This window comes from Monodon monoceros, unplaced genomic scaffold (genome assembly GCF_005190385.1).
Source record: "Monodon monoceros isolate NGI ecotype Baffin Bay Population unplaced genomic scaffold, NGI_Narwhal_1 Super_Scaffold_4, whole genome shotgun sequence".
Classification (NCBI taxonomy): domain Eukaryota; kingdom Metazoa; phylum Chordata; class Mammalia; order Artiodactyla; family Monodontidae; genus Monodon; species Monodon monoceros.
In genome coordinates this window covers 27565237-27708355 of record NW_021703781.1, presented here as the reverse complement: position 1 = coordinate 27708355, position 143119 = coordinate 27565237, and the positions used below count along the sequence as shown (strand labels likewise).

The 143119-nt window shown below is 45.9% G+C and overlaps 3 protein-coding genes across 9 annotated transcripts in view; 2 read left to right on the top strand and 1 right to left on the bottom strand.

Moving 5' to 3' along the window:
• Window positions 1-32594: 32594 nt before the first annotated feature.
• RPS24 (ribosomal protein S24) lies at window positions 32595-39196 on the bottom strand. Of its 4 annotated transcripts, XM_029245555.1 has the most exons (7): window positions 39052-39196; window positions 37449-37514; window positions 37150-37359; window positions 35493-35603; window positions 35364-35366; window positions 33044-33065; window positions 32595-32681 (listed from the first exon to the last, which is right to left on the bottom strand). In XM_029245555.1, the coding sequence occupies exons 1-6, from the start codon at window positions 39052-39054 to the stop codon at window positions 33063-33065; spliced, it is 396 nt and encodes a 131-aa protein (XP_029101388.1). In that variant the 5' UTR covers window positions 39055-39196; the 3' UTR covers window positions 32595-32681; window positions 33044-33062. The 4 variants fall into 4 exon arrangements, with proteins under 4 accessions (XP_029101388.1, XP_029101389.1, XP_029101387.1 ...); XM_029245556.1 differs by lacking the exon at window positions 35364-35366; XM_029245554.1 differs by lacking the exons at window positions 33044-33065; window positions 35364-35366.
• A 1680-nt stretch (window positions 39197-40876) lies between these two features.
• POLR3A (RNA polymerase III subunit A) lies at window positions 40877-99483 on the top strand. 3 transcript variants are annotated; one of them, XM_029200936.1, is made up of 31 exons: window positions 40877-41055; window positions 43953-44088; window positions 44356-44493; window positions 45031-45202; window positions 45336-45490; window positions 50161-50400; window positions 50720-50882; window positions 51058-51194; window positions 52310-52413; window positions 53232-53373; window positions 55845-55985; window positions 56823-56892; window positions 57292-57419; window positions 57617-57755; window positions 59316-59480; window positions 69732-69904; window positions 77354-77465; window positions 78459-78577; window positions 80121-80258; window positions 82080-82250; window positions 83169-83282; window positions 87860-87946; window positions 88033-88115; window positions 89021-89191; window positions 90307-90400; window positions 90652-90687; window positions 91333-91497; window positions 92001-92165; window positions 92342-92473; window positions 94081-94213; window positions 96091-99483. In XM_029200936.1, exons 1-31 carry the CDS (start codon window positions 41012-41014, stop codon window positions 96237-96239), a joined length of 4116 nt encoding a protein of 1371 aa, XP_029056769.1. In that variant the 5' UTR covers window positions 40877-41011; the 3' UTR covers window positions 96240-99483. The 3 variants fall into 3 exon arrangements, with proteins under 3 accessions (XP_029056769.1, XP_029056768.1, XP_029056770.1); XM_029200935.1 differs by having other exon boundaries at window positions 90595-90687; window positions 96091-96753; XM_029200937.1 differs by lacking the exon at window positions 40877-41055 and having other exon boundaries at window positions 43983-44259; window positions 90595-90687; window positions 96091-96753.
• Window positions 99484-132718: 33235 nt separating this feature from the next.
• DLG5 (discs large MAGUK scaffold protein 5) overlaps window positions 132719-143119 on the top strand; it is a 139073-nt gene continuing 128672 nt past the window's right edge. The window contains exon 1 of one of the 2 annotated variants that reach the window (XM_029245189.1): window positions 132719-133282. In XM_029245189.1, the coding sequence (XP_029101022.1) occupies window positions 132979-133282 (304 nt within the window). In that variant the 5' untranslated portion in view covers window positions 132719-132978. The remainder of the gene's footprint in view (window positions 133283-143119) is intronic. The other variant, XM_029245190.1, reaches the window with a different exon arrangement.

The window sequence follows — 143119 nt, the reverse complement described above, 5'->3', positions numbered from 1 at the left end:
AGTAAAACTGGTATCCCTGCTCGCATCTTCTACATCAAAGCCCACACTCTCTGCACACATTCATCACACTGCTTATAGAAATGCATTTAGGTGGAAGTACCTAGCACAGTGCCTGGCCTGGAGGAGGTGCTTATCATTGCCTGTGAAATTTGAGTAGAAAATATTAAATAAGGATCTTTTACTGATTTCCTACTGCTGCTGTAACAAATTACCACAAACTTAGTGGCTTAAAACAATACCAATTTATTACCTTAAAGTTCTATGGGTCACAAGTCCAGAATGTGTTGGCAGGGCTGCATGATATCTTGTGGAGGCCCTAAAGGAGAATGCTTCCTGGCCTTCTCCAGCTTCTAGAGGCTGCCCACATTCCTTGGCTCGTGGCTCCTTTCCCCATCTTCAGAGCTAGCACCAAATCATCTTCAAATCTCTGTCTCTCTGAACTTTGCTTCCATCATCATACCTGCTTCTCGAACTCTGTCCCTCTTGCTTCCTTCTTATAAAGACCCTGTGCTGACATTGGGCCCACCCAGATAATCTATTAGATAACCTCCCCACCTCAAGAGCCTTAATTTAACCACTTCTACAAAACCTCTCTTGCCACATAAGGTAACATATTCACAGAGTCCAGATTTAGGATGTGGACATTTTGGGAGGTTCTTTATTCAGCCTACCACAGACTTTAATAAAAGAAATCATAATAGCCATTCCTTCTTTAGAAATTAGCCCAAAGCTTTAGCATATGGTTACAACAAACTTAATTCCAGATTTCCAGGATGAGACTCTATATCAAATATTGGCATTCCTAATCAATAATAATTTAGTGGCTACCACTTACATACTTGGTATTATAAGTGACTTCCAAGAATTGTCTCATTTCACCCCTAAAAAATGCCCTGTGATTTACACATTTACTTTATTTTATTTATTTATGGCTGCATTGGGTCTTCGTTGCTGCGCACCGCTTTCTCTAGTTGCAGTGAGCAGGGGCTACTCTTTGTTGTGGTGCATGGGCTTCTCACTGCGGTGGCTTCTCTTGTTGCAGAGCACAGGCTCTAGATGCACAGGCTTCAGTACTTGTGGCACGTGGGCTCAGTAGTTGTGGTTCACGGGCTCTAGAGCACAAGCTCAGTAGTTGTGGTGCACGGGCTTAGTTGCTCTGTGGCATGTGGGATCTTCCCGGACAAGGACTGCATTGGCAGGCAGATTCTTAACCACTGCGCCACCAGGGAAGCCTGGTTTAGACATTATTATCCTCAATTTACAACAGAAACTGAGGCTTCAACAACTGTTTGACTTGGTCAAGGCCACAGTCAGTAAATGGTGAAGCTGGGATTTGAACCTGGGCTGTCTGAAGTCGGACTGGCCATCCAGATTGTTGGTTCAGAAATTATGGTCACCAGATAGCCTGTGCATGGAAGAGAACGTGTTCTGGAAAATATAAAGAGAGCCTAATATACTGAAAGGAAGCACAAGGAATACTAAGGAAGCATTTGGGGCCGAATCCTGGTTCTGCCACTTTGATCTCAATTTCCTCATCTGTAAAATTGGCTTAATAGCACTCCTCTCCTGGGGTTGGTGTGATTAAACAGAGATAATGCATGCAAAGCACTAGTGTTCCATATATGTTAGCTGGGCAAGGAGAAAGGCCAAGCGTTGTCCTAAGAGTCTCAGCACAAGGACTAATACTGGTCAACCTTGAGCCAGTGCGTTCTCCTGTCTGGACCCAAGTCTCCCCCAAGTGAAGTGAAAAAGATAGACTAAACTACTCTCCAAGGCCCTTCTTCCCTGATTTCCTGGGAGAAACTGTACAGACATCCTCTGACTCCAGACCAAAGGGCTTTGGAGTGCAGCTTCCCAACGCTGCATTCTCATTTCTCAGTCCCAGGGCAGCCTCAGAATGGACGGGAATGTGTAAAAAAGTCTTAAAGAATCTTGCTGAGAACCACTCTCCACAGGTACTCTTCAAGCCTCTTCCAGCAGAATCATTTATCAGGCATGTGAAAACATGGCTGTGACTACGGGGTCTGGAGCCTGGTCCCAAGCTGTGTTTTACATGGGGATTAATGACTAGTGTGATCAACCAGGAAAGCTGTTCAAGCTGGCTCTCACAGCTTGTTGATGACGTCATCTGGACAGCTCCTCTGTCCCTAGAAAGAGAAGCTCCACCCCTCACCATCTCACTCCCTTGCAGAGAGTCCCAAGGCCAAACACAGCAGCCAACAACAGGCAGAGCACTGAAACACATGCAACATAGAAAGAGGCCAAAGCCCTGCCCCAGGTCAAGCAGCAGACTTGCACATCTCATGACTGTCTGATAAGCCACTAATAGGCAATGGGACCTTGGGCAAGTCACTTACCCTCTCTGTGCCTCAATTTTATCAACTATAAAACACAGACAAGGATGTACCTATTCCATAGGGTTGTTGTGAACCTCAAATGAATTTAAAACCCGTAAGGTGCTTAGAAAAGTACCCAGCCCACAATAAGCACTATGTTACTATGAGCTACTGTCTCTTTTTAAAACTTGGCTCCGAGCCTCCTAACTCCTATATTCATGCTCTGTCCATGACATCAAAGCACGTCCTTCTGCCAGGTCAGCTCTCTGACACCGCCACGTCCTCTCTCCTTAGCAACAGAGACCACAAGGTCTGCTTTCATTCTCCCAACTCATCCAAAATAGGACCATTCTTTCATCAGTGCTCTCCCTGATGGTTTCTGGGCTTGTTATAACATAAAGGAGTTAGTTATAACAGCCTAGGAGTTAAAAACTCCCAACCAGAAGCTCCTTCTCTATGTAGTGATGCAGGCAATCAGGGAGAGGGAGAAGGCCCTCAACCATTTCCAGAAAGCTGGCCGAGCCTGTTAGTCCCTGTTGGGTTTAAGTCTCCTGGATTCCCAGAGCCAGAGGGAAAGCTGTCCCTTGCTCCCCAGCCCCACCCGATTCTGGCTCACCTCCTTCAAGGAAGCAGGAGTCCTGTATAGATGCAGTAGGACCTGGTTGGCTGTTGTGATAGCCAATTAAGGACAGTCACCTTGTCACTGTGCCCATTAAAAGCCCTGATACTAAGGCCTTCTTTGATGTCTAACTCTCTCTCTCTCTCTCACACACACACACACACACACACACACACACACACAGCTTGTCTCTCCAGCGAAGACACGACCCTGACACAGGAGAGGTCCACAGGAGCGTGGGAGAAAAGGCTGGCAGGGGCAGCCACAGACAAACACAACCCTGCACAGCCAGCTGGGCCATCAGAGCTCCCAGACACGAACACAGGGTCCTAGTCCATTCGAGCTACTATGGCAAAACACCACATTCCTCGAAGTTCTGGAGGCTGGAAGTCCAAGATCATGGCACTGGCAGTTGAATGAGGGCCATCTTCCCGGCTGCAGGCTTCTCATTCTGTCCTCACATGACAGAAGGGGTGAGGGAGCTCTCTCTGTCTCTAAGGATGTTAATCCCATCCATAAGGGCTCCACCCTCATGACCTAGACACTACCCAAAGGCCGAGCACCTTCTAAAAGCATCACCTTGGGGATTTTAACATATGAATGGGGGGAGGGGAGTTGTTGGCAGACACACACCTTCAGACTGTAGCACATGGTACAACAACACAGCCTACAAATAGGCCAAGAGTCTCTGTGACCTAGAATGGATAACACCACGCAGGGAGGAGCAGGAAGGGGGCCAGGAAGCAGAAATGAGGCGCTGGGTATGAAAGAGGAAAGTGGGAGGGGCATATCCAGGAACCCCACTCCCCACCCCTCCTTCAAAAATTGAAGTAAGCAGCTGAAGCAAGGGCCACGAGAACATTATTTCCCAGGCACCCCTTGACCAGCGAAATCTGTTTTTCAGAATTTCCAAATTATATAAGAGGGCATTAGGCCTGGGTTCAAATTCAGATTGTGCCACTTACTGGCTGTGTGACCTTCTACAAGAACTTAACCTCTCTGGACTTCAATTTCCTTATCTGTAAAATGAATTAAAAACAGAAATTCTCTCATTGGGCTGTCCTCAGGATTGAAAGGGATAAAATATATACCACCCCTTTCACATGGTCTCTGGTCTACAGTTAGCTTTCAGGAATGGTGCCCAGCACAGCCCTAGCACTGTTAAGCACTCAGTAAATACCTGATGAACAAATGCATGTTTCTTCTTCACTTGTGTGATGGTAGTAACCAGGCCCACTTTTCCAGCCGAGTTCTGGGAATTAAATGAAATTGCACGGGTGAAGTGTTGAGCACAGTGCCAGTTACGTGGGAGCTGCTCGGGAAAGAGTATTACGAGATTCTTGATTAATGTGGATACGTGTCTTTCACTGTGCCCTCCCTTCCTCATGGGCTCAAAATGATGTGAACTCAGAGAGAAACCCACCAGTGAACTGTAGTCTTGTGGGCCTCCCCTGCTCAGAGCCTACAGAAGGCAACTGCCCACTTGGAGAAAACAAGACCACAAAAAAACTGAACCTGGTTCTGTTCTCCTGCCCATGGTCTGAGTGAGACAAATGGCTTCAGCTTGGCCCTCCACAGCAGATGTGTTCAGGCATACCTGCCCTGCCCACATCCCTAGCTGAAGAGGCAGCCCCAAGTGGCCATGTTTGCACCACATGTTCTGTTCTGAATGGACGAGAGATAGATACCTAAGGACATCTAAGTTCACTGGCTAATCAATGACCAATCAGATTTTTTTCTCTCAAGAATTTGGACCATGTTAGACAGTGATGGGCATTTGGGGTTGTGTAGGGTCAAGTTGGCCCTATAGCAAAACCAAGCAAGAAGGCCGGAGAAGAGGGGTGTGCCAAGCAGAGAAACCATGAGTAAGCAGAGGAATCCTGCCTGGAGAGAGGAAAACAGGAGAGAGGCAAAAAGCAAAGCCCGAGAGATGGAAAACTTGAGACAGAGACAAGCTGCCTCACTCTTGGGGGGCCTCCCAGATCTGATTCCCATGAGCTGGCTGGGCTCACTTTCCACCTAAGAACTCTGTACTGCTCCAGTAATCATGCCCTGCCCTACTACTCCCAGTATGTGGGCTGGCTCACATGGACTGCGTTCCATGCAACCCCATGATCCCCACCTACAATAATGATGCCAAAGGGCATCCGCCAAGGAGCAAGGGTGCATCTTTCAGGAGCCTCTTGGCCCTGGTGTAAGGGACCAGACTCCATGGCTGTCTGAATGTCCTTCGCTCCACCCTTCCCATGGGCCCAAGTCTCAAATGCCTGTAAAGACATTCCCGAGTTCCTGGGCAGTATGCAGATTAGGCAGCCACAGAATTCAGGGTGTTACAGCTCAGCTGTTTTTAGAGATAAGAGGAGATATCTGCAAAAATATTCCTCGAGTTACTGCCCTTCACTGAGAAAGCTTCAGTGCAGCCACAACATGATGGATTGTTTGTTTTGGTCTCCTGGAATTGGAAGAGTCTCCTCCACCAAATGTAAATATAACCCTTCAAGGCCACTGCATCATTAGCCCAGCAAGCCACCTGGAGTCAAAAAACTTGGATTCAAATTCTGGCTCTGCTACTTACTAACTCTGTGACTTGGAGCAAATAACTTAACCTCTCTGTCGCTCAAATTTCTCATCTCCTGGGAGATAGTATCCTACTGGTATGGTTTGGAGAGGATTCAGCAAAATAAGGTATCTAATTAAAAATATTGTAAGAGGTTGTCTATCTGTCTGCCTTTCTTTGTAAGTGACTGGCAACAAGCAGGTATTGTCTGAACAGGGGCAGCTGCTTGGCTGACTGGTTTTAAGAAACCCATTAATGAAAGAAAAACCCACTGAAATGGGAGAAACTCAGGTAAAAGTGTGAATAATGTTTTACATTTTTGTAGGAGTTGATCTTTTAAAATATCGTCTCACAACCACTCTGGGATACAAAGGGAGGCAGAACTACTATCCTCAACTCACAGAAAGCATCTGACTTCCGCACTGCCTTTTCCATCCCTCACCAGGGTGACCCAATTCTGCTTTGTGCCCAGAGGGAACGGAGAGTAGACTCAGGTAGACCAGCTGTCCCTGTCTTGAGCACTGACTCTTTTCTAGGTTCAAGACTACAGGGGTGTCCAAGAGGACTGGGGGGCTGTTTTTTTTGTTTTGTTTTGTTGGCCATGCCATGCCTGTGGGATCTTAGTTCCCTGAACAGGGATAGAACCCGTGCCCCCTGCAGTAGAAGTGCGGAGTCCTAACCACTGTACCGCCAGGGAATTCCGTGGAGCTGCTTCCTTTTGTCCCTGGGCATTCAGAGGGACCCCTGGCTCTGTGGACCTCCGAAAAGCCAGGATGGGGAGCCTCTGCCCAATGGAACAACAGATCACTTCTGGCAACCACAGAACCACGCTTAGGTGGACACAGTTCAGCACCTTTCCCCACAAGTAGACTGGAAGCCACCAGGAATTAAGAGTGAGATCTCTACAAAAAATCTACAAACAATAAATGCTGGAGAGGGTGTGGAGAAAAGGGAACCCTCTTGCACTGTTGGTGGGAATGTAAATTGATACAGCCATTATGAAGAACAGTATGAAGGTTCCTTAAAAAACTAAAAATACAACTACCATACACCCAGCAATCCCACTACTGGACATACACCCTGAGAAAACCTTAATTCAAAAAGAAACATGTACCACAATGTTCATCACAGCTCTATTTACAATAATAGCCAGGACATGGAAGCAACCTAAGTGTCCATCGACAGATGAATGGATAAAGAAAATGTGGCACATATATACAATGGAATATTACTCAGCCATAAAAAGAAACAAAATTGAGTTATTTGTAGTGAGGTGGATGGACCTAGAGTCTGTCATACAGAGTGAAGTCAGTCAGAAAGAGAAAAACAAATACCATATGATAACACATACATATGAAATCTAAAAGAAAAAAAATGGTTCTGAAGAACCTAGGGGCAGGAACGGAATAAAGACACAGAGAATGGACTTGAGGACACGGAGATGGGGAGGTGTAAGCTGGGACGAAGTGAGAGAGTGGTATGGACATATATACACTACCAAATGTAAAACAGATAGCTAGTGGGAAGCAGCCACATATCACAGGGAGATCGATCAGCTTGGTGCTTTGTGACCACCTAGAGGGGTGGGACAGGGAGGGTGGGAGGGAGATACAAGAGGGAGGAGATATGGGGATGTATGTATATGTATAGCTGATTCACTCTGTAATAAAGCAGAAACTAACACACCATTGTAAAGCAATTATACTCCAATAAAGCTGTTAAAAAAAAGTAGAAATTAAAAAAAAATTTTTTTTAAAGAGTGGGATCTCTAGAAATTGGCTGTCCAAATTCAAAGCCTGCCCCTGTGTGACCTTAGACACTTCGCTTACCCTCCCTAAGCATATTTCCTCCGCTGGAATAGTACTGATCTGATGAGGCAGTTGTGAGAATGAAGTGAAATAATTATTCAAGAAAGTTCAGCCCCGAGGCAGGTGCATGGTAAGGGCCTGACAAACATCGGCCCCCCTCATCCTATAGAGGTGGCTATCTGTGACACCAAGTGCCATTAAACATGCGCATCACGTAACCCACTCTCCCAGCCTGCACCAGACTATGAACCCCTTGGGAGCAGGAGCTGAATCTTATTTGTCCTGCTATCCCCCAATTCCCTGCACAAGCTCTGACACAAATTGTAAGAAAGAAGCAACAAATGAATATAGGTTCCTTATAGCACCTTCAGCTCTCAAATTGTTTGTCTCTGGTTATCATGAAAATGCATTCTGTGAGTCCACGCCTGTCACCTGGGAAAGTCATGGGCCTATGCATGGCCTTGGGACTAAGACTTCTATCCAACCAAAATGTAATACTCCCATCGCAGATAATGCACATGTAGAAGACTGGAGCCAGGGCAAGTGGGCAGGGACACCCAGCTTCCTCTGAGCCTCAGAACAGATTCTCAGCTGGGACACTGGCTTCCTGCCAATGTCTCTCAACACAGACAGACACAAACACGTATTCATATGCACACGCATACACAATCAGGCCAGGGAAGAAAGTCTCCAAGCTGACCTCACCTAGAAGACCCCAATCCTCCTGGACAGTTGGGTAGAGGCCAGGAGTTGTGGGAGTTGGGTCAGGCATGGATCTATAAGGATAACTTGGGGCCCATAGGTGGCTCCTTTTCTCTGAGGGTGTGTCCGGCCATGTGCAAAATGTCAATGCCAGCAGAGATGGATCTACCTAGGCTGCCTACTCAAGGGATCAGATGGAATCTGGAAACCAGATTCTGAAACAAACTCAGAGGCCACAAAGAAAGCAAAGGGAAGTCACAAATCAAGGAGATTCGGAATTCAGACCAAGAACTGAGCCGAAAGGAAGGTCGGAGTGAGGGCCTTGGGATAGCTGCCTTATCCCAAATAGTTTCCCATCCTCAAATGGTTCCTCCAGGCCACCTCTCCCAGGAGAAGACATAACTGTACTTACCTATTGGTGGCATAATGTCAAAGTAGGGAGAAACCATGTGATCAGCCACCCCACTCCATCATTCATCCTATGGTGGGATGGATGGCAGTGGGTGAAGGCTTGTTGAAGAGGTGTCAGCCACAACTCTTTGCAGGAGGACCGGGAGGAGGAAGAGGCCAGGACAGAGACAGGAACCAGCCCGTCTCTTACCACGCCCTACCCTGCATATTAGACCCCAGGAACACAGAACTGTTCCAAGTTCTCAGCATATTCCATGCTATTCCGTGCCTCCATGCCTTTGTTCTTGCTATTCCCTTTCCCCAGGATGCCCTTCTTATATTTCTTACCCTGCTAGTTATTACAATTCAAGACTGAGCTCAAAGATCATTCCCTCCAGGAAGCCTTTCCTGAGTGCCCAAGTGCTTAGAGGTTAGTGAACTAACCTCTAAGACCTCTCCACCCACATCCCTTAGATCTTACCTTTTCATACCGAGATTCTCTCCCTTAGGTCTATGGCCCCCACTGGACCAAGAGCTCCTTGAGGGCAGGCACCATTTTTAGTCACCCTTGGATCCTCAGTACCTATCACAGGACTTGGTGTATAGTAGCTGCTTGATTAAGTGCTTGTTGAGCAAGTCCTCATGATAGAGAAAACACTGGTTTGGACTGTGGAGGTGAGAAGGAAAGGAGAGATGAGGAAGTTAAATATGAGCATAATGAAATCTGGTGGGATGTCCAAGTGGAGACAGAGCCACAGAGAGCTCAGGGCTGCTGACAGAAGCTTGGAGGTCTCCCACATGGAAGTGATAATCAGAGGCATTGAAGCATTTGAGCTCTTTGGGTTGGGAGGTGTCTTGCAGGGTAGGAGAGAAGGATGGGAACCCTCATGATGTTCCTAAGATGGTTCCAGTCATACATAAACCCTCACTCTAAATGTGTGCAACAGGATGTCAGGGCCTCAGCTGCTCCTGTGAAGTCATGTGGAGACGCAAAGGAGAGATGAGCTGGAGCCCAAGGACATCCCAAGAAGCAGTGTCACACCTGGAAAGGAGATGTGGCATGCACCATTCATGGGGCTGAAGGGAGGCCTGCTGCCTCTCTCTGGGGGAATCTTCAGTGATGGATGGTGCTGGCATGAAATGGACTCTGCCCCAAGGACGCCAGCCCCCATCTATACACAGACCACCAGGTCAGCCATGGCAGCAAGCCAAAATAGAGATGCCTCCCACAACCCTAGGGACTACTTCCCTAGGACAGCCTGCCTCCGCAGCCCATGGTCCCTGCCTGTGAATTTGAAGGAGACCCAAGGCTCTGGAGCTGGAGGAGGAATGAGAGAGCCAACACCACCCCCTCCCCACTTCAATCATCTGAGAAGTGTCTGGCCTACTGCAGGCCAAGGGGAGGGGTTCAATTCAGAGATGAGCCAGTAGTTTTGAACCAGCCTGGACCATAAATGACCATAAAGCTATGGACTCCACTCAAGCTGATGTTAAGGGTAATTTGACATAGTTCAGCAGAAAGCAGTGCCTGGAGAAAAATAAACTCATTTCACTTCTCTATGCCACCAAGTTGACACTTGTCAATAAACCAGTTACACGGAGGCCAGTGTGAAAGCCCCTCTCTGGGCTGACGGGCAAAGGAAAGAGGGAAGAGGTGGAGAGTTCTCGGCTGCCACCTCTGTTTCTCAGTAAGACAGAACTTAAGTCAAAACCTCCTCCGTCTTAATTACCAAACAAAAAAACAACCAGACAAGCCTCTCGCTGTATGTCTTTATTTACACTGTCATCTGCTCCGGCATTTTAATATCCAAATTTCCGTTGGAAGACAGCTGCCTAGATGTTCACACCCCGTTCTAATGGTTTAATACCCTGGGTACGGGAGCACGGAGGGGGCTGCAAGGAAGGAGGGGGGATGAAAGCCACCACCACACTGAGCACAACTTTAGAACAAATGGGTTTGAATATTCATTAAACAACATTTAATTTAAACACCCAAACTCTGAAAGCAGCAGCATATGGCCTGTTTTATTTTACATAAACTGAATAGGAGGTTGGGCCATTAGCTTCTGCAGACACAATGTTCATCACCAGTGAAGAATTCTTTCCTTTGGGGACGTCCCTGCACTGTGCTGGCCCCGCACCCCACTGCCCCCGCGGGCTCTGAGAGCCAAAGCTGAGGGCTCCCTGGCAGCCCACTAGTGGTGGTACAGCAACAGCAACCAAATACCCATCACCCAACCCATTGGCGGACAGTTCAGAACTTCATCAAGCAAAGGAAGGTTCTGGAGGCCTCCTGGCCCCTTGGTTTACGCCTTGGGGAAGTGGGTTACATAGAGTTCTGGTCCTCCTGGGGGCTGGGTGGCAGGATCCAGATGGCATGAACCTGGCCTCTTCTGCCCTTGCAGCGACCATGCTAGGCCCTGAGGCTTCAGATTGTGCACGTTTATACAGAAGGCTCTGGGCACAAAGCTAGACGTGTGTGTCCACACGCTTGTGCATGTGAGCATGTGTAAGTGTGGGCATGTGTGTGCACTTCTGTGGGGGGATGTGTACACATGGCCCCAAGTGTCTGACCTGCATGTGTCCACGAGCACATATATACATTGTCTCTCTGGGTGTGTCGGCAGCTGGGTATGTGTGTGCATGAACAACAGGTTCACCTGGGAGGTAGGAGGTGTCCTCCATAGCTCTTTGTGCAGGTATGAGGATCCCAGGTGTCTACATCTTCGTATGCACCTACATGCACACATTCTCATAATGTATATGCGTGTGTGTGTGTGTATAAGGATTTTGGTTTGGTTTGGTTTTACTCAAGGGTTCTTAACTTGGGGCCCACAGACATCCCCCATGGGGTCCATGGATAGAACGCAGGGGACTGTAAACTTGAATGAGAAAAAATTACATCTTTATTTCACTATCTCTTTTTTAAATTATGAATGGAGACAACACCCCCCAGTAGTCTGATCAGATCCAGTGACTTTGCTACCAACAGAAAGCACAAATATTTTCAAAGAACATCATGGCTATTACAGGTATCCTGTTATGTCCTTTATGCTCACCATGACAACTCTGAATTATACAGTAGTTACTGGACCTGCCACAAGATACTCTTATTATTGCATTAACAAAGAAGCATATATGGGACTTCCCTGGTGGTCCAGTGGTTAAGACTCCGCACTTCCACTGCAGGGGGTGCGGATTCGATCCCTGGCCAGGGAACTAAGATTCCACATACTGCATGGCGCAGCCAAATAAATTAAGGAAAAAAAAAAAAAAAGAAGCAGCAGCATATATGGCACTTCATCACAATTTTTAAATATTTTGCTATATGTATCTGAACAGAATTGGTTTTCTTTGTAAGTTCATGTTTTTTATGCATTTATAAATATTCTAGGAAGGAGCCGTTGGTCACCAGCCTACCCAGGAGCGAAGAAAAGGTAAAGGCCCCGAATGCGGGGATGGCATGGAGTCACCTGTGGTCCAGCAAGCAAGCACTCCCAGCAACCCACATGGACGTGTGCATGGCTCACTAGCAGAGGCGGGACTGGGGCCTTCCCCTCTGAGCAACACACCCCCACCAAGAGGGCACGTATTCACAGGGGAAGGGGGTTAAAAAGCCAGTGACTCTAAAAAGGTAGATTTCTCTCCATGGTCCCAATACTGCTAGAAACCATACAGATAGCCCCAGCTTGCCCACTTTCAGGAAGAAAGAGCTCAGAGTGTCTCCTGGGCACTTTTCCTCAAGGCCTTGTGGGATAGAAGGCTTCTCAGAGGGACTCAGGCAGGGCTGTGGAGCATGCGTCCAGCAAAAGCCACACCTGGCTCTCATCATGTTCACTCATGCCTCCTCATCACTGTCTAGCACCTAATTAACAGTTAGGCTTTCTTCAACGACCAGGACAGAAAAGTCAACTCAAACTACCCTAAACTGTAGACATCATGTGCTAGCCCCCATAACTGGGACAACAGGTGCTCCAGGTAGGTTTGAGCAGGGCTCTGGCTGTTTCCCTGCTAGGCTCCTGGCTCGCCCTGCTGTAAATCTCAACTCTGTCCTCAGGCTGGCTTCCCTCATGACAGCAGAATGTCTGCAGCAGTTCCAAGCCTCATATTTGCATATCACACCACGTGGAGCAGGAGAGATCTCCTTCCAGCCATCAAACAGAAGCTTTCCAGCCAACTCCAAGTGGCCCAAACTCAATCAGTCACTTTGGCCAGGGGTGATTCCATACACTGATTGGCTTAGGTCTGGGTCACTGCCCATCACCAAGCTATCACTATCGCAGGAGTAGATGCCATACTTTTATTGGCTTAAGCCAGTCAAGACCCCACCCCCCCACCAAGAAAAACAAGTGGGGAGAGTGGTAGGGGGATAGGATGCCTGGAGAGGCAACTGGAAGACCCTCCAAGATCTGTCTTTTCATGAACTGCTAAGCAGGCATCTCAACTTTCAACCTAACTGGTAGTGCCTGGGGCAGGAGCCATCTTATGCCCTTCTATTCATCAACCCCAAGGTGACCACTAAGAAAAGCATTTCGTACATGAACTCAGTCACCATGGCAGGCCCCCAACCTGCCATCAAGTACAACAGCAGCTGCTCTCAAGTCACTGCCACACAGCCCCTGAGGCTTCTCCTCTCCCCCCTCCGAGACCAAAGTCCTTTAATAAGATGCCGTTGGGGAACAGGAAGGCTGCATTCTGTCCCTAACTTAGCGGGGAATTCTTTCGTGGGCCTCAATTTCCCCAAATGATCAAAGAGGGGATTAGACAAACTAAACCTAAAAGTTCTTCTCAGTTGACAGTTCATGCATCACAGCAAGGGGAGAGCTGCTAAACCTTGCCATTTGGTAGACCCAAGAACCCTGACCATCTCCTGTCTGAGATTCTGTCACAGCCTCCCGGCTGGTCTCCCCACTCCACCCCATTCCTGCTCCCCAGCCCAATGCACTCCCACACAGCCACCATTAGGTCAGTCAATCATTCTGAAAGTATGTATTTACCCTGCTGAGCTCCAGGTACTGCTCTAGGTGCCAGGATAAAACAGCAATGAACAAATTAGACACACATATTTAAAAAAAGATCCCTGCCTTCATGAAGCTTCCTTTCTAGTAGGCAATCAATAAACAAACAAAAAAAAATTAGAAGTAAATTCTGAGGGCTTCCCTGGTGGCGCAGTGGTTAAGAATCCGCCTGCCAATGCAGGGGACACGGGTTCAAGCCCTGGTCCAGGAAGATCCCATATGCCGCCAAGCAACTAAGCCGGTGCGCCACAACTACTGAGCCTGCACTCTAGAGCCCGCGAGCCACAACTACTGAAGCCCGCATGCCTAGAGCCCTTGCTCCGCAACAAGAGAAGCCACCGCAATGAGAAGCCTACACACTGCGACGAAGAGTATCCTCCACTTGCCATAACTAAAGAAGGCCCGCACGCAGCAACAAAGAGCCAATGCAGCCAAAAATAAATAAAAATCTGTATTAAAAAAAAAAAGTGGTAAATGCTGAGAAGAAAATATTAAAGCCAGGAAGGAAATTTGAGGAAGGTTACAATCTTTGATAAGGAGGCCAGAGTAGTCTTGAACGAAGACCAAAAGGAAGGGAGAGCATGACCTATGAGGTTTGCTGGGGGAAGAGTGGGCCAGGCAGAGGGAACACATGCAAAGGCCCCGGGGCAGGAGCAAGGCTGACAAGCTGGAAGAGCAGAACCAGCAGCTGCGAGGGGAATGATAGACCAGGTTTTGGGCCATGTGGATCATGGAGAGCCTTTTGGCGTCTCCCTGAGTGACATGTGCAGCCCCTAGAGGGTTCTGAACAGAAGGGTGACCTCATCTGACTCTGACTTTCACCCTGTACTCCAGCTGCTGCGTGGAGAATAAATCGAAGGGACCAAGGTGTAATCGGAGTGCAATAAGGGGATCAAAGCAGTAAAAAGGTAAGAAATGTGGGAGCTTGAACCAGAGGAGCCGTGGAGGTGGTGAAAAGCAGTCAGATCCTGGATATATTCTGAAGGAAGAGCCAAAAGACTTGTGGAGGGACTGGTAGTGCCAGAGGGTGAGAGAACAAGTCGAGGCCTTTTACCAGGTTTTCAGCCATAGCAAGCAGAGGACGAAGGTGCCATCCACAGGTGGGGAAGGCCAGCAAGGCACAGGGAAAGCTGGGAAAACCGGGGGCTCGGTTTCTAGCCAATGTCCTTTGTAAAAGAAACCATTCCTCTGCTTAACATCTTCCCATGGCTTACTAGAGCTCCGTCACTACCCGGTCCTGCCCACCCCTCCGGCCTCATTTCCACACACTTCCCAATCCTGGCTCTTCTACCTATCACAAACCCATCTGCTTTCTCTTGCCTCCAGGTCTTGGCACCTGCTGTTCTCTCACCAGGCTTGCAACTCCAAGCCCCAATTCCCTCATCTGCAAAAAGGTGACAGGGAGTATAGCATCAGATGATTTTCAAGGGACCTTCCAGCTGCAGTGGTCTCCAGTGTGTGGCCTTGGGTTTCTGTGCCCTCCTTGCCTGGTGCCAGGGAAGACTTAGCAGCACTCATAGTCCAGACAAGAGTGCCCCCACTGCAGACTGGGTCACTCGCCGAGGGCCAGCCTGAAACAAAATGCTAAGGCCTAAAGAGAAAGAGCTTGGGAGGGATGGAGAAGCCAGATGCCTGTGAGACTCTGAACAGAGGTAGGAGTGACAAACAGCATGGTCTGGAGTAGACAAGAACTCCAAAGCCAATATGCCTTTGCCCAAGCAGAGCCCTTCACCTGGGGTCCTCTTCCCTTCATCCCTGCTCATCCTTCACAGCGGTTCCAGCAAACCTCTTCCCTGAGCTAGTCCACAGTCCCTCCTCTGCATGCCCAGGCTCTTTAGCCATCCATGCAACAGCACTCAGCTCACAGGCTCAGAACCTCAAAGAGCACGCTAGGCAAGCCCTCTCCTGGGGAGAGTGAGCCCCGGGGGGGGGGGGGGGGGAGCACGGGCAAGAACTTGACCCACGTCACATGGCTAGTTGATAGGAAAACCACTCAAACTCTGAGCTCCAGAATGTAAATCCAGGGTCCTCGCCAAGACTCTCCAAACTTTGCTCAAATCCCCTCCCTGAGGAAGCCCTCCTGCTGCCTCAGGCCCCTCCCCTCTGCTAGAAGTTAGTGGTGGACACATTGGTCTTCCCCCCTCACCTTGGGGCTCAAACTTCATCCACTCACCTCCATGCCCACCCATTCCCACTCCTGACTGAGTTGACCTGGAGCCATATGCACCATGGGTGTGTCTTAAACTTTTTATGGAATCAGATCACCAATATACTATTCCCAAGAGCTTCCTGCTGGGGAGACACACTCTTTACCCAGTAGGTTGTATGTGGGAGTGGGGGAGGGGGGAGCCTGAGGATCTGTGATCCAGGCCACGCCCCCAGCCCCAGGCTGGCTCCTAAACCAGCCATCTCCTCTCACCTTCAGGATGTGAAGAAGTCAGAGACAGATTCCTTCTCCTCTCTGGCCCTCCCTCACTTTCTGCCCAGGGATGTTATGAGGATTAATGGGATAACAGATGAAGTGCCTCCAAGGAAACAAGCCAAAGTGTTGTTATTAAATTCCAAATTTAGCCCTCGGGATGAGTGAGGCATGACAGATCTGAGCTGGGAGCAATCTCAGCTGCATGGACAGGAAGTCCTGTAAAACCAGAAGCCATGACATATAAGCTTTGGGGGTCAAAGTAAAACTTAAAAAAATCCCACAGGCCTTCACCCAAAGAGCCTCTAGGACATTCCACAAAGTAAGCAGCTAGACTCTGCTTGTATAAAACCAGTGACAAGAAGCTCACGACTCCCCAAGGCAGCCCCTGCCACCTCCCATTAGCTCTGAGTTTTAAAAACTTCCTCCTGACCAGCCAAACCATTCTGCCGCATTTTCCACACTCTGGCACAAACCTCACCCTTTCTCTGCGTGATAGCCTTTCACCAACAGCACCTCTCTTGGCTCATTTCCAATTTAAATACCTCCAGACCTTTCAATTAGGCCTCACAGGCCATTATCTGAAGGCAAGCCACCATCCTGATACTCTTTTCTCAATGGGCTCTACTTCATGGCTTCCAAAAATAACATAACTCCCAGGAGTGGTCCAACAGGACAGGGCAGAACAGGACCCACGCACCATTCCTTCAGTCTAGGTGCCCACTTCTTACAGAGGCAGCTGGAGACAACAATTTGCTTTTTTTTTTTTTTTTTTAAACATCCAAAGCACACTGTGAAATCATATAATCTTACTCAGGTTTCAGGACATTCCTTGCCATACATACATCTGGCTAGTCATGGCCCCAAAGAACTCCAGAAATGACACCCAAGCTGGGTGGGACCTCCTGGGAACAGAGAACCACAGCACACGGCTGGGCTCAGCCCTTGGAGCCACACTGATCTAAGTTCAAGGCCCAGCTCCACCACATTACTAAAGGACACCCTCAGCAAATGGCTGAAATGCTTAATTCCGATTTGCTTATCTCTGAGATGAGGATACTACTACTCACCTTGAGGAATTATCGTGAGCACAAGAGAGAATATATATAATGTGCCTAGCACTGCAAACAGTAGGTGTTCAATATGAGAAAGGCATTATTGTTTATATTCACAGTCTCATGGGAGCCCTGACAGCTGTTTCAAAGGACAGAAAATCCAGGAAGTGGCTACACAGAACACTGATTTTCCACAAAGGTGCCAGTACAGTTCAGTGGGAAAGCACAGTCTCTTCAACAAGCAGTGCTAGGACAACTGAGAAGCCACATGCCAAAAGAATGAAGTCAGACCCATCCTAACACCAGCTACAAAAATTAACTCAAAATGGATCATAAAACTAAATGTTAGAGCTAAAACTATAAAACTTATAAAAGAAAACATATCCATCTTTGTGACTTTGGGTTAGGCAATGATTTCTTAGCTATAACATCAAAAACACAAGTAAAAGAAGAAAGAAGAGTTTGGAATTCATCAGAATGTAAAACTTTTGCCTTTTAAAGAACAATCAACAATCAAGAAAGTGAAAAGACAACCCAAAGAATGGAATACACGCAAAACATATATCTAATAAGAGACATATCTAGAATATATGAAGAATACTTGTAACTCAACAGATTGCAGCAAAATGGATGGATCTAGAGAATATCATACTACATGAAGTTAGAGAAAGACAAATATTATACAGTATGACTTATATATGTAATCTAAAACATAATTCAAATGAATCCATATACAAAACAGACTCAAAGAGACAGAAAAAAAACTTATGGTTACCAAAGCTTGTGGGGGGGGGATGTGCAGTGACAAATTAGGACTATGGGATTAACAGATACAATAAACTACACAGGACTTCCCTGGTGGCGCAGTGGTTAAGAATCCGCCTGCCAACGCAGGGGACACGGGTTCGAGCCCTGGTCCAGGAAGATCCCACATGCCGCAGAGCAACTAAGCCCGTGCACCACAGCTACTGAGCCTGCGCTCTAGAGCCCACGTGCCACAACTACTGAAGCCTGCGTGCCTACAACCTGTGCTCTGCAACAAGAGAAGCCACGACTAACGAAAAGCCCGCGCACTGCAACGAAGAGTAGCCCCTGCTCGCCGCAACTAGAGAAAGCCCGCGTGCAGCAACGAAGACCCAATGCAGCCTAAATTAATAAATTTATTAAAAAAATAAACTACGCATAAAACAGATAAGTAACAAGGATTTACTGTACAGCACAGGGAACTATATTCAATATTTTATAATAACCTATAATGGAAAATAGTCTGAAAGATAATATATATAACCGAATCACTCTGCTGTACACCTAACACAGTACTGTAAATCAATATTTCAATTTAAAAAAAAAGGACAAATAACCCAATTCTAAAATGAGCAACACTAAACACTTTTCTAAATAAGACATACAAACAGCCAACAAGCACATGAAAAGATGCTCAGTGCCATTAATTTTTTTTTTTTAATGCGGACCACTTTTAAAGTGTTTATTGAATTTGTTACAATACTGCTTCTGTTCTATGTCTTGGCTTTCTGGCCAGATGCACATGGGATCTCAGCTCCCTGACCAGGGATCAAACCCTCACCCCCTGCATTGGAAGGTGAAGTCTCAACCAATGGACCACCAGGGAAGTCCCACCACTGATTATTATCAGATGCAAATCAAAACCTTAATGAGAAACTACTTCATACCCACTTGATGGCTAAAGTCAAAAGTACAGATAATAACAAGTGCTGACAAGGATGTGAAGAAATGAGGACCCTCATACACTGCTGGTGGGAACATAAAATGGTGCTGCCTCTGTGGAAGATGGTTTGGCAGCACCTCGAAATGTTAAAACACAGAGTTGCCATATGACCTAGGATTCTACTCCTAGGTATTATATATAATCCAAGAGAAAGAAAAGGATATGTCCACACAGAAACTTGCACATGAATGGTCATAGCAGAATTACTCATAAAGCAGAAAAATAGAAACAATTCAAATGTCCATCAACTGATGAATGGATAAACAATATATGGTATACCCATACAACTGAATATTATTTGACAATTAAAAGGTATTAACTGTACTGCTGTGTGTCACTACACGGATGAACCTTAAAAACATTATACTAAGTAAAAGAAGCCAGACACAAATCATATAAATGGTATGATTTCATTTACATAAAATGTCCAGAACAGGCTAATCCACAGAGACTTAAAAGCAGATTAGTGGTTTTCAGGGGCCGGGAGGGGAGGAATAGGAGAGACTGCTAATGGTTAAGAGGTTTCTTTTCTGAAGTGATGAAAATGTTCTAAAATTAGATAGTGGTGAGTGTTGCACAACTCTGTGAATATACAAAAAACAACTGAGTTGCATACTTTAAACGGTGAATTTCATGGTCTGTGAATTATAACTCAATAAAGCTCTATTCTTTAAAGGAATGAAGTAACGATACATGCTAAAATATGGATGAAGCTTAAAAACATTAAGTGAAAGAATACAATCACAAAAAGACCACATTCTGTATAATTCCATTTATATGAAGTGAGTATGTCCCAAATCAGCAAATCTATAGAGACAGGAAATAGCTTAGTGGTTGCCCAGGGTTAGGGGTAGAGGCTGGAGTAAATGGGGAGTGACTGCTAATAGGCACAGGGTTTCTCTCTAGCATGATGAAAATGTTTAAAAGTTAGGTGGTGATGACAGTTGCACACCTCTGCAAAAATCCTGAAGCCCACTGAATTGTACACTTTAAAAGGATAAACAGGGCTTCCCTGGTGGCACAGTGGTTAAGAATCCGCCTGCCAACGCAGGGGACAAGGGTTTGAGCCCTGGTCCGGGAAGATCCCACATGCCGCGGAGCAACTAAGCCCGTGCACCACAACTACCATGCACCACAACTACAGAGCCTGCGCTCTAGAGCCCGCGAGCCACACAACTACTAAAGCCCGCGCACCTAGAGCCCGTGCTCCACAACAAGAGAAGCCACCACAATGAGAAGCCCGTGCACCACAACGAAGAGCAGTTTCTCGCCGCAACTAGAGAAAGCCCACGTGAAGCAACGAAGACCCAATGCAGCCAAAAATAAAATAAATTTTTTTTAAAAAGGATAAATATTTTGGTATGTGAATTATATCTCAATAAAGCTATTTTCTTTAATAAAGTTTTTAAAAATAAAGGTTTGGCTGGTTTTTTTTTTAAATGGTAACATGGTGGTCTGGGAGTGACAAGGAAAGCAAGTCTTAGCAACACGAGGGGCGGCTGCTGTGGACACATCAGCAGCCCCCCGTCTTCATTCCTTCTCAGCAAGTGCTCCCTCGGCCCTGGTTAAGTGGAAAGCGGGCTCCATGAGCTAGCAGGACCAGGAAGGGACCCTTCTCCCAGGCGAGGCCAGTCTCATTCTTGGGAAGTGACAAGTGGGATGCAGAGTCAAATTAATGTTGTTGGATGCTTGGAATGGGAAGCTAGAATGGTAGCCATGGGAAAGAAAGAAGAGCAAAAGAAGCAGGCCTGCAAAGGAGTGGAGTAGACTCACAGAGGAGGAAGGGGGGAAGAACTGATTTGTACTGGAACACCTTCCAGTCCCACTCCCAAGGGGGCCACCAGGACCACCTACATTCTGGTTGTTAGACACCTCCAGCTTTCCAATAAATTCCCCCATTTCCTTGAGAGGCTTCTGTTCAAAGGGTCCCCATAAAGCATCCATTTTCTTCTTCCTTCCATGGCAAAGACTAGAAGATGTGCTCCCAAACCACTCTCCTCACCTCTCCCTGGGCTAGAGCTAGGCTACATTCCCCAGCCCCCTTGCAGCAGTGTGTCAGGAGACTAAGTCACAGCCAATAGAGTAGTAATAGAATGATGTGGGTGACTTCTAGTCAGGCCTTTGTGGAGAATGGGTGCCTCTCCTCTACCTCTTTTTCCCACTCTGCTAGGCAGATGCAAGTGACCGTGAGGCCCTAAAGATGGCAAAGGCACAGGACAGAAGGAAGCTGTGTTCTTGAATTACCACATGCAAAGAAAAGCTTCCTGCTGACCAGGAATACCCTGCCTTGGACTTCTAGGAGAATCAGGAATACGTCTGTATTGTGTTTATGCCAATCACATTCTGCGGGCCTATTTGTTGCAGCAGTTTAGCCTACTCTAAGTGAAATGAGGCGGTGGGGGTTGGCGGGGGGCGGTGGCAGTCTCTCTCCCACCAACATGAAGGAGGGCAGGGTTAGCCCCAAGGGCCAGAACCAGGGTGAAGTACTCCTGGAGTCATAAAAGCGTTAACCCTGCATTACGCCCACCCCGAGTGAACACCTCCTTAGGTTTCACATCCCAAGTGTCTCACCACACCACCCTAGTCCCAGCCCTGTTAGCCCTAGTGGTACTTGGCAACCATCTTGCATAATGGAGCCAACACAGTGAGGAGCAAAGCAAAGAGAGAAATGTTTAGGTCCTGATGACACTGTTGAACTGCTGCATCTACATAAGAAGCCATCTAGATGCAAAGGGGCCTGCAACCTTGAAGGCCCTGTTGCATCTAGATGGCTTCTTATGTAAGCAAATAAATGTCTTAACTGTTCAAGGCAGTTTGAGTTCTCAGTTACCTGCAGCTGAAGGCCACCTACCTAATATACCATCTAAACCAAAAACAAAGCTGGCTCAGGGAGCACCAGTAGGAGACATTTAAATTCTTGGCCTCAGGACTTCCCTGGTGGCACAGTGGTTAAGAATCTGCCTGCCAATACAGGGGACACGGGTTTGAGCCCTGGTCCGGGAAGATCCCACATGCCGCGGAGCAACTAAGCCCATGCGCCACAACTACTGAGCTTGCGCTCTAGAGCACGTGAGCCACAACTCCTGAAGCCCGCATGCCCAGAGCCCGCGCTCTGCAACACAAGAAGCCACTGCAATGAGAAGCCCGCGCACCGCAACGAAGAGTAGCCCCAGCCCGCCGCAACTAGAGAAAACCCACGCACAGCAATGAAGACCCAATGCAGCCAAAAATAAATAAATCAATTTTAAAAAATTAAATTCTCAGCCTCTGAGGGAACACTTCTGTACCAGCAACACTCTGTGAGACAGAAAAGGGTAATGAGCTGGACAGCGTGGAGAAGCACCCCAGACATCACTACAATGCTCTGTAACCTTAAAAACAGAAGGAAAATAGTACTGGGAAAACTGGACAGCCACATGCAAAAGAATGTGGACCTCGTACACCCTACCCAAAAATAAACTCAAAATGGATTAAACACTTGAACAGAAGACCTAAAACCATAAAGCTCCTAGAAGAAAATACAGGCTGTAAGCTCCTTGACATCAGTCTTGGCAATGATTTTTTTGGATTTGACACCAAAAGCAAAGGCAACAAAAGCAAAAATGAACAAGTGGGACTATATCAAATTAAAAAGCTTCTCCACAGCAAAGGAAACCATCAACAAAATGAAAAGGCAACCTACCGAAAAGGAGAAAGTATTTGCAAACCAAATATCATATCAGGGGTTAATATCCAAAGTATATTAAAAAAACTCATGTAATAGCCGAAAAAAAAAAAAGGCAATCCAATTAAAAAATGGGCAGAGGAACTGAACATTTTTCTGAAAGAAGACACACAAATAACCAAAAGGTACATGAAAAGGTGCTCAACATCACTACTCATCAGGAAAATGCAAATCAAAAACCACAATGAGGTATCACCTCACACCTGTTAGAATGGTTGTCATCAAAATGACAGGAGATAACAAGTGTTGGCAAAAACGTGGAGAAACAGGAACCCCTGTGCATTGCTGGTGGGAATGTAAATTGGTGCAACCGCTACAGAAAATTAGCATGGAGGTTCCTCAAAAAATTAAAAATGTAACTACCATATGATCCAGCAATTCCAAACATGGGTATATATCCAAAGGAAATGAAATCACTATCTCAAAGAGGTATCTGCCCTCCCATATTCACTGCAGCATTATTTACAATAGTCAAGACATAGAAACAACTTAAGTGTCCATGACTGGATGAATGATTTAAAATGTGACATACACACACACACACACACACGGAATATTATTCAGCCATAAAAACGGAAATCCTGCCATTTGTGACAATACAGATGGACTTGGGGGTAATATGCTAAGTGAAACAGGTCAGAGAGAAACACAAACACTGTATGATCTCACTTATATGTGGCACCTAAAACAAACCAAACTCACAGAAACAGAACAGGTTGGTGGTTGCCAGAAGCAGGGGGTGGGTGAAAATGGGTGAAGGTGGTCAAAAGGTACAAACTTCCAGCTGTAAGCTCTGGGGATGTAATGTACAGCATGGTGACTACAGCTAATGATACTGTATTATATATTTGAAAGTTGCTAAGAGAGTAAATCTTAAAAGTTCTCATCACAAGAAAAAAAATTTGTTAACTATGTGAGATGATGGATGTTAAATAGACTTATTGTGGTGACTTCACAAATATACAGACATATCAAACCATTATGCTGTATACCTGACACTAATACTGTGCTATATGTCAATTACATCTCAATAAAATGGAAAAAAACCCAAACACCTAAGGGTGGAATATTTTCTTTAAAAAAGAGGAGGAGAATATGGCACCTGAGTAGCAAATAGCCCACCTGCAGTCAGGAGGGGAGCCAGCTCAAGGTGAAGAGGCCTCAAACTCAGTCCTCCCCCACACTGATGAGCTGCGGGACTTGGGAAAAGCCACCTGACCTATGCCTCAGTGGCCTCATCCAAAAACAAGAAAATGGAGCGTTATGTGCATGCAAAACAGAGGTGCCAGATTAACTGAAGAGCTTTCTTTCCTTCTCCAAGGGAGCCTGATGGAAAGAGGCATCTTGTTTAACAAGCTTCCACCAAGGAGAACTGCAGCTTGACAGTGTTTGCCTATTGGGCTAGGCAATTTCTAACCAAGCTCTCTGAACATCGTCATATAAAGGGGGAGCCAGCAAGAGAGCTGAACCAGACCCTCTCTTTAATTCCCTCTGGCTCTGAGATGAGCACATCTACAGCTCTCTGAAAACACAATTCCAGAAACTAAGTGCCCAGGCAGAGTAGCTCAGCTGGGTGAGCAGTCACCATGAGGTGCTGGACACCAATCCCTTGATTAATGAGGTGAATGCCAGAGCCCCCAACACTGTCACAGCCCCTCCTTCAGAGGCAATGTACTTTCAGAAGAAATACACGCTGCAGCTGAGAGGAGAATAAGGTGTATATCTCCCATTCTTCCAACCATATGCAGAACAGAAATCTATAGAGGCAAATCCTTGCCTAAAGATCTGGACTTTTTAAAAAAAATCCAACTTGATAGGTTCCACCTTCTGCCTTGTACCAAGGACCTGACAAGGCTTACTTAAATGGATACAGGAGATGGATGTCATGCAGCAGGGCTTACAGCTGCCCTGCAATCCCAGCTCCTTGAGTAGGACAAGCCTATCTCAACTCCCCACAGAAGCATTTTATGTGGAAAGATGCTGAAAGCCACCTTCTCCGTACCACTCCCTTATCTAACACAAAAGAAAAATGAGGGGAAAAAAAAAAAGAAAGAAAAATGAGGCCCAAAGAAAAGGGACTTGCCTGAGATCACAAAGCATGGCTGGGGCAGAGCTAAGGCTTGAAGACAGGTTTTGTGACCCAGCACTCCACCCTACTCCCAAACTCTGAAAGAACCAGACAGAGGTGTCACCTAGAGGTAGCACAATGAACTAGAATCGGGCCGCTGGGGTTCAAGCGTTCTTTCTTCCAAAGAAACTGCAAGCCCCTTGGCTGGGGAGCTACAAGAGGAATGCTATTTGCACAGGATCTGCAGAGACACTGCAGCACGGACGGGTAGACATTGCCATGCACGTGTGAACAGCAGAAAGCCCTGTAGGTTCAGCTTCCCTACAAGGGACGAATCCTATAAACAAGATTACCACCCCCATTAGACCTTTTCTGAGAAGAAAGAATGACCTCTCCAGTTGATGTGGCACCAGGCTTTTTTCATGCTTCCACCAGGGTAGCAGCCATGACAGCATAACAGGCAGCATCCAAGCCTGTGCCCACAGTGCCCCCTTGTGGGAGTCTGCATGGCTCATGTGACCTCTTGATTCCACCAAAGGGAAGGCCAGTGATGGACCAGTCTGCAACACTGCCCTTCCTGGTCTCCACGACTGTGCCCCCTGTAATGTCCTTCTCTACCCCCAACTCAGTGGTTCTCAAACTTCAACCTGCATCAGTACCTCCTAGAGGACATGTTAAAACACAGGTTGCTGGCCCCACAGTTTCAGATTCGGTAGGCCTGGGGTAGGGCCTGAGAAATTGCATTTCTAACAAGTTCCAGGGGGATGCGGATGCTGCCAGTGTCAGACCACATTTGGACAACTACGGCCTTAGCTAACCTCTCTGCACCCATCAAGACTCAGTGCAAATTTTAGCTCCTTACTGGGAAGTTCCACGAATGTCCCCAGGTGTACCACAGGCAGTCAAACCTGCATAACTTTGACCAAATGCACTAATCTCTTTGAGCCTCAATCTCTTCATCTGTAAAACAGGGATAAGAATACCTCCTTCATAGTGGTTATAAAAGGTAAATGAGAGAAATGAGTTCAATACCTGGCACACAGAAAACACTCAATAAATGTTAGCTATTCTGTACTACTTTTATTAGCAGTAGTAACAGCAGTACTACTATTTACTTGCCAGCTTCTTAAGGACAGAGACCACATCTCCCTCAGAGACACAGAATTCTCAGAGGCAGAAGGGACATGAGACTTTTTAGTCCAGTTTCCCTAACCTAGCTCATCAGTAGCATCAACTGGAAGCTGTTAAAACGTCAGATGCTTCGGTGCCACCCAGAACTAGTAACTCTAGAAACTGGGACAAGAGACATGGGCATTTGCATTTTTAACAAGCCCCCAGGTACCACGCTTGGGACCCATGCATCCAGCCCTTGTATCTCACCTAAACACAGGGAAATGGAGGCCCAGGAAAGGGAAGCCCCCTTGCCCATCCAGGGCCCCAGCCAGCTGTCAGCTGACTAGGGATCAGAAACCAGGTCTCCCGATTCCCAGTCTAGTCCTTTTCCCACTAAGCTAGACTGCTTGGATGCCATCTCAACAACCCCTAACCTCCTGCACAAATCCCCTCTCCAACATACACGAGCAGTCCAAGGGCTTAAGTACCCTCCATGCAAAGGAATTCACCATGACAAAGACAGTCAATCCACTGCTGAATATCTTATCTCTAAAGTTTTCTTTTATTCAACCAAAATACTGAACAAAATACATCCTTAGCCCAGCATACAAGGTTCCTCCCTGACCTGTTCCCTGCTGACCCCTCCAGCCTCATTTCCCACCAGAACCTCACTTGTCCCTAACTCCCAACCAGACCGTGGACACAGTTGTTCTGGGGGGTCTCACTTCCACAGTGTCTAGCATACAGGAAAGGATGAGTGGAAAGGGAAGGACAAATGAAATTGAGGTGTCTTTACTCCCTAGGCTCACACTATAGGGCTCCAAAACTCAGGAAAGCCTCTGCTTTGCCAGCATAAATAAATCAGGGGTCACTGATGAAAGAAATTAAAGATGATACAAACAGATGGAGAGATATACCATGTTCTTGGACTAGAAGAATCAACATTGTGAAAATGACTATACTACCCAAAGCAATCCCTATCAAACTACCAATGGCATTTTTCACAGAACTAGAACAAAAAACTTCACAATTTATATAGAAACACAAAAGACTGAACAGCCAAAGCAATCTGAAGAAAAACAGACCTGGAGGAATCAAACTCCCTGACTTCAAACTATACTACAAAGCTACAGTAATCAAGGCAGTATGATACAGGCACAAAAACAGAAATACAGATCAATAGAACAGGATACAAAGCCCAGAGATAAACCCACGCACATATGGTCAGCTTATCTTTGATAAAGGGGGCAAGAATATGCAATGGAGAAAGGCAGCCTCTTCAATAAGTGGTGCTGGGAAAACTGAACAGCTACATGTGAAAGAATGAAATTAGAACACTCCCTAACACCATACACAAAAATAAACTCAAAATGGATTAAAGGCCTAAATGTAAGGCCAGACACTATCAAACTCTTAGAGGAAAACACAGGCACAACACTATGACATAAATCACAGCAAGATCCTTTTTGACCCACCTCCTAGAGAAATGGAAATAAAAATAAACAAATGGGAACTAATGAAACTTAAAAGCTTTTGCACAGCAAAGGAAACCATAAACAAGATGAAAAGACAACCCTTAGAATGGGAGAAAATATTTGCAAACAAAGCAACAAAGGATTAATCTCCAAAATATATAAACAGCTCATGCAGCTCAATATCAAAACAACCAACCAAATTCAAAAATGGGCAGAAGACCTAAACATACATTTCTCCAAAGAAGATATACAGATTGCCAACAAACACATGAAAGGATGCTCAACATCACTAATCATTAGAGAAATGCAAATCAAACCTACAATGAGGGGCTTCCCTGGTGGCGCAGTGGGTAAGAATCCGCCTGCCAATGCAGGCAACACAGGTTCAAGCCCTGGTCCAAGAAGATCCCACATGCCGCGGAGCAGCTAAGCCTGCGCACTACAACTACTGAGCCTGTGCTCTAGAGCCTGCAAGCCACAACTACTGAGCCCACACACCACAACTACCAAAGCCCATGCACCTAGAGCCCGTGCTCCATAACAAGAGAAGCCACCGCAATGGGAAGACCATACACCACGAGAGTAGCCCCCACTCACTTCAACTAGAGAAAGCCCATATGCAGTAATGAAGAACCAATGCAGCCAAAAATAAATAATTAAAAAAAAAAAAAAAACTACAATGAGGATCACCTCACACCGGTTGGAACCAATGATATGATTAATACTTTTTCTTATAATCTTTAGGAAAATTTGAAACAATTTAGTCCTCAGAGTTACAGATTATCCCTCATTCTTTCTGTGTCCTGTTAAAAAGAAGTACAGTTCTGTATTTCAGTAAGAATTCTGAGATCCCAAATAATATTATTTAAAAAAAAAAATCTACAAACAATAAGTGCTGGAGAAGGTGTGGAGAAAAGGGAACCCTCTTGCACTGTTGGTGGAAATGTAAATTGATACAGCCACTGTGGAGAACAGTACGGAGGTTCGTTAAAAAACTGAAAATAGAACTACCATATGACCCAGAAATCCCACTACTGGGCATACACCCTGAGAAAACCGTAACGAGTCATAGGGGCTCCCCTGGTGGCGCAGTGGTTGAGGGTAAGCCTGCCGATGCAGGGGACACGGGTTCGTGCCCCGGTCCGGGAATATCCCACATGCCGCGGAGCGGCTAGGCCCGTGAGCCATGGCCGCTGAGCCTGCGAGTCCGGAGCCTGTACTCCGCAACGGGAGAGGCCACAACAGTGACAGGCCCACGTACTGCAAAAAAAAAAAAAAAAACTCATGTACCACAATGTTCATTGCAGCTCTATTTACAATAGCCAGGACATGGAAGCAACCTAAGTGTCCATCGACAGATGAATGGATAAAGATGTGGCACATATATACAATGGAATATTACTCAGCCATAAAAAGAAACAAAATTGAGTTATTTGTAGTGAGGTGGATGGACCTAGAGTCTGTCATACAGAGTGAAGTAAGTCAGAAAGAGAAAAACAAACACCGTATGCTAACACATGTATATGGAATCTTAAAGAAAAGAAAAAAAGGTTCTGAAGAACCTAGGGGCAGGACAGGAATAAAGACACAGACAAAGAATGGACTTGAGGACACAGGGAGGGGGAAGGGTAAGCTGGGACGAAGTGAGAGAGTGGCATGGACATATATACACTACCAAATGTAAAATCGATAGCTAGTGAGAAGCAGCTGTATCGCACAGGGAGATCAGCTCGGTGCTTTGTGACCACCTGGAGGGGGGATAGGGAGGGTGGAAGGGAGACGCGAGAGGGAGGGGATATGGGGATATATGTATACAAATAGCTGATTCACTTTGTTATACAGCAGAAACACACCATTGTAAAGCAATTATACTCCAATAAAGATGTTAAAAAATCAATCAATCAATCAATCGTCACACCTCTGTGCTCTTGCAGCCAACCTGAAGTCTATTTTTGAAATAGAATTTCTCTTACCAGAAATGCTTTGGGCAACACTCTGCTGGAAGCCACCAGTCACCACAGCGCCTTGCACCTCACTGAGGATGACAAAGCCTACCTGCACTCTGCTCCCACACTCTCCCACCTCATCTCCACTCTTCCCCTGCAGGATGACTGGTGCATCTCCATGTGATCCTTCTCTATTTTCATAGCCCCAGTGAGACACCTGCTCCCGTGTGCCCAGATCAGATCACATTTTACCCCAGTTAGTGTTACTCTTGGAAGACTTTCTCACCTCTGGATTCCCACCACCTAACTTAACATAATTACAGTCTGCTGCTTCATGGTAAGGAGCAGAAACCAGGCCATGAGACCCCGGACAAGGTGCTTAAGCCCCTCTGAGCATTGGGGGCAGGGACAGCTTCTTCACCCATCTCCCGAGCTACCAGAACAAGGACTAGTGCGCACAGCAGGTTCAGTAAATGGGGAATTCAGATGGTCAACTATGACTTGGTTCAGTAACACTACTGGCAACAGGCACCCTAACTCCAAGTAGTTAGACAAATACAGTACATAGTAGGTATAGTCTTGCACACCATTATACACCCTGTGGAAGAAAGCTGCTCAATTAACATTTAACAATGGGTAAATGCACAACAAAGACTGCAGTCAGACAACTGCATTCTAATCCCACCCCACTACTTAGTTGCTTAACTGCTCTAAACCCTCTCCAACATGGGTCCAATGAGGCCTGCCTCTTAGGATTATTGTACAGATTAAAGGAAGTAATTGTTTATACAGTAACTGCCTCAGCTATAAGAGTATGGTGTATTTGTCAAGATGCTACCTTTAAGGAGAGCCCAGAATAATCAAATTGCCATTCAACCTCTTCTTTGGAGGGAAGAGAACAGTTAAACGCTGGCTACCTGGGCACATGCAGCTACAAGTGGAACAAAGGGGTGCAGTTCTAAACTTCTCGCCAGACTCTTCCTTGCTACCCTCATGAAGCAACAGCCTCTCACAAGTGCCAAGTTGAGGGAAGGGATGTGCCCTCCCTGACTGTTGATGAGTCAAGTCAACTTTGCATTTTCACGGAGGCTCTTTCAAAGCCTGTTGACAACAGTATGATCTGGTTAATGTCAGGGCCGACAAAGTGCTGAATCTCCAATCCTAGAGTTCCATAGCACAACTGTGCACAACTGAACGCTAGTCCTTGCTTCCCGTCACACAGTTGCTCAGCACTTCAGTTTCCAAACTATTCGCACAGATGCTTTTTCATGTGAGACTCAAAACAGCCTTGCGTCAGGTCAGCAGAGAAAGTACCCTTGGGGGCCCCAATTTAAAGAGAAGTTAACCCAATCAGGGGACCACGCAACTTGCCCAGACACCCAGCTGGACTAGATGGAAGTTAAGCGGCATGCAGAGGGGACACAAGACCAGAGGGCAGGTGGACAAGGGTGCAGGCTAGCTTGCAGGAGCAGAGGCCACCGGGGATGACAGAACACCTACCCTGAGGCACACAGCCCACCCTCTAACCTTGCCAACTGTCACCATGCAGGAAGGTGGGCCTGCTGTTGATTCTTCTGATAACTCAAGAGGCTAGGAATCTGGATCTTCATGTACGGTTTGTCCTATTTTGAAATGCTTTGCTTGTCCAACAAAGCTTACTGACAAGACTGCCAGTTCGTGACGTTTGTAATATCCTAGCCCAGGCAGTTCCCCTAGAAAAACAGGCTCAACCCGAGTTAATCATGATTCCCTTCAAAGAGACTACTGGCTGAATGACTGCAAACTTTGCCCTCCCCGAGCATATCCCAATGGAAAAGCCTACGGACCCTGTGACTTGGCTGCCAAACTTCACCTCATCAGGCTCCCTGCAGCTGTGCCCTGTCTTCACACCAACACCTAGTACCTCACTCTGAAAACCACCTCCTACCCTTCGGTTCTTGCTCCATTGCTTCTTTTAGCCCTGCTCCTGAACTTTGTGACCACAGGCCCCTGGGGTCACCCCCCCACCCCCGCCCACCATTGCTCGGCTTCATCTCCTGTCCTGTTCTGAGCCATCCCAAATATAACCTCTCCCAGCATCTTCTGCTTCTTGCCCCTACCTGCTGCTCACCAGCCCATCTCTGCACCTACACACCCTAGATCAGTCCTGGGGAACTGCATCTCCACCAGGCATGGATGATCTCTGGCCTCCACACACTGCTCATTTAAAAATGCCACTCACCTCAAATCCCTTAGGGATTCCACACCACCCATTAGCCATTTTGGTGGAAACAGAAGTGTGCAGACCTAAATCCCCCAATCCTCCAAACTCTTCCTATACAAGTAGACCATCTAATCTTATTTCCTGGTCCTATTAAGGGAGCACAAAGCAGATTCCCTAGCAAGGGAACCCACAAGGCCATGGTTTCCACAAACCCAAGTATGCAGCCTCAGCAGAGCCACAAACAGAACTACACCCACCCCGCCCTCTGCACCCTGGGCCAGCAGGTTCAGGCCCCTCACTTACCTGGTCACATCCCTGCCCTCCCAGGCTATAGCTCCTTCTTCAAGTCAAGGCCTCTCACCATGCTCTCTGCAAAATATCCAACCACTCCTTTCTGCAACCCTCACATGCCTTCTGCTATCATGATTCTTGCTTTTTCCTGGTTCCCCTTTCAACCCAACCAGCCAAGCAGTCCTCTACTGCTTCCTGAGTTTTCTCTGAAGCTTTCCATCCACTGACACAGTTCTTAATAGCATTTATAAGCCTGACTCCTACATGGACCCACTTAAGGTAGAAACCAATCACACACCAGGGAAGAATGACATCCAAAACCCATGAACCATTAATGCCTCTTCTGTCCCCTCCCAAACACCCAAGCTCTCCTACTCATGTTTCTTATCCTCTCAAATGGCACCCCAACCCCCCAGCAACCTTCAAACAACCCCCTCCTCAAATTCCCCAACCCCACACAACTGACCAATAACCCACATTTCAGGTTCTCAGCCTTGACGCCTAAAAAAGCCAGTGTGAGAATAAGCATCTGGCAAAGAAAAAGTAGCACTAGATAACCCTCAATGCTTCATAAAACCCATGCACAATCAGATTTACCAAGCAATTACACATTACACACAAATATTCACCACTCTAGAGCCTTTTTCAAATTCCCCACCCACAATAAACCACTCATTTATCACATAAGCACAAGCCCGCAACAGACAAATAACAATTTTGACAGACCCTGTTTACTTCAGGATAAATGATGAGAATGTAATCTAGTAACTTAACTTCTATCAAGGCCAGCAAATTTTTTTCCGTAACAAAGACTAAGTGGGGTTCTAGTAAAACCAAAAAGGAATTCAGGTTTCAAGAGTCTCTTTCAGAGACTGACCAACTATAATACCAAGTATTAACATGAGCACACCAGACTGGCCCTACATGCTCCCACGCCGCCAATACTCTACACCCTGACATCTCTGTGCCATTAAAGGGAAGGACAAACACCACCCCAACATAGCAAGTTTTCACTGAATACTTAATGGAACATGTGAACTTGGGCAGCACTCTAAATCTGTTAAACAGCAAACCAATTTTACAGCACTCCCAGTAAACTTCAAATATATTCCAAACAACCAGATATGTAAAAAGTCTCAGTTTATTAACTCTCTCATGAAAAATCTGCACAATCACCACAGACACAGTCACTGCAGAGTCTTTATTCCTTCTGTGAATTAAAGAAAAAGAAAAATTTAGTTAGCAACTGCCTTTAAAAATTAAAGTTCAAAGTCTTCAACAAACCCCAAAATTAATGACACTCATGCAGAACGAACATTAGTAACCTAGACCATATTAAGTTTGTGTGATCTTAAAACAATGTAAGCATCAAGATATAAAACTCACAAACATTCAAGTTAGGGATGAGACAAAAAACAAGTTTTGACAACAAAACCATGTCACTGCTAGTTTTTAAGGGGCACAACTCTTGAGAGCATTTGTAAATATACTTCTAAATCATTTCACATGCTCTATTTTTAATGACTGTCAACCAAGGAGTCTAGCAATCTAAACGAAAAGCTTGAATTATACCTGTTGTCCAATCTCCAGCTCACTGAATCAGTGGCAGGGAAGGGGGAAAGGAGGAAGAGGGAAAAGAAACATTTCATTAATAGTCCCTTTTCAAACTCCTAAATAATCTGCATGCAATCAGATACCTTAATGACTATTTTGTTCTTTGCAATTGTATAAAGAGCACTCCCTAGACACACTCACTGATTTTATTCCACCCAATTTTGAGAACAGCCTGCCTGATTACTATGGTTCGTAGGCTGCCACTGCCTACTTACACATGAAGGCGCCTCTGCTTTGCTCAGCAACACCGTGCTGGGCACGCTAGCACCATCAACAGACCTGAGAATCATCGCAGACTGAAGTCTAATTTAACCACAAGGGGAGAGCTCTAAATGATCAAGCAAGTCTTTTAAAACCTGTCTCGGTTCAGTACTTTAAAAGCCACCATTCACAATCAACACAAGTAGTGTGAATCAGTATTTAAAAAGGCAGAACTCAGCTGATGTAAAAAAAATTCAATCGCTCTTCAAACATGAGACTATTCCGTAATTTAAAACAACTCTATTATACCCGAAAGGTGCAACTCCAACGTCTGGATTCCAACATCTAAGTTCAAAGGACATTACTATGCCTTTTTTTATTTGAGCCAAAGAATACACGTGCTCATTTATGCATTCCTTTTCCAGCCGCTTTTCAGAGCAGTGCTAGTGAAATGCACTAGTGCAACCTGAAGCAGGAATAGTGATAGCTCAGGTCCCCACAGGGCTAAAGTCTGCACGTCACCGCTGAGCACTAACACACGTGACTCAAAGGCTGAATGAAGAAAACAGCGTGTAAAAAAGTTCTTCAGATCTAGATCAGAACACAAATATTGACTGTTTTTCAACTTCTGGAACTTCTGTCAACAAGTATACTAAGCCTCACAAAGAGGGAGCAGTTATTCTAACTAAGCAGCAAGCAGTTCCTCTGGCAGTCCATTACAACGCCATGGCACCCAGAAGTCAATGGGATTACAGCCCAGAGCAGGCACACCACGTTTACTGCCTGGTCTGGCGGGGAGTCACGGTGAGAGGAAGCATGTCGGTGAGAGGAAGCATGTCAAGCGGTGACCACCACTGTTTCAAAACCTTACTAGTCCCAACCCACTCTCAGCCCACTTTACATGTTACTGGTTTAGGCTGCTCAGATGTGCAAAAGTATTTAAGTACCTGTGGGAAAAGCGTATTTATCAAAGGCTTTGATGTGAATATTCAATTATCTTGGAAATTTTCCAATAAAAAAAAAAGGGCCTCAGGTGGAAAGCTGGAGATCAACTAATAAAAAGCAATGGGACAGTAAAGGAGACAGTAAAAGGCAGCTTTCGGTGTGTGCTCCCGGGACAGAGGCTTTGCCAGATTTTCCGGACCAGTTTATCACCAAAGCTGCCAGAGAATCGACCAATCTCCAGAGTCCCCAAGGGAAAGACTGCTCATGACTGGATGAGTGAATCCTTCCCAAGCCCTGTGTTAAGTAAAGCCATTTCCTGGGTATGTGGTACTCTGGAACACAGCATTTCCCAAGTGCCAGTTAAAAGCGGCTACCTTCCTCCACTGGGGCACTTCACAACTTAACATGCATTTTTGAGTTTCCAAAATAAACGTCATTTAAAGTTTTTCTCCTTTGCCCACAATATACTATTTTAAACCGTAGCAGTAGTGTTATAATAGACTATACTACAAAACTCTCTTCCGAAAGCCAACATGCAAAGCATCAAAGCAAACTTAGTGAAGGTGATGCATCCCCACACCGTGCTCACAATCTCAGTACCTGCTAGACACTTCATTTCTGATGAACAAGAATTCCAAGAAAGTAGAGGAAAAAGGCAAAAAAAAAAAAAAAGTTCACAGAACACTTGATTATTTGTTAATTTAACAACCCAACACCTTAATTCCATTCAACTACTTACAATTAGCTAGCAAAGCTGGTAAAAAGCTCATCATTAAAATCACTTAAGTCCTGACTAACTGGAGAGGAAAGCAATGGAGAACTGTGCTACCTCTCCAGTATGCCAGGAAAACATGGGCCACATTGATTCAGCTGCTTCTTCAATCAGTTGTCAATTTTAAGAAAATAAGTCTTGGGAAACTAGATCCGCTCCCCCTTTAACAATCTTTGTAATTAGCAGTAAAATGAAAACTTTCCTGATAGGACTTGCAAGGCACCCACCAGGATCACTCTACCGATCACTGAACCGATGTGGCCCCATGTTGTGCTAATCTGTGAGCTAACAAGGGGTGGGCAAAGCTACTCTACTGAGGTGTTAAGATACTACATTACGTGGCTTCTCAAAACAGGTTACCTTCTGTAATCCAGAAGAAGTCGGAAAAGAAGAAACATTAAGAAAGGTTATTAAGAAAACAAAACCCCACCTTTCTACAAACTAAAAACCTGGAATTGACATTTCTGTATTTCCCTTGATAAACTATACCTTTTTGCCAGCACCAACATTGGCCTTTGCAGTCCCCCTGACTTTCTTCATTCTGTTCTTGCGTTCCTTTCGCTGTTTTCTCGAGGTCTTTTTCTTCTCATACAGGCCATGCTGAAAAAGAAAGGAATATATATACGTATACACGTAGGTGACTTGCAAACATCAACATCGTTACATACTAATCCTGTAGGGAAAGCGACCAGGCTGGAGCTCAAGAAATACAGCTTCAGAAGTCAAAACTCTTCAAGTACATTTAACAATACTTGTTTGTGCTAGAACAGAAACGGTCATTAAATTGAGATAGCACGAACAGAAAACAGCACAGGAAAAGTGTGCACTCAACGCTCCGTGCATGGTGTTATGGTTCGGAGCCTACAGTTCGCTAGGTCTCCACATTTTCAGGGTCTCTTCCATTTCAACTCCCTGTTTCCTACTCATAGCTGACAGAGGAATCTTTCCCGAGAACTCTACACCCTCCACGGAGACAGCATCCAGCTACTCATCTTCACTCTGCCCACTTCTGCATTTGCTCTTCCTACTGCCTACAGGAATGCTCCCCTATCTCTACAAGGAACTCGGCTTCACTTCACCTCAGCCAGGTCTCCCAGACCACCCAATTAAAAGAGTTCAGGGCTTCCCTGGTGGCGCAGTGGTTGAGAGTCCGCCTGCCGATGCAGGGGACACAGGCTCATGCCCTGGTCCAGGAAGCTCCCACATGCCGCGGAGCGGCTGGGCCCATGAGCCATGGCCGCTGAGCCTGCGCGTCCGGAGCCTGTGCTCCACAACAGGAGAGGCCACAACAGTGAGAGGCCCATGTACCGCAAAAAAAAAAAAAAAAAAGAGTGCAGCATCTATCTACCACATACCTATTCAATGGAAAGATTTTACCTAATAGCAAGGAGGAAAAAAAGTTAAAAGGGGGCAAACACAAGAACTATTTCAAAGTAACAATTCATTTGCTCATTCACAATTTAGTATATAAGCTAGGGAGTTTGCCCAGTCTACTGCTGTACAGTTGAGCCCTGAACAACTGCACAAATATGGGTGCCAACCCTCAACACAGTTGAATATCTGATTATACCTTATAGCTGGCCCTCCACATCCACACCTCCCTTCGCATCTGTGCAGTCAACCAACCTCGGATCGCTGTAATACAGATTTTACTACTGAAAAAAATCTGCGTGTAAGTGGACCTTCATAATTCTAACCCGTGTTGTTCAACGGTCAACTGTAGGTCACTGTGTAGTGCTTGGTACTCAGGAAGTGATCCAAAAGCTTTCATGGCTCCTGGCAACCTATGAAGTTAAGCCCAAACTCAGATGTTTGGGAATAAAGATTTCACTTAATTTGGTGCCAACCTACCTTTCTAAACTCATCCCCCTACCTACTTCCAGTTCCTACCTCTAGGAGCACTGCTTTACCTGCTCTTCTAGACCCAGCTCAAATGTCACCTCCTCAAATCCTGCAGACACCATTCTGAACTCCTGTTCAGAACTATCTGTGCATTTATCAAAGAACCTTTTCTCTCAACCCCTTAAGAGTTCTTTAGTATGTTGTCTCCCTGCAGACTGCTTGCTTTTGCTCACTCCACTGCACGCACAACACAACGTTACTGAAAAAATGTCTTTAGCAGCTGTTGAACAGAGAGGACACCTACTCTTGCAAGCCTGTGTTTGGGCTCATTCTTCTTTGCGTAATCCAAGGAATCGTAAATCATGCCAAAGCCAGTTGTCTTGCCACCACCAAAATGGGTTCGGAATCCGAACACAAAGATGACATCTGGTGTGGTCTTGTACATTTTGGCTAGTTTTTCCCGAATTTCTGTCTTAGGTACTGTTGCCTTCCCAGGATGAAGGACATCGATGACCTAAAAAGATTACCAAGTTTAGTGTTTATTATAATGAAGTACATCTTCGAAACTGAGTAGCCACCAACCTTCGGCGTACCCTTCCTTACCATCTGTTTCCGCTGAAGCAGTCGGTTGGTCATGAACTTCCTCGTGCGGATAGTTACCGTGTCGTTCTGGAAACATAACAACACTCGTTAGTAAAAACTATTCAACCTTTTCTTCACCCGCTGTGATTCTCCAAGAGCTAGGATTGCAATGTCCAAATCAGTAGACCCTGTGGCTATCCATCTGTGGGTAATTAATTAAAAACAAACAACATTTAAAACGCAATTCCTCAGCTGCAGGAACCACATTTCAAATATTCAGGAGTCACACGGGTTAGTGGCAAAAAAGCTTCAATAAAAGAAAAAAAACGCAAATTCCCATCTCCTCCTAACCCACTTAGCACAGTGCCTAACTCACAGGTCACCCCATCACAAAAACAGCATCAAGAAAACACTCAACAGCCACATTCTGAATCTGTCAGGATTTTAAGTCTGGAAACGCCTTACTTCACTTCATTACAGAAATCACTCTGCAGCAAGGTTTCTCAAACCTCTGGTATTTTGGTCCAGCTACTTCTGTGCTGTAGGGACTGTCCAGTGCATTTTAGACTGTGGAGCAGCATCTTTAACCTCTAACCACTTGATGCCGGTAGCACCTGCGCTTCCCAGTTGTGACCAAGAATGTATCCAGATTTTATCAACTGTCCCCTCAGAGGCAAAAAAAACACCCCCAGTTAAAGCCTACTTCTCTGGAGTAAAGCTGTCACTCTATAAATGTTATTGTCACGGCACCCTGTTTATTGCATCCTGCACAGATGTGACAAGCATTGCACCACCTCCTTGTAAACTACCCTTCTTGAATGACCAACGCTACACCCCACAAAAAAAACTGTACCCCCTTCTAAATGGCCCCGTTGCTCTTTTACACTATGAGTGACTACCAAGGAATGTGGGCATTCAGCGTGCTTACACTGACTAAAATAATTCACCAAAAAAAAGAGCTCTCATAGTAGATTGACTAATTTTCGACTGCAGTCTGAAAAACCACACCACACTAAGTTCACTTCAACAATATTCAATTCTTGAAAGTAAGGGTCAAGGGAAAAACAGCTCGCAGATAGAGTGGGGTTAAAAACAGGTGAACCTTCTAATGAGCTAATCATGACATGGCAAGCCTTAAAGTGGCTCCTCTTCCCGGGGCCTGTTTCCCCCCTGTGAAACAAGAGGATCCATTCGGCTGACAATATTCTAGCTTACACGTGGGAACGGTTTCAGTCGTCGCAACACGCCCGGGCACTGCCGACACCCTCTTCTCCTCCTGGGCTGCCTTCACCGGCGAACCGCCTACCCCAAATTAAGCGTTCAAGTGCGATGTGTCTCTCCTCACCCTACCCCACCCCACCCACTAGACTCCACGAAGCCGACAAACGCAGCAGCCGCTCCCGCGGTCCCCATTCCGAGGACTCCGAAGCCCGGCATGTCTGGGTCGACAGCGCAGCCCGGACTCCCCGCCGGCGGCTCCCCGGCCCTCGGCAACCGGCCTCCGTCAGACACGGCCAGGGAAGAGCAATCGGGCTTCGGGCGGCCGTAGTGCTAACGGCGGGACCAGGGGACGGAGGATGGCCCAGATACGCGTTGGATGATCCCTGGATCCGCAAAGACTCACCATAATGGCGGCTGATCTTCAAGCAGCCAGGAAGGAAAAGAGAACTATCTTCCGCCGGCCAATCATATCAACGCTCACGGAAGGACCCCGGGAGACGCCGGCGTGGGGGCGTGGCCAGGCCGCGAGGCCGACCGCGCTAATGCCTGATTGAAAGTGTATAAGACCTGGTTTCTTCGCTCTTTCGCCACACCCCCGGAACGTGAACGGCCAATCCGGGGGGGGGAACAGTTTGGGCCGACCAGGTTTACGCAAGCACGTGTTCCACTTCAATTCATTATCTTGAACCGTCTCTACTTAAAATTCCGGTAAACCGGATTAAAGTTAATTCCCCTCCAACCGCGTCAGAGGTTGGAGGTCCTCTCGACCAGCCTCCTCATTTTACTGCTAGGGAAACTACAGAAACCCGGACTCAAACTTTTATTTCAAGTACGCAAAACTGACCGTTTTAATTTATTGCTATTTAATTAATTTATTTTTTCTGAGCTTAGAGAATCTGATTTTCTAATTAAAAATAAAAAATTCTTTAATTTATCTTTTTCTGAAAAATCTTAATCCCCACAAAAGTGAGCTTTTAATAAGTATCTGCTTGATAGAGAAATTTGTTAGTTTACAGTGAGACATACGTGTAACAATAAAGAACATAAGCATGCAGGTTCAGAGACCGACAAATCAGGTTGCAGGCTTTTGAGAGCGCTGCTATGTGTCTGTTACTTTCTGAGTACTTTTACCCTTATTTTGCCATTTAACCTGCCCACCAACTCTAAGAATTAGGGTACATATTACTTATCCCTTTTATAGATGGGGAAACTATGACAGCACGAGGTTAAGGAACTTTCCCAAGGTCGCTCAACTTTTAAGCAGTAGTGCCTAAACACCCATGGATACTGTGGTTCCAGAATCTTTGTTTTTAACTTCTAGATAATGAAAATCACTCACCAAATCTTCAAAGATATATTAACTGCTGAAATAGGAAAATCTGGTTTGCTTTGCTTTCTGTCTGTGACATATGTTTTACTAGTGGGGATCCATAAAGTCTGAAGACAGCATCCCTTAAAATTCAAAAGTGTTGAACCACTTTATTGGTTTCTGTTTAGAATTTCTCACAAATAGTAAAGAAGTAAGTTTCAGGTTCTGTAGCCCTGAGTCCTATGGTGGAATGGTTTTCTCTCTAGTATCATGCGCTAAGATGTCACACTAGGATCACCTCCCACAGGGTGTGAGGTGTGAGATAAGAAATTTATTTCCTCAGTACATGAATAATCGCTTCCTATTCTCCCTTCATCTTGTTTCCCTAGCTCAGCATGGCTCACTTTTCACACTAAACTCACAGATTTTCATCTTCTGTTTTTGTAATCAATAATATAAGTTTAATTCTTCTTCTTTTTCAAAATAACTTTGTGAACTGGAGGTGCATGCATGGCTGTGTTTTCTGCCCTGTTTACTTTCTTTCTAGATAATCTAGATGAAGTCCTCTGTTCCTTGGGCAGGTTCATTTTAGCCTCCACCTTTCCTTAAATAATTAGAGGCTCTTAATTAAGATGGTATTGATGTTGGTAAGACGATTTTCCATTGTATGCAATTTTTGGCTCTCTGGTTTTCTAAAAGTTTTGAGGCAGGGGGTTGTAGTTTCTTTGCAGGTGTCAGGTGACAAGAAGAAATGGACCGGAAACGGGACTTTGAAAAAACCATGAAGGTTTCGGTACAGTTTCAAGGAGGTGCCGCCAGATGGCAGTGTAGAGAGAAGGCGAAAAGCGGCGTGTTCGGAGCCTCTCTTAACAGACAGAAGCGCCGGCGAGTAGCGGAAGTGGAGGCGGGCACGTGGGGCGAGCTACGGTGGCCGAAAAAATGCCGGGGATGTGTTAGCAACCAGTCAAGAATTAGTCCCGGGCGGGTGCTGTGAGCATCGTATTTCTAATCTAGCTCAAAGAGTCTCGAGGAGGGAGCCCCGGCAGCCGTCACCATGGTGAAGGAGCAGTTCCGGGAGACGGATGTGGCCAAGAAAATGTAAGATGGAGCAAAACTCCCCGAAGAGCAGAGAAATTAGGGGCAGAGGGGTCCGAGGTCAGGGAAGGGTCAGAGGTGAGGTCGGTTGGAAGGGAAGGGCCAGGAATCAGTGGGAGGTGTGGGCACAGCTCAGGAGTATCAGGTTAGATTAATGGATATTGATCGGGCAGAGGGTTTTCACGACCTGGGGAACCCAGGCCAGGGGTGGTTCCTTGGGCGGAGAAGGGGGAATGTGGTGGGAACCTGGGGGATGTGGTGGGAACTTTGGCCATCCGTGCACCATGGGCCGAAGCTCGAGTTCTCCTGAGGTGAGACGATGACGCCTTTCAGCGAATCTTTGGTCATTGAATGGGAGCAACCTGGGGCGGGGACTCATTTTGCTGCAGAGCACATGACACGGAGGTAGTATTTGCTGACCAAAAGAACGGAGTTGCCAGCTAGAAAGCTGTATCACAGGCAGATGGATAGCAGTCTCAGAAGTGAGGCTGTTATTCTGGACCTTCTTCAGAGCTCATTTAGTAGGCCACGACCTCTCCTTAGACCTTCCAGCAGAGAAACAAATCAGTCATTCTTGAAGCTGCTTAGTGAGGAGGGTACTGTGTTCTGGCCCCGAGGACAGACATGAAGATATGACATGAGTAAGACCTTACTGCCTAGTCTAGCTGGAGAAGGTAGACAAGTCAACGTTGGATAGGACAAGTGCGAGGACAAGGGTAGGCATAGGGGGTTCTGACAGCACAGGTGGGCAAGGGGTTCAGGCAGAACAGCCTTCTTCCAGGAGCTTACAGGAGGGAGAAAGTATAGTGATGAGAAGGAAGCAGATTTGAAGCTTTGTTTCAGAGCCATCTTGCAGGCAGTGAGGAATCTTTTTTTTTTTCTTTAATTGAAGTATAGTTGATTTACAATGTTGTGTTAGTTTCAGGTGTACAGCACAGTGATTCAATTATATATATATATTCTCTTTTAGATTCTTTTCCCTTATTGGCTATTACAAAATGTTGAGAATAGTTCCCTGTGCTATACAGTAGGTTCTTGTTGGTTATCTATTTTATATATAGAATGTGTATACTTTAATCTCAAACTCCTAATTTATCCCTTCCCTCCCCCCTTTCCCTTTGGGAACCATAAGTTTGTTTTCCATGTCTGTGGGTCTATTTCTGTTTTGTTTTTTAAATATATTTATTTATTTATTTATTTTTGGCTGCATTGGGTCTTTGTTGCTGCACGAGGGCTTTCTCTAGTTGCGTCCAGCAGGGGCTACTCTGTTGCGGTGCACGGGCTTCTCATGTTGCGGAGCACGGGCTCAAGGTGCACAAGCTTCAGTAGTTGCAGCACGAGGGCTCAGTAGTTGTGGCTCACGGGCTCTAGGCGCGCGGGCTTCAGTAGTTGTGGCTCGCGGGCTCTGGAGCACAGGCTCAGTAGTTGTGGCGCACGGGCTTAGTTGCTCCACGGCATGTGGGATCTTCCCGGGCCAGGGCTCAAACCTGTGTCCCCTGCATTGGCAGGTGGATTCTTAACCAATGCCCCACCAGGAAAGTCCTATTTCTATTTGGTAAATAAGTTTATTTGTATCTTTTTTTTCCCCCACATATAAGCAGTATCATGTGATATTTGTCTTTCTCTGTCTGGCTTACTTCACTTAGGATAATATCTAGATCCATCCGTGTTGCTGCAAATGGCATTATTTCTTTCTTTTTTATGGCTAGTATTTCACTGTGTGGGTGTGTTTGTGTATATATATATATATATATATATATATATATATATGCATATATCTGTATATATCTACAGCACATCTTTATCCTTCATCTGTTGATGGACATTTAGGTTGCTTCTATGTCTTGGCTGTTGTAAATAGTGCTGCAATGAACATTGGGGTGCATGTAGCTTTTCAAGTTATAGTTTTCTCCGGATATATGCCCAGGAGTGGGATGGCAGGATCATATGTAGCTCTATTTTTACTTTTTAAAGGAACCTCCATACTGTTCTCTATAGTGGCTGTACCAATTTACGTTCCCACCAACAGTGTAGGAGGGTTCCTTTTTCTCCACACCCTCTCCGGCATTTATTATTTGTAGACTTTTTGATGATGGCCATTCTCTCAGTTTGAGGGGTGTGAAATTGACAGGATTGGTAGGGATGGGTAAGGGAGAAATGAGATTGACACACAGAATTTCTTGGTTGGGCAATCTTACAGCTGGCTCCCTCTTATTCAGAATTCAGCGGAAATGTCAATTTTCCAGACTTTCTGGCCACACGACATGGTCTCCTCAGACTCTCCTCTACCGCTTCACGTCATTTTCCTTGCCTGCATCTATTCAGTTTTGTGTATCTATTTGTTTATTCTCCTTCTTGCCCTCCCTGAAATTGAGCCCCATGTTGGCAGGGAATTCCCTGTCTTATCTAATCTGTATCCTCAGCCCCTGAGGATGGTGCCTGGCACATCATACGTAAACCCCCAGTTTTTTTTGGAAAATGAACAAGGAACAGATTTGGGCGAGAAAGTTCCGGGCTTTGTTTTAGATGTGCTGAGTTTGAGGTGCCTGTTAACTGTCCAGAAGAAGTATCTGTATGGTCTCCAGCTGAGCGGAGATAGCTGGCCTGCAGATAGAGATTAGACAGACACCACTCAGAAAGAATGTGTAGAATGAAAAAAGTTTGAGGGTTGTAACCCTAGGTAGGGAGAGATGCCAATATTCAAGAGAAGGCAGTAGAAGAGACCACAAAAGAAACTTAAGAGGGAACGAGTCAGCAGGATGAAGTGACATTTAATAATGAGAGAGCAGAGCCTATAGGGAGTTGGAAGGGTAAGGTTGCTTATGGTGGGTCATATGCATAAATGCTATTTTTGGTAAGTGGTTTTGATGTAACTGTTCCCCTATCTCTTTCCATTCCAGAAGCCACATCTGTTTTGGAATGAAGTCAGCTGAGGAGATGCGCCAGCAGGCTCACATCCAGGTTGTGAGTAAGAACCTGTATAGCCAGGACAACAACCATGCCCCACTGCTATATGGGGTGCTTGACCACAGGATGGTAAGACCCCTGCCCTTCCTGGTTCCATGTGTTTTGACTTGCTGATGAAACTGGTGACTTACCAAAGAGGAAGAAGCAAGGGCTTCCTTCCACCTCCCCCATTCGCCTGCGCCTCTCAGGGACTCCAGCCTCCTTTGGTCAGGCGGATGTGAATACCCTGCAGTTTCCCAGGTGATTGTGACTCTGAGTCCCCTGGTCACCTGTGAGGACTGGTCCCACTTTCCTGTCCACTGGTCTCCATTGATTATGGTGTGCTTTTATCCACAGGGTACGAGTGAGAAGGACCGTCCTTGTGAAACCTGTGGGAAGAACTTGGCTGACTGTCTGGGCCACTATGGGTACATTGACTTGGAATTGCCATGTTTTCATGTGGGGTACTTCCGAGCAGTCATAGGCATCTTACAGGTAAGCATGTATGTGTTCATCTCCAAGGTATAAACCTGGGAGTTATTGATCTAGGGACATTAGAGTGAGCTTGGGAATGATGAGTGGTGGGAGATACATGTAGAGAACATTTTTATACTAAAAACAATATTTCATCTTGTAATAAGTTAAATTGCTTAAAAATTCTTTTTCCTTGGTTTTCCTTGAGTAGGTGGTAGATAGGCATTGTAAAAAATATTAGTAATTCAAGCAGTACAGAACAGCACAAAAAAGAAAAAATAGTTAACAAAAACGCCACCAGCTGGCTCTGACTATGGCCAGCATTCTGGTGAACATGGGCTGCCTTTGCGTGTCTTCATGTAGATCTGTACATTGTAGCTAAGTGTCCTGGGCAAGGGGGGGTCGTGGCTTTTTTAAAAAAGAAGAGACTTAGAAAAAAATCTATTACTGGCCAAAGCTCAGGAGATCATATCAAAAAAGTTTGTTTTAAAGGAATTGAAAGAAAAGACTTTGTCATCCTCTCTTAGCCTTTTACCTGTTTTGTTTAATTTTAAAAAGATGATCTGTAAAACCTGCTGCCACATCATGCTGTCCCAGGAGGAGAAGAAGCAATTTCTGGATTATCTGAAGAGGCCCGGCCTGACTTACCTCCAGAAGCGAGGGCTGAAGAAGAAAATCTCTGATAAATGCCGGAAGAAGAACACGTGCCATCATTGTGGCGCCTTTAATGGTGAGTGGATGCACCTCTCATCTTTCATTGTGGTGGCAGTTTCTGTAACTGCATTTCCTAGACCGCAGCCTCAGGCCAGCCTAACCAAGAACCTGATTTTTCCAACCGTGGTAAAATAAATTAACTCTTACAGGTACTGTAAAGAAATGTGGGTTACTGAAGATAATCCATGAGAAATACAAGACCAACAAGAAAGTGGTGGATCCTATCGTGTCAAATTTCCTTCAGTCCTTCGAAACCGCCATCGAGCATAACAAAGAAGTAGAGCCTCTACTGGGGAGGGCACAGGTGAGCCTGGAATGCAAGCCTGCCTCCCTCTGCATGGAATGTCCTCTCCCTCCCCCTCTGGGTACACAGCTTCCTCCAGAATGAGAGGTCCCCCGGAGCTAGATCTCCGGGAGTACTCCACATGACAGGCATCCATCTGGCACTAAGTTCAATGTGCGTCAGCCTCGTAACTAACACGTTTTTAATTGTACGGATAACACGCGTTACAATTTCATTGTAGAAGATTGTAAAATTACAGCTGTGTAGGGCATACACTGAGCGATCCTGTTTCTCACATGCAAAATGACATAGAAGAATTTGTAGGTACTTTACCTGGCACAAACTTAATTAGTAGAATTTTATGAAGTGTCTTGTTCTGAGTTTGATTAGCACTTAAGTCTCTTGGTACCTTCTAGAATTGATAGTATACCAAACTAAGAAATTAGTTGAGTGGCTGCTGAGTACCAAACTGTGAGACCTGCGGGGGAGTGTCAGGAACTGCAAGGCAGTGGGTCTGTGCTCAGGGATCCCACGGTTCAGATGTGTCGTAGGTCACTAATCTGTGAAAACATAGCCAGTACCATGGGGCACAGTGCCAACTGTCACAGGAATGGCAAGGACAGTGAGTTCAGTGGGAAATCTGGAGGAATATGTCACTTTGGACTTGGTTAGGGGGGACTGTGAAGAAAGGTGTGGTTTGTTCTGGTCCTTAAACTTGAGTAGGGTTTAGAGAGTCAAGGGCAACGAGCTCAGCACGTCCAGGTGGCAGCGTTCAGCCTTGTTCTGACGCTGAGGTTCTGTTTGAAAGTCCTGACGGCGCTACTAAAAGCCCCTTGCATGTAGTGACTGCTTTTGCCTTCCAGCACTGTTCCAAGTTCTTTCTGTGGATTGCCTTGTATTTAATCCTCACAGCAACCATGCGGCAGCGTCGCCCAAGATAACAGTGAGCGGTGGAGGGAGAGTCCTAGCCAAGGCCATCGGAGCATAGCCTGTGCTGTAGGAAGGACGAACAGCTGAGTCTGCCTTCCAGAGGGCATCCCACTCTCGGGGAATGTGGAGCCATTGAGATTTTGAGCAGAGAAGGGACATGAATTAATAATGAAATTTTAGACGAGCCTGACTGCTCATCAGAAGACACCATTACAAAAATGAAAAAGCAGGTCACACAGTGGGAGCAAATAGTCACACTTCATTTGTCTGTTAAAGGACTCTCATGTCCAGAATATAGGACATAGTTCTTATAAATCAGTAAGGGGGGGAACCCGAATTTTTTTTTTTTTAATTTAATTTATTTATTTTTGGCTGCGCCACACAGCCTACAGGATCTTAGTTCCCTGACCAGGGATTGAACCCGTTCCTCCTGCAGTGGGAGGGCGGAGTCTTAACCACTGGACCGCCAGGGAAGTCCCAGAAAACCCCGATTTTTGAAAGCAGAAGCAAGACTTGAATTGGCACTTCACAAGAGGTTATATTCAAATGGCCAATCAGTAGATGAAAAGTTCAATGTTGTCACTCATCAGGGAAATACTAATTAAAACTACACACACACATACCCTCTCAGCAAAATTGAAATGTAAAACAACTGAAAACCGAGTGCTGGCAAGGATCTGAAGCAGCTGGCCCTCCTACGTTGATGGTGGCCGTGTGAAACATTTCCACCACTCCAAACAACAGTTTGGCAATTCCTTATAAAATAAGACCCACACTCACCCCGTGATCCAGCAGCTTTACTCTTAGGTGTATACCCAAGAGAGACGAGTACATATGTCCACAGAAATATTTGTACAAGTATGTTCATTACAGCTTTATTGATAAAAGCCAGAATTCGAAACAGCCCGGATGCCTGTCAACAGGAGAATGTAGAAATTGTCCCAGATCTACACAATGGGGTAGTATCCCGAAATGAAAGAAATGAGCTGACACACACAGCCTGGCTGAGTCTCAGGGTCCTGCTGAGAGGAGGCAGCTTTATACAAGAGCGTACAAAGCGTATGATTCCATTTAGATCAAGTCTAAGAACAGGCAAGTCTGATCTGGGGTAAGGGCTTAGTACTGACTGGGAAAGGGGATATGAGGGTATTTTCTGGAGAGAGGGACATATTCTTTATTTGATTTGAATGGCGGTATATGTGTACCAGTGTATACATGTAAAGATTTATCAATCTCTTTAAGATTTGTGCAATTTTCTGTATTTAAATTATGCCTTGATTTGGGGGGTGGGGATGCAAAAAGAAAACAGATCCTGAACCTGGGTAGTGATAGTGGAGCCAGGGGCAGAGTCATCGTATGCAGTCAGAATGGACAGGAATTGATGACCAGCCACTGTAGCGCTGGGTGTGAGAGGGTGGTCAGAGGCAAGCGGGTACACATGCGCAAGCATCTGGAAACATGGTAGTTCTTCTGGAAATGGGGGAGGGCATCAGCAGTGCATTCCAGTGGAGATGTCTTCAAGGCAGTTAGAACTAAGCTCCTGCAGAGGAAGTGAAGGTGCAGGCTGAGAAAGTGGATCTTGTCCTTCTACTGTCATGATGGTAGATGAATTCTACCTTCCAGGCTGATGGCTGTGTAGAAAGCAGTCAGAAGCCTGGCTGGCAGCCTTGTCAGTGAGCCTGAGGGGTGCCCCAGCTCTCTGGGGTGTGGCCTTACTTGCAGCCTCCCCTGCTGCTCCGAGATCAACCTGCCTGACATCCACTACCACTTTCCCCTGCCAGCTCTCTGCCTGGACCCCTGTGGCCACTGTCATTACTTGCTGGGGACCGCTTCTCTGCTCCACACACTCTGCAATAGAATTCTCCACTGGGGCCTGGGAGGCATCTTGTTTGGAAAAGTCTCCAAGTGACTAGGCCTAAATGGCTGGGCCCAGGAGGTGACCCCCTCCCACTTAGGAGTCACTTGTCTCACACGTCTAGATTGCCTCCCAGGGTGTCCCCCACTGCCACCATCTCCCTGTCCGCCCCAGCTCACCAGACCCAGGCGACACCTTAGACGTGGTTTAGGGTGGTGGTTAAGAGCTTTGGCTTTGGGGTCAGACAGACCTGAGATTAGAGCCCAGCTCTGCCGCTTATTTATTCTGTGACCTTAGACATGCGACCCAACCTGGACTTGACAAAAACTCCGGACTCTATCCCCAGAAGACTAACATATATCCATTCCCAATTTTAATACAAATCCAGGGGGTGGTGGACCTGCAGATAAGAGTCTCTCCATAGATGGCATCATCCCTGCAGACTGAGTGTTAGGCTGCCCTGGCTGATGTCCTTCTAGCCGTGTCATCTCACCACCACCCGAGGCAGCCACGCTGCATTGCTAGAGAACTCAAGCTGTTAGGGTATTCCGCCGTGTACAAAGCTGAGCCCTGCTCTACCGTCCATCAGTCCCTGATTTCTGCTTCCTGGCATGTAACGATAAGTCAGCCGCCTCTTCCACGTGCCTCTTGGGATGCAGTTGTTCTGTCACTCTCGGGTAGCTGCTCTTGCTGAGAACTGGTTTCCAGGCTCCTGCCAGTCCTCCTGCCTTCCTTGCCCTCCTGGACAGCCTCCAGCTCCATGACGTTCTCATCTAGGACTGACTGTGGTACTGCAGGTGACATCTGGCCTTCATGCCGTTCTAGAATTCTATTAGTTTTATACTTCCTCCCTGATTTCTTCTGGTGGCAGCGAGGTGCCCATCACTGGGAGACAGGGGTGCTGAGGAGGGGCATTCTTCTCTGGACAGGGACCCAGACCGGAAAACCTCTGGAGGGATTCCTAGAAGAACCCAGCTGCACTGCCATCTCCTCCAGGGCGGGACCACAGAAACTTTTCATTGGCAGTGTTCTAAGAGCAGTAGCTGGCTGTTCAAACGTTTCTTTCTTAACTTTGTTCCCCTTCTCATTAAGTTATTGCATAGCAAATGCTGCTTATAACATATAGTCTCAGTCAAAACCTTTGATCCCAAGAAAATTTAATAACCAGCAACAACACAATCTGACCATTCTTAGCTGTGATGTTTGAATATCTATGATAATTTACATAGTTCTTATGTGTAAGTTGTTAGAGCCTAGCACTTCTATTAAGTGAAGTTAATACAAAGACAATATAAGTTCACTACAGAAAGTTTAAATGTAAAAAAAGAAGCAAAAAGATGATAATTCCACTCATCTAAAGACAGCCCTGTTCACACCTTGGTAAACTCTTCCATTTCCTCTTTTCTGTATAGATGTACATTTTCCCCCAGATTAGATCACATTATAGACATACTTATCTCATTTACCAATATTTTGTGAACACCTTTCATGGCAGTAGCCACATTTCCGTAGCTTCTTTTTTGTTTTTAATAGCTTCATAGTTTTCCATGTATGGATGTACCATGATTTTATTGACTCAGTCACCTGTCAGGCTGTTTCCAGCTTTCCACCATTAAGAACAGCTTTAGTGAACATCCTTGTAGCTGAATCTTTCTGTTAATTTCTAAAATCATACCCTTTGGAATAATTACGAGGAGTGGAATTGTTGGCTTAAATTATTGGAATAAAAGGCATGAACATTTTTAGGGCCCTTGCAACGTAGCATGTTATCAGAAGTCTCTGTCATCACTTGTGCATATTATCATTTAAGTGGCAGATAGGTTAGAGGACATGCAGAAGTAAACCTTTGCCTAAGCTGTGGAAAACTAACATGTATCTCCATTCCTTCCTTCCCTCCTTTCCATAGGAAAACTTGAATCCCTTAGTAGTTCTGAATTTATTTAAACGAATCCCAGCTGAAGATGTCCCTCTACTTCTGATGAATCCAGAAGCTGGAAAGCCCTCCGATTTGATTCTCACACGACTTTTAGTGCCTCCTCTGTGTATTAGACCCTCTGTCGTGAGTGATTTGAAGTCTGGCACCAATGAAGATGATCTGACGATGAAACTGACAGAAATCATTTTCCTAAATGATGTCATTAAAAAGGTCAGTGGGGCTTCCCTGGTGGCGCAGTGGTTGAGAGTCCGTCCGCCTGCCGATGCAGGGGACGCAGGTTCGTGCCCCGGTCCGGGAGGATCCCACATGCCGCGGAGCGGCTGGGGCCCGTGGGCCGTGGCCGCTGGGCCTGCACGTCCGGAGCCTGTGCTCCGCAATGGGAGAGGCCGCAACAGTGAGAGGCCCGCGTACCGCAAAAAAAAAAAAAAAAAAAAGGTCAGTGCTTCCCATTAGCATGAAAACAGAAGTGTCTGATGGAGAAAGTCAAATGGACCAGGCTTGTTTCTGTTTATCCTCTGCTTATTCTTAGCATCGGATATCAGGAGCTAAGACCCAGATGATCATGGAAGACTGGGATTTCCTGCAGCTGCAGTGCGCCCTCTACATTAACAGTGAGCTCTCAGGCATTCCCCTCAACATGGCGCCCAAGAAATGGACCAGAGGGTTCGTCCAGCGCCTGAAGGGAAAACAGGGTACGTGTCCAAAGATGTGTGCAGGAGACGGTCTACTGCCTTTGTTTCATTTTGGGGAACGTATGTCCGCTTATCTAGTTGGAGGTCACGGACTCTCCTTGGGCTTTCTGGTCACATTGTCCCCAACAGCACACGTTGTACCTTGGAAGCCTGTGATATATTTTTATTTATTTAGGTCGATTTAGAGGCAATCTCTCAGGAAAAAGAGTGGATTTTTCTGGCAGAACAGTCATCTCACCTGACCCCAACCTCCGAATTGATGAGGTAGCTGTGCCAGTTCACGTGGCCAAAATTCTAACTTTTCCTGAGAAGGTAAGTACATTGAGTTGCTCAATATTTTGTCTGAATCCAGTCTTTTGTGTCATGTTCTGAGATTCCAAACAACAGACAGTGGAAAATCCCCAGTAACCCACCTGACCCACAGTTTGGCATGTGTGTTTATCTTTCCAGTTTGCTTCATACATATGTCACCATGTGTAATATCTACAACACATACAGCCACAGTTGTGTCTGCCTTTATGTATATATACTCAGATATACATTGAACAGACAAGTCTGCAACTTTTTTTTTTCCAAATAATATCATCTTTAACATCCGTCTTAGTTCACACCTCAGGTGTTAAAGTAACTTATGATAAACACAACACCAGTTAATTTTCTTGGGATAGTTATTATTTTTAAAACATTAGAATCAGTGAATCAAAGACTTTGAATATTTTAAGGCTATTGATGCATAACCAGAAAAGCTGTACTGCTTTACACTCAGTTCATATTCATCATGAGTGTAAAGTGGTATTTACAGTATTTTTTTTTTAACCGAGGTGTAGATAATCGAAAGGCCTGGTAACAGGAGGATATTGATTGCCCTTGGCTTTGCCCTTGAGAGTCATAATTAGCCCAAACCACAGAGGCTTCTGGTTAAGCTTGTGTAGAAAGTGTCCTCGGTTGAGTTACTAATGATCCAGAGTTTCCTTCTCTGAAGTGGTGTCCCATGAGACTGTTGTCCAAGAGGCTACAGGACATGGCCGTACAGACCAGGGCCTATGGTGCTGGTGTCACAACTTTTAAACCTTAGAAGCCCATGGAAAATCATTGCAGATGAAGCTGCCACCTGTTTTTAGGATTACAGAATGCTGGAAGGTCCCTGTAGATCATTCCAGTCCACTCTTTGAACCACTAGGGAAACCAAAGGCCGGTAAATGCCTTGGCCCTGTCACCCAGCAAGTGAGTGACCAAGTTCAGACTTGAACCTGGTGCCATCCCGTTGTTGTCCTTACACTCAAGACCCTGGCAGCAGGGTGCCTGCAGGTGCCTCTCTTTCTCCTAGGACAAGATAAGGAAAGTAAAGACTGAGATCCAGTTCAGTATAGTGTGCTAGCTTCTAGAATTAACAGTGTCTCATTCTGCTTTATATTGTGGTCCACCAGGTGAACAAGGCAAACATCAACTTTTTGAGGAAGCTGGTTCGAAATGGCCCTGAAGTTCACCCAGGAGCCAATTTCATTCAGCAGAGACACATGCAAATGAAAAGGTAATGCTTTCCCGATCTGGTTGGATGTAACCGTCTTCTCATGACCAAGCTTACTGTCACCATACTTAGCACAGAATGCACTCCAAAGTACAATTGTTGTGATATTGTAGTACGTGGAAAATATCTATTTAAATTGCAGTGAGCCTAGGTACATTGCTCGTTTGCTCTGCTTGGCTTGTTGAATGTACGTACAGTGTTCATTTATTCCATAGCATTTAATGTTATTGGATCTAGAAAGACAGAATGCATTGGGATATGAAAGCAGATCATTGTCTATGTCACCTGGGCGCCCTGGGGTTACCTCAGTGCGCTCATGACCCAGGAGACATGCATTTTGCCCGTTCTGGCTTTTCACAGCGAGATGAGCTGATCACCAGTGCCTTTTTGTCTCATGAGATTCAAACATATCACCAGGGCCGTGTGGGAGAAGCTGGTTTATTACTCTATTTCTGTGATTCCAAGACATGCTTTTATCATATCTTGACGTTTCTAAAATTAAGATAGATCTTACAAGCAGTTTGTTGTAGTTTAGGGAATTCCCTGCGGGTCCAGTGATTGGGGCTCACCGCTTTCACTACTGGGGGCCAGGGTTTGATCCCTGGTCAGGGAACTAAGATCCCACGAGCCATGCGGCTCAGCCAAAAAATAAAATAAAATAAAATTTTATTGTTGTTGTTGTAGTTTAATTAATGGCGTATGGAGGCACCTTAAATACAATGAAATGTGATCATTTTAGAGACTGAATCCTGATATGAAGAGGGAGAAACTTGCTGAGGAAACTTTGTTCTCACAGATTATGTCTATTATTGTATGTTAAGGTTTTTGAAATATGGAAACAGAGAAAAGATGGCTCAGGAGCTCAAGTATGGGGACATTGTGGAGAGACACCTCATAGATGGAGACGTGGTTCTGTTCAATCGGCAGCCTTCACTGCACAAATTGAGCATTATGGCACATCTGGTGAGCATGAGACTGGTTTTTATTTCCGTTGGGTGGAACTTTGCTGTGTGTGCCATGCTAAATTCCAGACTTCTAAAATTTAAATTGCCAGTAATCTCAAATTTTCATAACTTTTGGTTTTCCTCTTCTCTCGTTTTTTAGTTTGAGTGAAACTCTTAAATTTCAAACTTCCCTTCAATGTTTTTAATAGTTGTAACATACTATTCATACAACAGTAAAACAGGAACTAATTGAAAATTAGTGTGAAAGTGACTACCGTGATTTCACTTGCAAACAACATATATACATATATGTGTGTGCACAAAGTTATGTAAAATAGATATGGCAGAAAATTGACTTGATTTAAAATAGCATATTAACTAAGGAACTAAAATGCTTACAGGATTTCTCTTTGCAGTAGTCCTCCAACTAAGACCTTGAACCGTATTTTTTGGGGTGGTTTACTTTTTGCAACAGCAGCAGTTCCTTTTTTGGAGATTTAAAATGGAAACAAGATGCAACTTTAATTTGTTAAATATTCATAAATTCTCCTGTCTGCAAAGCCATTAAATCCCTGAGCATTTGCAAACAGTGTTTAAACAGGCTCCTAAGGTAGTGTTTTTCTAGATTCCTTTTTTTAGTAGTTTGTGAAAACATTACATCAATCCTTTTGCTCAGTGGTGGAAATACCAAAGATGCAGTTTATGATTATGGAATTATGATTATTGAGATCTAGGAGGCAAACAGAAGCCTTCCCTTTCTGGAAACTTTTGCTTGGCTTTGGGGCATTTTAACATAGAAATATTTTTGTTTGAAACTTTTCAAATATATACAAAAATAGAAAGAGTACTGTGATGAACTCACAGTCCCATCCTCTATAGTAGGTAATTTTCAAGATTTCGCCACACTAGTTTTCTCTCTCTTTTTTCTTTGTGAACCCAGATGCCATGTCTTTTTTCCATGTGTATTCAGTTTACTTCTGCAAGACACATGTAATTATAGTGCCAGTGTCACACCTCACAAAATGAAGTCATTCCTTGGTGTTGTCTAGTACCCTGTCCATATTCAGATTTCCCCAAGTGTCTCAAAATCTTTTTGCAACTAGTTTGTTCAAATCAAGATGCAAAGTCTATACATTACATTTAGTTGATACATGTCTGAAGCCTCTATTGATCTGGTAATGTCCCACCTCCTTCTTTTAATTTCAGTGTCATTGTTGGAAAAAAACAGGTCATTTGTCCTGAAGAATGTCGCATGTTCTCTGTTTGTCTGCCTTTGTGTGGTGTAAGGGTTCCTTCATGCTTCATTTTATTTCTGTAAACTGGAAATTAGCTCTCAAAGGATGATCAGATTCAGGTTCAACTTTTTGGCCAAAATAACTCATAGATGGTGCTGGCTACTTCCTCTTGCCATATTTCAGGAGGCACATGTTGTCTGGCTGGCCCACTTTAGTTATGCTGAGAAGGTTAGGGATTCAGATGCTTAAGCCTGGTGCCTCTCTTGAAATGTCCCTTATTAGCCTTTTCTCTAATGATCTCTTCCATTTATGGTCATTGCCTACATTATTTCATTGGATCACAAAATGGTGATTTTCTAATTTAACATTCCTTTTACATTTAATACCTACCACTCTTGTAATTAATAATTTTTCCTTGTTAATTAGGGCTATTTACTTACCCAAAAAATAGAATTCGTAAAGGAAAGGCAGAATAAGCGTCTAATTCTTTTTCCTTTTTCATCAGTTTAGGGCATAAAACTTCGGTGCTCAGTTTCTTCCAGCTAGGTTGGTTTGGGGGTTTTGTTTGTTTTGGCTTTCCTTTTTTTCAGTGTCATCATGAGTTTTTATTTAGTCAGTGTGTTTTGTTCAATTTCTGCCATTAACCTTTTAATAGCAAATTGTGACATCATTGGCCAGTGGGAACCCCTTTCTCATGGCTTCTGTGTTTATGTTTGCCTCATAGTATTAAAGCAAATTCATTGTGTTGTTTTGATCTAACAAAGCTACTTGAATGAGACCACAAGTGACATGTTACTTGCCAGAACATACTAGAAATTTACTTCCTTAATGTAAAATGTCCAGTTCTCCAGGAAACCATTTTTTTATGTTGAAACTAAGACGATTTTATTTTATCTTTTAATTTTATTTGAATTTAATTTTATTTATTTTTTTATACAGTAGGTTCTTATTAGTTATCCATTTTATACATATTAGTGTACACATGTCAATCCCAATCTCCCAATTCATCACACAACCACCACCCACCCCCGCCGCTTTCCCCCCTTGGTGTCCATACAGTGTCCATAAGTCAGAAAGATAAAAAAAAATATCGTATATTAACGCATCTATGTGGAACCTAGAAAAATGGTACAGATGAACCAGTTTGCAGGGCAGAAATAGAGACACAGATGTAGAGAACAAACGTATGGGCACCAAGAAGGTTTTAGATAAATGACTTAAGTCCTTCTCCTGGTTTGTTTTTTGTATTCCACAGGCCAGGGTCAAACCCCACCGCACCTTCAGATTTAATGAGTGTGTCTGTACACCCTACAACGCAGATTTTGATGGTGATGAAATGAACCTTCATCTCCCTCAAACAGAAGAAGCTAAAGCAGAAGCCCTTGTTCTCATGGGGGTATGTACGGTGGTGCAGCCCAGCTTCTGAGGAAAAGCGCCTTAAAAGGAGGGAAAGGGGAGCCTGTCCTGTTTGCAAACACCCCGCAGTATATAAGGGAGTTAGTTTCTCTGATAGGTGGGGAGTTGAGCGGAGTGGGTGTCTTCTGACCTGTAATGTGGGTGCCTAGGAGAGTAGATATACGTGAGTGCCAGTTGTGAAAGGGTAAGACAAGGGTATAGCAGAAACTTGACTGTTGGCTCTCATGGTCAGTTACACCTCAGTTAAAAGATTTGAGCAAATGCACTTTGATGCACAGAACCTTCTTTAAATTGGTTAATAATGCACTGAACAAGTAGCACCCATTTTTGCCACTGTGGGCACTCATTACATTTTAATTAAAATCCTGTTGTTCAAACTTAATGTCTGACGCAAGAGAAATTCGACAATTCTTCCATCATTGTAGAGTGTGGAATTGACTGACTTCAGACGTAACACAGTGCTACTCATCATTCATTCACAGAAGTAAATTTTCTTTGGAGGAGAGCATTTGTTAATTAAAATAACATCTTATACCCGAAGTGTTCTTTATAGAAACTCAAAACTACTTCATGCAGTATTTGAGTGCAGGAACCTCTGAGGTCAGTCTCGCTGGTAATTTTTCTCTCCCCTTGACAGATTAAGGGATGGAAGTTAGTGACAAAGCTGCGGTTAAGGACCCTAGCTTCCAGTGCTCAGCCTCTTCTTCCTGCTACTCTTCATTTTTTCATAACAGTTCAGAGTCTTTGTGGTGCAGGTCTTTGGGGCTGCATCATGCACCCAAGGATGGCTAACTTACTGGGTTCCTTTTTCCTTCAGACTAAAGCAAATCTTGTAACCCCAAGGAATGGAGAACCACTAATTGCTGCTATTCAGGATTTTCTGACAGGTGGGTTTGTGGAATTCATTTGAAAGGAGACTTTGGAACACGAGGATTCTCATTCACCGTGTTCATGTGTCCACTTGAAAAGCTGTTTAATTGCCTGTGTTTAATTCTGTTGTTTGTTTACTAAGTGTGATTGTGAACCTACTTGAGATGTTTTGCATTGGTTGGTTATTTAGTGAACTCCTGCCATACACAGGACATTTTTATTTTCTAAGTGCTGGGGCCACGGCGGCCAGTAAAACAAAGTCGCTTTCCCTGTGGAGGTTGGATTCTAGTTGGAGGAGAAAGCCAAGAAGCAGCTGTGTTTTACTTTTACCTCACTCTTTTAGTAATAGTCCACGTTTATTTTAAAATTGAAACCTTATGATTTTTCTCACAATTTCATCGCTTTTCTTTCCTCAGGTGCCTATCTCCTCACTCTTAAGGACACTTTCTTTGACCGAGCCAAGGCTTGCCAGATCATTGCTTCAATACTGGTGGGCAAGGATGAGAAAATTAAAGTTCGCCTCCCACCCCCTACAATATTAAAGGTTTGTGCAGGAGCTGTGTGTGTACACACACAGGGGTGTGGGTGTGTGTGTGGCTGTATGGACGCACCAGTGGCCTTAGTGTACGCATGCTGCTGCCCAGTTGGTGTGTGACCACTGTACCATCTTGCCTCATTTGCATGAAGGGTGGTTGAGACCAGGCTCAGCCCTCCGATGCTCTGGCTTCTTTCCTCCTTCAGCCTGTCACCCTGTGGACGGGAAAGCAGATCTTCAGCATCATCCTCAGACCCAGCGATGACAATCCAGTGAGGGCCAACCTCCGAACCAAGGGCAAGCAGTACTGTGGCAAAGGAGAAGACCTCTGCGTCAATGATTCCTGTGAGTTAAAGCAGTGGGGTGGGGCCGGGGGTCAAGAAAGCAAGTGGCCAACAGCTACCTTCGCTTAGCCTGCAAGTCCCAAGTTTCTCTATAGCCTTAGGCAGGAACTTTGTTCTTCAGGGAAATGCAGGTGGTGTTTCTCTAAAAGGTAGAGATCGTGTAGACACATGACCAACCCAAGGATTAGAATGTTCGTCTCGTGTTTTGTCTCAGTTGAGACTCTTTTCTACCAATTAATGCAAATTCTTTTCTCTTCCTTTTTTTGTTGTGTTTTTTTTGCCGTACAAAGATCTCGTTATTTAAGGCATTTAATTTACTATTTTATATCCAAAATCATGTTCATTGCCTAAAAGTGTGACTAAAAAGTATAACTGAAGAGGCTAATTTTTTTAACCTGCCTCACCTGGTCAGTGGATGTTTTGATAACATGAAGATCAGGTGTAACAGTGAGAAGATTTATTTGTTTACTTATTTATTTTTTAATATCTTTATTGGAGTATAATTGCTTTACAATGTGTTAGTTTCTACTGTACAACAAAGTGAATCAGCTGAATGTATACATGTATCCCCATAGCTCCTCCCTCTTGAGCCTCCCTCCCGCCCTCCCTATCCCATCCCTCTAGGTGGTCACAAAGCACTGAGCTGATCTCCCTGTGCTATGCGGCTGCTTCCCACTAGCTATCCATTTCACGTTTGGTGTGTATATATGTCCATGCTACTCTCACAGTGAGAGGATTTAAATGCGAGCCATCTGAGTCCCCTAGACTGATTCAGCCCAAAGTGTGGTCCACACACCAATGCCGTTTAGGCAGCATTTACTTTCTGGGTCCCAGGCTGCTAACAGGCAGTTCCCCAGCAGGCTGCTTTGAGTAGCACTGATTTAGAATGGGTTTTGCTAGCAAGGCCTAGTGACGAGAAGTGGATCTGCAGAGCTCTGTGCTAAAGAACTGAACCGCAGAGTCTCTCTGAAGGTCAGGGGTTTTCTGCTGTCTCATGATGAAGAATAAATGTTTTGAAGGGCACTGATGTTTTTCCCCAGGTTTATAACCATTCTTTTGAAAATATACTCTCTGGTCTTTAACGTATTTTGGCTTCTTGTTTTAGATTATGTTTTGTTTGTTTCTAGATACAAATTTCATTTTGTTGTTTAGGCTTTTCATGATGGTGCCACTGTTAGTCTTCAGTGTCTTAGGTAAATACCAAAGTGCTTTATAAACAACACTTCGTTGTACATGATTGAGTTGATGCTCAAAACATCCCCATGACATCAAGATGGCAAGAGCTTGATACTGTCATCCACAGTTCACAGATAAGGACAATGAGTGTCAACGAGTACCTTTCAGAGTTAGGACTATAGGGTAACTAACTAGACCTTTCATGCTTTTCAGAAGTTCCCAGATTTCTCTTTTTTTCCCTCAAAAAGAAATTTCTTTAAGAGCCTATCTATTTGTTCTGCTTTAACTTTTAATGCGAGAACACATTTTCTCAACTGCCTCAAATTCCTTTTGGAATGAGGCAAAGTAATAATTGTGTAAGTCCATGATCGTTGTTTCCTTGCAGACGTCACTATCCAGAACAGCGAGCTGATGACTGGCAGCATGGACAAAGGAACGCTGGGATCAGGATCCAAGAACAACATTTTTTACATTTTGCTGCGAGACTGGGGGCAGAATGAAGCTGCCGATGCGATGTCACGGCTCGCCAGGCTGGCCCCCGTCTACCTGTGTGAGTATCTCAGCATCCTCGTTTTATTGCTAGATGTTATTGGTGTTTCGGGGGTTTCTTTTACTGTTTCATCCCCCTGCCCCACACACATACACACACACAAAGAAAAGGATACTTATTCCAGGCTAAACTATTTATGCTTTTCTTAATGAAATTAACTTGATACGGACTAGTTTGGTTGCAGATTTGAATTTGCTTTTCAGTTTTCTTCTCAAAAGCTACAGTAGCTCCCTAACGCCCATCAGATAGGATTGTTACATAAAGGGCCCTTCGTGGGCTGCTTCCAAGGTACCTGTGCAAGACTATCACCCTCTGGGTCTTCCACGGTTCAGCCCTACAGGGTTACTCAGTATTTCTCTACGATCCTTGCACTATTCTGTTACCTTTGCTTGCTTATGCTTTGAACATACCACAGGCCAGGAGATTTTTTGCATGCCCCAAAACATCTTTAGTCTACTCTTACACTTGACTCTTTGGCTGGGTATAGAATTCTAGACTGAAGATTATTTTCCCTGAGAATTTTGAAGGGATTGCTCTACTCTGTTCTAGCTTTAAGGGTTGCTGCGAAGTGTATTTCCGTTCTTATTCCCAAATTTTTGCATTTGAATTGTCTTTTTTTTTTTTAACTGAAGCAATAGTGGATTTACAACGTTGTGCCAGTCTCTGCTGTACAGCACAGTGACTCAGTTCTACACATACATCTATTTTTTAACATTCTTTTTCATTATGCTTTATCACAGGATATTAAATATAGTTCCCTGTGCTAGACACATTAGGACCTTGTTGTTTATCCTGAATTGTCTTTTTATTCTGGAAGCTTTGAGACTCCTCTTTGTTTCTGGCATTCTGAAAGTTCACAATGACACAACCTTGCGATGGGTCTGTTATCACTCATTGTGCTGACCACTGTATAAGCTCTCTTAATCTGCAACTTGTGTCCTTCAGTTCTGGATATTTTCTTGTACTTTTTCTGATCATTTTCTCCCTTTTACTTTCTCTGTTCTTTCTTTTTTGAATTTCTGTTCATTGTCTACTAGAGTTCTTGGACTGATTCTCTGATTTTCCCTGTTGTCCATTTCTTTGTTTCTGGATTCAGTTTTATTTTAGCAACTGTATTGATTTTTAAAAGTATTTTCACTATCGTATATTTAATTTCCAACCCAACCATTGTTCTTATTTGCCAGTAGCTCTTTTTTTTTTTTTTGGCTGCATTGGGTCTTCATTGCTGCAAATGGACTTTCTCTAGTTGTGGCGAGCAGGGGCTACTCTTCGTTGCGGTGAACGGGCTTCTCATTGCAGTGGCTTCTCTTGTAGTGGAGCACGGGCTCTAGGCTCATGGGCTTCAGTAGTTGTGGCACGGGGGCTTAGTAGTTGTGGCTCACAGGCTCTAGAGCACAGGCTCAGTAGTTGTGGCGCACAGGCTTAGTTGCTCTGCAGCGTGTGGGATCTTCCCGGACCACGGCTTGAACCTGTGTCCCCTGCATTGGCAGGTGGATTCTTAACCACTGCGCCACCAGGGAAGTCCCTTGCTGGTAGTTCTTTTCTTTTTCTTTCCTTCTTTTAATTTTTTTTTTTTTAAGACTTCCTATTCTTTTTTTTTTAATTTTTTTTTATTTTTAACATCTTTATTGGGGTACAATTGCTTTACAATGGTGTGTTAGTTTCTGCTCTATAACAAAGTGAATCAGTTATATATATACATATGTTCCCATATGTCCTCCCTCTTGCGTCTCCCTCCCTCCCACTCTCCCTATCCCACCCCTCCAGGCTGTCACAAAGCACCGAGCTAATATTCCTGTGCCATGCGGCTGCTTCCCTCTAGCTATCTACCTCACTACGTTTGTTAGTGTGTGTATGTCCATGACTCTCTCTCGCCCTGTCAAAGCTCACCCTTCCCCCTCCCCATATCCTCAAGTCCGTTCTCCAGTAGGTCTGCGTTTCTATTCCCGTCCCATCCCTAGGTTCTTCATGACATCCTTTTTTTTCTTAAATTCCATATATATGTGTTAGCATATGGTATTTGTCTTTTTCTTTCTGACTTACTTCACTCTGTATGACAGACTCTAGGTCTATCCATCTCATTACAAATAACTCAATTTCGTTTCTTTTTAAGGCTGAGTAATATTCCATTGTATATATGTGCCACATCTTCTTTATCCATTCATCCGATGATGGGCACTTAGGTTGTTTCCATCTCCGGGCTATTGTAAATAGAGCTGCAATGAACATTTTGGTACATGACTCTTTTTGAATTTTGGTTTTCTCAGGGTATATGCCCAGTAGTGGGATTGCTGGGTCATATGGTAATTCTATTTGTAGTTTTTTAAGGAACCTCCATACTGTTCTCCATAGTGGCTGAACCAATTCACATTCCCACCAGCAGTGCAAGAGTGTTCCCTTTTCTCCACACCCTCTCCAGCATTTATTGTTTGTAGATTTTTTGATGATGGCCATTCTGACTGGTGTGAGATGATATCTCATTGTAGTTTTGATTTGCATTTCTCTAATGATTAATGATGTTGAGCATTCTTTCATGTGTTTGTTGGCATTCTGTATATCTTCTTTGGAGAAATGTCTATTTAGGTCTTCTGCCCATTTTTGGATTGGGTTGTTAGTTTTTTTGTTATTGAGCTGCATGAGCTGCTTGTAAATTTTGGAGATTAATCCTTTGTCAGTTGCTTCATTTGCAAATATTTTCTCCCATTCTGAGGGTTGTCTTTTGGTCTTGTTTATGGTTTCCTTTGCTGTGCAAAAGCTTTGAAGTTTCATTAGGTCCCATTTGTTTATTTTTGTTTTTATTTCCATTACTCTAGGAAGTGGGTCAGAAAGGATCTTGCTGTGATTTATGTCATAGAGTGTTCTGCCTATGTTTTCCTCTAAGAGTTTGATAGTTTCTGGCCTTACATTTAGGTCTTTAATCCATTTTGAGCTTATTTTTGTGTATGGTGTTAGGGAGTGATCTAATCTCATACTTTTACATGTACCTGTCCAGTTTTCCCAGCACCACTTATTGAAGAGGCTGTCCTTTCTCCACTGTACATTCCTGCCACCTTTATCAAAGATAAGGTGTCCATATGTGCGTGGGTTTATCCCTGGGCTTTCTATCCTATTCCATTGATCTATCTTTCTGTTTTTGTGCCAGTACCATACTGTCTTGATTACTGTAGCTTTGTAGTATAGTCTGAAGTCAGGGAGCCTGATTCCTCCAGCTCCTTTTTTCGTTCTCAAGATTGCTTTGGCTATTCGGGGTCTTTTGTGTTTCCATACAAATTGCGAAATTTTTTGTTCTAGTTCTGTGAAAAATGCCAGTGGTAGTTTGATAGGGATTGCATTGAATCTGTAGATTGCTTTGGGTAGTAGAGTCATTTTCACAATGTTGATTCTTCCCATCCAAGAACATGGTATATCTCTCCATCTATTTGTATCATCTTTAATTTCTTTCATCAGTGTCTTATAATTTTCTGCATACAGGTCTTTTGTCTCCTTAGGTAGGTTTATTCCTAGATATTTTATTCTTTTTGTTGCAATGGTAAATGGCAGTGTTTTCTTGATTTCACTTTCAGATTTTTCATCATTAGTGTATAGGAATGCCAGAGATTTCTGTGCATTAATTTTGTATCCTGCCACTTTACCAAATTCATTGATTAGCTCTAGTAGTTTTCTGGTAGCATCTTTAGGATTCTCTATGTATAGTATCATGTCATCTGCAAACAGTGACAGCTTTACTTCTTCTTTTCCGATTTGGATTCCTTTTATTTCCTTTTCTTCTCTGATTGCTGTGGCTAAAACTTCCAAAACTATGTTGAATAAGAGTGGTGAGAGTGGGCAACCTTGTCTTGTTCCTGATCTTAGTGGAAATGCTTTCAGTTTTTCACCATTGAGGATGATGTTTGCTGTGGGCTTGTCATATATGGCCTTTATTACGTTGAGGAAAGTTCCCTCTATGCCTACTTTCTGCAGGGTTTTTATCGTAAATGGGTGTTGAATTTTGTCGAAAGCTTTCTCTGCATCTATTGAGATGATCATATGGTTTTTCTTCTTCAATTTGTTAATATGGTTTATCACATTGATAGATTTGCGTATATTGAAGAATCCTTGCATTCCTGGAATAAACCCCACTTGATCATGGTGTATGATCCTTTTAATGTGCCGTTGGATTCTGTTTGCTAGTATTTTGTTGAGGATTTTTGCATCTATGTTCATCAGTGATATTGGCCTGTAGTTTTCTTTCTTTGTGACATCCTTGTCTGGTTTTGGTATCAAGGTGATGGTGGCCTCGTAGAAGGAATTTGGGAGTGTTCCTCCCTCTGCTGTATTTTCGAAGAGTTTGAGAAGGACAGGTGTTAGCTCTTCTCTAAACGTTTGATAGAATTCACCTGTGAAGCCATCTGGTCCTGGGCTTTTGTTTGTTGGAAGATTTTTAATCACAGTTTCAATTTCAGTGCTTGTGATTGGTCTGTTCATATTTTCTATTTCTTTCTGATTCAGTCTTGGCAGGTTGTGCATTTCTAAGAATTTGTCCATTTCTTCCAGATTGTCCATTTTATTGGCATAGAGTTGCTTGTAGTAATCTCTCATGATTTTTTTTATTTCTGCAGTGTCAGTTGTTACTTCTCCTTTTTCATTTCTAATTCTATTGATTTGAGTCTTCTTCGTTTTTTTCTTGATGAGTCTGGCTAGTGGTTTATCTATTTTGTTTATCTTCTCAAAGAACCAGCTTTTAGTTTTATTGATCTTTGCTATTGTTTCCTTCATTTCTTTTTCATTTATTTCTGATCTGATTTTTATGATTTCTTTCCTTCTGCTAGCTTTGGGGTTTTTTTGTTCTTCTTTCTCTAATTGCTCGAGGTGCAAGGTTAGGTTGTTTATTCGAGATGTTTCCTGCTTCTTAAGGTGGGCTTGTATTGCTATAAACTTCCCCCTTAGAACTGCTTTTGCTGCATCCCATAGGTTTTGGGTCGTTGTGTCTCCACTGTCATTTGTTTCTAGGTATTTTTTTATTTCCTCTTTGATTTCTTCAGTGATCACTTCATTATTAAGTAGTGTATTGTTTAGCCTCCATGTGTTTGTATTTTTTACAGATCTTTTCCTGTAATTGATATCTAGTCTCATGGCGTTGTGGTCAGAAAAGATACTTGATACAATTTCAATTTTCTTAAATTTACCAGGGCTTGATTTGTGACCCAAGATATGATCTATCCTGGAGAATGTTCCATGAGCACTTGAGAAAAATGTGTATTCTGTTGTTTTTGGATGGAGTGTCCTATAAATATCAATTAAGTCCATCTTGTTTAATGTATCATTTAAAGCTTGTGTTTCCTTATTTATTTTCATTTTGGATGATCTGTCCATGGGTGAAAGTGGGGTGTTAAAGTCCCCTACTATGAATGTGTTACTGTCGATCTCCCCTTTTATGGCTCTTAGTATTTGTCTTATGTATTGAGGTGCTCCTATGTTGGGTGCATAAATATTTACAATTGTTATATCTTCTTCTTGGATCAATCCCTTGATCATTATATAGTGTCCTTCTTTGTCTCTTGTAATAGTCCTTATTTTAAAGTCTATTTTGTCTGATATGAGAATTGCTACTCCGGCTTCCTTTTGGTTTCCATTTGCATGGAATATCTTTTTCCATCCCCTTACTTTCAGTCTATGTGTCTTTAGGTCTGAAGTGGGTCTCTTGTAGACAGCATATATAAGGGTCTTGTTTTTGTATCCATTCAGCCAATCTGTGTCTTTTGGTGGGAGCATTTAGTCCATTTACATTTAAGGTAATTATCGATATGTATGTTCCTATTCCCATTTTCTAAATTGTTTTGGGTTCATTATTATAGGTCTTTTCCTTCTCTTGTGTTTCTTGTCTAGAGAAGTTCCTTTAGCATTTGTTGTAAAGCTGGTTTGGTGGTGCTGAACTCTCTCAGCTTTTGCTTGTCTGTAAAGGTTTTAATTTCTCCATCAAATCTGAATGAGATCCTTGCTGGGTAGAGTAGTCTTGGTTGCAGGTTTTTCTCCTTCATCACTTTCAGTATGTCCTGCCACTCCCTTCTGGCTTGTAGGGTTTCTGCTGAGAGATCAGCTGTTAACCTTATGGGGATTCCCTTGTGTGTTATTTGTTGTTTTTCCCTTGCTGCTTTTAATATGCTTTCTTTGTATTTAATTTTTGACAGTTTGATTAATATGTGTCTTGGCATATTTCTCCTTGTATTTATCCTGTATGGGACTCTCTGTGCTTCCTGCACTTGATTAACTATTTCCTTTCCCATATTAGGGAAGTTTTCAACTATAATCTCTTCAAATATTTTCTCAGTCCCTTTCTTTTTCTCTTCTTCTTCTGGGACCCCTATAATTCGAATGTTGGTGCATTTAATGTTGTCCCAGAGGTCTCTGAGACTGTCCTCAGTTCTTTTCATTCTTTTCTCTTTATTCTGCTCTGCAGTAGTTATTTCCACTACTTTATCTTCCAGGTCACTTATCCGTTCTTCTGCCTTAGTTATTCTGCTATTGATCCCTTCTAGAGTATTTTTAATTTCATTTATTGCGTTGTTCATCGTTGCTTGTTTCATCTTTATTTCTTCTAGGTCCTTGTTAACTGTTTCTTGCATTTTGTCCATTGTATTTCCAAGATTTCGGATCATCCTTACTATCATTATTCTGAATTCTTTTTCAGGTAGACTGCCTATTTCCTCTTCATTTGTTAGGTCTGGTGCATTTTTATCTTGCTCCTTCATCTGCTGTGTGTTTTTCTGTCTTCTCATTTTGCTTATCTTACTGTGTTTGGAGTCTCCTTTTTGCAGGCTGCAGGTTTGTAGTTCCCGTTGTTTTTGATGTCTGTCTCCAGTGGCTAAGGTTGTTTCAGTGGGTTGTGTAGGCTTCCTGGTGGAGGGGACTAGTGCCTGTGTTGTGGTGGATGAGGCTGGATCTTGTCTCTCTAGTGGGCAGGTTCACGTCTGGTGGTGTGTTTTGGGGTGTCTGTGGCCTTATTATGATTTTAGGCCGCCTCTCTGCTAATGGGTGGGGTTGTGTTCCTGTTTTGCTAGTTGTTTGGCATAGGTTGTCCAGCACTGTGGCTTGCTGGTCGTTGAGTGAAGCTGGGTGCTGGTGTTAAGATGGAGGTCTCTGGGAGATTTCCGCCGTTTAATATTATGTGGAGCTGGGAGGTCTCTTGTTGACCAGTGACCTGAAGTTGGCTCTCCTACCTCAGAGGCAGAGCCCTGACTCCTGGCTGGAGCTCCAAGAGCCTTTCATCCACATGGCTCAGAATAAAAGGGAGAAAAAGTAGAGATAATTAGTAGAAGTATGAGGAAAGAAAGAAGGAAAGGAGGAAAGGAAGGAAGGAAGAAAGAAGCAAAGAAGGAAATAAAGGAGGGAGGGAGGAAGGAAGGAGGGAAAGAAGGAAAAAAGACAGAAAGAAAGAAGATACAGTAAAAATAAAATAAAGTATAATATAGTTATTGAATTAAAAAATATTTAGAAAAAAAAAAAAGGGACGGATAGAACCTTAGGACAAATGTTGGAAGCAAAGCTATACAGAGAAAATCTTACACAGAAGCATACACATACACCCTCACAAAAAGAGGTAAAGGGGGAAAAGTCATAAATCTTGTTCTCAGAGACCACCTCCTCAATTTGGGGTGATTCGTTGTCTAAAGGAGGGAAGGAAGGAAGGAAAGAAAGAAAGAAAGAACGAAGGTAAAGTATAATAAAGTTATTACAATTAAAATTAATTATTAAGAAAAAAATTTTTTTAAAAAAACATGGACGGATAGAGCCCTAGGACAAATGGTGGAAGCAAGACTATACAGACAAGATCTCACACAGAAGCATACACGTACCCATTCACAAAAAGAGGAAAAGGGAAAAAAATCATAGATCTCGCTCCTAAATTCCACCTCTTCAATTTGGGATCATTCCTTGTCTATTCAGGTATTCCACTGATGCAGGGTATATCAAGTTGATTGTGGAGCTTTAATCCGCTGCTCCTGAGGCTGCTGGGAGAGATTTCCCTTTCTCATCTCTGTTCTCACAGCTCACAGGAGCTCAGCTTTGGATTTGGCCCTGCCTCTGCGTGTAGGTCGCTGGAGGGCGTCTGTTTTTTTCTCAGACAGGACGGGGTTAAAGGAGCCGCTGATTCGGGGGCTCCGGCTCACTCAGGCCGGGGCGGGGGGCACTGCGTGCCGGGCGGGCCTGCGGCGGCAGAGGCCAGCGTGACGTTGCTCCAGCCTGAGGCCCGCCGTGCGTTCTCCCGGGGAAGTTGTCCCTGGATCCCGGGAACCTGGCAGTGGCGGGCTGCACAGGCTCCGCGGAAGAGGGGTGTGGAGAGTGACCTGTGCTCGCACACAGGCTTCTTGATGGCGGCAGCAACAGCCTTAGCGTCTCCCGCCCGTCTCTGGGGTCCGCGCTTTTAGCCGCGGCTCGCGCCCGTCTCTGGGGTTCGCGCTTTTAGCCGCGGCTCGCGCCCGTCTCTGGAGTTCCTTTAAGCAGCGCTCTTAAACCCCTCTCCTCGCGCACCAGGAAACAAAGAGGGAAGAAAAAGTCTCTTGCCTCTTCGGCAGGTGCGGACTTTTCCCCGGACTTCCTCCCGGCTAGCCGTGGTGCACTAACCCCTTCAGGCTATGTTCAAGCCGCCAACCCCAGTCCTCTCCCTGCGCTCTGTCCGAAACCGAAACCCGAGCCTCAGCTCGCAGCCCCGCCCGCCCCGGCGGGTGAGCAGACAAGCCTCTCGGGCTGGTGAGTGCCGGCACCGATCCTCTGTGCGGGAATCTCTCCGCTTTGCCCTCCGCACCCGTCACTGTGCACTCCTCCGCGGCCCCGAAGCTCCCCCCCTCCGCCTCCCGCAGTCTCCGCCCGCGAAGGGGCTTCCTAGTGTGTGGAAACTTTCCCTCCTTCACAGCTCCCTCCCGCTGGCGCAGGTGCCGTCCTTTTTCTTTTGTCTCTGTTTTTTCTTTCTTTCTTTTGCCCTACCCAGGTACGTGGGGAGTTTCTTGCCTTTTGAGAGGTCTGAGGTCTTCTGCCAGCCTTCAGTAGGTGTTCTGTAGGAGTTGTTCCACGTGTAGATGTATTTCTGGTGTATCCGTGGGGAGGAAGGCGATCTCCGCGTCTTACTCTTCCGCCATCTTCAAGCCGTCCTCAAGACTTCCTATTCTTGATCCCCAAATACACCTTCTCTATCACTGTCTCCCACAGGCGTAAGGATCTGAGGCCTGTTTCTTGTAGGCAGACCTCAGAGACATTGCAGGTTCAGTTCCAGACCACCACGATAAAGCAAATACCACAGTGAAGCAAGTCACATGAACTGTTTGGTTTCCCAGTGGTTACAAAAGTTGTTTACACTATACTATAGTCCGTTAAGTGTACAACAGTATTGTATCTTAAAGAACAATGTACATACCTTAATTACAGATACTTTATTGCTAAAAAATGCTAATCATTTGAGCCTTCAGTGAGTCATAGTAGTCATAGTACAGATCACCATAAAAAATATAATAATAATGAAAAAGTTTGAAATATTATGAGCATTACCGAAATTTGACACAGAGACACAAAGTAAGCAGATGCTGTTGGAAAAATTGTGCTTTTAGGCTTGTTCAACACAAGGTTGCCACAAACCTTCAATTTTTTAAAAACCACAATATCTGTGAAGCACAATAAAACAAGGTATGCCTGTGCAAACTTTCCACTGGGTTTCCCTGTTTCCAGCACCTATATTACCTCCCACAGAACCTGAGGATTTTGTTTCTGAGACTTTCCAGGCTCGTGGCCCTCCTTTCTGCAGCCACTTTTACGCATCCCCTTCCCCACCCCACTAAGCCAGTCACCTCTCGTAGGCAGATATTAGGATTACGATTACTGTATAGTTCCATCAAATGTGGCGTTTACATTTGTTTCTCAGTCTCTGTATTTCGGAATAATAATTTCTGAAGGAGAGAATCGGGGCAGAAAGGTCTCTGCGACGCTGAGAACCAGCAGTCAGGTGGCCCACTTTCCATAGCTGGCTCTCTCAGGCGCTCTTTACTATTTAGTGGCTGTCTGCTTTACCGTGTAGTTCGTTGGGACATCACTGTAGGTTGTGAGGTCTCAGAGGAGTTAGTGAGTCTTAGTCATTGTTGCGTAACTCCCTAGAGACTGATACAGGAACATTTTGTTTAATTGGGTTGTAACAAGTTCTCTGAAGGTATAAACTTGTTTCTGTGCAGCAGGTTGACTAACATCCGTGGCTCTCTCTTCCTGCTCTCCCGGGCAACTATTCTGCAGCTAACCGTGGATTCTCAATTGGGATTGGTGACGTCACACCTGGCCAAGGCCTGCTGAAGGCCAAGTATGAGTTGCTGAATGCTGGTTACAAAAAATGTGATGAGTACATTGAAGCCCTGAACACAGGCAAGCTGCAGCAGCAGCCTGGCTGCACTGCTGAGGAGACCCTGGAGGTGAGTCTGGCTCTTCTGGTCAGTTTAGCCACTTCATCACTGGGTGGCGCTGTAGGCCCTGAAGAGAAGGAGCAGAGGTGAGTGGGAAGGAAAGGCAGTGGCTTTAGCCAGTCTCAGTGCTGTGCAGCTTGTGTGTGTTCTAAAGCGGGGAGGGCCTCCCGTTAGATCCGTTGCATCTCTTCCAGCTTTCATGTTCTAGGTGGTGAAAACACGGCCGCCTGTTCATTTGGCCACATGGGGCTGCTCTTGCTCCAGCATCACGCTTGGGCCCCTTCTGTACCTGATACTTCAGTGCTTCTGCCCTTCCTGTTTCCAGCATCCTGTGGCTAGAGACTGACAGCACAGCTCTTTGAATGGATGGTCTTTGAAAGAGACGTGGGTAATTCCTGTCTGAGAGTCACATACCAGTGTGCTGCCCTCTCACATTTGGAGCTGGGTTAGCTGAGAACTGGACCAGCACATGTCACAGTCACAGTTGCCTGAGAGTCCTGCATATTCTCTGAAGCAGCCTGGCTCAGCAGTCTGCCTGCACCAGGGTTTTGCCTGGCTCTCTTCTGCCTCCCCAGTAGCCTGGGGCTCAGAGCTTTAACTCACCTAAGCAGAGAAGAAAGGTTTTTTGAACAGTAAGAAATTTTCTGATGAAATGAACTTTTTAAAGCAGAGAGAAAGCAGCATTGTGTGAGGTGTTCACAGTTAACTCATTCTTTCTGTTTTTTTTTTAATTTTTATTAGAGTATAGTTGATTTACAATGTTGTGTCAGTTTCAGGTGTACAGCAAAGTGAATCAGTTATATATATATAAATATCTCCACTCTTCTTTAGATTATTCTCCCATGTAGGCCACTACAGAGTATTGAGTAGTTCCCTGTGCTATACAGTAGATCCTTATTAGTTATCTATTTTATACATACATTTAGCTCATTCTTTTTTTTTTCTTTTAAATTGGTTTTATTAGTTATCTGTTTTATACAAATTAGTGTATACGTGTCAATCCCAATCTCCCAATTCATCCCACCTCCACCACTCCCCACACTGCTTTCCCCCCTTGGTGTCCATACGTTTGTTCTCTGCATCTGTGTCTCTTATTTCTGTCTTGCAAACTGGTTCATCTGTACCATCTTTCTAGATTCCACATATATGCATTAACATACGATATTTTTCTCTTTCTGACTTACTTCACACTGTATTACAGTCTCTGGGTCCATCCATGTCTCTACAAATGACCCAATTTCATTCCTTTTAATGGCTGAGTAATATTCCATTATATATATGTACCACATTTTTTTTAACGTCTTTATTAGGGTATAATTGCTTTACAATGGTGTGTTAGTTTCTGCTTTATAACAAATTGAATCAGCTATATGTATACATATATCCCCATATCCCCTCCCTCTTTCATCTCTCTCCCACCCTCCCTATCCCACCCCTCTAGGTGGTCACAAAGCCCCAAGCTGATCTCCCTGTGCTATGAGGCTGCTTCCCACTAGCTATTGGTTTTACATTTGGTAGTGTATATATATACATGCCACTCTCTCACTTTGTCCTAGCTTACCCTTCCCCCTCCCCATGTCCTCAAGTCCATTCTCGACTAGGTCTGCATCTTTATTCCCGTCCTGCCCCTAGGTTCTTCATGACCATTTTTTTTTTTAGATTCCATATATATGTGTTAGCATACGATATTTGTTTTTCTCTTTCTGACTTACTTCACTCTGTATGACAGTCTCTAGGTCCAGCCACGTCTCTACAAATGACCAAATTTCTTTCCTTTTTATGGCTGAGTAATATTCCATTGTATATATGTACCATATCTTCTTTATCCATTCATCTGTCAGTGGACATTTAGGTTGCTTCCATGACCTGGCGAAGTAGTGCTGCAGTGAACATTGGGGTGCATGTGTCTTTTTGAATTATGGTTTTCTCAGGGTATATGCCCAGTAGTGGGATTGCTGGGTCATATGGTAATTCTATTTTTAGTTTTTTGAGGAACCTCCATACTGTTCTCCATAGTGGCTGTATCAATTTACAATCCCATCAACAGTGCAAGAGGGTTCCCTTTTCTCTACACCCTCTCCAGCATTTGTTGTTTGTAGATTTTTTGATGATGGCCATTCTGACTAGTGTGAGGTGATACCTCATTGTAGTTTTGATTTGCATTTCTCTAATAATTAGTGATGTTGAGCAGCTTTTCATGTGCCTCTTGGCCATCTGTATGTCTTTGGAGAAATGTCTATTTAGGTCTTCTGCCCATTTTTTGATTGGGTTGTTTGTTTTTTTAATATTGAGCTGCATGAGCTGCTTATGTATTTTGGAGATTAATCCTTTGTCAGCTGCTTTGTTTGCAAATATTTTCTCCCATTCTGAGGGTTGTCTTTTAGTCTTGTTTATGGTTTCCTTCGCTGTACAGAAGCTTTTAAGTTTCATTAGGTCCCATTTGTTTGTTTTTGTTTTTATTTCCATTACTCTAGGGGGTGGGTCAAAAAAGATCTTGCTGTGATTTATGTCATAGAGTGTTCTTCCTACGTGTTCCTCTAAGAGTTTTATAGTGTCCACTCTTACATTTAGGTCTTTAATCCATTCTGAGTTTATTTTTGTGTATGGTGTTAGAGAGTGTTCCTTTTTTTTTTTAATTTATTTATTTAATTTATTTATTTTTGGCTGCATTGGGTCCTTGTTGCTGTGCGCACGCTTTCTTGAGTTGCATCGAGCAGGGGCTACTCTTCGTTGTGGTGCATGGGCTTCTCATTGCAGTGGCTTCTCTTGTTGTGGAGCACGGTCTCTAGGCACACGGGCTTCAGTAGTTGCGACAAAGTAGTTGTGGCTCGCGGGCTCTAGAGCACAGGCTCGGTAGTTGTGGCGCATGGGCTTAGTTGCTCTGCGGCATGTGGGATCTTCCCAGACCATATATTATCCCCATGTCCCCTGCATTGGCAGGCAGATTCTTAACCACTGTGCCACCAGAGAAGTCCTAGGGAGTGTTCTAATTTCATTCTTTTACATGTAGCTGTCCAGTTTTCCCAGCACCACTTATTGAAGAGGCTGTCCTTTTCTCTATTGTATATCCTTGCCTCCTTTGTCATAGATTAGTTGACCATAGGTGCGTGGGTTTATCTCTAGGCTTTCTATCCTGTTCCATTGATCTGTATTTCTGTTTTTGTGCCAGTACCATATCGTCTTGATTACTGTAACTTTGTAGTATAGTCTGAAGTCAGAGAGTCGGATTCCTCCAGCTCCGTTTTTTTCCCTCAAGACTGCTTTGGCTATTCGGGGTCTTTTGTGTCTCCATACAAATTTTAAGATTTTTTGTTCTAGTTCTGTAAAAAATGCCATTGGTAATTTGATAGGGATTGCATTGACTCTGTGGATTGCTTTGGGTAGTACAGTCATTTTCACAATATTGATTCTTCCAATCCAAGAACATGGTATATCTTTCCATCTTTTTGTGTCATCTTTGATTTCTTTCATCAGTGTCTTATAGTTTTCTGAGTACAGGTCTTTTACCTCCTTAGGTAGGTTTATTCCTAGGTATTTTATTCTTTTTGTTGCAATGGTGAATGTGATTGTTTCCTTAATTTCCCTTTTTGATCTTTTGTTGTTAGTGTATAGGAATGCAAGGGATTTCTGTGCATTAATTTTGTATCCTACAACTTTACCAAATTCATTGATTAGCTCTAGCCGTTTTCCCGTGGCATCTTTAGGATTCTGTATGTATAGTATCATGTCATCTGCAAACAGTGACAGTTTTATTTCTTCTTTTCCAATTTGTATTCCTTTTATTTCTTTTTCTACTCTGATTACTGTGGCTAGGACTTCCAAAACTATGTTGAAAAATAGTGGCGAGAGTGGACATCCTTCTCTTGTTCCTGATCTTAGAAGAAATGCTTTCAGTTTTTCGCCATTGAGAATGATGTCTGCTGTGGGTTTGTCACACATGGCCTTTATTATGTTAAGGTAGGTTCCCTCTATGCCCTGGAGAGTTTTTATCATAAATGGGTGTTGAATTTTGTCCAAAGCTTTTTCTGCATCTATTGATATGATCATATGGTTTTTATCCTTCAATTTGTTAATATGGTGTATCACATTGATTGATTTGCGTATATTGAAGAATCCTTGCATCCCTGGGGTAAATCCCACCTGATCGTGGTGTATGATCCTTTTAATATGTTGTTGGATCCTGTTTGCTAGTATTTTGTTGAGGATTTTTGCATCTATATTCATCAGTGATATTGGTCTGTAATTTTCTTTTTTTGTAGTATCTTTGTCTGGTTTTGGTATCAGGGTGATGGTGGCCTCATAGAATGAGTTTGGGAGTGCTCCTTCCTCTGCAATTCTTTGGAAGAGTTTGAGAAGGATGGGTGTTAGCTCTTCTCTAAATGTTTGATAGAATTCACCTGTGAAGCCGTCTGGTCCTGGACTTTTGCTAGTTGGAAGATTTTTAATCAGTTTCAATTTCATTACTTGTGATTTGTCTGTTCATATTTTCGATTTCTTCCTGGTTCAGTCTTGGAAGGTTATACCTTTCAAAGAATTTGTCCGTTTCTTCCAGGTTGTCCATTTTATTGGCATAGAGTTGCTTGTAGTAGTCTCTTAGGATGCTCTGTATTTCTGCAGTGTCTGTTATAACTTTTTTTTCATTTCTAATTTTATTGATTTGAGTCCTCTCCCTCTTTTTCTTGAGGAGTCTGGCTAAAGGTTTATCAATTTTGTTTATCTTCTCAAAGAACCAGCTTTTAGTTTTACTGATCTTTGCTATTGTTTTCTTTGTTTCTATTTCATTTATTTCTGCTCTGATCTTTATGATTCTTTTCCTTCTGCTAACTTTGGGTTTTGTTTGTTCTTCTTTCTCTATTTCCTTTAGGTGTAAGGTTAGATTGTTTTTTTGAGATTCTTGTTTCTTGAGGTAGGATTGTATTGCTATAAACTTCCCTCTTAGAACCGCTTTTGCTGCATCCCATAGATTTTGGGTTGTCGTGTTTTCCTTGTCATTTGTCTCTAAGTGTTTTTTGAATTCCTCTTTGATTTTTTCAGTGATCTCTTGATAATTTAGTAGCGTATTGTTTAGCCTCCATGTGTTTGTGTTTTTTATGGTTTTTTCCCTGTAATTTATTTCTAATCTCATAGCATTGTGGTCAGAAAAGATGCTTGATATTATTTCAATTTTCTTAAACTTGCCGAGGCTTGATTTGTGACCCAAGATGTGATCTATCCTGGAGAATGTTCTGTGTGCACTTGAGAAGAAAGTGTATTCTGCTGTTTTCAGATGGAATGTCCTATAAATATCAATTAAATCTGTCTGGTCTCTTGTATCATTTAAAGCTTGTGTTTCCTTAGTTTTCTGTCCATTGGTGCAAGTGAGGTGTTAAAGTCCCCCACTATTATGGTGTTACTGTCAATTTCCTCTTTTATAGCTGTTAGCATTTGCCTTATGTATTGAGGTGCTCCTCTGTTGGGTGCGTATATATTTATAATTGTTATATCTTCTTTTTTGATTGATCCCTTGTTCATTATGTAGTGTCCTTCCTTGTCTCTTGTAACATTCTTCATTTTAGAGTCTATTTTATCTGATATGAGTATTGCTACTCCAGCTTTCTTTTGATTTCCATTTGCATGGAATATCTTTTTCCATCCCCTCACTTTCAGCGAGTTTTTGTGTCCATTCAATGAGCCTGTGTCTTTTGGTTGGAGCATTTAATCCATTCACATTTAAGGTAATTATCAATATGTATGTTCCTGTTACCGTTTTCTTAATTGTTTTGGGTTTGTTTTTGTCGGTCCTTTTCTTCTCTCGTGTTTCCCACTTAGAGAAGTTCCTTTAGCATTTGTTGTAGAGCTGGTTGGTGGTGCTGAATTCTCTTAGCTTTTGCTTGTCTGTAAAGCTTTTGATTTCTCAGTTGAATCTGAATGAGATCTTTGCCGGGTAGAATAATCTTGGTTGTAGGTTCTTCCCTTTCATCACTTTAAGTATATCGTGCCACTCCCTTCCGGCTTGTATAGTTTCTGCTGAGAAATCAGCTGTTAACCTTATGGGAGTTCCCGTGTATATTTGTCATTTTTCCCTTGTTGCTTTCAATAATTTTTCTTTGTCTTTAATTTTTGTCAGTTTGATTTCTATGTGTCTCAGCATGTTTCTCCTTGGGTTTATCCTGCCTAGGACTCACTGCGCTTCCTGGACTTCGATGGCTATTTCCTTTCCCATGTTAGGGAATTTTTCAACTGTAATCTCTTCAAATATTTTCTTGGGTCCTTTCTTTTTCTCTTCTCCTTATGGGACCCCTATAATGTGAATGTTGGTGCATTTAATGTTGTCCCAGAGGTCTCTTAGGCTGTCTTCATTTCTTTTCATTCTTTACTCTGCTCCTCGGCAATTATTTCTACCATTTTGTCTTTCATTTCATTTATTCATTCTTCTGCCTCAGTTATTCTGCTATTGATTCCTTCTAGTTTATTTTTCATTTCAGTTATTGTATTGTTTATCTCTGTTTGTTTGTTCTTTAATTCTTCTAGGTCTTTGTTAAACATTTCTTGCATCTTTTCGATCTTTGCCTCCATTCTTTTTCCAAGGTCCTGGATCATCTTCACTATCATTCTGAATTCTTTTTCTGATAGGTTGCCTATCTCCACTTCATTTAGTTGTTTTGCTGGGGTTTTATCTTGTTCCTTCACTTGGTACATAGTCCTCTGCCTTTTCATTTTGTCTGTCTTTCTGTGAAAGTCGTTTTTGTTCCACAGGCTGCAGGATTGTAGTTCTTGCTTCTGCTGTCTGCCCTCTGGTGGATGGCATTTAGCTCATTCTTAATCTCACTAACTCTTAAAGAAAAACAGAGAGAGAGAGAAATGGGTGTTTCTCACATAGAAAATTACTTGAGGCCTCAGCTGTACTCACTTTTAATGGAAGCATGACTCCTAACTGCTTCAGCATTGTAAGTTGTGAGTTGAGAGATGACAATCTGGGTGAGCTCATGGACTAGAATATTCCTATAGAGTCACCCCACAACATACTTAACTGGTGGTAATTCAGGTGTGTTCTTAGCAGAGAGACAAATTTTACAAATAGCACAAGCAATTCTCTTTTACTACATATTACATAATTTGCTATAAAGTATAAGATACTATACTTGTTTAGACACAGTATACGCATGCATGAGTATGTACAGTAACTTATATATGGATACATTGCCATATAGGGTACTGTACCCAAAGCCAAGCAAGCACATTGTACTTTATTGGCCGTTTAAAGAATTTCCCAAGGATTGTTTTTTCCTTACACACCGATTATGGCAGCCTGTGGAAGATGTCAGTCTATAGAGACAGGGCATCTTGGTCTTCTAAGGCTCTGAAACCTTTTATCTGCTGGAAATCTGACATCTTGCTGAAATTCTTCACATTTCCTTAAACGTCTCATTGAACTTCGGTAATCACAGAACCACCACGCATCTCCCTTTCTCCTGCCAGGCTTTGATCCTGAAGGAGCTGTCCGTGATCCGCGACCACGCGGGCAGCGCCTGCCTCCGGGAGCTGGATAAGAGCAACAGCCCCCTCACCATGGCTCTGTGCGGCTCTAAAGGTGAGTGCCCCCCTCCGGCCGCTGCTGTCACTGCGCTGCATGTGGGCTGGCTGGTTGTGTTCTAGGAAATGCGAGTCAGAACTTCAGGCCTGGCAATTCCCTGGCGGTCCAGTGGTTAGGACTCTAGGCTTTCACTGCCAGGGCCCGGGTTCAATCCCTGGTCAGGGAACTAAGATCCCACAAGCTGCGCTTCTAAAAAAACAAACTTCAGGCCTTTTGTTTATAAAGGCCTGAAGTTTTTTAAATAATACATAGAGAAAGAGACTTAATTATTTGCATTTTTAGAAGTCCAACTCCTTTGGAGAAACATTGGTCATGTGTGTGGGTTTCTGAGTTTGAGGGTGCTTTGAGTAAACTTGACGTTATTTTTTAAAGAAAAGAAAGAAAACCTGCGGATTTTTAAAATAATATGTTTGATGATAATTAAAAATACTTAAATGTCATAGTTAGCCATAACCTGAAAGCATTAGGTTTCATGATACTGCACTCAAATTCAGAACCTCCTGCTTTTCCTGTTTCTGTAAATTTTTGACAGAATAAAGTCCAGTCTCTTTCACCTTGCTGCCTTTCACCCCATATTCTCCTACTCCCTGCTCCTGGTACATACCCCACACTCCTATCCTGTGTCTTTGCTTCCCACTCTCCCACCCACTTTGGAATTCCTCCCCCACGTCTTCTATGTCTAAGTCATAATGTCCTCCAGATGTCCAGCTGGTTGCCGCTGCCTTCTGGAAGACTCCCCTGGAAGTCTTTCCTCCAGCCCCAAAGTGCTCATTCGCCCCTGAGCAGCTCTAGCCCTGCTCGGCTTTTCTTGTGTTACTGATAGCTCTACCCTGTGTTGCTCTAGTTCTGACTTTTACTGTCCCTAGACTATGAACTTGTTGAGGATAGGGGTCTGTGCCACGTATTCCTGTTTTATCCCACAGATCTGCTTGCGCTTCATTTAATGTCATTTTGGTAAATGAATGTTACATTCCTGACCTGCTTCCCCAGGTTCCTTCATTAACATATCACAGATGATTGCCTGTGTGGGACAGCAAGCCATCAGTGGCTCTCGAGTGCCAGATGGCTTTGAAAACAGGTCCTTGCCTCACTTTGAAAAACACTCAAAGGTAAGCAGTAGCGGATGAGGCAGAACTTTGAAGGACAACCTCCAGCAGTGCAGAAGAGAGTCACAGAAGCTCTGGAGCTGCCAACCAAGGGGCCCCTGGAGCTGGTGTATAAGGGTTGCGGCCACTCGGGGTTATTCCCTCTGCAACCCAAACTTGAGTCCTGTAGAAGGAGCCTTGTTAAACTCAGAGCTGTATAACTTGAGTTTGGACCAAGAGGGTGGATTTCAGATTCCCATCCAACTTACCTTAAGTGTTCAAAATGTGTAGTTATCATACATGTGCATTCAATCTGTATGCTCACTTGGGGGGCACTTACATAAAAGTATAAGGATTTTTAAACAGTGAACACGTAAAACGACCAGGAAATTCCAGGTTTTCCTCTCTGGAATTCTTAAACTCTGCTTGTAAATGACTTCTGGGTTCCATTGGCCCTCGTGGTATAGACACTAGCGTCAGCAGAGCACAACTTAGAGCAGATTTGGTCACTTAGTAAATTCTGGATGGAGTCAGCTGTTATTCGCACTGAAGCAGAGATGCCCCAGCTGTACCTGCCCGGTGGAACTGTAGGATTTCTGTCCAGCCCCTCCTGGGGAGATAGGACTACTGTACTGAGAATGGACAGATACTCTCCGTATCAGGCGGCCTCAGGAACAACTCAGGTTCTCTGCCCAAGATCAGAAGTCACTAGGGGTCAGGCAACCAGCTGGTCACTGGAGTGGTACCTGACTATGCTCATCTGGCTCATAGTCAAAGCCTGACCAATTAGGAAGAAATACCAGGGATATCCAGTGCTAGCCTTGGGAGTAGATGGTGCCTGCCTAGAAATGCCAGCTGCCCCTTAAATGAAATAGGGAAGCAGGAGGTTAGCCTGTTCATCTGAGTTGTCCTCCAAGGAACACAGACCTATCCAGATCAAAGGCCATTTGGCATTTCCTATGGTGTTTTATGTATGGGTGTTTCTTTTACAGGTTTTTTTTGAGATACATTTCATTTATCATAATATTCACCCATTTAAAGTGTAGAGTTCAGCAGCTTAGTATGTTCACAGAGCTGTATGATGATCATCACAGTCTAACTTTAGAATATTTTCAACAGCCCCAAAATGAATCCCCATAAACATTAGCAGCACACGGTTATGTTTTGGAGGTGGACAGGTCTGGCCCACAGGAAGGGTGTCTTGGGAGGAGTTGTTTTCCAGGGGAGGCGCAAGTTGTCACCGTCAGCAGGTTGCCCTCTGAGCCGAGGTTGGTAACTGCCTCCCTGGTCCAGGGGTAGCAGCCCAAGCTTTGGTTTCTCTCTCACGAGCCACCTGGCTGCCAGTGGCACCAGCACCAACCCTGGCTGGGGCCTCACCCTCCTTGTCTCTGGTAAGGATGGTCTGGGCTAAATTGTTTCTCCTTTAGGAAAGGACATAAAACATGAGAGTGCATTGGCTGCGTATTTGTAACCTGAAGTTGAGGCATTTTCTGATTTGAATGGGCTTTGGAATGGTGGACCTTGAACTTTTTTGTTAGATTTTTCTTTTTTTCCTTCGTCTCTTTAGCTCCCAGCTGCCAAAGGCTTTGTGGCTAACAGCTTTTATTCAGGTTTGACACCAACCGAGTTTTTCTTCCACACGATGGCTGGCCGGGAAGGTCTGGTTGACACAGCCGTGAAGACAGCTGAAACAGGATACATGCAGGTAACCTGAAGAAATGTAGGCCATTAGCAGTGAAGCAGGATGGGGTCTGCAGATCTTGACTGCCGAGTGTTTGCTTATTCTGTACCTGAGCTCTAATTTATCCAGTCTTGGTATTTAAAAGGAAAAATTGAGAGACGTATGGTACCCTAGAAATAAACAACATACAAAGGTAGTATGTTCCAAATCACACAATGTCCTTCGAATGATGAAGGCCAGGCCGGAACCACATGTACCAAAGCATTGCTGGAGGAGAGCTTGGACCCAAGTGCATCCCAGGGCACGTCATCGAACCTCACTGAGCCTCTGATTCCTAATACACGGAGGTGGGGTGACAGTACCTACCTCGTGATTACAAATTGAGAGGGCTCTGCTTCTCACTGTGCAACTATTTATATAACCCATTATTAATATCACTCCAAGGGACTCCAAGAACCTATTCCAGTGCCTGCAGGAGGGCTTGGACACACTTGGAGGGCTGGCTTTTTCTCCATTGTATGTACAGGTGTAAGATAGTAGTCTCCGGGGACAGGGCTGAGCTAGACACTCCTCTATGCCTGTGCTTCTCGGACTGCCGCAGAAGTACCCCTTATGGCAGAGGAGTGAAAACACATCCTACCTTGTTCTTCCATAAGACCACAAGGAAAGGATTTCTCTCCAGTGTCTAATTCTCATTTCTACTCTGTACTCCATAATCTATGTTTGTTTGTTTTTAATTTTTTGATGTATTTATCTACTTACAACACATGATGAAGTTAACAATCCAAGTTGCTAGGCCATGAACTGCTGTGGCGTTGTGTCCCTTTTCTCCCCACCGTGGATTGAGAAGCACGGCCCTTTGCATACTGGGAAACCAGGACTGATAAACCAGAGATGTGAATGAGTGAGCCAGAGCACACAAGGCTGATGAGGGCGAAATGGACCTGAGTCAGTACACACCTATTTCCATAACCTCGTCTGGACCTCCTGTAGCATCACTGATAACTGCTTCCCTTTTAATCATCTTTTGATGGGAAATTGCCCTTTAGCTTTGGAGTGTGCTGCTTTTGTCAGAAACCTAACAGCCTGTGAAATGCTTTTACCACTCTTGCCCAAATGTCTGTTGACTTTATTTTTTGTCTTTACCTTTTTTGAAGTGGAGAGTATGGCTTTCCCAGAGCAATGTGTTAGCCTAGAACAAATTAGTTGTGGCATGAGGGATTTTTGTTTTGAAGTTGCCTGGAGCAAGATTCCTTTCTTTTTAACTCCCTGAGCCCCCATCACATTGCTGGCTGGAGTGTTCTGCTGTTGGGAGGTTCTTCTCCCTAAGCAGACTTGAGAAATCACTGCTGCCTGCTGGTTCAAAAGCAATGCCATTCCTGTTCTCTTTTCTTCCCCCTCTGTCCCAGAAGGTGGCCTGCACCTGATCCTCTGTAATTCATATTGAAGTCCACAGGGGTCCTGGATTAAGTTGTGTTTAGAAATGCAAAGCAATTGCATTAATTTATACCTTAGGGAGACAGAGAGGGAAGGCGAAGCAGCCTAGGAAAACAGTGTTTGCAGAGTCCTTCGGGAGTGATGGGGTTTAAATTGCATGTATTCTAAAACACTGAAGTCCTGGAGGCTGGAGCATATTCTAAATCCCACTGCACAGGCTAATGAGGCCCTTGTTGGCCTGTTCTTACAGTCAGGGGACTCTTCTTAAGGGATTTCTAATAAAATGTTTTTATGTGATTAAAGCGCTGGTAACCTTGAAACTCAGAGTTGCAAATCTCAACCTCTCTATGCATGACTAGTCTTCTCAAAGCAGCTGAGCTTTTGTCTCCTCTCCTCCTTTTACTTTAGAGGAGGCTCGTAAAGTCCCTTGAAGATCTTTGCTCACAGTATGATTTGACAGTCCGAAGCTCTACAGGCGATATCATCCAGTTCATTTACGGGGGAGATGGCTTAGATCCTGCAGCCATGGAGGGAAAAGATGAACCCTTGGAGTTTAAAAGAGTTCTGGACAACATCAAAGTAAGATTTAGCATCATATCTGTCAGTGTTTTCAAGGCCAGTTCTTTAGAATGGAGGTGCCCTTTGGCATAGCACACAGTTAATGCTGTCATATCTACCCAACCACTGAGTTAATATTTTTCTTTTTGTGTTCCTTTGCATAACTTCCCCCAAGTATTAAAGGAAAAATAGTTTCTCAATTTCAAAGTCTAGTTATTGGTAGTAATCAAATGCCAATAGAAGAGGGCTTTGTCTTCTTGTCTGTATCTAGTAAAGTGTAATAGAGACGGTGTTAAAGCCATGGGTGTGGAGAAGCAGGCACATTTCACACACTTTAACTGGGGGTATACTTTAGAACAATCTTTTTGAGAGATAGCTGGACAACACTGATCTGAATTTAAATGTGGGTGCCTTTGACCAACATTTAAATTCCACTTATAGGAATTTGCCCTACAAAAATGATCTAAATGTGCCAAGAATGTTCTTCCAGAATTGTTTATAGCAGACACAGACCATCAGTGGAGGACAGGTCAAAAAATAATACAGACTGCTCCGTCCATTAGGGTGATGTGCAACCATTAAAATTTTAGGGGAAACCCCATGAGCTTGGAGGTGGGGGAATATTTTCACTCTTGAAATTTTGGGCTCTTTTTCAAAAACAACAATTTGTGATTTTAGTGCAAATCTGGGGTGCGGTGAAGGTTGGGGAGAAATGGCATGAAACCCACTGAATAGCCCACAAGCCTTTGTATAAGATGGAGTATCAGTTTATCCCGTTTTCACCTTCATATTAAAGGTAGAGTCTACAATTTGTTTTGAAAGAAAAAAAACATCACAGGTTGCTAAAAGCTCACTCTGAGTGAGGTTGTTTTGTCTCTTGTAAATCCCTTCCTCCAATACTGACCCCCACGTCACTCTTATTTCCTTTTGATACCCAAGGCCGTCTTCCCGTGCCAGAGCGAGCCTGCTCTCAGTAAGAATGAGCTGCTCCTGACCGCTGAGTCCATCACGAAGAAGAATGAGTTTCTCTGCTGCCAGGACAGCTTCCTGCAGGTGAGCTCCGTGGGGCCATGCCCCCGGCTCTGCTGTCACCAAGGAATTGTTTGCCAAGTGCCAGCAGTGCAGTTTATAAGCTGGGAGGGTGTTTATGTAAGAGTGTTTCTTGTTAAAAAATTTAAGACTGGCCCAGGCAGAGTCTCAGCAGTCAACATAAAGAATTTATCTCATGTCTTTCTTAGTTTGTCTTTTGCGCAAGTGTTTCCCTGGTAGAAGAAAAACGCTTTAGTTAGAGAACTGATTTTTTTTTAACCCTGTCCCTACAGGGTTGTTAACCCCCTACAACCCACTTTTTCATCCTGTGGGCCATCTCCTTCCTCGGTTGTTCTGAATCCCAATCATTTGTAATAGTAGTAGCATTGTTTTAATGCCATTTATTGTGTCTTATACAATAAATGATGTCATAGCATTTACTTAATACCATTATCAGTTTAAATTGTTTTTTTTTTCTCACTGTAATGGGTTAGAAATGCACAGAGTCAGCCTCTTCCATTTTCTTCCAGGGACCTGTTACCTTGACATCCTCTTAAGGTTTTTTCGGTTCATTTTTATTTCACTGACCTGCTCCTTCCTGTTTGTAATCATGGTTATGATCAAAAGCAGCGTGGCCAAAACAAAAAGCAAAAGGATACAGGAATCAGTACCTGGTTCCCTTTGTGTACTGATTGGTGATTCAAATATAGCACAAATGTATCCCTTGAAGTATATCAAAACTAAAAATAGTAAAAAACGTAAATAAGAATGTTTTAGTTAAAAGCGCTTCACTCCGTTCTTTAACATGACAAGATGTGAAAAGGTGAAAAAGAGACTCTTCCAAATCTTAATATATTTAAAATTAAGAGTCTGGCTAGGCTGAGTGCCTTTGTTTTGGTTTTGTTTCTTCACAGCTTTTCTTTTTCTTTTTTTTTTTTTTTTCTTAAGTAACAAATGAGAAGTGTGATTTGATTTTTCTTCACAATTATATTTACTTTTTTATGTTTCTGTTTCTCCTTGAAGACCTTAACTGAGACAGGCTATGAGAAATATAACGAGGTAACGTGCTTACGTGCTGTGGCTTCCGAGCGTGGAGGAGTAGTTCTGCTGCACCCCAGCTGTCTGCCAGGCCCGGGGACCACAGATTTCTGTCCCGGTTCTGGCAAACAGGGCTTCCCTGTTCATCACCTTGGACTGGTCCTTTCTTGTCTTAGACGTGGTTTGACGGTAACCCCCTGACCAGCAGCACTTGTGGGTTCAATGAGCACTTGTTCAGCCATCCCCTTGTGCTGTACGCCCCACAGATCACAGGGACACAGAGGTGATTGAACATGTCCTCGCCCTCCGGTGGCTCACAATCCGGGCTCAGATTTGCCAAGAGGGTCCGAAATCCACTGGCCAGAGCAGATTTTTCTGAGCTGCTGAAATGTTGTCCGGCCATGGCCCGTGTCAGAGCCGAGGAGACAGAGGCAGCTCCTGGGTGGTGCTGAGCCCTGGCCCTGCCAGAGGCCGACAGCTGTGCTCACAGCCGCACTGTGGACTGAGTGTGAGAGGTAGCTGCTGGTCAGTTGTGTGATTAACTGCCTGCCAGCTGCCGTGTTCTGAGTTCCCTTAGTATGCATGGGTTGGTCCAGCTGAATTCTTAGTAGCTTATTTCAGTTTTCATTTCCAAAAAGTGAGCTTTTTTCCTTTTAACCTAACTTCCAGAATATCTGCCCTAACTCTTGTGTAAGGGAAGTCATTCCTTTCAGCAAAGCCACCAGAAGCATGTCCACGTGAGTGGCAGCTGAAAACTGTCCTTTCCAGCACCTGAGCTGGGGAATGGTTTGAGGTGTGTGCTCTTGACTGCTCACGTGTGCGGAGTTTCTCAGATGAAAACCCCCTTGTCTGCTTGGCCTTGGGCTCTGGCATTCGAACGGCAACATCTGGTTAGCCTGTGCCTTGAACACCTGGCAATCGAATGGCAACGTCTGGTTCAAGAGGGCTTTCAGAAGTTCGCCCTAAAGGACACAACGTAGGCTCAGGGAGGACATCACGCATTTAAAGGAGGTTCTTAATACTGAATAATACAGGGGAAAAATTAAGTGGAAGTGCGTATTATCGCTTTTGAAGATTCACAGTTTTAGGCAGAGCCACACCAGGAGAGATTGTCCCACTGCCCTCTCCAGCTCTAATTTCCACCTGTGGTTTGTAATAACTAACTGTATCTGAAAACGTGGCCTCAAACCTGTAATTAATAAGTAAGCCTGGAGAGTTTCTCTTTAAAGAGTCTTGAGAATTTTCAAGTTCTTGTAAATTAGTAAAAGTCCTTTCTTAAATAAAAGTCTTTTCTGCCTAGAATGATGGCTGAGCGGCATGGTAACCCTCCACGTATTTCCACGCTTTGTCAATGAGGAGAGTTGACCAACAAGGACAGTCATGGGAAACCTGTGTTCATGAGCAAGGGGCAGCCAAGATGTGGTGGACTCCACCCACGTAGCCCCCTGGTCACCTGGGCTCCTGGCAGACAGACTGAAATGCCCAGTGGGCAAAGATGACATTGCAGAAAACCCCTGCCCTGAGAGCAGACTGTGGAGAAGGCATTTGACTTTGCAGAGGGGCCTCTTGTCTTGACCAAGCCCCTGACCTTATTCAGCCCGAGCGGCCTCTGCTCTAGAGCAATGCGGCCAGTGCCCTGCCACCCCACAGGGAGAGCTTGCCAGGCTGGGCAGCAGCTGACTAAGAAGAGCTTGTGGACGTGGACCATGTGGACCTCAGAAGTTTTAGTGGTTTGCTTTCAGAAAAGATAGTAACTAGAAATTGCTCGTTGGTCTAGGGAAAGCTAAAGAGATTTATTTTTGCAGTGTTAGGATAAAACCTGGCTAGTTAAGTGTTAAGCTCTGTGTAGGTGCCTTATGGCAGCAGTCCCCAACCTTTTCAGCACCAGGGAGCAGTTTCGTGGAAGACAGTTTTTCCATGGACGGGGGTGGGGAGGTTCAGGCAGTAATGCGAGCCATGGGGAGCGGCAGATGAAGCTTCGCTCGCTCGCCTGCCCGCCCGCCGCTCACCTCCTGCTGTGCGGCCCGGTTCCTAACAGGCCGGAGACTGGTAGCGGTACGTGGCTCAAGGGTTGGGGACCCCTGCATTAGAGGATTTTGTTTTTGCAAAAGTGGGCTTCTGTTCAGTCTGCTTTTTGAAACAGTTGTTTCAGACAAAACTTGTGATGTTTTCAACTATGTGATATAGATTGAGCAGACTCTGGGCAGGCGTGCTGGTCTTCCTGGGGCCCCTCAGCCGGCCTCGGAATCAAGAATCAAGACCTCATGAGGCTTTGCAGCCACTACAGCATGCGTCCAGTCCTCAGGCCCGCCTACTGGTCCCTCCGGGTGTGTGGATCCGCCCTCAGCCTGCCGCGCGGAGCAGCTGGATGCCTGTAGTTGGCCAGAGTGCCCTCACAATTTGTCCAAAACCATTGAGGGGAATTATATTCCCTGGAGGGCTGCTGAGGGGAAGTGCAGTCTGTCCACCCTTTCCCATATTCTCAAAAATGCCCCTGGATCAAACCAGAGCAGCTGGTGAGCAGCCTCAGAAGGACACTGCTACTGCACGGGGTGTGCCATTAGCTCACCTGAGAAGTGCTCTAAGAGTCAGTCCCACGGTGCTGACCCCCTGGCAGCAGGACATGGATGGGTGTGGTCCATTAAAGCGTACCATACCCTCCGTGAGAACTCCCCGAGAGGAGATGCTAGCTGATCCTGGTTCTAGGAGTGACCTTGAGGCTGGGTTTATGTCACAGACACACTATAAATTGTAAAGCAGATGGGTTTTCCCCCTAGAGCAGTTTCCAGAAAACTTAGGCCTGTCATCTCTAGCCGTGCCCTATGGATCCTCCACATGATGTACTTTTCACCTTTTTCTTGCTCCATTTTGTCATCGTCCGGGGGTGTAGAGTGCTGTTCTTAAATACAATGGGAACAGCAGATATGTCGATGTTTCATTTCCAGCTTTGAGAGTGGTTTCCTGGAGACTTACAAAGTTCTGACTGTGTGGGGGAAGGGAGCGTGATGGGGGACCAATGCAGAGCTGGGGGTCAGAGACAAAGCTGGGACTTGGGAGTGTTTCCTTTGAAATGAAGGCAAGTGTTTAAAATGTACATAGTGTCTACAAAACCATACTTCGTAGTGTTTAAATTGACCAGAACAACTGCAGAAGAAACCTCAAAAAGTTATCAGTCTAGAGACTAAAAGTGCAAGTGGTTCAATTGTACTCACCCTGGGCTGCGTGAATGTGGGCAGCAGGGTGTGCCAGGGGAGAGAAGAGGAGGCGGCAAGTGGGAAGGGCTCTCCTGCCTTCACTCTATACATGTGAAGCATCATCAGAGTAAAAAGGCCTTAGAAACACTAAACCAATGAACGGTGTGTCCGGGGTGTGGATGGTGTGTCGTGTTCCTTGGAAAAACATTTTGTAATAGAACCTGTGTCCATTTCGTACCCTTTACAGTGTCATGTTTAGCTGCCACTAAAATAGGACGGACTCGTCACGTTACTGAAGTTTACAAAACAAATCATGTAATCCAAATTGCTGAGAAATATGTATCTGATGTTTGTTGTGTAATCTTTCAGGAGATAAAAAAATTCGTTAAGGAGGTTTCAGAGAAGATCAAGAAAACCCGAGATAAATATGGCATCAACGATAACGGCACAACAGAGGTAACGGCCCTCCCAGATGTGTCAGGACATGGAGGTATTTTCCATTGCTGCCAGCCCTGACTCATACTTGGCTTTTTTCCTTCCAGCCCCGGGTGCTGTACCAGTTGGACCGGATCACCCCCACCCAAATAGAAAAGTTTCTGGAGACGTGTAGGGACAAGTACATGAGGTAAGGATGCTAACTGTCTTAGACTGCCAGGCGGTCACGTGGGTCTCTTGTATGCTTCCTGTTTCCCCAGGAAACAAAATCCTGCGCCCACACCGCTTACTAGTCAGTGGGTAGACAGGCTGGGTGCTCCAAGATGTGGAAATAACGGCAAAGAAATTTCCGACTGCCCTCTCCCCACAGAGAAACGACTGCCCTCTCCCCACAGAGAAACTACCGATATGCTTGGCAATTGCCCGCTGCTCTGTCCACCTTCAGTACCATTTGTCAGCAGAGCTCTTAGATCTTCTCCAGTCATCCCGCGCTGACCACCGGTAGCCACACAGTATTCACTGTCATCGTCGGACCCCTCCGAGCATCACGTCCCCTCATCTGTAACTGATTTGTGCCAGGTTCTTCCTCTATCACAAGCCTAGCCTGGGTCCTTGCCAATTCCTTCCTGGCCCTGATGGCATCTGTATTTTTTCTGTTGAAAGGAGATAATCGGAAGCCTCCCCAGCAGTTTTTGGTTTTGTCTTTTTTGGCCCCTTTTTTTTTACCCCCCTTGCATCGTGAGGCTTGCAGGATCTTACTTCCAGTTCCCCAACCAGGGATTGAACCTGGGCCCACCCGGGCCCTGGCAGTGTAAGTTTGGAGTCCTAACCACTGGACTGCCAGGGAATTCCCTGGTTTTGTCTTTTTAATTGAAGTGTAGTTGATCTACAGCACTGTGCAAGTTCCAGGTGCACAACATAGCGATTCGATATTTCTATATATTTTGCAAAAGGATCACCACGATAAGCCTAGTTACCATCTGCCACCATACAAAGATGTTACCTCATTATTGTCTGCATTTCCCACGCTGTACATTTCATCCCCGTCTCCTTAGCAATTTTACTGGACTTTTCATCCCTACCTTGTCCTTTCAGGGCACAGATGGAGCCAGGTTCTGCCGTGGGCGCACTCTGTGCCCAGAGCATTGGCGAGCCGGGCACCCAGATGACCCTGAAGACTTTCCACTTCGCGGGCGTGGCCTCCATGAACATCACCCTGGGTGTGCCCCGCATCAAAGAGATCATCAACGCTTCCAAGGCCATCAGGTGCCCGCATCCGTGTCCCTCTTGTTCTCACACTCACCTGTCGTGATCCTTGAGAAACAGTGTTTCTCTTGGGTGTGTGTGTGTGTGTGAGTGAGAGAGAGAGAGAGAGAGAGAGAGAGAGAAAGAGAGATGCTAGCGGGCAGTTTCTCAAACTCCGGAGTGAGGCGTGCTTGTGTTAATCATATCTTGCCTTTTAAAAAACCCAAACTGGAAAAAAATAAGTCCAAACTGGATAGAGTCAGAATTGATGCAATGGTTCTTTATGGCCACAAGTCACATGAAAGAGAGAAACCTAAAAAAAAAAATGCCTGGAAAACTTGGAACGATGTGTCAGTGTAGATTTCATCCTTTTGATGTCATTATTCCCAGCCTCACTAGGCCTGACTAACGTGTCTACCACTTGAGCTATGGTCATATTCTGTGACACACTCCCTGTCCGCCCACACCCCCGCCCTGGTGATTTCATGATAGGATTTGTGGGTGATGTGAGACTAGGAAAGATAGAAATACCTTATAGTGCATTCAGCGACAAAATCACCTTTCACCTCTGATCCAAGTCTAACGAAATGACAGTATAACATTAAATGAAAGAAAGCTGCACTAGATTCTAGAACAGCACCTGTAGACGCCCAGGGTGGTAGGAGTTCTGCCTGCCTCCTCTAGGTTGGTCAGATCTCCCAGGAATGTGCGTTCGGGGGATGCCGTCCAGGACAGCGAGGATGGAAGCTCCTAGCTGGTGGTTGGAGGAGGTGGAGGTGTCCTGAAGAGGAGATTGTAGGGGTGGCAGTGGAAGTGGAGGAAGCTGCAGTACACGAAGGGTCAGTTTACTCAGGGAACAGAACTGAAATAACTACTCATTGGGACCAAAGAGGAAAAGGTAGGTTCGCTTGGCCAGGAAGAATGTTCTGAAAGTCACTCAGTGACTGATCGATTGGGCTGCCTCATGAGCACGTGTATGTGGAGCCCTCAGTGGCGTGCCTGACTCCAGTAAACGCTCAGTAAATTGCGGTTGCTGTTAACATTACAACCGCAAGTGGTACCCGGGCTTAACAGAGCGGTATTCTTCAAACAGCCTCATTCCTTGTGCTGTCATCATTTGCCCGCCCTTCCCATAGCACTCCAATCATCACAGCACAGCTGGACAAGGACGACGATGCAGATTACGCTCGCCTCGTGAAAGGGAGAATTGAGAAAACCCTCTTGGGAGAGGTAAGAAGAAATCCCTCTTAATAATAAGAAAACTAAACCAGCAGCGTCGCCAGTAAGCGTAAGAACCACTTGTAGTGGATTTACTAGTCAGTGTGTCCACACTGCTCTGTATCCTTAAAAAAACAGAGTGAGCCTTGTATGCTCTGAGGGAAGGGGAAGTGACTGATGAACACTCCGATCTTTTGACACCACAGATTTCGGAGTATATTGAAGAAGTGTTTCTCCCTGACGATTGCTTTATTCTCGTCAAGCTCTCCCTGGAACGGATCAGACTTCTGAGGCTGGAAGTGAGTCACGTAATTAAATGCGTGGAGGAAGTCATCCTCTTTTAGCCCCAAGATAGGCGCTGATAAACTAGGTCAAGAGCTATGCAAGGCACAGGAAACCCTGCAGAGGCTTTCACTCAGTGTCTGTTCTGTGAGTCTGTTGTACCTTCATGTTTTCTCTCTACGCCTGACCCCAGCACAGACATTGCCACCCAGGGACACACAGGAAATTAGTGGAGGTTTTGTGCAGGCCATAATACCCATTTGCTGTGATAACAGCATTACAGCATCTGGAAGGACTGTAGTGCCAGCTGTGTCTTACTCACCTGTGGGCTCCCAGCACAGCACCTTGCTGGCTCAGGAGATGTTTTTGGATGAGTGGATTGACCTGGCTTAATTATCGTTGGTGTTTATGTACAGGTAGCAATGGCAAAAAAAAGGTTGGGGGGGTGGGGATCCACTCTTTAATGAATAAGGCAGAGGTATACATTACGGCACATAAATACACAGTATATCTCCAGTATTAAAATATCGTGGTGTGGAGAGAGATGGGGTAAAAATGACTGAAAAGGCTTAGAGGGGCAACGATGTAAAAAGACCAAGAAACACTGGAACCGCAGCCTGCAAACCCTGCTAGTAATGTCCTGGGCGTGCGGTCCCTCGCAGGTGAACGCTGAGACGGTGAGGTATTCCATCTGTATGTCCAAGCTCCGCGTGAAGCCTGGCGACGTGGCCGTGCATGGTGAGGCTGTGGTGTGTGTCACCCCCCGAGAGAACAGCAAGAGCTCCATGTACTACGTGCTGCAGTTTCTGAAAGAGGATCTCCCCAAGGTGAGACACAGGTCACCTCTCCAGGACCGCATCTGGCCTAATACCTGAAGATGCATAAAGGGAGGGACCGCGCTTACCTCTAACCTGGAGAGTCAGGTGTCAGGAAGCCACAAGGGCGTTGTCACTGCTGAGACTGAGGGTGGCGCCCTGTTTCTTTGTTTCTTTGCTACACCCCTAAGGAGTCAGGCAGGTTCAGGTTTCCTTCTTAGCACTGCCTCACCAACTCTGCCTGTTCGGTTTCTCTTTGTTCTTTCATAAAACTGGTGGTGGAAAGGGGCATGGTCCCCTGAGCTTCTGCTTCCGCCCAGCCACTAGAGCAGCACTCAGGCACTCCCAAGTTTGGCATGTTGCTGACAATCACCACTGAAAATGAGGTGATCAAGGTCACAAACCCAGGCCATGACGTTCCCAGTTCTCACAGCCACTGTGGTTTCCCAGGCTTCTGGGTGGGTGGGGGCCGCAGGCACTGCGGGGTCTGGAGCCTTATCTGTCTGTGAGTCCAGGTGGTGGTGCAGGGCATCCCGGAGGTGTCCCGAGCTGTCATCCACATCGACGAGCAGAGCGGAAAGGAGAAGTACAAGCTCCTGGTGGAGGGTGATAACCTGCGGGCAGTCATGGCCACCCACGGTGTGAAGGGCACCCGAACTACCTCTAACAACACATATGAGGTACTGCTTACGGCCAGGGGCACCTTGCAGTCATCCCGTCTCCCTCCTGGCACGCTCCTCCGACCCTGCCGTTTGCTCTTGGTCTGCACTCCCATCTCCGGGGAAGGGCACGGGGTGCCGGGAGCTGCAGGGTAGAGGAGGGCATGGCTGCCTCTGCTCATCCTAGCCCTCCGCAGGTGGAGAAAACCCTGGGCATCGAAGCTGCCCGGACGACTATCATCAACGAAATCCAGTACACGATGGTCAACCATGGCATGAGCATCGACCGGCGGCATGTAATGCTGCTCTCCGACCTCATGACCTACAAGGTTCGTGGGGGCCTGGCAGCCAGGCGTCGCAAACCCAGTTTCGGGAGCACAAAGCTTGTAGGACACATAGCGTGCCCAACTGTGATGACCACCGTTACCCCAAGACCGAAGTACAGTGGTCAGGTTTGGGTGTACTGGTAAAATTCCAGCGTGAAAATTTCAACCTCATGGCAAGAGGCAGAGCATGGTTTTTGTCCTTTTTAGAAATTTTATCCTAAAAGAAAACTAGCATTGCCAAAAGCCCAAGGATTCCATGGCAAACTGAGGTTTATTCCCTGTTAAACCCATTCATCACACTTCTTCTGTAGCCATTTCCAGGTTAAAGAACAAGTTAACATAACCTGAGGGGGGAACTAAGGTTGGTATTTTTGGCCATGCTGGGTCTTCGTTGCTGCGCACAGCTTTCTCTAGTTGCGGCGAGTGCGGGCTACTCTTCATTGTGGTGTGCGGGCTTCTCATTGCGGTGGCTTCTCTTGTTGGGGAGCACGGGCTCTAGGCGTGCAGGCTTCAGTAGTTGTGGCACGTGGGCTCAGTAGTTGTGGCTCACGGGCTTAGTTGCTCCACGGCATGTGGGATCTTCCCGGACCAGGGCTTGAACCCATGTCCCCTACATTGGCGAGCGGATTCTTAACCACTGCACCACCAGGGAGGTCCCAAGCATGTCATTTCTATTCTGATTTTTTTCTAACATTATAAATGTTTTCCATGTTGTTACATAGTTTTATAAATACACTTTTTTAATGATGGCATAACATACCTTTAAATGAAAGCACCTAAATTTACATAACTCTTTTTCTACCTTGAGGCTTTTAAATTATTTGAGTTTTGAGTTCTTTGAACCATAAGAAACATCTTCAGAAGTACTCTAACTTTTTTTTTTTTTTTTTTCTTTGCGGTACACTGTTGTGGCCTCTCCTGTTGCGGAGCACAGGCTCCGGACGTACAGGCTCAGCGACCATGGCTCACGGGCCTAGCCGCTCTGCGGCATGTGGGATCTTCCCGGACCAGGGCACTAACCCGTGTCCCCTGCATCGGCAGGCGAACTCTCGACCACTGCGCCACCAGGGAAGCGCAGAAGTACTCTAACTTTTAAAAGTTAGATTCTTAATTTTACTTTTCAGGGATTTTTTTTTTTTTTAACCATGCCATGCAGCTTGCAGGATCTTAGTTCCCCAACCAGGGATTGAACCCAGACCCTCAGCAGTGAAAGCGCAGAGTCCTAACCACTGGACCGCCAGGGAATTCCCTACTTTTCAGTTCTTTTATTAATTAATTTTTATTGGAGTATAGTTGATTTACAGTGTTGTGTTAGTTTCTGCTGTACAGCAAAGTGAGTCAGTTATACACACACATATATCCACTCTTTACTTCTCAGCTCTTAATTCTTTGCTCCAGTGGCACCCGGCTGTGAGTGTAGGGATCTGTGTTGTCAGTGGCTGATGGCCTCAGAGGGACACAGGTGGGACACACAGCTGTTAGGATCCTGTTTAAACCTGAGATTGTGACTTGTGGCTCTGCTGATTTTTGCTGCTTCTGTTGAGGGAAGGCGGGGCATGCGTTTTGCAAGTGGCACGAGTACCACTCTGGCTCTCTCTCCCGTGGCGCAGGGTGAAGTCCTGGGCATTACTAGGTTTGGCCTGGCCAAGATGAAGGAGAGCGTGCTGATGCTGGCCTCCTTTGAGAAGACAGCCGACCACCTCTTTGACGCCGCCTACTTCGGGCAGAAGGACTCCGTGTGTGGTAGGTTTGGTGTTCGTAGCAGCCTCCCCAGAGGCCTTTGTTGATGCAGCTTAGACCGTGGCCGGGGCTTCTCAGGAGGTGGAGAAACTGAGCAGGCAGAGCTTTTACTTAAGAATAAAGTCACAGATCATGGAGTTGGAACTGACCTATCTTTTATCTCCAAAGCCTGACTGTGGCAGCCTGCATCCCTCACATTTGTAGAAGGCTTCTCTGTCAGTACAGGGAAAAGGTCGCCGCTGGGCATGTAGGGATTTTCTAGTCCTCAGAATTACAGTCGGCCACTCCAATCCTGCGCCAGGCACCCGCTGTCCTGACTTCCTGAGCGAGGCAGCCAGCACGCCTGTGCCGGGCACCTTGTATGGCGTCTCGGCACATCAGTGAGGCGCAGGTATCGAACCCTTTCTCCGTGAGAAGACCGAGGGAACTGACTCGCTTGTGGTGAGCGTCTTGCCCTGCGCTAGCCTCCTCTCCCACCACACAGCGCCTCTCTGACGGGCCTGGGGGAGAGAGAGCCCGAGGGGCGGCTGTCACAGCAGACCCCTGCCCACCCGCAGTGCCCACTTTGCTCTAGCCTTTCTCGTGCCGCAGCAAGACCCTGTGGCCTGAGGTGGGAGTTTGTGAGGGCCTGGGGCTCCAACAGCGACGCCAGGCCTGGCCTTCGTCCCCGCCGCCAGAGCTCTGCTTCCTAGTGGCCCTTTCCCCTCTCACCTCCTTGTGTGGATTGGCCACCCAAGAGGATGGTCAGGTGGGGCCCCAGTCGGTATATGCCTATTGTTTGCTCCTGAGATTAACTCTTTCTTTCCCAAGGGTCACAGGTTGCAAATAGAGAGAAAGAGAAATTACATAATTCTTTAAGATAATGAAAGGTAAAAGGAAAGAAAAGGGAGCAGAGATTGGGGCCGGAGAAGGGCAAGGCCAAGGCAAAAATAAGAGCGAGTCTGCTTGACAGCAGGGCTAAGACCCAGCTCCCCAGCTCTACCACCAGGACGCTGGGCCTGGTCTTTGCTGCTGCCCTGCTGTGGCCCCGCCCACCGCCCCCTCTCCACCACTGACCCCTCTGGGCACCTAGTGTGGTCACCCTACCCCAACTTTGAAATCTCCTGGTCCTTTAAATGTTGTAACTCAGTGTCAGCCCTTACTACGTGTTGGTTTTTAGTTTGGTTGTTTACCTCTCTGGTGCCCTAATAGCACAAAGCCCAGAACATAGCAGGTACACACTTGCTTATTGTAAAACCAGAAGGCTGACGCAGAGCCCAACATTTAGATCTTAAAAATCTGAAAAGGAGCTTGGAGAATCTGCACTGTCACCTTACTCCTGTCACTCTACGAGGGCCCTGCCTTCTGAGTGTCTCTTATTCAGGCTGTGGACTCCGAGGTTGGGGTTCTGTTAAGCCGCCCTGACCCCTGGGCACAGGGAACAAGTCTCTGCTGCTGTCTCCAGAGGGACTGGCATCTGCTTACTGTGATCCCATTTGCTTGTCTCCTGGGCCCTAAGTTAAGGAAGTGCTGGGTGGCAAACTTGGGCTTTCCTGAGTGTCTTTCAGTATATCCTTGCTGTCTTGAGTGTAGCGCTCATGAAGGTGAGGCCCACACGGTGCCTTTGGCTCAGATGGAGAGACCTCTGAGCCAGCAGTGGGGCTGTGAGCGGGCACTGCCCTTCGCTGGAATTCCCCCAACCAAGCGTCCAGGAGCGCCATGCCATGCCTTCAGCGTCTATAGATGAGGTGTGAAGCGAGCAGCCCGGATTCAATCCGTCGATGTGTAGTGGGGCTGGGACTCCAAGCCCAGTTTCTGACTCCCAAGTCAGTAGTCTCTCTGTCCTGAAAACCTACCCGTGTGTCGAGAAGCCCTCTAACATCCTTTCTGGTTGGTTTCAGGGGTGTCTGAATGCATCATCATGGGGATCCCCATGAACATTGGCACCGGGCTCTTCAAGCTGCTCCACAAGGCTGACAGGGACCCAAGCCCTCCCAGGAGGCCCCTGATCTTCGACACAAACGAATTCCACATCCCCCTTGTCACATAGTCCAGGGAAGAGGGGATCGTTCCTGACCTCGGCTCCTTGTCGTCTGGGAAGGGGCTGGAGGCCAGCAGCTGACTCGTGAGCTTTGTGCTCCCCAGGACCGAGGCCCTGCCATCCCCACCGTGCTGGCAGTCAGAAGCCCCGGCATCCTAGGAGCAACTCACCCAGTGACCCAGACCACAGCACAGTGCTTGCTGGGGAGAACCGGGATTTGTCTGTTTGTTTGAAACCTAATTGATCTAGGGACAGCTCAGCACCTCCTGCCCCCTCCACCTCCCTGGACTTGAGGATCCCCCAGTCCAGAATCTTTGCTCGTTCCCACCTCACCTGTCCCTCTGTCCACTCAGAGAGGTGTCCCACCCCGACCGGGAGCCAGGTCTAAGCCCCAGGGCCAGGACACATTCTCAGTTCTTCCGTTCCCCAGTCATGCTGCAATCTCCAAGTGTGACATACTAATGTAAATATTGTTACTATTATTTATTTGTCCACTTTGAAGAATTTGGAGTTTTTATTGTTATTTTGGTTTTCCTTTTGAAACCAAGAAGCTGTAGAAACCAAGAAAGCCAGCTTTGAAGCGTCACTGGAAAAACTGGTTAAGCAAATGGGACCGTGTAGGATTTGTAACTGAGCTGAAACTGTCATGAGGCCACGCTGCTCTGAAACATCTTTTGCAGACCTCCCAGCTACCCTCTTTTTGTCTACTTCCGACCCCCATAGTTGGGGCTCAACCTCATGACAAGAGGCAAACCCATCCTTCATGGCCTGGAGACGCCTCGCTGGAGTGCGGGGCCTGCTGAGGTGGGTGCTGTCGTGTACACAGAGATGAAGAGTGAGGCTGGTCCAGACCCACACACCACCTGGGCAGCATCCACACCCTCCTGCGGAATCTGCATGTGTGCCCTGCCACCTGCGGCCGAAGAGCACGCCTGCGGCCGAAGAGCACGCAGCTCAGTTGCAGAGCTGGGTGCCTAGAAAGTGTCCCAGGGGAGTGGCGGGAGAGGGTCCTCCCAGAGGGTGCAAGCAGACACCAGCCCTCGGAGCTGAAATGGTCACCCAGACAGGAAGGGCGAAGGCCTGCACAGGGGTGGGTGCAAGCTAGGGTTGGGGACGCAGCCCAACCCTAGGTGGCACAGCAGGCTCCTCAAAGAGGAGATCTGTGACAATAGAAAGCACGCGTCGGGCTATGAGGAGAGAACCAACAGGGCATCCTGGGAAAACCTATGTTTAACTGCCTGCTTGGGCTTCTGCCAGTGACTACACCATCACTGGTGGGTTTTTCAAGGCTTATGAGGGGGTTTTGTGCAACATAGGAAAGAAATGTGTGTAGCTTGTCTTCAGAGAGCACAGGGTTTTGCTTCTTCTGGAGACGGTGGTTCTTTGTGCTGAATTTGCTCCTGGGGATTGGCCCAGGGCCACGGAGAAGGAGCTGCGGCAGCTGCAGATCTACTCCCTCTGGAGAACGCTCCATGGATCCTGTCCTCCTTCCTTCCCTGCCCAGAGCCAAGTTTTATCGCTCTGGCTCTTCCTTCCCTCCCATGAGGCCTTGGAAAACCAAGGCTGCTTGGTTGGAAGTGAGACGATAGTGAAAAGTGGGGCTTTGACCCTGCTTTCTGGCTCCGTGCACTTGAGAAGGAAGGTCTGCTTCTGAAATGACAGCCTGTTCATCTCCGTGTATCAAGCCACTGGGAGAAACAACAGCACAAACCAAAGAGATGGGCATCTGTTGAGCGAGAAGATGGTTTGGATGATTAAAGAGATGGATGTGGTAAAAGAAAAAGTAGGGGAGAGTCAAAGAATTCAAGCAGTATAATGTACCTACCTTCTTTGGTCGTTCCCTAGTCGACTCCCCAGGTTCTGAGTTAATGCCACTAAGGCACTTAGCGTAACCCTTGGTTCTTGGGTCTGTGTTTGGGATGAGTGCTTTCCCTCCCATACTGACGTGATTTTGAGTTAGGAATTCCTGACCTGAGTGACTTTTCGGCAATGCTCAGGCTTAAATTCTGTTAAAATTAGTTTGACCCCCACGCCCATGAGGTTAACCTACAGACTTCTCTTAGGGTGCCAGTGATGTGGAAAAAGGCCATTTTTCATATTCAGCCCCCCCCACACACATCTCTGAACTAAGGTGGCCTGGTTGAAGACGAAGTGTTGAGTCTATTAACACACTCAGGGTTGTGCCACGAAGCCTCACCACGGACTCTGCTTCTCTCACCCAACCTGCCAAGAGCCACAGAGCCACATGGCTGGCTTCCTGAAAACTCACCTGGGAAGTAAGCCACAGGCCTGATGAGATCCAGGACTGCTGGAATCCACGCAAGGGCCAGGGAGGGTAGAATTGGGTGGCGGGAGGGAACACCGATGCCCACCTTGCTCTGTTTGACATATACGTGAAGTGGGGGGGGAGGGACCATGGCATCCATGTGCTGCTGTAATAAAGGCGGTACTGGGACTTCCCTGGCCGTCCAGTGGTTAGGACTGCGCTTTCCATTGCAGGGGGCACGGGTTCCATCCCTGGTCGGGGAACTAAGATCCCGCATGCCACCCGTTGTGGGTGGCCAAAAAAATTTTTTTAAGTAAAAAAATAAAGGCAGCACCGCCAGGAGCCTCCTCCTGCCTCGGCGAGCACTCCCTGACTCCCTGCATGAGACCTGTAATTGCAGTGACTGCAGGCCCGGGGTCAGGTTCAGGCCAGCACGGGGTTCCGGGAAGGGGCACGGGGTTCCGGGAAGGGGCACACCCCCAGTGAGGAGTGAGATACCCTCGTGGTGCTGCCAGCCCTGCTGGGCCCATAGGCAACGCTGACCAGTAAACCCTACTCCAGGTTCCCCACCATGCATCCCAGGGGTGGGAGTTAAAATTGTCCCTAATGTGACCATCTGCCCTGCCCTGGCCTCGGGCTTTGTGCAAGCGCCGAACTCAAACACCAGATAGCAGTGTGTTCTTGAGAGTGAGCTCAATAGAAGGTTAGGGTTTTATTCTGGCCTGTTTGGAAGAAATAAGAAAAACACATTTAAATTCCGTCTCATCCATTAACAGACACATGTTTCTGACTGGTGATCTGTCCAGTTCTTGACCCTTTTTCCATCCTACGTACCAGGGGATCGAAATAGCGATTGACTCAGTTACAGTCCCCACCCCCTACCTCCCCTATTCTCCCCGCTTTGTTCAGGCCTTTGGGGGCGGAAGAGACATTCTGGAGTCTCAGAGTCTGTGTCAGAGTTAAATAAATTACAGTGCTGTGTTTCTATTTCAGGGTTTATCCATTTGTATTCACATTGATTCATGTCTGATTGAATCTGACACTATGGAATGATTATTTTTCTTGAATTTTTGTTGTCTCTTGGCAGAACTCTCTTTTTCTACCAAAACTCAAAAGAAGAAAACTTGTTATACAAAAAAGTGTAGCAGTTCATCCCTGTGGGTTGTGAAACAGGGTGACTGGGATACATGTGGGCTGTAACTCCCAAGATAATTAATGTTCCCGCCACAAGCCAGCCTCTAGAGGTAAGCAGTGAGCACCCAGCGCCCCCCGCCCACAGTGTAGCTAATTCAAACCCAGTGGGACGCAGCAAAGTGTCCCCCACACCCGTGGCCTGAAGATGCCACCTGGCCAGGATCAGGTGTCTAGCTTAACTGTTCTTTCATTCATTCGACTAGTAAAGGCCTGCTATGTCCAGAGTCTTGTCATAGGTACAGCAGTAGACGAAACAGGTAAATCTGATACTAATGCGTCTAAAAAGAATTCTTCAGCAGAAGGGGGTGGAGCAAACTTGATAAAAATGTGTCCAGCACAGGGTAGGGTTAAAGCTGCAAAATTCCGTATGACCTAGCAACCCCACTACTGGGCATATATCTAGGGAAAACCGTTGTTCAAAATGATATATGCTCCCCAATGTCCATTGCAGCACTATTTACAATAGCCAGGACATGGAAACAACCTAAATGTCCATCAACAGATGAATGGATAAAGAAAATGGGGTGCCTATACACAACGGAATATTACTCAGCCATAAAAATGAACGAAATTGTGCAATTTACAGAGACGTGGATGGACCTAGAGACTGTCATACAGAGTGAAGTAAGAAAAATCTCGTATATTAATGCATATATGTGAAATCTAGAAAAACGGTAAAGATCTTATTTGCAAAGCAGAAACAGATGTAGAGAAGGGGGTGTGGGATGAATTGGGAGATTGGGATTGACATATATACGCTTGATAACTACGTATAAAATAGATAACTAATGAGAATCTACTGTATAACACAGGGAACTCTACTCGATGCTCTGTGGTGACCTAAATGGGAAGGAAATCCAAAAAAGAGGATATAGATATAGATACAGATACAGATACAGATATAGATATATGGCTGATTCACTTTGCTGTACAGCAGAAACTGACACAGCAGTGTAAAGTGACTATACTCCAATTTAAAAAAAAAAAATTTTTTTTAATGTAGAATTGAGGGCCTGGCTCCTTTGGGCAGGCTCAGTACATCAGGCCTCACCAGGGTGAAGAATGGTCCCTCTGAGCCAGCCCAGCCCTCAGGTTCCAACCCTTTCATATAGGCCCTCCCTGCCCCATTTGGCCTTCCCTTGGGCCTGGTTTTTGGAGGGTGTGCCCTGAGCGGAGGATGTGAGCCTGTAGTTACTGGGAAAGGATGCAGCTATCCTTATCCCGCCCCCAACATAGAGTTAGTAAGTGGATATTATGCTTTTGTTCTGTGCCGGGTGGTGTCCTGAGCCCTCAGAGAAAGTCCCTGCATGCATGGGGTTTACCGTCTGATCAGGTTGTCGGGGTCGTCTTGTGGTTAAGAGCCTGGGTTCAGACTGTCGGAATTCCAATCAAAATTTCCCCTTTTTATCTGGTGGCCTTGGGCTAATGACTTAACCTCTTCGCCTCACTCATTTATAAGATAGGAATGCCATTTATTGGTACCTAACTGATAGGGTCACTGTGAGTTTCAACATGATTATGCATATAAGGTCTTAGTACAGTGCCTGGCACAGAATACATGCTCATTAAGTACGTTTGCAATTATGGTGACTATCACTATTTTTACTGAAAAATATGATTTGCAAATTCACAAGTAAAACCCGGTCCTCTGACCCTTTTTAATTCACTCAGATGGAGCTGTCTTTTGCGGCCTTGGAAATAGGGTCTCCCTAGACATAACTCCTGCCTCATTCTCTGCTCAGTCAGACCCCAGGAAGTATTTCACACGAGGGACAGAGAAGGCGAGGGAAGGGGACAGACGTTTGGCCGCCATGTGGCTGAGGGCTTGAACATTTGCATTTAGGCCATGAAGTAAATGTGATCTCATTTGAAGGGTTGTGGGTAGTAAGACCAGAATAACTCAGACTTTTTATACAGAGATGTGGATATTGACATATTTATTTACGTAGGTGTATTGTGTAACAGGGTGTCCCTCTCTTTAAAAGAGAGGTTGCCATTGAAAAATCATCAGCAAAGAATATATTAAGAAATTGGTAATAATGGCCACCTCTGGGGATAGAAACTGGAAGACTGAAGGGTAGAGGCATGAGGGACTTACTTTCCGCTCCTTTCTAAGGTTGCACTTAGGTACTTAAGTACTTAGGTATTGCCTTTTTTATTATTTTTTTTAATCAATATCTGATGGTAAAGGAATCAAGTCATCTCGGAGCAGACTTTGTTCTGGAAAGTGATGAGTGTCCTGTCCTGAAAATAGCTGAGTGATCCCTTCCAGTTATATAAACATAAATCAAGTAGGCACCAGATATTCCAGGAGGAGGACATTGTTATCAGGATAAGTTGACAGAAAAAGTCTAAGTTAACACAGCCTTGGGACTTCTCTGGCGGTCTGGTGGTTAAGACTCTGCATTTCCACTGCAGGGGGTCGGGTTCCATCCCTGGTCAGGGAACTGAGATCCCACATGCCGTGAGGTGCGGCCAAAAAAAAAAAAAAAAGTTAACACTGCCTTAAATACCTAGGATTTTCTTTTCTGACATAAAAAGACCAGAGAGGGCGTTCCAGGATTGATAAAGCAGTTTCACAAAGCTGTGGGGGACCCAGGCCCCTCCCAACCTCCCCTTCCCAAGCCCTAGGATACGGCCCAGCCCTCATTCCTCATGGTCCAAGGTGGCTGCTTGAGCACCAGGCGTTAGAGCCAGAAGAAAAGGGGAAAGAAGCGTAGCACTTCCCTTGAAGGAAAGTTCCCAGAAGTTAACTTGGCATTTCTGTTTACATCCCCTCAGCTGGAACTAGACAAACCGAGTTCCCAAGGAGGCTGGAAGATGGTCTTTGGGTTCTGGGTGGCCATGTGGGGGCTTCTGTTAGCAAAAAGCATGGAGAGGAGCAGAAGTGGGCAACAATTGTGTCTGCCTGTGGAGTATCAGGACTTTTTGTTTTTGTTTTTGTTTTTACTTGACAAAAGTTGGGAAGTTTCCCTAAACCCCTCAGAACTGGAATGTTGCTGGGGGGTGCAACCATGGAACCTCTTCCTCTTCAAAAGGGACTGAGACACCCCACCCCCACCCCCCATGCGCCGGCCCTTCACTCTCCCCTTTCTTTTCCCTTTCTTGCAAATTTTATGCCTGAGTTTTTGTTGTTTAATAATCTGACATTTAAGGGACTTCCCTGGTGGTCCCGTAGCTAAGACTCTGCACTCCCAATGCAGGGGGCCTAGGTTCGATTCTTGGTCAGGGAACTAGTCCCACATGCCGCAACTAAGAGTTCGCATGCCGCAACTAAAGATCCTGCATGTGGCAACAAAAATCCCATGTGCTGCAACTAAGAACTGGGGCAACCAAATAAATAAATATTAAAAAAAAAAATCTGACATTTAAATTAGATCACATTCCTTAGCAGATTGTTCAAACTGTCTCTAGACTGATGGAAAATGTAACGGTCAAGCGTTCATTCAATAAATAACACTGTTTATTGCTCACCTACTGTGCCCTGGCCCCAGTACCAGGTGCAGGGTATTGAGTGGTGAACACTTCCATGACTCCTTTCCTTACGGAATTAATGCAGTCACATCACTATCCAGCAGAAATATAATAGAAGCCACATATGTAAGTTAAAATTTTCTAGTATGCACATTTTTTTAATTGTGAACTTAATTTTAATAATCTACATAATTCAACATATCCACAATATTTCAACATGCAATCGATATACAAATTATGAATGGGGCTTCCCTGGCACAGTGGTTGAGAGTCCGCCTGCCGATGCAGGGGACGTGGGTTCGGGCCCCGGTCCGGGAGGAACCCACATGCCACAGAGCGGCTGGGCCCGTGAGCCACGGCCGCTGAGCCTGTGCGTCCGGAGCCTGTGCTCCGCAGCGGGAGAGGCCACAGCAGTGAGAGGCCCGCGTACCGCAAAAAAAAAAAAAAAAAAAAAATGAATGAGGTATTTTACACTCTTCATACTAAGTTTTCAAAATCCAGTGTATGTTTTACTCTTAACAGCACATCTCAAGTTTCAAGTTCTCAGAGCCCATATGTGGTTAGGGGATACTGTATTCAGATTGAAAAGCAGTCTGGATGAGACAGTAAACAAATGGACAATTACAAACCGCGCTAAGAATCGAGACAGCTGCAGTGATGGAGAAGGAAGAGGAGGCCTCTGTGAGCAGTGACAAAGCGGATTCCTGAAGGATGAGCAGAGCAAGGGTATGAGCGTTTCCATGCAGAGGGGCCAGTGCGCAGGAAGGCCTATGGAAGGAGGGAGCCTGGCCCCCCAAGGGCCGCCAGTGGGAGACCAGCCACTTCATCTCCAGGAGCTCTGACCTGGGGTCTGAGCCGAGGCCAGGCCCCAGAGAGTGCCCACGGCCTCCTGTCCCTCCTGAAGCTGCCCACTCAGCTCCTCTACTCACTGTCCGAGGAACTTGCGGTGAATACTTCTTGAGGCTTAAACTGGCCTGAAATCATCTTCTGTTGCCTCTGAACCTGGCCCCAAACCCAAGGCCTATTTTTTTTTTTTTTTTTTTTTGCCTCACCACACAGCTTATGGGATCTTAGTTCCCCGACCAGGAATTGAACCCGTGCCCTCAGCAGTGAAAGCACAGAGTCCTAATGACTGGACCGCCAGGGAATTGTTCCCAAGGCCTATTTAAAGGTGGATAATCTACACTCAGAGAAGTCAGAGAGAGGCTAGTGTAGAAGGACTCGTCTCACCGCCTCCTTAGGAAGCTTGTTGGCACAGAGTAACACTTGGTATGCACTCTGTACACTGTGTGCCTTGGACCTGTGCTTCCAAACTTCTCCGTTTCCTTGAGGAGGGGAAGCCAGGAGTGAGAAGAATCACGCCACTGCGCCCTTCCGTCTGCACCACCGCTGAAGAACGAGCCGTCACATACCACTTGAGGTTGACATTAGAAATAAAATAAACCGGACTCCCCAGATAGACTCCACCAGTCTCCCAGGTGCTCAAGACAAGTGGTTTTTTCATCTTTCTGTAAAACAGTACTCAGAGTAGGTATGAATTTGCAGGTTTGCCGATAAATCCATTGGTCCAGCAGAAATACTCCTGGACTCTCCAAGACTCAAGCTGTAGTCCTCACTCTGCCTGCCATTAGCAGCACTGCCTTAGGCACGCTGCTTCCTCCTTTTGGTCTCAGTTTCCCAGTCTGTAAAATGGACATTAAACCCTCAGCCATGCCTGTCTGCTTTAATGCGTCTTCTGAGGCATCCAGGAAACTGGAAGACTAAACTGTTAGCTGTGCTGCCAGAACACATGGAAGGAGCCGGTCACAACTGATGGAGCCTCCAGTCTTCACCACTTCTTCTCAAACCTCATTCTTAGTCCCTTGGGAGAATTGTCCCAAGACCGCTGTCCCAAGAGCTGGACCCCAGGAGCCCCATCCCTTGTGGCGGTGCATGCCACCGCTTATCCTGGCACTCCCTAGCCCCTTTCCCTAACCCTGCGCTTAAACCACCGTTTAGCCTACAGAGTTAATTATTTTGCTAATTATATCTCCCCCAGTAGAATGTAAGCTCCAGAAGGACAGGTATTTTTGTTTGTTTTATTCGCTGCTGTAACCCCAGTGCTTAGCACAGTACCTGGCATGTAGTAGGTGCTTTAAAAATACTGTGGTTTTTTGTTGTTTTTTCCGTGCCGCTCAGCATGTGGGATCTTAGTTCCCCAACCAGGGCTAGAACCTGTGCCCCCAGTAGTGGAACTGCAGAGTCCTAACCACTGGACCACCAGGGAATTCCCTAAAAATATTCTTTGAATAAGTGGGGTGGATTCAATCTGAAATTCCCTTTCAGTAGAGTCAGGGAGTGAGGGCCTTGGAGCCCAGCAGGCGTAGACTTGAATCCCTGCTCTGTCACTTTCCAGCTTCCTCGCAGCTGCTCCTCGTCCTGAGCCCCCAGTCCCGTTAAGCATCTCCTGCTTGCTGCAGGATCTATTCAGGGACTGCAGGAGCCTGACTGCTGCTTGTCCTTGCACCACTTCCCAAAGGCTCAAGTCCGCCTTGGCCGAGGGAGGCCCCCTCGTAGCGCTAGAACCAAGGGCGAGGGGCCCGGACCACCGCCTCCTCCCCTCCTCCCATTTCTGCCTGCAGGCCTGGGCCCCAAGCCTGGCCCCAAACATAAGAGCCGGAGCCAAATGCTTCTAGCATATACCACCGTGGGTGATTTATTTAAGGGTCTCCAAATAATCACTTAAGTGTCACCATGGCAACCAGAAGAGTTGCCATGGAGATTGGAGCAGGAAACGTCCCCATGGAGACCCCTGGGAGACTCTCTAGGAAATCATTACCAGGTGGATGGGGCTTGGGAAAGGGGAGCTGGACAAATAAGGGAGCCCCACAGTTCTGTGTGCTGGCAGGAGAAGGGGGGGTGAAGGGCCAGGGTGGGAAAGACCAGCTTAAAAAGGCAGCAAGTTAATGATCTCCACCGACTCTAAGGGACCCGTGTGGTAAATAACTTCTATTGTATGCGCAGAATATATCTGAAAGAAAAGACAGGAAACTAGTAAAAGTGGTGGCTCCCGGGAAGGGGGTGGAGGAGAGAGATTTTTCACTGTATGCTCTTTTGTATATTATTTGAATTTCTTTTATTATAGGTATGTAGATATTAAATATTCCAAAATTAGGGACTTCCCTGGTGGCGCACTGGTTAAGAATCTGCCTGCCAATGCAGGAGACATGGGTTCAAGCCCTCGTCCTGGAAGATCCCACATGCCGCAGAGGAATTAAGCCCGTGCACCACAACTACTGAGCCTGCACTCTAGAGCCCACGAGCCACAATTACTGAGCCCGTGCGCCTAGAGCCCATGCTCCACAACAAAAAGAAGCCACCGCAGTGAGAAGCCCGTGCTTCACAATGAAGAGTAGCCCCCGCTCGCCACAACTAGAGAGAAAGCCTGCACGCAGCAACAAAGACCCAACACAGCCAAAAATAAATTAATTAATTAACAAAAAATAATGATAAAAGTTTGGTAATGATGTATAATAAAGTTAACCTCAAAAAAAATAAAAGTTCTCATCACGAGAAAAAAAAATTGTAATGATGTAAGGTGATGGATGTTATCGAAACTTACTTTAAAAAAAAATTCCAAAATTAAATAAGTTATTTACAGAGCATTTACTATGTTAAATATTTTATATCCTCAAAACAACTCCATAAAGTAGGTACTATCCCCATTACATAGATGGGGAAACTGTGGTTCAGAAAGTGGCCCACAGTCACACAGATCAGTGGGAATCAAACCCAGGGCTCTCCAGCACCCCTAAGCAAGTCTGGATTCTCTGATCTGCCACTGACATGCTGAGCACCTTTAGGTAACTGTCACCCCTCTGGACCTCACTTTCCTCACCTATAAAATAGCTTGGCACTTTGGACTGGATGAAGGCAAACGTGCTGCTACCTCTGGTATCCTGTGACCATAGCTCTTTAGAAGGATTTCTAAGCGCTCTTATCACAGCCTGTCTCTTCCTTTTCCTCTCCCTCACCCCACTCTCTAATCCCACCCACAGCAGTGGATCTTCAGGGTTTTGAAGGAAACACATAAAGAACTCAGAATGTCAAGCCAGAAGGACTTGGGGTTTTTTTTTATTTTTTAAAATGTATTTACTTTTTTTGGCCGTGCTACACAGCATGGGGGATCTTAGTTCCCCGACCAGGGACTGAACCCACACCCGCTACAGTGGAAGTGCGGTGTCTTAACCACTGGACCACCAGGGAAATCCCCAGAAGGACTTTTTTTTTTTTTTTTACATCTTTATTGGAGTATAATTGCTTTACATTGGTGTCCCAGAAGGACTTTTGAAGAACCTCTAGATCCTGTCTTAGCAAAGGAGGAGGGTGTGACTCAAGAGAAGGAAGGCGAGCCACCAGGAAAATGCAAACCCAAACTGTGAAATCCCTCCGCACACCCATTAAGATGACTACAGTCAAAAAAAAAAAAAAAAAGATGACTACAGTCAAAAAGACGAAGGGTAACAAGCGTTTGTGAAGCTGAGAAATTGGAACCTTCATACACTGCTGGTGGGGAAATTGGAAACTTCATACACAGCTGTGTCTTAGCTTGAGCTGCTACAAGAAAAACCCACAGGCTGTATGGCTTAGGCAACAGACATTCATTTCTCACAGCTCTGGACACTGAGAAGTCCTAGATCAAGGTGCTAGCATATTCAGTTCCTCATAAGGGTCGTCATGCTGATTTGCAGACAACCAACCACCTTCTTGCCGAGTCCTCACATGGTGGAGAGAGGAAGCTCTGGTGTCTATTCCTCTTCTTAAAAGGACACTAATCCCATCATGGGGGCACCACCCTCATGATCTCATCTAAACCTAATTATGTCCCAAAGGCCCCACCTTCTAATATGTTAAGGCTTCGACATATGAATTGTGGGGGGCAGGCAAACATTCAGTCCATAACAAGCCACTTTGGAAAGCAAGTCTGGTAGTTGCTCAAAAGGTTAAACATAGGTTTACCACATGACCCAGCAATTCCACACCTAGGTATATCCCCAAGAGAATTCAAAAATATTTTAACACAAAAACTTGGACATGAATGTTCATGGCAGCATTATCCGTAATAGACAAAAAGTGGAAAGAACCCAGATGTCCATCAGTGGATGAACAGATAAACAAAATGTGACATACTCATAGTGGAGTATTATTCTGCCACAAAAAGGAATGAAGTACTGACACATGGTACAATGTGGAGGATCCTCAAAAACATTACACTACGTGAAAGAAGCCTCTCACAAAGGATCACACATGACCATATATTAAATGATTCTATTTATATGAAATGTCCAGAATAGGGAAATCTATAAAGACAGAAAGTAAATCAGTGGTTGCCTAGGGCTGAGGGGATAGGAAGGTTGGATGGTGACTGCTAATGGGTATGAGGTTTCTTTTTGGGGTGATGAAAATATTCTAAAATCGATTGTGGTGATAGATGCACAAGTCTGAGTATTCTAAAAGTCACTTCATTGTATACTTTAAATGAGTAAATTGTAAGGTGTGTGAATGATATCTCAATAAAGCTGTTTTAAAGAAGAGAGTGAGATGGACTTCCCTGGCAGTCCAGTGGTTAGGACTCGGCGCTTTCACTGCTATGGCCCCGGGTTCAATCCCTGGTCGGGGAGCTAAGATCCGGCAAGCTGCATGGCACAGCTAAATAATAAATAAATAAATAAATAAATAAAAGAGAGTGAGAAGGAAATTACTACCCCAAGGTCACACAGCCTTAGTGGCCACTCTAGGATCTGCCTCCTGGCCAGCGTCCTCTCACCCCTTCTGCTCTGTATAAGAGGGGCCAGCAGGGCTGCTTCTGAAATGAGCAGGTGCAAAGTACTGGGGGCTTCATACTGTGCCCTCCTACCCTTGCCCACCAGCCACAGCAGCATTCTTTTTTTTTTATTGAAATATAATTGACTTACAATGTATTCGTTTCAGGTGTACAACCTAATGATTCTATATTTTTATACATTATGAAATGATCACAGTAAGTCTAATTACCATCTGTCAGCATCAGAGTAGCAGTCTTTAGTAAATTGGACAGCCTCAAGATTTCATTTGGAGAAAGAGTTCCACAGCCAAAGGGAAAAAAAGTAAAATTTCAAAACCATCAATGAGAGAAGGTATTAAGGAGGGAAGGCAAAGTGATTAAGACCCTGGGCATCAGCCTTGTAGGAACCATCTCTTCTTATTCTGATGCTTTGACATCTTGGGGCCTATGCTGACCCTGAAGAGACTGTGCTTCTCAGGAGCAGCCAATTCCGACAGATAGTAAAGGGCTCTCCAGTGAGTACACCTTCTATGTGCAAACTAGTCAATTCAGAGCCCATACACCAACCATCCTCTTTATCAAGACCTTACAAACTCTCACACTCTAGGTGATTATTTCCCTGTCCTAATCATCCCAGAGCCAGGTATCAGACAACTAGGGGTGGCCCTATGCCCCAGAGCCCACTGAAATTATTCAAACTAGTCAGTCCTATGCCTGTATATTTGTCTCACCTGTGTTTCCTGCAGAAACCACAATAAAGGCTCTTGCCCATGTTCCCTCCCCCATCCTGCCTCCTGACTGACTGACCCTCGTGCTGCCTGGCGTGACCCTGCATGGTGTGGACCCTCCTCTTGGGAACTGTGAGTAACATACTATCTTTTCTTTCTTTTTTTTTAATTGAGGTTTAACTGACATATAACATTATATTAGTTTCAGGTGTACAACATAATGATTCAATACTTGTATACGGTCTGCCCTCTGTATCCAAGGGTTCAGCAACCATGGATTCAACCAACCATGGATCAAAAATATTCACACACAAAAAAATTCCAGAAAGGTCCAAAGAACAGGACTTGAATTTGCTGCACCAGCAATTATTTACATTGCATTTACATTGTATTTACGACAATTTACATGACATTTACATTGTATTAGGTATTATAAGTAATCTACAGATGATTTAAAGTATACGGGAGGGGCTTCCCTGGTGGTCCAGTGGTTAAGAATCCGCCTGCCAATGCAGGGGACACAGGTTCGAGCCTCAGTCCCGGAAGATCCCACATGCCGAGGAGCAACTAAGCCCGTGCACCACAACTCCTGAGCCTGTGCTCTAGAGCCCGCGAGCCACAACTACTGAGCCACGTGCCACAACTACTGAAGCCTGCCTGCCTAGAGCTCACGCTCGGCAACAAGAGAAGCCACCGCAATGAGAAGTCTGTGCATGGCAACGGAGAGCAGCCCCCGCTCACCACAGCTAGAGAAAGCCCGCGCACAGCAACGAAAATGCAACGCAGCCAAAAAAATAAATAAATTTTTTAAATAAATAAACAAATAATAAAGTATACAGGAGGATATGTGTAGGTTATATGCAAATGCTATGCCATTTTATATAAGGGACTTGAGCATCCGTGGATTTAGGTATCCTCAGGGGTCCTGGAACCAATCCCCAGGAAATATTGAGGGATGACTGTGTATGCAAAATGATCACCACAATAAGTCTGGTTAACACCTGTCACCATACATAGTTACCAAAAAAAAATGTTTTTCTCGTGATGAGGACTATTAAGGTCTACTCCCTTAGCAACTTTTTTTTTTTTTTTTGGCTGCGCTGCGCAGCTTGTGAGATCTTAATTCCCTGACCAGGGATCAAACCCGAACCCCCGGCAATGGAATCGTGGAGTCCTAACCACTGGACCGCCGGGGAATTCCCTCTTAGCAACTTTTAAGTATGCAATGCAGTATTATGAAAAATAGTCACCGTGCTGTACATGTACTATCTTTTCAATGACAATCGTCTCCTGATCTGCTGGCCTCATCATACCTAAATAAAATCTACATTTTAAAGCCGGCCTCATTCTGCTCTAAGCTTGCCTTGGCTCCCTATGACCTCAGGCAAACTCCTTCACCTCCATGCCTCACTTTCCTCATCCATAAACCCAGCTTACCCAGTTACCCACTGTACCTGCCTCAGGGCCCCCATATATAATTGTGCTGTATATATAATTGGCTGTGGTTCGCACAAGGGGGCCATGCCGAAGACCCAAGTGGACACTTCCATCTAGACCCTGCTCTGCTTGCCGAGCTATGGATCTGCCAGGAAGAATGAGCAACTAGACCTAATCTGTAAAAAGGCCCAAATGGGTCAGCAGTGGTCCTTCTCCACCTTGCAGGACTGCCGTCAGTACTAAAAGAGGTAAGAGCTGTGAAGCACCTAGCACCTAGTACAGCACCTAGCACTCCAAAAATAGTGTCATTGTGGTCTCTGGAAGGCAGGAGGGGGCTCCTAGGTACTGTGATAACATCAAGGAAGGCGTCCATTCTTTTTTCTTTTAGGGGTTGAGGGCTGTAGGTGTACCTCAAGTTGACTTTATTTAAGTCTCAAAGGAAGATGACCTGAGTTGACACCCAGGCTATGAATTAACAGATATTTGTATGATCACATTCATAGCAGCTTTATTCACAATAGCCAAAAGGTGGAAGGAACCCAAGTGCCCACTGATGGATGAATGGATAAAGATGTGGTGTATCTATACAATGGAATACTGCTCATCCATAAAAAGAATGAAATCTTGCCATTTGCAAGAATATAGATGGACCCAGAGGGTATTATGCTAAGTGAAATAATTCAAAGAAAGACAAATACTGTATGATTTCACTTACATGTGGAATCTAAAAACAGGGACTTCCTTGGTGGTCCAGTGGTTAAGACTCGGTGCTCCCAATGCAGGGGGCCCAAGTTTGATCCCTGGTCAGGGAACTCGTTCCCGAATGCCACAACTAAAGATCCGGCATGCTGCAATGAAGATCCCATGTGCTGCAACTAAGACCAGGTGCAGCAAAATAAATAAATAAATATTAAAAAAATAAAAACAGAAACAAATGAACAAATGTAACAAAACAGAAATGGAGTCATAGACACAGAAAACAAATAGGTGGTTGCCAGAGGAGAGGGGGGTTGGGGGAAGAGAGAAAAAGGTGAGGGAAATGAAGAGGTACAAATTTCCAGTTACACAATAAATGAGTCATGGGTATGAAGTGTACAGTGTAGGGAATACAGTCGATAACAATGTTATAACTTTGTATAGTGACAGAGGACAGCTAGACATCATGGTGATCATTTTGAAATGCATGGAAATATGGAATCACTGTGTTGTATACCAAGAACTAACATAGTGTTGTAGGTCAATTATGCTTCAAAAACAAACAAACAGGGCTTCCCTGGTGGCGCAGTGGTTGAGAGTCCGCCTGCTGATGCAGGGGACGCGGGTTCGTGCCCCGGTCTGGGAAGATCCCACCTGCCGCGGAGCGGCTGGGCCCGTGAGCCATGGCCGCTGAGCCTGCGCGTCCGGAGCCTGTGCTCCGCAACGGGAGAGACCACAACAGTGAGAGGCCCGCGTACTGCAAAAAACAAACAAACAACAAACTCATAGAGAAAGAGATAAGACTTGTGGTTATCAGAGGCAGAGGGTGGGGGAAAGAGAATTGGATGAAGGTGGTCAAAAGTTACAAACTTCCAGTTATAAGATAAATAAGTACTAGGGATGTCATGTACAACATGATAAAGATAATTAACACTGCTGTATGTTATATATGAAAGTTGTTAAGAGTAAACCCTGAGTTCTCATCACAAGGAAAATGATTTCTATTTCTTTAATTTTGTGTCTATATGAGATGATGGACGTTTACTAAACTTACAGAGGAAATCATTTCATCATGTGTGAATCATTTCATCAAGTCAAATCATTATTCTGTACACCTTAAACTTATACAGTGTTGCGTGTCCATTAAATCAATAAAACTGGAGAAAAAAAGAGAGAAAGGAAATTCTGACATATGCCTCAACAGGGATGAACATTGAGAACATTATGCTAAGTGAAATAAGCCAGTTGCAATAAGACAAATACTGTATGATTTCTGCTTATAGGATGTACCTAGAGCAGTCAAATTCATAGAGACAGGAAGTATAATTACGGTAGTCAGGGCTTGAGGGGAGGGGGAAATGAGGAATTATTGTCTAATGGATGCAGAGTTTCAGTTTTGCAAGATGAAAGAGTTCTGGAGATCGACCGCACAACCACGTCAATGTATGGAATGCCACTGAACTGTACCCTTAAAGATGGCTAAAATGGTAAATTTACGTTATGTATATTTTTTCACAATTTTTTTAAAGGCACAGCCAAGTCGTACTTCCCAACAAATCCATGCACATGGTAGTGATTACTGTTCCCCATCTTGTCCTATAGCAAAACTGCTCAAGGCAGTGGGAAGTGATCTTTAAAGTGTTTTTCCACTGGTGAGGTCACGACCCTTGTTTAGACTCCCTTGGGACTGGTGGGCTAGCACTGTCTGTGACGTGGGTGGGACACTTTGCTCCCCTGTCCACAGCCGCTATAACACTTTTATTTTTGTTTTTCTGTTTTGTTTTGGGTTTTTTTTTTAAGATTTAATTTTGTTTATTTTTGGCTGTATTGGGTCTTCGTTGCTGCACGTGGGCTTTCTCTAGTTGCGGCGAGCAGGGGCTACTCCACATTGCAGTGCACGGTCTTCCCATTGCGGTGGCTTCTCTTGTCTCGGAGCACAGGCTCTAGGTGCGCGGGCTTCAGTAGTTGTGGCGCCTGGCTTAGTTGCTCCGTGGCATGTGGGATCTTGCCGGACCAGGGATCAAACCCATGTCCCCTGCATTGGCAGGTGGATTCTTATCCACTGCACCACCAGGGAAGTCCCTATTACACTTTAATTACACATGCACACACACACACACACACACACACACACACACCTTGTATGTAGGTGCATTTGCTAATAGGACAGGAGAAAATATCTATTTTAATTCGGAGTTCTTTGTCTTCTCCTGAGGCTCAACGTTTTGTTGACCATTTGTTTTCACTTTTCACAAGTTGCCTGTTCTTAACACATGAGATTAACCAGGAGAGCAGGTGGGACCACTTTGTTTCCTAGTCCCATTGGCGTTTCAAACTTCATTGCCCTTGTTTTGATAACTTGCTTTGCCTTAAACCTGAATAAATCAGGTTTATTCATCAGAGTTCCTGGTAACAAGAAATAGAAACCAAATCCTGCTAATGACGTGGAAAAGTTTTGTTTTGTTTTGTTTTTGGAAACATATCAGGCAGCTCACAGAATCATCAGGAAGGCTGGAAACCCACAATGAGAAAATTGTGGCAAAGCCCAAGGGCGAATGGCAGCAGAGAGCCAGTTGGGTCTGATTAGGATCCGAGGCGCTGTGCCAGTGGGTCTGGTGCTTTCTTAGTCCCTGCTGCCAAAATAAGGAGGGCATGCAGGAGCATGCAGTTGGTCATGACAGTCACCAGGGACCAGGGGACAGGGATAGTGAGGGTCTGTAAGTCCTGTCCTCAGGAATGGGAGGCAAGGAGAAGCCTTCACTCAATGGAGGAAGGGGGGATTTAGATGCTGGGCTGTCCAAAAGGTGATGCCCACCAAGTACTTAACAGGGCACAAAGCATCTTCATGTCCATAAAAATAATGGTCAGTGGTCACCATTTTCTTGAGCTTTGCTATGTAGGGAGCACCCTGCTGAACCTGTTAAATGCTATGTCTGTTAACTCTTACAATGGTCGTCTGAGGTTGGTATCACTCTCGCTGTTTCATAAATGAAGAAAACAAGTTCTAAGAAAAAACAAAAACAGAAAAAAGAGAAAATGGAGTGGAGAAAATGATCAAATAAATACTTGAAGAAACCTTTCCAAAACTGAGGGACATGCACTTCCAAATTAAAAGGGCCCATTGAGCACCTGACATAATGGATGAAAATAAACGACCCATATTAAGACAAATCGTTATAATTCAGAACATGGAAGAAAAAGAGATCTCACCAAAGGGAGAGGGATTAGGTCAGGAATTAAAATGGCTTGAATGTCTCAACAGAAGCAGTGGAAGTAAGACACTTAAGCAATGCTTTCAAAATTCTGCAGGAATATTACCCACAACTTGGGACTTCCCTGGCGATCCATTGGTTGAAACTCTGTGCTTCTACTGCAGGGGGCACAGGTTTGATCCCTGGTCAGGGAACTAGGATCCCACATGCTGAGTGGCAAGGCCAAAAGAAAAAAAAAAAAGAAAGAAAATTACCCACAACTTAAAATTTTATATCCAACGAAACTATCAAGCAAGTTTGAAAGTTAAAAAAAAAAAGTTTATGTCACTTAAATGATCTTTGATCAAAAAATTTTTTTTCATGTACTTTAGAGGCTACTGGAGGATGTGTTTCACCAAAATAAGTTTGTAAACCAAGCAAAAGGCTGAAAACAGGAAAGAGGAATCTGACTCAGGAGAGCGGTGTAGAGAATCCCCCAGGATGTTGGTGAAGGGAGATTGCCAGATTAAAAACAATACAACAGGCCTAGAGGGCACCCAGCCTAAATCCAATTAGGTCAGGAAGCTCCAGGAGAGATTGCTTCAAGAAAATGAAATTGGAAGAACATCATCTAAAGGTATTGAGGGGAGATTTCAACAACTGGAAGAGTCTGGCATTGAGTACAAAGAGTACTAAGTGAATTGGGGTGAGGGGGCATGGTTATTAACTCCAGGGAAAATAAAAACTTATGCATGAAAAGAAGAAATCATAGTACATCCCATAGCTTATAGTGTAAACACATGGGAATAGTGTTTACCTGGAGGTAATAATGTAAACACTCACTGCTGCTCTAACCAAATTATTATATCGTTATATTGGGAGGATGGGGGCCAGGAGGGTGAGTGGGTTGTTGGAGTGGGGAAGACGATAATAAATAGTCCCTGAAACTGAAAAATCGTGAAGTAGTAATAAAACAATATTATCTAGGAAATTATGGCAGATGCCCAAAGAATGAGCCATAAAAATTGAAGGGGGAGGGCTTCCCTGGTGGCGCAGTGGTTGAGAGCCGACGCAGGGGACACAGGTTCGTGCCCCGGTCCGGGAAGATCCCACATGCCGCGGAGCGGCTGCGCCCGTGAGCCATGGCCGCTGAGCCTGCGCATCCGGAGGCTGTGCTCCGCAACGGGAGAGGCCACAACAGTGAGAGGCCCGCGTACCGTGAAAATAAAATAAAATAAAATTGAAAGGGGAGAGCTCTGATGAGGGAGAGGTTTTCATAAATTTTGCACCACTGTTTGACTCTTTGAGCTATATGTGAATGAATAACTTTAATAAAACTTAAAACTGTGCCCTGATTTCTATCTTAGGATGTACAAGCTGAGGCAGGCAGGCACAGGAAGCAATGGTAAAGAGATACAGACGAAGAATCCGGGATCCTAAAAGAAAACTTTAGCTGTAGACAGGGAAGGAAAGAGTACATACAGGTAAAAGGAACAGCAGTACTTCCAGAAACAAGCAGGCTCTGGCTAATATTGTGACCTCTGCAGACTCATCCAGCAAACTGGCACACAGAAGGTGACCTTTGAACTTGACCTTCCAGGAGGCAGCCATGTTCTCCAGGGCAGGTAGCACGGGAGGGAGGTCCCTGGAACGCAAAGCAGCCATGTCCCCACCCTTCCCTCTGCTCCTCTTCATCCTCTCCTCCTTCCTCCACCAGCCCCTGCTCAGGCCCCTCAGGAATCCTGCCTGGAGGTGACAACTTTGTGCTCAGACTTGCAGAGATCAAACTGACTGAAGGGATTAGGGTGCTCATCAGAGCCAGCAGACAAACCTGGCTTTGCTTTTGCGCCCCACTCCCGCCCCCCACATCCTCTGTCCCCAGTCATGGTCATGTTTGCAGTATCTAGGCAGACAGCTCAGCTGACCCACCTGTGCAGCTTCCCCAGACATTCCTCACCCAGACAGTGGTGCCAGGAGTGAACCTGCAGAGAAAGGGAAGGTATTAGGGGAGAATTAAGGTGAGGAAGTGACTCAGTCCAGCATAAGCCTGCAGGCATCCGGAGAGCTCTCACAAGGCAGTGTGGCCGCTTGCTTCAGCCTTCAAGTCGGCCTGGGAGTGTTGCTGAAATGTGACTCTCCCTGCCCCACTGAGCACTGAGGGTGGGAGGGGAAAGTTGGCTGGGCTCCTGTTCCCTTCCTCCACCCCCAGAGCAGGGGAGGGGGTGGGGTGGGGATGGGCTTGGGGGTCCTTGGATTTTGCATGCTGCATGCCCGCGAGTTTCTTTCTCCTGGATCTGTTTGCTTTATGCAGAGTGGAGCCAGGTTGGAGAGGTGACCCTACGGAGGGGCTGCACCTCCCCCACCCTCAAGGAGCTGCCCACCAAGGGGACCAAGGGTGGGCCTTTGGGGCTTGGTAGGCAGGAACCATCTCCTTGGGGCTCAGAGGAGAGCCCCAGGGAGTGTTCTGTAGAGAGTGCACGTGTCTTGAAGTCAATTCAAATTCAGGTTCTTGACCTTCGTCAAGACACTGGTATACTAGAGACTGTTTCCTCATCAAACAAACCCTGGTAGCCGAGATGACCCCATTAGTTTGTGGTGAAGTCACTCATTCATTCACTCCACAAACACTCTGATATGCCAGAATCTGTGCTCATTTAGCAAGAATTTAAAAAATAAACCACCTCACACCCATTAGAATGGCTCCCGTTTAAAAGAAATGTCAATTGACCCTTGAACAACGTGGGTTTGAACCGTGCGGGTCCACTTATATGCAAAAATTTTCAATGGTAAATACTACAGTTACTACACGGTCCATGGTTGGTTGAATCCGAGGATGCAGAGGAACCTGGGGTATGGAGGGCTGACTATAAATTACACAAGGATTAACCCTGTGTTGTTCAAGAGTCATTCTACTTCAATTAAAAATTATAAAAAGAAAAACCCAGAAAATAACACGTGTTGGCAAGGATGTGGAAATGTGGGAACCCTCGTTCACTGTTGGTGGGGATGGAAAATGATGCAGCCACTGTGGAAAACAGTATCAGGGTTCCTCAAAATATTACACAGAGAATTACCCTATGATCCAGCAATTCTGCTTCTGGGTATGTGCCCCAAAGAATTGAAAGCAAGATCTCAAAGAGATATTTGTACCCCCATGTTCAAAGCAACATTATTCACAATAACCAAGAGGTGGAAACAACCCAAGTGTCCATCAACAGATGACTGGATAAACAAAAGTGGTAAATACATACAGCAGAATATTATCCAGCTGTATAAAGAAGGCAATCCTGTCACATGCTACACCATGGATGAACCATGAGGACATTACACTGAGTGAAATAAGCCAATTACAAAGGGACAAATATGGTATGATTCCACTTACATGATGTAGTGTACCTGGAGTAGTCAAATTCACAGAGACAGAATGTAGAATGGTGGTTGCCAGGGGCTGAGGGAAGAGGGGATTGGGAAGCTGTTCCTTAATGGGTGCAGTTTCAGTTTTGCAAGATGAAAAGAGTTCTGGAGATTGATTGCACACCGATGTGAATATACTTAACACTACGGAACTGTATACTTAATAATGATTAAGATGATAATTTTTGTTATGAACGTTTTAAGCACAATTAAAATAATAATAATTTTATTTTTTAATTTTAGAAAAGAGACACAATTCCTCCACTAACATACTCAGATCTAGCTGGGTAGAGGGACAGGAGCACAGCCACACAACATAACACCTGGCACGTAACAGGCGCCCAGAGACAATTTGTTGAACACTTGGTAGAAAGTGCTGTAAACAAGAATGAACGTATTATAGGGAAGCACACAGGAAGCAGCATTTCATTTTGCTTGGGGTGGGGAGGGGTGGGTTACGGAGGAAAGGACATTTGAGCTGCATTCTCAAATACTGGGTTTGACCAGACCAGAGAATTCTGGTTATCACATCAGTTTTAGGACTTCGGGGAAATTCCCTTTGAGCCTCAGTTTCCTCATGTGTAAAAAGGCAAAAATACCAACACTGTAAGGGTGAAGTGAGGCTTAAATGAGAGAATGTATGTCAATAGACTAATGGTAACTGGCACATAACGCACACTCATTTAATGGTAACCTCTAGTATCACTGTTTTTATTGTTCTTATCATCATTTTTGCCATTATTATATTTTGGCCATGTTGGACAATGGTTGTAAGTTAACGCTAAAAAGGTAGGTCAGGGTCAGATTATGAAGAGCCAAATAATCTGACGATTATTTGGGATGAGCCAAAAGTTCGGTCATATTTTTCTATCCATTAGAAGCCTTGGAAGACTTTCGAGGCAGAGATTTTCTGGGATGTTAAAAATGGATTTGCTTGCAGTTAAGTTTACATATTTACCTTATTTACCTAGGCTGGATGTGTGGGCTTCTAGGCCATCCCATCTGGGTTTCAACGCACTGTTTACGTGTCAAGGGGCTTTAAGTACCAGTTAATTAGGAGACGTCTGGGAGAAAAGCTCTAGCCTTAAAAAATCAGGAGGAGAGGACCCAGAGAGGAGAATGGCAAAATTCTAACTAGAGAAAAAAACGTACTTTGAAACTGACCATGTGGGCATTACAGTTTCCTAAATGAACAGATAGTATAACTTGCAATGTCTAAGAAAGTGGCCTTGTTAAATATGTATTTTACTCTCCAATATTTTGTGTTGGTGGTTATGTCCGTGTGTGTATGTTTGTGTGGTGAGGGAATTAGGCAGATCTGCTTAGAAGTGCTCTTCTGAGCAAGGCCAGTCTATGGCAGAGATTGTCCTACAAATCCATTCTCTCTTCGTCCTTAATGATGGAACCCACAGCTTTCAGCTGGGCATATGGGCACCAAGAATAAAGACTATATATTTCCTAGTATCACTTGCAGTTAATTGTGTCCATGAGATTAAGTCTGGCCATTGGGAAATAAGAGGAAGTGGCTTGTGTGAATTTCTGAAAGTGTATTCAAAGAAAAGGGGTGAAACTTTCTTTTCCTTTCCTCCTTTTTGTTGGCTAGAATCTAGATGTAATGGCTGGAACTCAAGCAGCCGTCTGGGAGTTTAAGCAGCTCAAGCCCTGTGCAGAGGAGAGTGAAAGACGATGGAAGGAACCTACACCGTGGAGCACTACACCAGCCTGGTTAGCTGACTAGGGGTCTTCATTTATGTGGGAGAGGAATGCACTTCTATCCTGTTTAACCCACTGTTATTTTGGGGTTTCTGTCACTCACAGCAAGGCATAATCGTAAGTGTCATAGTAGCCAATAAACCTTGGGTTTATTCCCTTCAGTGGCCTCTGAACCATTTTTTGCCTTCAGCGTCCCCCAAACTCTCAGCCTGATGAAGCCAGGGAAGTTCAACTGGTGTTACAGGTCTGTTTTAAAGAGACTACCCTGGCCCACTGAGTGGAATGAGCTCCAGATGGGAAAGCCTACACTTAGGTGCAACCATTTCAGAAAACAGGCATCACCTGGTAACGTTAAAAAAATCACATACCCCATGACTCAGCAATTCCTCTTAAATATATTAAAGAGATTTGCGCACGCATGCCATAGTACTGTAGGAGTTACATACAGCAGCGTTGTTAGTATCACCAAAGACTGGACACAATCCTACTGACCATCAACACAAGAATAGCCAAGTAAATGGGGAGGGGGGCTGTTTCTACATTTTTTTTTTTTTTTTTTCCAGTACGTGGGCCTCTCACTGTGTGGCCTCTCCCGTTGCGGAGCACAGGCTCCGGACGCGCAGGCTCAGCGGCCATGACTCATGGGCCCAGCCGCTCCACGGCGTGTGGGATCTTCCCGTACCGGGGCACGAACCCGTGTCCCCTGAATCGGCAGGCGGACTCTCAACCACTGCGCCACCAGGGAAGCCCCTGGGGGGGGGGGGTGTTTATACAATAGAATGGACTACATAGCAGTGAGGAGGAATGAACTACCACCGCAAGCAACAGCACAGGCAAAACTCCAAAAAATCATGTTGCACAAAAGGAGCACGCCACAGAAGAAAATGTGCAGGTGTAGAAAACTCAAAACCAGGTAACTCTAGACTATGTGTTGTCCAGTGGTATATGCATTCGTGGCTCAACTATAAAGAAAAGCAAGAAACTGGTTCACACCAGATTCAGGACAGAGGTTGGAGGAGGGGAAGAGGTGGTGCGGGGGGTGATGGTGGGGAACACAGGAGGCTCCTGGGGTTCTGGCAAGGTTCTATTTCATAATTACCCTGGGGAGCTGGAGAGTGGGTGACGATGCGGGTGTTTGCTTTGGAATTATTAAAACTGTACACAATGCGTGTTCTGCCGTCTTCTGAATGTGGGAGAGACAGGAAGGGAGGAAGAGTTAAGGCTCTGTTTTGACAGTGCAGGGGAGAGAGGATGAATGCCTTTCCCCCTCTTCCTTCCCCGTCAGCAATAATGACTCATTCCACCACCATTTAGCACTTACTCCATTCTGCTTGAATTACTGTTAGCTGTTAACACGTCTGTCTCCCTCTGTCACTAATTTATTCATTCAGTTGACAATTACTGAAAGTCTCCAAAGTGTCAGCAGGAGGGAGGGGTGACAGGAGGGAGTTAACCAATAAAAATGAGCAAACCCGGCTTCTTTCCTCCCCGCAGCTTGGAGACTTTTCAGGGAGACAGACAAATCTCCAACAGCGTGGCCTCATTTGGTCCTGTGCCTTCGGGGTCTGGGTTCTGATAGAAGTGGCAGCACTGGAGCTGAGGGGGGTGACTATCTGAGGGCCAGAGGGGCCTGCCTGCAGCTCTGCAGGCTCTCTGCCCGCCCAGCACAGCAGCGAGGTGCTCAGGGAGTGTCGGCTGTGGCCGGCATGCTAGTCAGCGGGCAACACAAGTGGCGACGACTACCCCTAGGAAGGGACTTCAGAGAGTCCTGGGTCTGGATTCACTGTTTCCCAGACTACAGATGAGATTCACCTGGGGTGGGGTTAAAAATTCAGCACTTCTGCCCTGGAGGGCCTGGCCTTGCAGGTTCTGGGTGGGGTCCCAGGAAACTGGATGTCAAACTCACTTCTCTGGTGTCACATGTACTGCGTAGTGAAATGTACATTCTTCTCTCTTTTGAATGTAAGACGTGTTTCCTCATTTGGGAGGCCCTGAAGTGATTGGTGGGGTGATTAGCAGGGCAACCTTGTCATTCCCAGAAAAGCGCTAGACCTGAGGTGGACGGGGTCTTCATTTCTGTCCTCCTGGTATTTCTCTTGGGTTAACAAATGTTTATGGAGCCAAAATTAATAAATGAGAGAGAACCCAGCATTTCTCTGAAATGTAAATGAATCTTGCTCCCAACTTTGGAACACCCCAGAGATTCTTCTGTGAGCATCTGTGTCCATCTGAAAACATTCAGAGGCAGTACAGCAAGGTGGTGCAGGGTTTACCTCCAGACCTGGGCCCTCATTGCTGCTCTCGTACTTGGTACTTGTGCGACCTTGGGCACATCATTTGACTGCTCCGTGACTCAGTTTCCCCATTTGTGGTACATACTTCAGAGGGTTGTTCCGAGGATTAACACAGCCCATACAGAATGGTAACGATTACTATTGTGTTTTTCTGGCTTTTGTCTTGCGGTGAGAAGGTGGGGCTAGCCTCGGGTGGAGCCAACCTCAGGAAAGAAGGAATTCATCTGGAGCCAGCCGGCCTCCCGGAATAAAACAGGCTCTTGGAGAGGCTGGGTGGGGCACCCTGAAACCTAGGAGGAAAAACTCCCTGCAGAGGGCAGAGCTGTGTGTACAGGCCACGACTGGCCTTCCCTAGTTGGGAAGCTTCTGTGGCTCCTGGTAACTCACTACTGGGCGGCTTTTTGCCCTCTTTAGGCAGCTTCAGTTTCACCATAGGTATAAGCTGACACCTGTGGGGTTCCCGAACGGGCTCACGTGCTTGCTGTTGGAGTCTGGAAGTCAGAGGGGAGAAACTGAAGACCGAGACTGGTTTTTCAGAGACCTCCAGAGGAGAGGGCTTTGGGTAAGCAGGCACTTTTCCCACCTGGGCTTCAGGTTCTTCCCTTGAGAACAATGAAGGAACTGGACGTGTCGATGCACACACATATGCACAGAACAAGAGGGGAGTGGGTTATGTGGCTGCTGAATTGAGATGAGAGGTGACCCAGGGAGTGGGGACCTTATCAGGAGGCTTCCCCACTATCTAAGGCAGTTTCCTCCCAAAAGATTCATGCCCCAAATTAGTATCCTGTTTTTACAAGTAAGAAAACGGAGTCACAAAGCAATTCAATAATTAGGAGTTGTGGAAACACATGAAGATAACTCAAATGAGAATAAGCAAATGCTATCTACTCTGAGTTTGATGTAACAAGTGAGTTGGCCACCATTGCTTGCTTTTGGTGTGTAGAGAAGGGGTAAAATTTTATAGTGGAAAAAGGGGAAGACTCCAGGTATGCTCTGACTGGAAGCTGTTGGCATGGGGCAGATTAACTAGAAGTAGACATCCTACATGATTGGTTAGGGGGGCATATTTGGCTTGCTCCAGTTGGTCCTAAGTTGTAACTAGATGCAGAATTAGGGAAGCTGTCAGTTATTAAGTCCTGGCTGTTTGAGGCCCATTGCTACAGGGGTTGTTGTTTAGTTTCTGCAGACAGATTGGCTGGTTTTCTAAACTGGTTGCTTCAGATTGTGGGTCAGAGTTCTATTTTTATATATGGTTTGGCCATTGTCCATTTGTATACTCAGTCTCTCAGAGGTCTCCATGGCCTTGCACTTAAGCAGCTACCTGTGCCGTGACCTGTTGCCACCAGTGCAGGAACGCATTGTGTGACTATGCCTGCCTAAACAAGGCCGCCTATGGAGGGCTTTCCCACCAAGGAACAACTCATAAAACTGCACAGAGCTGGTGGTTCCCAGCTGGAAACTGAAGGCCAGTGTTCCATCCCTTCTAACATGCTGTTTCTGGCATGGGTTCATTCTCACCACCTCCAAGAGTCTTACCGGGCCATGGGTCCATTTGCATCTGATTTACATGTGTCTGCAGACAGGACAGCTGTTGATTTCTAGCTTATTCTGCAGCAGCTGGATTTCATTCCTCTGAAGGCAAGGTAGTTTTTTTAAAAATAATTTTATTGAAGTATAGTTGATTATGTTGTGTTTAATTTCCTCTGTACAGCAAAGTGATTCAGTTACATATATTCTTTTTCATGTTCTTTTCCATTATGGTTTATCACAGGATTTTTGTTTTGTTTTCTTTTTTTTTTAAATAAATTATTTTTGGCTGTATTGGGTCTTTGTTGCTGCGCGCCGGCTTTCTGTAGTTGCAGCGAGCGGGGGCTACTCTTCGTTGCAGTGAGCGGGCCTCTCATTACGGTGGCTTCTCTTGTTGTGAAGCATGGGCTCTGGGTGAACTGGCTTCAGTAGTTGTGGCTTCAGTAGTTGTGGCTCACGGGCTCGAGTGCAGGCTCAGTAGTTGTGGTGCATGGGCTTAGTTGGTCTGCGGCATGTGGAATCTTCCTGGAGCAGGGTTCGAACCCGTGTCCCCTGCATTGGCACGCGGATTCTTTTTTTTTTTTAATTTATTTATTATTTTTTTTGGCTGCATTGGGTCTTTGTTGCTGCGCACGGGCTTTCCCTAGTTGTGAACAGTGGCTACTCTTCTTTGCGGTGCGCAGGCTTCTCATTGCGGTGGCTTCTCGTTGCAGAGCATGGGCTCTAGGTGTGCGGGCTTCAGTCATTGTGGCACATGGGCTCAGTAGTTGTGGCTCACGGGCTCCAGAGCACACGCAGGCTCAGTATTTGTGGTGCACGGGCTTAGTCGCTCCACAGCATGTGGGATCTTCCTGGACCAGGGCTCGAACCCGTGTCCCCTGCATTGGCAGGCGGATTCCTAACCACTGCACCACCAGGGAAGTCCCTATCACAGGATATTGAATATAGTTTCCTGTTCTATACAGTAGGACCTTGTTGTTTATCCATCCTATATATAATAGTTTGCATCTGCTAATCCCAAACTCCCAACTTCCCTCCCCTTGGAAACCACAAGTCTGTTTTCTATGTCTGTGAGTCTCTTTCTGTTTCGTAGATATGTTCATCTGTATTGTATTTTAGGTTCCATACATGAGTGATGGTATTTGTCTTTCTCTTTCTGACTTACTTCACTTAGTATGATAATCGCTAGGTCTACCCATGTTGCTGCAAATGGCATCACTTCATTCTTTTTTATGGCTGAGTAATATTCCATTGTATATATGTACCACATCTTCTTATCCATTCATCTGTCAATGGACATTTAGGTTGTTTCCATGTCTTGGCTATTGTAAATAGTGCTGCTATGAACATAGGGGTGCATGTATCTTTTTGAATTATAGTTTTGTCTGAGTATATGCCCAGAAGTGGGATTGCTGGATCATATGGTAACTCTATTTTTATTTTTCTGAGGAACCTCCATACTGTTTTCCATAGTGGCTGCACCAACTTACATTCCCACCAACAGTGTAGGCTACTGTGTTGGCTATTGTAAACAGTGCTGCTATGAACATAGGGGTGCATGTATTTTTTTGAATTATACTTTTGTCTGGGTATATGCCCAGGAGTGGGATTGCAGGATCATATGGCAACTCTATTTTCAGTTTTTTGAGGACCCTCTATACTGTTTTTCATAGTGGCTATACCAATTTACATGCTGGCAGGGGTGGTTTTCATGCACTGTCAAAAGCTCTTCTGAGGCTTCTCAGCCACTCTCTGACCCTAGAGGTTCTCTCTCCTGCAAGATGGCAGACACACACAGCTAGGAGGGCTAGGAGGGGCCTTAGGTCCCTCGTCTGTAACACAGAGCTGATCGTAGTACTCACTGCCCATAGGTGTAATGGAGAGGAATTGGGGACTGCAGGAGTAGCCTTCAGTATAGTGCCTGGTGTGTACTTAGCACTCAGAAAAGGGGAACAGTCATAGTTTTCTCTTTGACTGGGGTTGTAGTAACCCCAGAGACACTGGGCCTCTCAGACTACAGTCTCTGGTCTAGACCAGAAAGATGGAGGTGCTCCATTAGGGAGTTCCTGAGTGTGACGCTGGGCACCAGGAGCAGATGGGATCCTTTCTAAGGTTCTTAAATGTTTTGAATCTCTGATCTCACTCAGAATTTTGCTCTCTTCTGGTACTCTGGGCAAGCTTTATCACTAAGTATGAGCCTCTCTCAGATGTCTTATTTTAAAATCTTAGGGCATGGGACTTCCCTGGTGGCACAGTGGTTAAGAATCCGCCTGCCAATGCAGGGGACATGGGTTCGATCCCTGGTCCAGGAAGACCCCATATACCGCGGAGCAACTAAGCCAGTGCGCCACAACTACTGAGCCTGTGCTCTAGAGCCCGCGTGCCACAACTACTGAAGCCCACACGCCTAGAGCCCATGCTCCACAACAAGAGAAGCCACCACAATGAGAATCCCACGCACCGCAACGAAGATTAGCCCCCGCTCACGGAAACTAGAGAAAGCCTGCATGCAGCAACGAAGACCCAACACAGCCAAAAATAAAAATAAATAAATACATTTAGTAAAAAAAAAAAAAATCTTAGGGCACTTGCCTCTGAGCTATTCCTGAACTAAGAACAAAAACAGTCTGGATGAAAAATGTCTTCATTATTTGAGAAGCTACCAAGAGCCAAGCTTAAGCCGATTTTTTCTAAACAGGTGTAGTTCATTTCATTGTCATAGCGTCCTAAAGAGTTGTGTGAAAAGTGGCATTTTCACAAACATTTCCATTTCCAGCATCCTGGGGGAGTTCATTCTTTTAAGGAACTCTCTAAGGAAATCCTTTTAAATGTCACATCTCGGATGTTGGGCCACCTGCAATTTCCAGGGTGCAACAGCGAAAGGATCCTAGGAAGGCGGATCCAAGTGTTGGTACTAGCGCAGTTTGTCCTCACAGACACCCACACTCATGCTGAAACAGCCCTACTCCTGCCCACAACACCCTCACCCTTGTTGTGCATGTGTGCACACGCAAGCTCTCATGTGCACACACTCACTCTTGAAGGCAATCTTGTTTGCCGCCAAAGGAGCCACACATGGGGAGCAGACACCAGGATCTGTTTCTTCTCCAGGGGGCAGCTGCTGCTTAAAGCCCAGGGTCAAGACGTAAAGCCCAGGGTCAAGAGGCCCCTGGGGCCCCAGCTCACTCAGCCTGCAGAGGAGGCCCAGTTTCTAGGTATTTTCCTTTGAAAGCTTTCCCTCCCATTGCTGATGGAGAACTGGGTTCTGTTTTCCAAAGATACCGTAAATAATTACTCCCAAAGCAAGTCCTGGCGGAGGAGTAGGTTTCCATCGGTTCATACAACAGGGTTTTTTGGGTGCCTATCACGTGGCAGGCACTCTGGCAGGAACTGGGGGTTCAACAATGAACAGTTGATATTGTTTCTGTCCCTGAAGAGCTCATAGTCTTTGAGGATTGTTAGTCTTCTACTGCTGCCATAATAACATTTCCACAAACTTAGAGCTTTAAAACAACCTGCATTTAAGATCTCACAGCTCTGTAGGTCCGAGGTCCAGATGGCTGGACTGGTTTTCCCCACTCAGGGTCTTGCCAGGGTAAAATCAAGGTGTCGGCCGTCTGGGCTCTAATCGGGAGGCTGTGGAAGAATCCAGGCAATTCAGATTGTTGGCAGAATCCAGTTCCTTGCTGTTGCAGGACTGCAGTCCCTTTTACTTTTCTAGCTGTTGGCTAGGGACTGCCTTTTGCTCCTTAGACCTTCTCTCTGCCCCCTTTGCATGTGGACTCCTACATCTCAGCTGGCAGTGGCACGTCAAATCCTTCTTGTGCTTGGATATCTCTCCAACTTCCCCTTCTCTTGCCTCCAGGCTGAGAAAATCCTCTGCTTTGAACGGTTTGTGTGATTAGATTGGGCCCACCTGGATAATCTAGGCGGCGATCCCCATTTCAAAGTCTGTAACTCTAATCACATCTGCACAGTCCCTTTAGCCATGTAACATAACACATTTCATATTCAGAGCTTCTGGGGACTAGGGCATGGACATCTTTGCGAGGGTGCATTCTGTGTACCAAAGGGATAGAGAGAAGTAAACTGGCAACTTTAGGAATACACACTGAGAAATGTTAATAAAGGGGAGGTAAAACGTTGCAGTGATAGCTAGGAGCAGAGGTATCTAGCCCTTTTGAGAGGAGGTCAGGAAGGCATGTCTGGCTTCCTAAAGCAGGTAGTTGAAATGTGAAGTTGAAATGTGAAGAATGGGCTCTGTATCAAAGGGTTAAGCCTCCCGGCAGGATTGTGCTTGCAGAAACTGGGAGGGGGCCATGACCTCCCTCAAGGCTACACTAAGCTGGGGAAAGTATTTCTGAGCAGAGGCATCTTTAGTTGGGTCTGGTGGGCCAAGCTTGTAGCAGGGCAGGGCAAGGCAGGAAAGGGTGGGGGTCCTGCTGCTTAGCCCCCCAGGGGTAGAGGCTTTGCCTGGAGCTCCCCGCCTGTCCCCCATGTGCAGGTGTGAACCTCTCTCACGTTGCTTCTGATGCTGGTCCTTTTTCAGATGCTCCCCTTCCCCATCTTTCCATTTTTAGCAGGTATTTTTGTGAAGCAGGGCTTCAGTGCAAAACTCTTTTGTTCATTCATTCATTCATTATGTTTGCTTCTTAATTAAAAAGTATCTGTTGAGCACCTACCACATGCCAGGCGTTGCGGGAGGGGAATACAGCAGAGAACAACATAGAAGGGGCCCCTGCCCTTACCTGTTGTCTGAATACAAGTGAAATAGAAGTCTTTCAGCTGGAGCCCGCACCATTCTTTCAGGAGCCTAGAAACATCTGTCGAAAACCAGTTGCTACATGCTACGGGGAGTCTTTCCTCTCAGATGGATGAGACAGTGGAAGCCAAAAGAACAGTGACACCTGCCATTGATAGAGCACTAACTCCTCTGATATTATTCTTGATGATAATATCCCTATTTTACAGACAAGGAAACAGACACAGAAAGGTTTACCCAACGTTACCCAGCTAATAAGGGGCAAAGCTGTTATTTAAATCAGGCATTCTGACTGCAGCAGTTGCTCAAGCACTACATTATGAGGTTTATATGCCTGCCATATACTGGGCATTGAGCGAGGGCTTTGTATAAATCCTGTCACTGAATCCTCCTAGTAAGCCCACCAAAGGGTGATGTTTATTCCCAGTGTTGAGATGCAGAAATGGAGGCTCAGAAAAGTTAAGTAACTAGCCCAGGGATACGCAGGGAGTGAGTGTCAGCATTGGGATCTGAGCTCATGTCTGTCCTGCTCCAAAGTGATTACCCTTTAAAAGGGAGGGAGTGTGGGCAGAGAAGAGGAGTGAAGAGCCACTGTGGAGAGGAAGGAGCCAGTGGGGGAGAGAGAAGATGTTCTCAGGGTGGGGTGAAGCAGAGCAGGGTGGAAGACGCTGGAGGAGGTGTGAAGGAAAGGCCTGGCAACAGGAGGTTTAAGGGAGGGGAAAGCAGTTTTCTAGGGGGAGTTGTTTTCAGAAGGCAGATTGCAAAGCACCAACCACGGGCTATGAGGTCCATGAGCATCTGGAGGTTCTGGTGCCAGGCACTGGTTCTTTCCTGAGGACATGAGAGAGGGAAAGGGGGCCTTTGAGAATGGGGAGATGCAGGCCTGTTTTTTGGCAAAGGGGAGGGAGGCCATGTGTGCAAAGATTCTATCCATAGGACGGAGGGCTGTTCTGAAGGTGGAGAGGTGCTCTTTCTCTAAGATCAGAAGGAGGAAAGGTACATAAATCTACAGAGAAATTCTTAGGCAGTAGAAGAGTGAGGTGACAGGGTGATTTGTAAAATGGGGACACCCGTCTTTGTCCATTGTGATGAGACTGTATTAGTTTCCTGGGGCTGCCATAACAAATTACCACAAACTGGGGCAGCTTAAAATGACAGAAACCTACTAGCTCACAGTTCTGGAGGCTGGAAGTCAGAAATTAGGGTGTTGGCAGAATTGGTTCCTTCTGGGAGGCTCTGAGGGAGAGTCTCTTCCAGGCCTCTTTCCCCAGCTTCTGGAGGTTGTTGGCAGTCCTTGGCGTTTCCTGGCTTGTAGATGCATCATTCCAACTTCTGTGCCTGTCTTCACATGGTAGTCTCCCCTGTGTGTGTGTCTGTGTCCAAATTCCCCTCTTCTGTAAGAACACCAGATGTTGGATTAGGGCCCACCTAATCCAATATGACCTTGTTTTAATTTGATTGCATCTGCAAAGAACTTATTTCCAAATCAGGTCACGTTCACAGGTGCTGGGAGTCAGGGCTTGAACGTATCTTTTGGCAGGGACACAATTCAACGTAGAACAGGGCACAAGGGAGATAGTATGAGAAAAGGTGCCCTGAAGGATATAAAATGGTACAGAAACACAAGGTCATATCAAGGTCACTGGCTAAAGGGCACTTAAGGTCGAATATGTTTATAAAGTAAACAATTTCCTCCAGAATTTATGTTTTGCATAAAACCCCAGAGTTTCCAATAAAGGGTTTGCTGAAAGTAGTCATCTATCAATGTGCAGCCCCTGAGAGAAAGCACTCTTAGCAAATGGACTTCCTCACTGCTTCCCGGGAAGGCTTCCCTGGGCAAAACATCCATGCTCCCCACCACTCTTTTAGGGGTCACTGGGAGATGACGTGTTCCTCCTGCCCTCTCCTATCTCAGGCACCATTTGGACCTAGGAGTTAGTCACAATTTGTTCTAACTACAAACCAAATTAGTCTCCAACTTCTCTTCCGTTCCACCTTCCTCCCACCCCTAGATTTCTAGTTAATCCAGTTAAGAACAGAGGTCCAAGTGCGTACTGAAGAGCGGATGCTTTTGTAGGTGATTTAGGATGTAGGGGAACAGGTGGCCAGAAGGGGGAACCATCTCTCAGGGGCAGGAGTGGGAGGGACAGCAAGGGAGCCTATCTAGACCCCTGGCCCTTTGCAATAGCCAGCCTTCCCCTCCCCTAGAACCTCCCTCAGCCATAGAAGCCCAAACTACCCAAGCAGGGAGATCTCTGAAAAAAGTTGAGTTCCACCATTTTGGAGTCCATTTTGGGTCATGGAGGCCTTAAAGAATTTGACTAAAGCTATGGACTTCCATCCCAGAAAAATACATACATGTCTACAGAAAAGTGCAGATAATTTCAAAAGCTTCACTGACACCCTCGAGCTTATTCATAACCCCTGGTGGAATACACTCTCCCCACCCTATTTTCCTGAGGAGAAAACTGAGAACAGCCAGGGTAATTGATTTGTTCCCACATTGTGTAGCTATTTAAAGGGAAATCCAAACTGAAGTGCAAACTGCTACTTTTGTTCTAACCACTATATATAGAGTTTGTTTCCACTAAATAAAAAAAAGACTCCTCCCCTTACAGAAGCAGACTCCAAGAAAACTGCTTTAGGGGGGAGGACTGGAAGTTGTGGAGTGGGAGTGACAGCAGAAAAAGCACCTGTGGTCCCCAGTGTTTGTAATTGAGCATCATTCAATGGAACACAGACATTTGCAATGGCCTTGGGATTTCCACTCTACACTGGCGAGGTGGGGTTATTGGGAGTCATCAGCTGGGATTCCAGCTTTTAAGGACCTCCTCCTGCAGTCAGGAGGTAAGTGGTTATGTGTCCACAAAGGGCTACAATGGAAGGCAGGAGGCATTCTTGGACTTGGAGCCCAACTGTAGATCCTCATTGAGGGTATCAGGGGAGCAAGGCCATTGATTTACCTTCTCCTGAGACTAGAATCTGGGATGGCATCTAGGGAGGAGAGCACTTCTCTTGCCAAAAAGATGAACTGGCTCCACTGCAGACCCCACGGCTCTCTTCCTCCTCCAGTAACACATCCCCTCCCCCTCTCCCCAACATCCAAGCCTCTTTAGACACTGGGAACCAACCCATCTAAAGTGAGGGTGAGGGGAAAGATCCTGATTAATCGAGTCTCGGGATTATACTGGGACATTTTCTATATAATAGCTCCTTGGAGTGGGGAAATCTCACAGAGTTGGGGGAGGTCTAAATTTGGAGATGGCCAAGTTTAGGGGACGTCCTCCCTATTGTCTCCAGGCCTGATTTTGGAGTTCTCAGATTAGAAGACCCTGGATGGGGGCGGGGCAGGGTTTTGTTTGAGAGGGTCTCCAATAGCTCGGGGTCTGGCCGTGTGCCTGGCCGAGGGTGCTGGGGTGTGGGCTGCTTCCCGCGAGGCCCCTGACTCCGAATCCCCCACCGCCGGTTCCGCCTGGGCCTCGGAGACCCGGAGAGCCAGCGCGCGCGATGTCCCCGCCTCCGAGGCGGGCCCGGGGCGGGGAGGTGGGGACCCCTCCCCTTTGCCCATCCCCTCGGGGCCGGCCGCCCGGGCGCTTGAAAGGCCGGCCGGGGGAAGGGAGGGGAGAGAGAGGAGAGGAGAGGAGAGGAGGGCGGCGACGCCGGGGCGCGGGCAAGGCGGAGCCGGCGGCGGCCGCGGGGCCCCAGTGAGCCGAGCTGGGGCGAGGCGGCTCCCGAGCCGTCGGGGGGCCTGGCGAAGACGGCCGGGCCACTTTCCTTTCCGAGTTGTAATCGTGTTCGGGGGGCGGCGCCGGGGCCGGCGTTTCGGGGAGAGTTTTCTCGCGGGGCGGGCGGGGGAGCGGCGCGCGCCGAGGGGGAGGGGAGGGGGAGCATGCCCGGCTGGAGCCGGGCCTCGGGGCGCGCCCCGGCCGCCGTCCCCACCTCCGCCTCCTCCTTCTCCTCCTCCGTCTCCTCCTCCTCCTCCTCTTCAGTCCCGCCGCCGCCGCAGCCAACATGGCTGCGCTACTGAGCCCGGGAGGCGGCCGCTGCTGAGCGCCGCTCGCCGCCCGGGCCCCCAGCCCGCCCAGGCCCCGGCCCATGGCCCCCGCGGCCTCGCGGCCCCCGGCGCTCTAGGGCTGCCGCCACCGCTCGCCGCCCCGAGGCGCCCGGGGCCCGTCGCCACCCGCCTGCGCGCCCGCCGGCCTCCGGGAGTCCGGTAGCCGTCCGGCGGGGCGGGGCGGCCGCCACCATGGAGCCCCAGCGCCGGGAGCTGCTCGCCCAGTGTCAGCAGAGCCTGGCCCAGGCCATGACAGAGGTGGAGGCGGTGCTCGGGCTGCTCGAGGCCGCAGGAGCGCTGAGCCCCGGCGAGCGGCGGCAGCTGGACGAGGAGGCGGGAGGCGCTAAGGCGGAGCTGCTGCTCAAGCTGCTCCTGGCCAAGGAGCGGGACCACTTCCAGGACCTGCGGGCGGCGCTGGAGAAGACGCAGCCTCACCTGCTGCCCATTCTCTACCTGAACGGCGTCGTCGGGCCGCCGCAGCCCGCCGAGGGCGCCGGTGAGTGTGAGACCCCCACCCGGCCTCTCGGATCCACCTTCCACGACTTCTCTCTCCGGTTCTCCGAGGGGGAAGTCGCGAGGGCCATTCATCTACCTGGCGCCTGCCGCGAGGAGAACCAACCTTCCTTCAGCCTGCCTGGGGAGGGCCCGAGGCGCGGACCCCCACTTCACACCTCCTCCCCCAATCCCACCCTTGCTGTGAACAATGCCCCGCACTGCAGGCCTTGATCCTCCAGGTACCGCGGCAGCGGGGCCCTCCCGAGACCGCCAGGTCTAGCCGCGGGGCGATCTCGGAGGGATGTTCGTCAGTCCCTTTTCTAAGACTCTTAACCATCCACCAGTCGTTTGAGAGCCTCTGCTAGCCTTCAATCAGTGATAAGGTCTAGAAGAATAGAACCTGGGCTCAGGGCCGGTACTTCTGAATTTTGGTCCCTGGCACCCTGTTTCAGGACCACTGGTGCCTTTTCACTTTTTGATTTTCTCAGCTCCCTCTGCCCAAAGCTCAGTCTGTTTGTTCGCCCAGGCTTGTGGTTGATTATGCACAATGCCTGCTAGGTTTCTTTGGCAACTGTGGGCCGGGAAAAGTTGGGGAAGTTGCATTGCACCATGGGAAAATCCTGGTAGTAGCTGCTGGGGCTCAGTTCCCTCCCTAAGGGTGCCGAGCTGCCTGAGGAGGGAAGGCTGGTGACGGGTTCCCTTGGGTGTTGGTGATGGATTTGTGAGTATTCGTGTGTGTGTGTGTGGGGGGGGGGTGGGTACTGCTGGGAGTTTGTGGCAAGTGGTAGGCTTGGTGTGGCCTGGTTGGGGAGTGTGGAAAGCCAGGCTTTTAGACAAGGAAGCTGAAGAAGAAGGCATAGGACTGAGGAAGGAAGAGCCAGCATTTATTGGGCACCTACTGTTGTGGCAGGCACTCTGCTGTATCACGTTCGTTTACCACTCTCTGCGCTATTATTCCTACTTTGCCAGAGAGAAAACTCCAGCTTGGAGTGGTTAAATTGCTCAAAGTATTGGGCACCAGGAGTTTTCAATTATGACCCATTGTTTTATTTAACCCATTTGGAACCAGGAAGCAACAAGTGCTGCTTTTCTATGTCTTGTCCGTGTTTTAAAAGTGAACAGAGAGGGCTGATGAACTGCCTTTAACAACTTGTAGGCCACAGGCTGATGAAACGTGTTTATTTGGCCGTTAAAAGCCTCACTTATTAAGGAGATGATTTTATAAGCTCTTCCTGGTAACAGCTCCATTGGATATTGGCCACCTTTTTTTGGTAGTGAAGGCAACTGGCATACAGAGAGACTAAGCTGCTGGCCACACAGCATATCATTTCATTGATGGGCCTTCTGTCTCCACTTTGGGTTTCTGACCCTTCAGCATTTCTGTTCCTCAAACCTACGCTGTCCCCCAGTTATGATCGTGTCTGAGTTGCTGGGCAGCCCAGTCCTCTCCTGGGATGATGCTAAGAGCTGTCAGATGTGGCCTTGAGGATAAGGTCAGAGGGAAATCTCTTCGGGGTAATTTTTTTTTCTTCTTAGTTGCCTTTTTGTCTACCTAGCTCTCTGTGCTTGAAGGAGGAGGTTGATCAAGGAAGCGCAGAAGTTGAGTGCAGACTTAAGTCTTCAATGGGATGTGTTTGAATCAGCGCTAGCTTTAATCTCTGGAATAGATAGATGAATTGCCATTAATTAGGTCCCTCCCTTTTCCATGCTTGGTAGAGAAGGTGGGGCCTCACAGAGCTGAAGTTCTGGAAGCTGCTCCTGACATCTAAGGAAAAGATGAAATAGGGTTTGGATTTTATCCTCAAGGGCAGGATTTCAAACCCTAGTTTTACCACAATGCAGAGCTGTGTAGGTTTTCAAGGGAAGTTAAGTTCGTTTTAGTTAATACTTTAGGAAAAAAGTAGGATAGCATTTGGTCTGGTAAGATGCCATGTAGAGCTTCTGGGGATGAGGGGGTGACACGGTGTGCAAGGAAACCACAGAGCATTGGGATCTTTTAAAGGATGAATTACTGTGCAGTGGTTGCCAGCTTTTTTTCTGTTAGCCAGGGAGCCCCTTTTATGGCACAAAGCTCAGTGACTAAAAGGACTGCTCAGGTTGAAGGAATGGAAGCACCCGTTTCATCCCTGAGGAGCCGAAGTCAGGGAAACTCAGCCCTGTGTCCTGGTCTGTGCTCTCCCAGCAGGTTCCACTCCGCACACAGGTGCACACCTCTGCCTGTAAGTCAGCCTCAGTGCAAGCATCTTGTGGGAGCCCCAGAGAGGAACCGGTTGGCTTCCTAAGGATCCGTAGTCTCAAGGGGAGGCCCCTTGGCCACTGTTTCTACATCGGAGGTGCTGCCATCACCCAGTCAGGGGCTCCTTTGACGGATCCCGCATCGCATGTGGGCGCCTGGTCTAGAATGCCCGTCCCGCGGCTGGCACTCGTGTGCTGTGCGAGTTTGTTGTGCTGCACGCGGATGATGTCTGGCCGCTCCCCACATGGGGCCTGGAACGGGGCGGAAACTGGCCTAGGCGGTACGGGGCAGCAAGCAGACCAAGCTCATCTGTTCTGCTCAGGCTCAGTTAGAGCCCCAGACATTTACAACTCACCATGCTCAGGCCTGGGGTATGAAGGTGAGTAAGAAGACACAGAGTTGTTTTATTCTGGGGGCAGGGGGACTTCTCTACCAGAATTGATAGTACATTGCTATTGAGCCTTTCTCTCTTATTGCATACTTGAATACCTCACTTAGTTCTGTGGCACCTCGTGCCTTTTCTGCGTGACGCTGGGTTCCATTCCCGCCCTCTGTGAGGTCTGAGGACAGGCCAGGAGCTGCAGGGCAGAGAGGAGCTGGAGTCAGGCGAAGTGCAGTGCTCCTGATTCCATCTTGGGGGTGGTTTTTCCTCTTACCTGGTTTGGCCCTCCCATTACAGTTTTAGGCCGTTTCCTGCATTGGGGAACTCTGGAATTTTGTAGCCTTTCCTTGTCCCAATACATGCATCTGTAGGGAAGGAGTGAGCCGCTTTGTCCCCACTGGTGGTAGAGAGAGGAGAGAGCCGTTCTCCTCTGACTGGCTCAGGCCTCTCGAGTTTCTTCCATGGTAGTACCAGGATCTTGTTTGTTCACTCGGAACCCACGAGGTCCTTTGTTGTTTCTCTTTGATTCAGTTGCTGACATCTGCGTTTTCTCACTTGCAGCTCCTCAACCGCCTGCCCCTGGAGTGAGGGGCCCCTTCCTGGCGCTGAGCCTCAGCGTCCTCATCTGTGAGATGGGGCTGGGGGTGCTGCATGGCCTGTCTCAGCCACTGGGAGGCAAAATGAGATTGGGGAGGACTGAGGTGCCTGGTCCTGTTCTTGGTGCACGTGGGGCCGGGGTGCATAGGATGTAATTCCAGCCTGCAGCTTGCTGCCTAGTTGGGGGAATGGGACACTCAGGAGAGTGACATTATGAGACAGATCAATTGAGTGATACAAATACAAACAGGCTTTTTCCTCCTTTTGAAGCTCTACTACATGCTTTCCGCAAATACTCTCATCCACCCCTAGTGGCTCTAATTACCATCTAAGTGTGGAGGGCTCCCCAAACTGTTTTCACAACAGGCCTCTCTCGTGGAGCAGAAGTGGCAGAACATGGTGACTGCTGGTGGCACTCTCTACTGTGTGCTCAGAGCTGAATTTCTCCTCCTCGTCCCCTCCGTGCCTCCTCTTTAGTGTCCTGGAGAGCTGGCTGACTTGGCTTCGCTACAGTTAAGAGGATGGAGACAGTAGTGTTTGCTGGAGAAGCCAAGGAAGGCTTCGAGGAGGGACTGGGGCTTGAGCTGGGTGTTGAAGGGGTACTCTGAGTGTGCAGAGGAAAAGGAGGATGTTCTGGGTGGGAGACGCAAGAACAAACTCCTAGCTATGAGAGGAGCAGTGTGTTTTCAGGTTGCAGAAATTACACCAGCCTGAGTGAGCAGGGCATTGGCTCTGGGTGGGTGGAGATGCAGAGGTAATCTGAAGGACCATGATGGCTAGGCGGAGCAAGGGGTTTATACACCACCTGGGGCTGAACTTGTCAGAAGTTAAAGCTGGAGGAATTTTAAAAAAAGAATAACCCCAGGCGTTTCCAGTGGGATGAGTGCAGTTGGCTGCTGATTGTCAGGTGTGGATTATCTATTATTCATTAGAGGTTACCTGGGCCTTTTGTTCTCTCCCTACTCTCTTCAGGTACCAGCCACCTTTTCTTCATCCACTCTGTCCTTGATGGTCATAAGTAAAAGCTCCAACCATTGTGGTTTTTCTTTTGGTTCTGTTAATTGTGTTGAGAAGGAAGTAGTGGAGGAACTTGAAAGTGATGGTTGAAAAGAGGTTTCTAAGAGAAAGGCAGATTTTGTTTATCCCTCTGTGTATTATTTCAGGCACCCTTATTGCAGGTGACAGAAACTTAGCGCAAACTGAATTAGGCAGAAAAGAGAAATTTATTGTATAATATTCCAAAACCTTGGGATGAATTGGAGTAACTGGCCTTGGGGTGATTGATCCTGAATGCCGCGGGCTTTTCCCGTGGGCCTGGAACATGACCTCAGGCCCCTCTTGGCTTCATCTCCACAGCCCCTGACCAGAGAATAAAGGGAGCCGTATCCAGTAAACCAGGCAGAAGAATCTCACGGGAGGATTCTGATTGCCCTGACTAGGGTCACATGTCCGTGTGAGACCCAGTCACCGTGGCTGGGGCTAAAGGACTAAGATTGGCCCAGCAGTGGACCCAACCAACAGGGTAGGGTGATTGGCAGCTCGTACCAGTACCATGTGGTTCTTTAGAATGGGGAGAAGCAGTTCTCCAAAAAAAGAAGAGCAGAAAGGATGTCGTGCAGGTAAAGCAGCAGGTGAATGTCCAGGATGTGGTCTCATCTTTGTGTGATGATGCAATTAGCAGATGAGGTCATTGCTGGAGGGGGGTGGTTGGAGGTTGTCAGATTTCACTAGGCTTTAGACCTTGAGCAAGGCATTTAACCTTTCTGGACTTATCTCCCCCTCTACAAAATAATGAAAACAGTAACTACTTCACTCTGCTATTTGACAATGCATGGTAGGAGAAAAGGAGCATTTATTAGTGTGGTGAGTAATGCAGCCTGGAACCAGCCTTAGGACCAGAAGCCTGGGATTCTCCTGATCTGAGGGTTATGGGAGAGCTCCTGGTAAACTGTGCTGAACAGATGTCAGGGTTGCTTTTACTGTGGCTGTGGGTCATCAAGAGTAGAATGTAGTCTCCATGAGCCAAATTCGCTGTTGTGTTCCCGATGCCTAGAATAGAGCCTGCCCCAACATGGGCGTTCAGTAAATTTCTGTTGGATGGATGAGTAGTCAGCTGTGTGGCGAATGAGTGGTGTGTCCCTGCATAAGTCCAGATTCTCTTCAGAAATAAGTGCAGATTCTAAAGTGGTGACTTCACAGTGACAGAAGGCTGTGGGAGTGCAGGAAGGCTAGGGTGAGTTCCAGCGGCACTCACGGATGTCCCCACCCACAGTATGTCTGTGATGGAAGCAGGTGGTGTGACATTGGTGTCTGAAGTCTCCATGGTCACCCCTCAGGTACCAGCATTGTGGGACTGGCTGCCAGGAGCCATGCGGAGCGACCACACTGCCTGTGTAGGATTGGAGAGCCCTTCACTTTTTGCACTTAGAATTTGAAAGTCAGCTTGGTGTCCTCAAAAGAGTTTTGGATGGGGATCTGCTCCTAACTGTACAACATCTTGACCTTGGATGAGCCTCTTAACTACCTGGGGCTTGTTTTTTTTCCAAGTAGAAGGCTGGAAGAAGTAAAGCTGGAAGAAGTTCAGTGTTGACTGAGGACTTCCTCAGTCCTGTAGGGTTCTCAGCACTTGCAGGGTGGCCTTAGGTCCAAGGAAGCTTGGTGATGGGGTTGGAGTAGATTTCTAAGACGTTTCTTCCAGGTCTCTACCATGATTACTATTTTTTTAAATGAATTAACTAATTTATTTTGGGCTGCGTTGGGTCTTCGTTGCTACATGTGGGCTTTCTCTAGTTGCGGCGAGCGGGGGCTACTCTTCGTTGCGGTGCACGGGCTTCTCATTGCGGTGGCTTCTCTTGTTGCGGAGCATGGGCTCTAGGCGCACGGGCTCAGTAGTTGTGGCTCGTGGGCTCTAGAGTGCAGGCTCAGTAGTTGTGGCACACGGGTTTAGTTGCTCTGCGACATGTGGGATCTTCCCAGAGCAGGGCTCGAACCCGTGTCCCCTGCATTGGTAGACGGATTCTTAACCACTGCGCCACCAGGGAAGTCATGATTACTATTTTTTGATTTAGTGTTAGTGTTAAGTGATTTTCGTACTCTGGCTTTCTATTTCCTGAAAAAGTAAGCAACGTAGGAGTTGTCTTAATTTTTTGTTCCACCTCATTCCAACCACCTATACATTCTGCAGGCCATTTCGAGGGGGTTCTTTATTAATTTCCTGTAACCTTGGGAAGATGTGAGCCACGGAAATAGTGGGCATAAAGCAAGAGGACTGAACTCCCTATCAGTCTGTGCAGTAGGGATGCCGAACATGTTCAGCAGAGAAGAATTTTAAATGGGATTGAGTTGGGGAGACATTGCATTTTTTTTCACCTTTTCCCTGGGGCAGATTGCATATCTCTGAATTGTGTGTGTCTGTTGATCTTTTTGAGACAGAGTTCCACGAAAGTGCTACAGAAATATTTTAAATTAAACAGATGTTTGGAGTGTTCCATGTTGGCCGTCCAGTTCTAAACCCTTGGTGGGTAATTGTGAGGTGACTGTTGACCTTGATGTTGGTTTTTTTAATACCGTGGTAAAATATACATAGCATAACATTTACCATTTGAACCATTTTTTTCTATTTTTTTAATTGTGGTAAAATATGCATAACATAAAATTACTGTTGTATTTATTTTTAAGAGTACAGTTCAGTGGTATTAAGTACATTCACATTGTTGTGCAACCATCCCTACTATCGGCCACGCTGGGTCTTCGTTGCTGCCCTCGGGCTTTCTCTAGTTGCGGTGAGCGGGGGCTACTCTTCGTTGCAGTGCGCGGGCTTCTCATTGCGGTGGCCTCTACTGTTGGGGAGCACAGACCCCAGAGTGCACGGGCTTCAGTAGTTGTGGCTCGCAGGCTCTAGAGCTCAGGCTCGGTAGTTGTGGCACACATGGGCTTAGTTGTTCTGTGGCATGTGGGATCTTCCCGGACCAGGGATCGAACCCGTGTCCCCTGCACTGGCAGGCAGATTCTTAACCACTGGACCACCAGGGAAGTCCCTCTAGAACTTTTTCATCTTTCAAACCTGAAACTCTAGCAATTAAACAATAACTCTCCATTCTCCCCTCCCCCTAGCCCCTAGCAACCACCATTCTACTTTCTGTCTCTGTGAATTTGACTGCTCTAGGTATCGCATATAAAAATGGAGTCATATAGTATTTGTTATTTTGTGACTGGCTTGTCTTCACTCGGCATAATGTCTTTATGGTTCATCCATGTTATAGCATGTGTCAAAATTTCCTTCCTTTATTTAAAAATTTTTAATTGTAGTAAAGAACACAAAATATAAAATTCACCATCTTAACCATTTTAAGTGTACAGTTTAGTAGTGCTAAGTATATTCACATTGTTGTGTAAGAGATCTCCAGAACTTTTTCATCTTGCAAAACCAAAACTGTCTCCATTAAACAATAACTCCTCATTCCTCCCTCCCCCACCTCTGGGAGCCACCATTCTCCTTTCTGTTTCTATGAATTTGTTTACTTTAGATGTCCCGTATAAGTGGAATCACACAGTAGTTGTCTTCTTGTGACTGACTTATTTCACTTAGGGTAATGTCCTCAAGGTTTATCCGTGTTGTGGTATGTGACAGGATTTCTTTCCTTTTTAAGGCTGAATAATATTCCAGTGTATGTATGTACCACATTTTGTTTATCCACTCATCCATGTACTTTTGGGTTCCTTTCATCTCTTGGCTGTTGTGAATAAAACTGCTATGAACATTGGTGCAGAAATATCTCTTTGAGGCCCTACTTTCAGTTCTTTTGATTATATATCCAGGAGTAGAATTATGGATCATGTGGTAATTCTGTGTTTATTTTTTGAGGAATTTCCATACTGTTTGCTTTGAGTTTTAATTAAGGAAATCCCTACTGTCCACAGCACCTTGACTCAGGGGTGAGTGGCCTGGCTGGAGTCCTAGTTCAACATTTTATTGTTTTCTTCTAAGAATTGTGTATTTTTCCCCAAGACTCATTTTGGAAAGCCTTAGCACAATTCCTTTGGACCAGAAATAAAGATTTTAGTTTCAGTAGTCATCTGTGACTCTTTTGAGGGCAGAAGTTGTTGACCGTAGAATCCCAGCAGCATTCATATCTGGCAGCCAGCGGGTGTTCACACATTTTCTTCATGTTTGCAGTAGTAACTAGTATCTCCATCCCCAAAGGCCTCCAAGTATGTTAGTTATTTCCGCTTTGTAGACACTCGCTCCTTACCCCATTCAGGGTTGGTTTGGTTACATAGACTTGAATCCAGGGTTAACTGGCTATCAAGATTTTCTTTAGAAAAACCTAGATCAGCATTTCCCAAGGAAATATCTTCTAAACAGTAGTTTGGTGGGATGTCAATGGTGTTATTTGTAAAAAGGTTCTCTGGTCAAGTACATTTGAGCAGTGTTGGTTTGAGCAGGTCACACAGGCTCCTTTACTGGGAGCCTCTCAAGCACCGGTAAGCCAGCGTGCTTTGGGACTTTACTGGAGGGGTTCACTGTGCAGCATTTCCCAAACTGATTTGACCACAAAACCCTTTTTCACTGAGCATCTTGCAACATTAGAGTTCTGAGAGGTGCACTCTTGGAAAACTTCAGCATTAGTGCAGGGAACTGGAACATCAACGTATACCATCGTTTTTCGATTTCCCCCAGCTCTTTCATTCAAGGAACCAAAACGTTAAACGTTCCCATTCTTTTGAATTCTGATACCAGCTGAAATGGGCATATGTGATTCTGGGGCTAGTAGATTTTTTTGGATATGTTGACAATTCAGATGTGTAGTGGATTCTGGGACCAGTAGATTTTTTCAGTGTGTGATCTTGCACAAGATGTTTGACCTCTCTGGGCCTCAGTTTCCCCAGTGTGGCTTAACAAGAATGAAGTCTTGTTCGTGATGGTTATTCTTTGAGATGGTTAAACCTCTTGCGGTCTTCTCTAGAGCTGGGCTTTGGTCCATAGTTGGGGTTTCCAGGGGCACCTTGGAAGGATGTATAGAGACCTGTTCAGGGGTTTGGTGACTGCGGGTCCAGGACAGGGCAGCTCTTGGGCAGACCTTTTCTGAGCCCTGGGGAGTTGTTGGGCTGGAGAGCTAGAAGATGGCCTGGAGAGTGATAAGTTATTTCTGGGAAGATAGGTGATACAGATGAATGACCCGGGTGGCCTGAGCATCATCGGTGTGTTTGGAGCCCAGGAGTAAGGACACAGAGAGAGAGCTGAGTGTCATGAACCCAGACTTGGGGACCCCCACAAGTTTAAATCTTGGCTCTTTAATCTTAGTCTGTGTGACTGTAACAAGGCACTTAACCTCTCTGGGTTTTCTTTTTCGTTATCTATAAAAGGGCTAATATTCTCCTTCTAGGGCTTTGGTGAGGATCGAGGTGATTTATGTGAGGCGAGGGCAAGCTGTTGCTGCTGCTTCTGCTCTTGGGGGTAGCCTGCCCTTGAGTAGAGAGCCAATCCCCTTGCCCTTGGAATCAGGAGGTGTCACAGGGTACAGAGAGATGCTCAAGGGGGAGTCGAGAGTGGGCATGGACCAGGAAGCCCACATTCCTGAGGCTGCTCAGAACACACTTTCACAGTGTTCTGGTCCTGGAGC

Coding starts and splice junctions, on each gene's coding strand:
- POLR3A (XM_029200935.1), top strand. CDS start 41,012: ATGGTGAAGGAGCAGTTCCGGGAGACGGATGTGGCCAAGAAAAT. Junction 41,056..43,952: donor ACGGATGTGGCCAAGAAAAT/GTAAGATGGAGC, acceptor TTTCCATTCCAG/AAGCCACATCTGTTTTGGAA. Junction 45,203..45,335: donor TCATTGTGGCGCCTTTAATG/GTGAGTGGATGC, acceptor TAACTCTTACAG/GTACTGTAAAGAAATGTGGG.
- RPS24 (XM_029245553.1), bottom strand. Junction 35,604..37,149: donor CCAAACACAGGCTTGCAAGA/GTAGGTGTCCTC, acceptor TTTCTTTTTCAG/CATGGCCTGTATGAGAAGAA. Junction 35,367..35,492: donor ATGTTGGTGCTGGCAAAAAG/GTATAGTTTATC, acceptor TCTGGATTACAG/AAGGTAACCTGTTTTGAGAA.